The sequence below is a fragment of the Pelophylax lessonae genome (genome assembly GCF_965119305.1).
Source record: "Pelophylax lessonae genome assembly, chromosome: 1".
Classification (NCBI taxonomy): Eukaryota; Metazoa; Chordata; class Amphibia; order Anura; family Ranidae; genus Pelophylax; species Pelophylax lessonae.
In genome coordinates, this window is record NC_138768.1 from 199,245,668 (window position 1) to 199,389,846 (window position 144,179).

Consider the following 144,179-nt stretch of genomic DNA (forward strand, 5'->3'; position numbering starts at 1 on the left):
CTAGGCTACTCCTCTTCTCGTGTGCCCCCCATAGGAAGCCACTTCTTATGATGGCGCACCTGCAGGCTCACTTCTGAGCTGGGATGTGTGTGTTCATTGACACACATAGCGTTGCTTGGACCAACCCCCTGCTCCCTTCTCACAGGATTTGATTGACAGCAGCAGAAGTCAATGGTTTAGCAAAGTCTGTGCGAGTGGAAAGAGGGGAGAGTGTTGCTGCAGATAGACACAGTGCTGGATCAAATGATGACTCAGGTAATTATTTAAAGGGGGTGAGGGACTTATACTACTGCTACTGCACATTTTTTACCTTAATGCAGGGAATTAAAAATTGATCTTGCATTTAGAATCACTTTCATTGTATCCAAACCCAAAAATAACAATGTAAAATATTGCAGATTCATGGATGTGGTGGCTGCACTAGTTTTTTTTCAGCCATTTTTTTTCCTTTTTTTTTTTTTTACCTGGTGATCCTACTAAAAACAAATGTTGTGTCTTAAGCTGTTCATACATTAGTAGAATCTTGTTCAGTTTTTCATTTTAAGAATGTTTGTTCAACTTTCTAATCATTTGTGGGATAAACTTAACATTCATTTTTGTTCACTGTGACAAGAAAAATTGAAGGAGCAGGATGGACATTTTTTTAAACAATTTTTTAACAGTGCATGTGGTGTTATTCCAAAATCGAATGTTAACAGCAAACAAATTTTAACACTCATCGAATGTACTGAGACTTTTCAAACAAGCGTTTGTATGAACATTTATTTGAACATTCATTTGAAAATCTACAAGTGCATGGCCAGCTTTAAGGTGGCTCTACTTTATGAAGGAGGAACAGAGGCACCCTTGGACATCAGCATTGTCGACTGGTGGAAAATGTTAAATGCACATTACCCAACAAATTAAACCCAAATTCCATTTACAGTTTTTTCGTTCCTTTTAAAATAAAGGTTTTGCATAAATGAATAAAAGCTGCCCATTGTAAGTGCCCCTGTCAGCGTTAAATACTTTTTTTTCAACCCTCTAACTGCCACTTTTCCTGGACAGTTTGGCCTCTTTAAGGGAGCTGCTACTGCTCATTGGCAGGGATTGAGAGCTCAGTCTCTGTGATGGGAGCATGCAGCGAGTGCACTCACAGTACAGAAACAGAAAACAAAAACAGAAACATATGTGCAGTGTGTGGGTATTAAGGCCCATCCCTATGTGTTATATGGGTGGCAACAGGTTCATTTGTAGATAGGTATCTTGTCTACTCCTAAAGGAGAAGTCCAGCCTAACACTTAAATCGCTACACATCCATGATCTAACACTAACCTATCTAACACTGTAAAGAAGAAATTGGTATACATACCTTTTCTGAAGCCGATCCGACCCGATCCCACGCTGAGCTGTCGGCGGCTTCGCTGTGTAGGCGGGTTCAGAGGAGGCAGCCGACAACAGAAGCCCCATAGTAAGTTTATGTGTGACGTCACTTCCCATTCATTGCACAACCATTGTCAGCTGTGTCCTCTGCAGAGTTTCCACCGTTGGAGATCGGACTGGAGCAGCTTAAAAAAGATATGTATAGCGATTTCTTCTTTACAGGGTTAGATAGGTTAGTGTTAGATTGTGGATGTCTATAGATGTAGACATTTTAGTGTTAGGCTGGACTTCTGCTTTAAGTTTCAATTCTCTAAGATAATTTAATTTCATTCACTTAACCATTCCTTATAGCTGAGATTCCCCAGGTCTCATATTCATTTTGCTGTCCTTTGCTGGACTCTTTCTAGTTGCAGGACATCTTTTTTGCTGGGATTCTTACCATGAAAATTTGTTTTTCGACATTCATGGCATTTACGAGCTTTTACTGGACATATTACCCAAACCAGTAGAATAACCCTTTTCCCTTTCTTACCGAAAAGAAACCTGTCTTGATAGGAACCTGGATGTTGCCAAATCCGACCTAATGCTGCTATACTACCCTCTGGTTTGAACACTTTGCATTACATAGTAGTTAAGGTTGAATAAAGACAATAGTCCATCCAGTTCAACCTGTGTAGATGTGTGTGGCCATAATCATTTCCCATACCCCTGAATGTTTTTATCCTTATGATGTATGTCCAAAAGTCTTTTAAATGTAGCCATACTCCCCGCAGTTACTACCATATGTGGTAGATAAATCCACAATCTTGTATCCTTACTGTAAAGAACCCCTTGTGTAGCCTGAGGTTAAAATGCTTCTCCTTTAATCGCATTGTATGGCCTTGTGTCCTCATGTATTCCTTGCGACTGAATTTTTTTTTCTATGTCAAGATCACTGTTGAGGTATTTGTAAATGGCTATCATGTCCCCTCTCAGGCGTCTCTTCTCTAGGGAGAATAAATCAAACTCTTGTAGGCGCTCTTCATAATTAAGGTCCTCCAATCCCCTAATTAGTTTTGTTGCCCTTCTCTGGACTCTCTCCAGCTCCAACACATACCTTCTGAGAACTGGCAACCAGAACTGGACAGAATATTCCAGATGCGGTCGGTCCAGAGTTTTATAAAGTGGTAGGATTATAGTTTTATCTCTGGAATACACCCCCTTCCTTATGCATGCTAATATTCTGCCGGTTTTGGCAGCTGCAGCTTGACATTGCATGCTATTGCTAAGTCGATCTTCTACTAGGACTCCCAGATCTTTCTCCATTTTTGATTCCCCCAGAGGTTCCCTCCTAGAGTGTATTGTGCTTTAATGTTTTTAGTCCCCAAGTGCAATACCTTACACTTCTCCACCTTTAACCTCATTCGCCATGTACTTGCCCACTCTGTTATTTTGTTCAGGTCATTCTGTAAGATTTCTGCCTCACGATGTGAAGTTATTGCCCTGCCCAATTTTGTGTCTTCTGCAAAAACTGAGATTGAGCTAATGATCCCATCCTCAATGCTATTTATGAATAAATTGAACAAAATTGGTCCCAGGACTGAGCCTTGGGGGACCCCACTCATCACCCCAGACCAGTCTGAGTATACGTTATTAATTACCACCCTTTGGACACACCGCTTTAATCAGTTCCATATCCAAGAGCATGCCTTGCGGTCGATGCCTGCAGACCTTATTTTATAAATTAAGCATTTGTGGGAAACTGTATTAAACACCTCAGCATAATCTAGGTACACCACATCCACTGGTCTCCCCCTATCTTGTTCACAGCTCACCTCCTCGTAGAATGTTAACAGATTGGTTGTCTTTAGCAAACTCTTGGATATAGTCCCTTATCATCCCTTCCAGAAGTTTACATACTATTGATGCCAGGCTTACTGGCCTATAATTTCCCGGGATATGCCTCTGCCCTTTTTTGAATATCGGTATTACATTAGCTTTCCTCCAATCACCTGGTACAGTTCCTGTCAAAATACTATCAGCAAAGATTGGGAACAGTGGTCTAGATATAACATTACTGAGTTCTTTGAGTACTCTCGGATGTATGCCATCCGGCCTAAGATTTACTTGTGTTAATTTTCTCCAATCTTTCCCTGATTTCACCCTCTGTTAGACATAGCGGCAAGTCCACTGAAGTACTGCTAACCATACAGTCATGGTCATGGTGTACCCCTCCTCTTCCTGTGTAAAGACAGAGGAGAAGAAAGCATTAAGCACTGTTGCCTTTTCAGTGTCCTCTGTAACAATCCTCCCATCATCGTTAATTATGTGTGCAACATGCTCTGACCTTGTTTTTTTTGCTGTTGATATATTTAAAAAATTTCTTAGGGTTCTTTTTACTATCCTCCGATATTTGTCTCTCGAAGTTGATTTTAGCCATTTTGATTTTGTATTACATTTCTTATTTGATTCTTTGTATTGCTGGAAGGCTGATAAAGTGCCCTCCGATTTGTATTTCTTGAAGGCCATTTTTTTCCCTGAATAACTTTAGTTACATTATAATTTAGCCAGCCAGGTTTGGCTTTGACACTTCTAAATTTATTTCCCATAGGAATGCACTGTAAGATGCATTTGTGTAGTATGTTTCTAAAGCATTCCCATTTTTCCTCCATGGTCAGTAACCCTAGGGTTTGGTCCCAGTTTTTTTCCTCTATCATTGAGCACAGTTTGGGAAAGTAAGCCCTTCTGAAGTTTAAGGTTCTTATGTTCCCCTCTTGTCTTGCTATAGTGTGATTTACGCTAAATGAGATCATCCTGTGATCGCTAGAACCAAAATTGTCCCGGACTCCTACATCTCAGATTAGGTTTGGGTCATTAGTAATTAATAGATCCAGCACTGCATTCTTTCTAGTAGGAGAATCCACCAACTGAGACATGAAGTTGTCCTGTAAGGTTTCCATGAAGAGGTGGACTTTAAGTGAGTGTGCAGTCCCCTCTTCCCAGTCAATGTCGGAATAATTGAAGTCCCCTAATATGATGACTGATCCAAGCTTTGCCGCTTACCCAACAGTGATATAAATTCCAGCTCTACCTCCTCCCTTTGGTTGGGTGGCCTATAACAAACCCCCACAATTACTTTTGCCTTTACTTCTTCCCTTTCTTCCCTATGGAGTTCTACCCACACGGATTCTAACTCCGTACTCATCCCTTCCATAATGTCACTCCTCTCTACCACCCTTACATTATTCTTAACATAGAGACATACCCCTCCCCCTCTTTTTCCTTCCCTGTCCTTCCTATACACAGAATTGGATATTGGCTACTCGTGCGAGGGGTCGAACCAAGTTTCTGTTATTCCCACAAGGTTTATGTCCTTGTGGGAATAACATTCTTATTTTGAGTTTTCATTTTAGATAAGGACATCTGATTTTCCTATTTGGCATTCTTCTGCTGGATCAGTTTTTAAGAACGTACTGAAGACAATTGGTTAGCTAGGCAATACCAACCACGCAACCTCATGTGTATGTAAACCCTAACATCAAACTATTATTTGCTTCCTTTTAGTCTGTTAAATAATCCATTGAAAGTGTTTGGGGCAGGTGTGTCTCTGCCCCCCCCACCCAAAGCACCTTGAAAAGTGTTGGCTAAAATCGGTTTGATAAATGCAAAAAAATAGAAGATAGAAATGTAGAACTTTAATATACACCAATCACTCTGCTTGGCAAGGAATCTAACCAACTCTGCCAAGTTCACATCCTTAAACTAACCCCCCCCCCCCCCACACACACACACCCTCTCTATTTGTTGTGGAGATAAGAAGGGAGCTATTCTGTAGTTCCAAAAAAAAGACAACTGGGCAGGTGATGGTGTGTTGTCAGAGGCTTAGTGCCATTTTACCAGGATAACATTTTTTTGTTATATTTGAAGGAATAAAACAAGGGGCTATTGCATGTATTGCGAAATGTGCTGCCGTTTTTTGGGGGGGGGGGGGGGGTTTGCCCTGAAAAACACTAATATTTTCAGAAGGTGGTCAGCTAAAACAGCACCTGCCTTTTTTTCATGAAAGTTTTATATACAAAATCAAATAAAAAAAACTACAATGGACAACGCAGTACAAAAACAACTTCTTTAATTCTGATTGCCAAATTATTTAAGGCAGGTATAAAAAGAAAGCGTTCAATATACATTTTACATAAAATAAACTAGATTACAGCATAAAACAAGTAACCAGGCAATGGCATTATATTCTCTCTTCTAAAACTGGATAATTGTAAACATTAAAAAAAGACTGCAGGACTATTCAAGTAATAGAACAATCACAGATGTCTTGTGGTATGCAGGTCTTCAGGTTATTTGTCATTCAAGATTAAAAGAGACATTTTATTATTCACAGATGTTCATTATTTACTCAGATTTATACACTATGTACAGCAGATTTACTTTTTTTTTTATCTTATACCATGGTACTGGCAACCCCATGCCTTCCATATGTACATTTTCACAATACACAATTACAATAAAACAATTATTACAATAACATTTTACACTGATGCATCTTAACGGGAGCCACCAAAGAGACATCTACATTGTACCAAAGTGTCCTCATTTTACAGCCTGCCTTACAGCCTATGGCCAGTATGATTAGTTTCTGCAAATTTCAGGCACGTGAATACATAACAATATTTACATTATAAGGAAGAAAAATAATTAACAGCCATTTGTAGTAAACACTAGTCAACATGACAGATACATTTTTTTTACTTTTTAAATCGGGTAGTGTGCAGATTAGCAGCAGACTCTGTGAGTGTGTGAGCCTGGTTATAGATACAAAAATGTAAAGAATATATATTTATTTATATATATATATTTGTGTGCATGTTAATATACAAATTTAATGCTTTATATATTGTACTTGCACACAGACATTTATTAAAGGAACATATTATTCCGCTATTAAAAAAAAAAATAAAAATAAACAAGAATCTGGAATTTACAAAAAAAAAAATGAAATGACGTGTTTTGCCTCCCATTTAGGCATTCTAGGTAAACACCATGGAACTGATGTCTGTAATTAATCACTCTCCCATGTGATCCAGTCACATGATTTAATGTACATTTTCTATGTATTCATTCCCTGAAAAAGAAAGAAAACAATTAACATTACTATTATTAGTTTTCTAATTAGGGGACATGTTTGTTACATACAAGTACACATATGCTGCTCTTTAAACTGCACTATACAATGCACACATACTAATCATGAGGACATTTTCATTTTATTATAACAGAAAGGTTATTGCCAGTATACATTCATTTATTTATTTAATACTGAGTGGATAATCAGAGAGAAAGATGGAAACTACATTTCTAACAGTCTCATGGGTGCCCTTTGAATTGTTATCAAACAAGCTTGATTTCATGGTTGGAATAATTCCCATTATACATACAATGAAATTTATCCTTCTGGGTCTTGTAAACCGAAGTTGCATAATTCTAAGGTGTACAGGGTTGACCAGCAGAAGGGGGTTTGAAAAATGCTCAAGGATGACTTGCATAAATCTGCTATTTAATTCCTATACTTAGTTTTTCAAATTCTATGTACAACTATTATTGTGGGTGTACTAAATTCTCAGCTCTTTATTAATTTGTTTATTGTTTGATGTGCTGACAGTAATCCTTACAGAAGTAAATACAAAAATGTAACTGTTCTTCTGATTATTGTCAGGAAAGTGACAATTACTATTTAATCTAGGACTAAGTAGCACACAAACATTAAATAAAATCTTTGTGCTTTTCTGCGATTAGGCATAGGGTGCCTATAAACTTTGCAGTTGCCTGATTAAGCTTTTTTTTTACTAGATTAGGTGACAATCTCCTGCCTGCGGATGGCCCCTGAGGCTGCTGTCTGGCCACTATCAATTGGGATCTAGTGATCAGACAAGTTTACCACCTTATTACTTTCTGTTAGTAAAACATGGAGGGTTGATAAACCCTTTTCTTTGGAGCACTATTGCTAAATTGTGCTGAGTTTACAGCTTGTGCATGACACAATGTCTGTGATCACAGTGACATAAGCACAGATCACAGACAAAATGAATAGAACCAATCAGAGTGCCTCTGTACCTCACAAATCACAGATACCAAAAGTGTACTGGCTGTGTTTACAAACATTCATCCCATTCACAATGAAGAAAGGGAAGGAAGGAGGTTTATAGGAAGGAATAAGGCAACAGCAGATGTTAGGCATGTCTGCGTGTGTGTGTGTGTGTTTTTTTTTTTTCTGGGGGGGGGGGGGGGATTAAAAGGCCACTGATCATCAATGGTTGTGAAACAATTTTTTTTAAAGCCTCTGACCACTAAAGATATAATGGAATCCAATTGGGAAAGACCGCTCAGGTGGGCTAGGTATCAGGTGCTGGTCGGATCCGTCAATCCAGAATCATATGAAGCAAAAAGAGATGACCGCACTCCGATGTAAATCAAAAATTGGAGTAAATTTATTCCACATCAAACAATAGGCAAACTGGAACAACACACTGTGGATGCAGGACACAAAGGCAGACGCGTTTCACGACTTAGAGATGTCGCTTACTCATTGCCAAGACTTGGCAATGAGTAAGCGACATCTCTAAGTCGTGAAACGTCTCTGCCTTTGTGTCCTGCATCCACAGTGTGTTGTTCCAGTTTGCCTATTGTTTGATGTGGAATAAATTTACTCCAATTTTTGATTAACATCGGAAGTGCGGTCATCTCTTTTTGCTTCACTAAAGATATAATGCCACTGACTATTTTATAACAAAATGTAGGCAAAATGTTTTATTTACGTTGGTCTTTGTTTCCTTTATATGATAAGAAACAAAATGTGGGTAATAATTACCACAGAAGAAAATCAAAACCTATCTCACAATTGATGTGCAGTTCATTTGGGTAATCTACTGTATGACCAAGTAAATGTCAATCACAGCACCGATAACCTAAAAGTGGTCTGTTAGTGAAGTTTTAGAAACAGGCTAGTACTCAAATGGTTACTATAACTGCCCCAATTGCCACAGTTTCCCCCGATTAGCTGGCAAAAGGCTCTACTTACAGCTCTGTCTCTTGCTTATAATATTAATATTAAAATTACTGGTAAGCTTAAGGTTATAAGTTACTACAGAATGCCTAAATATTCTGATGTGGACTTGCTATAGGGGGTGGGATCATGCTTAATTTTGGATTAACAACATTAGAAATCCTTGAAATGAACTGGCATCTTTGCTGGTGCCATTACACTTATATTTTACTTTCTCCCCTACCCAACTGCGAACAAGTACTATACTCACCTGTCCTCGATCCAGTGAGATATTGCCATGAAACTGTGAAACCACCCGTCAAAATCTTCTGAGTCATGCCTGCGATGCACAGTAACCTTCCATATATTCCTATGGATACTCTGTGCTCTGGCATAGTACATAGTCATAGGATTGAATAGAGGGTTTCTCTGGTTTATCTAGCTTTATCCAAGTGGACATGGTTTTTTTAAACCTTTAGCAAGAATTCTCTAATTTCTATGACACCTCAAAACAAACTGTTAAACAAAATTATTTCAACTTATATTACGTAAATGTCTTTCTACAATTTTATTTTTGTTATTATTTTATTTATAATACATGTACTGTATATACATAATGGAAAACATGCCATTGCACTGTTTTGTTTTTTTGTTTTTTTGCTTGTGTTAATATTAGGGCTCCATGATGATTAAAATTTGCAATACTGAAAAGTTCCACTCGAATCTCTAAATGCATGTATAGATATTAATAGATAAAATGCCATTGACTAAGATACTCTATTTACCTTCTTTGTGTAGGAAACATACCGGATGCAGATGCCTGAGCAGCCACCTGTTGAGTGGCAACAAGGGTAGCAGAGGTCAACCCTAGAGGAAAAGCCCCGTGTGAGTACATTCACTTGAATGCAGTGCACATGCATCACAAACTCTCTTCCCCTAACTTTTCACAAATAAACAGTCGCACCATTACAAATATAAGACAATAAATTTCAATTTGGCTGGTGGACTGAGAATTCACACAATCACTATGCTTTCTACTAGACAATCTTCACTCTCATACTACTTCCAAAACAATATTATATTTTTTCTTAACCCATAGAGTGGACTTATTCAGTATATTTCTACAAATATGTATTTTTTCTTTCACAACCTTAAATTAATAATGAAACCTATCAGTATGTATACAGATCAGAACATATTACTCTGAAGTTTAACCAGTTTATTTGAAATATACACAAGAAACAGAAAATGCATGAAATCTATTCGTTTTCAGTTTTATGCAGATGGCAAGGTAGGATAAGACTTTGCACCCAATTGTTTTTTTAAAAAAAGTCATCTAGATACAAAAAAGTGTACATTAATAGTATTTTATTCTAGTTTCTGACCTTGCTACATTATCTATTATGCCATAATGTTCATTTAAGAACATACAAGCTCATTCTGCACTTTTCAAAGTCTACAGTGCATACTTGCTAATTTGCTTTCATGGGTAGTATGTATACAACATTGGTGGGATTCTTTGTGAACAAAGGAAGGCATAGCTAAATTGCATCCTAAAACAATAAATACCACACGCTCTTGATAATGTGATACAGATGCTGCTGGATGTCCCAAAGTCATTAAACTGGCAATTTGCTTGGCTTGTGCACTGCTGCTGACATGCATACAAATTATTTGACTTCGTTTATACTATGCTTTTCTTTTTGACTAAAAACAGTCTTTTGGAATGCAATAAATATCACAATAGTACTAGATACTTATCAAACACTGTGCTAAACTGGAAATCATACCAAGAACAGAAGCATTATAAATTTAACAAGCCATAAAACAGAATTAATTAAAATGATAAAGGATAAAAGATTTAAGATAAAACAGGTGCTAACCTTGAAATGGATCATACTGTCCAGGTATGAGAGGATATCCCATCCCAACATGTGTGTGATGATGTGTATGAAGATGTCGTTGGCTAAAAGGTGAATGTCGCTCTCTCTCCCTTTCTGATTCCCGTTCACGCTCAGTTGAAGCTTTTTCTGCCAGCTGTGTAGCAGACACAATGGATTATATAGTGTACATTTTTCAATATACCTCCTGCATAGAGTCTAAAGCTTTAGAATACTAACTAAACACAACACAGATGCTAGCAAAAGACTAAAAAAAATAAAATAATTAAGCACAGTAGTTTTCTATATTTAGACAGTGTGTTCACTCCTATTCCTGAGCAGAGACCCAAAATGATATATGGTTTTAGAAAGTATATTGTGGCACACAGACAATCAGAGTATCATATTTTTTCTAAGAAAATAAAAAATAAAATAAAAAATCCCCAAAACATGATGTCCAAATGCAAAGACATTAAATGCAATACCTAAATTCAAATGTTTATATTAAAGTGTGAATTTTATTACAGATCTATTTAATAAAGTTTAATAATTTTAAAGTGAGTCTGTTTTTTTAAAGGTTAAGCTATAGATTCACTTTAATATTGGCCACATCAGCAGCTTTTATTTAACTTTACTCTTCCCCACACGTATGTGTATGGCGGCAGAGTGGCTCACCTGTGCCGGATAACGTACCACCGGGGCCACCGCTGTGCTGTGATTAAACACATCACAAGTCAATCAGTGGGTGCCAGCCAATGGATGTCTGCCGGCACCCACTGATCAGGGAGGAGACAAACAGAGCAGAGCTCTGCCTATATAAACAAGGCAGAGCTCTGTTCTGTTAGCAGGGATGTTGTGGATTTGGTTTCCCTGTAAAGCAGGCAATAATAGCACTTCCCCCTAGTAAAAGCAACACATAGTAAACACAAAAGCACTGGTTAGGCACACATTTAAGCTTTCATCACCCTGTTTAACCCCTTCCCAGCCAGTGTCATTAGTATGCTTTAAGTCACTGATCGCCGCCATAACTAGTATAAAAAATAAATAAATATAAATTCCAGTATATTTACCATAGTTTGTCGACCATATAACTTTTGCGCAAACCGATCAATATACGCTTATTGGGATTTTCTTTTACCAAAAATATGTATCAGGATACATATTGGCCTAAATTTATGAAGAAATTAGATTTTTTTAGTTTTTTTCTGGATATGTTTTATTGCAGAAAGTAAAAAAATATTGTTTTTTTATTTTTTTTTTCAAAATTGTCGGTCATTTTATGTTCATAGCACAAAAAATAAAAAAACCCAGTGGCGATCAAATACCCTCAAAAGAAAGCTCTATTTGTGGGGGGGGAAATTACATAAATTAATTTATGTACAAAGTTGCGTGACTGCCCAATTACCAGTTAAAGTAATACAGTGGCAAAAAGCAAAAAATGGCCTGGTGGAGGAGGGGGGAGTGGGGTAAATCTTCCAGAGGGCAAGTGGACATCAGCAGATTTTCTTTAACTTTGCTCTTATATTTAATCATAAAAAAAAAAAACTGGGAATGAGCATGTAACAGACTATCCTACAGCCCACGTGAAAACACTGATGCTTGGCAAATAACCCTTTAGCAGCCATCTCTGTCACATGGTGGCAGGGAGAGAGTCCTAACCCCCGTGTGAGATCCAGATAAACTATACAGGGATAACTTTCTTCTAATTTCTGGCCGCCAAATGGAGTGGCAAAGTAGCATTGTAATAATAATGAACACGGGATAGGTTCAAATGAAAATTGTTTTAAATATAACATTTAAAACAAAAAGAAAAGATAGGTTTAAAAAACACAGGTGACATGACACTTACAGCGGGAGACTTGGTACGGTACTGATTGGCATGCTGCTGCAGCAAGTCTAATGCTTTCGATTCAGATGATGGTTTTGAACCCATATTTGGACTGGTGCTGGCTTTCTCAGATTCTTCTCTTCCTGACACTTTTCCATAAACAGAGTAGTGAGGAAAGCCTGGGGAAAGATAAGCCCCTATGACAAATAGGAAAAAATATTTTTACTATGGTTAGGATTTCATTTGCTTTTAAATATTAGAGTATTACTTTTTACCAGAAAACACATTGCTTGTTCTAACACCTTGAAGGAGTACATACAGCTGCATAAATATATATATATATAATTTTAGCATGATTGTCAAGCACTAAAATGGTTTTGGCATTTTTGGACTTTAAAATAATTTGGGAAATATGTACTATTTCTTTGACTTTTTGGATTCTGTAGTAAAGAATGCTATATAGGAGTAAATATAAAGAATAAACAAAGAATGTGTTGTTTAAAAAAAGTTAGGGATGGCCCCTCACATTGCTTAATTCCAGCATTGTCTGTTGCGACTAGACAAGGATTTGGCTTTGCAGAGCTTAAGAAAACAGCAACAAGTGATTACAACCATGCTAAAGACTTGTTCTCTTACGCAATGATTTTCAAACTTGTTGGGAAGTCTCTGCTTAATTTGCACTAATCTTTTCCATTTCAATTAGGAGAAGGAAAAGAAGGTGTAAAGCCCCGTACACACAGGCCAAATGTCGGGTGACATCAGCCAGTTGAATAAAAATGGCCTGTTTGTATGTCGGTCTGTCCATTTGGCCAGCTTCTGTCAGACGAGCAGGCATCCCCCTGTCAGAACACAACAGCTCAGTGGGGAAGATCGCTATACTAACTTCAAATGGTTAGTAAAGCGGCTCCAACCAGTGCGGACAGTTTTTTTTCGTTCTACCCGCTGGGTTGAAAAAAAAAAACTTGTAGTGTGTACCAGACCTAATTCAGGTGTTTATCTCCTCTCTTCATCAGCAAGGATTCAAAATGCATCACAACAGGTCCAAGATGAGGCAGATATCTTGCCATTTTTTCATTTACAGTGAGATATCAACCTGTCTTGTATCTCAAGAGTAAACCAGACCAAAGACGTTAGATCGTGAGAAGTGAGATGGTGCAAAAAAAATCTCTAGTATATTTAAAGTGGAACTAAACCCTGCTATATTCACCTCTTCTCCAGTGATGCAACTGGCATCATCCCTGGCTTGTCCTAGATTTTGGGTTTTTGACCATCTCCATTGGCTGGCCTATGATGATATTACTCCAGGTAGGTGCACAGGACTGCACTAAGGCGTGCCAAGAATGTACATTGGGTTGCACATGCAAATCTCAGTGTACATTTTAAAACATGTAGCACAGAAGAAGGTAATAAGCCTTTATTGCGGTAGGCAAGTATGGGATTGATTTACAAAAGGCAAATAGGCTGTTCACTTGAATGGGAAGCTGCAATTTGCAATGAAATTTGCCCCAGAGTTTAGTAAATTAGATGAAGCACTGTTGACCATCCACTCATGTGCAAGCAAAAATGATGTTATTATTATTGTAAATTGCCTTGTACAACATCTCTTGCAAAGTGAACAGCATATTTGCCGTTATTAAATCAACCTCTGTGTCTCTGCTGAAATAAACATCCCTCCTGCTCGCAAGTTTTTGAATTCAGGGCTAAATTCAACAGTAAGCAATGTGCTAACATGGGCACTGCAGCTAAAATCTATACTAAGAAACAACTTTCTATGAATGACCAAAAAAACATTTAGCTGGCTAATAATATATACAATTTTACAATAAAGTAACTGCTCTATTTTGAAGAGTTTAAAAGGTGTGCATTTGCATAAAGAAAACCTTGGAAAACAAATATCCCTTTTCCCCACACATGTCTGAAAAAGTTACAAAAACTGTATGGTTTGAATATATCTTGTTTACCTGGATAACTATGCATCAAAACTGGAGACACTGCTCGATATGCTGCGTGATTTGGATCATACATCTGCGTATATGGGTAGGCATGCAAATACTGGATATATGATTGATGTTGGCTCATAGGTGAGGAAACAGCAACTCTTGCATTTCTTGAATCTTTCCAGTTTACAGGAGTCTTCCTGTCCTCATTCTTGTTCTTGCTTTCTTCTCCTAACTGGGATTCTGGGCGCTTGACCTCTTTGGTCTCTTCTTTTGTGACTGGTAATGTCACTGGTAACACACACTCTTTTGCAGGAGTTTTCTGCAAATGTTCTTCCTTTATCTTCTTGTCTCTCTCTATTTCTTCAGATTTTTGCTGTTCTAGGTACTTAGACTGGTAAATATAGTGGTGCCATCTTGAGTCCGCATCCTAATAGAGGAACATTTCATTCAGTTAAACCAGATATTATTTGTCAGAAGCCTTCATGTAATCTACATGTAATCTACAGCTGTTTAATGTCTACATGTAATTTTTAATTGGAAAAAAAAAACCTCTTTTCACTGGTTGATTGTAATGGAGTCTCTCTTTACTGGTTGGTAAACCTTAGTTATGAAATCTGAACAAAGCACATATATCTGTAATGTTTACATGTCTATCTCAAAAGCTCTACGTATCATTTCTCTCTTGTGCTTTGTTTCTCTGTTATCAGCATATGTTGCTTTGACAAGTTTTCCTGACATTTGAGATACATTTGTGATGGGGGGGGGGGGGGAGCTCAGGACACAGCTTGTCTATTCAGAACACAGCTCTTATCCTTCCTTCGTTCCTGTGCTCTGTGTGATGGGGGGGGGGGGGGGGTGGTTGTCCCTTTCCTCCACTCAGCTCTTACACACTGTGCAAGAACTCTAACTGCAGCTCTTCAACCCCTCTTATGTGCTCCTGACAGATAAAGAAAGATTTTATCTAAATTCAGCACTTTTGAAGGGATAAAGAAAAGAGAAGACTGCAGATAAAAAAAATAACGCTTATTTAGGAGTGTTTGTTTAATTTCTGTGTACCATCTAAGGCTATTTACTTCACTGGGTATATGTGAGAGTTTACAAACACTTTAAAATGTCCCCGTTTAAAATACATGCACTCTGTAAAATAATATGTATTTTAAAGTGTATAAAGTTTAATACTTTCTTTTCCACCGGGCAGTGAGATAAAAATGTGCTTTCTTTAAAAGCTATCATTACTGCTGGTATTCAACACTTTCAGGTGCTTCAGTTGCCTGGTCCACCACTGATCCCTGTGGTTACAGCCACCGGGCACTACTTTCTTACAGAACATAATAGTGATAGATACCAGCAGCACCCATAACTCTTCAAGAGAGTGAAATTTTGACTCACTGCCCACTGGAAAGGTAAGTATTAACCATGTGATTTTACAGACTTTGCGTCATACATGTTTTTTAGTGGGTCATTTTAAGCCTTTGCAAATTAAGCTCACTTTATGTGGACTTTCCTCTTTAAGGGTAGCTATAAATTACCCAATGATAGAAATAAGGGCCCCTGGGCCAGCTTCTAGCATCTAAAGTGCTCCATATTAAACCAGAACTTTCAACTTGTTAGAAAATCTCTCTTTGAGTGGGCTTGAGTCTTTATTCTTTTAGTACCATTGGTTGAGTCACAGCAGATCCTAGTATGATAGCACATCACTAGGATCAGGCAAATATCCTATCTGTTGTTCTTGGGAAGACATCTGCCTGTAAATGCTTATCTTAATGCTGGGTTCACACATGTCTGGCTGCGGTTAGCAGTCCTGAGTCAGGTGCGGTTTTGTTTACCGGATCAGATGCGATTCAGGTAAATGGGACTCAAAATCGCACAGAACCCTTTTTAGAAATGGACCGCAGGCATCCCAGACATTTTGGAACTGGCTCCATTGAAAGCTGTTCCGATTTACATGTTATGGGAATTGGATATGGTTAAAAAAGCATCCAATTCGCATATATGTGAACTAAGCCTCAGTCTACTAAGATTAGTAACATTTTCCTCATGTGTGATAAAGAATCATACAAATGAACCAAAATGTAAACAATTTATTTGTTACAAAGTCAGGCTGTAGCTATAATTCAAGTCTGAAGAACCGATAGAGCAATATTTCATAATGCAAACAAACCAGGCAAATCTCTCATTAATTATAGGTCTTACCTGTTTATATCGTGCAGTGGGGTCTACTCCAGTTTGCTTCATTGAATCCATTACAGATTTCATTTCAACTGCCTCTTTTATAAGTTGGTGGTTTTCCATTTGCTTTGCCTTGAAGCTATCACATGAAAGTTGCTGATGATTAGGCAACATTTGTGGTTTCACTGGATCTTCTATTTTACTGACAACACTTATTTTAGAGTTCACTTTACTTGGTTCAGGAGTAGAAGGTGCTTTTGAAATAGTAGCAGATGGCATTGTTTTAATTTTGCTATCATCTTTTCCTTGCTCCTTAGAAGAACTATCGGTTTTTCTTTCACACTCCCTTCCAGTTTGTGCTATTTTTTGTTCTGCCATTCTCTGGTCTTCATAATATTTTTCATATTGTTGCCTGTATGCAGGGTTTGATGCAATTAAAGACTTTTGGTCCATATATAGTCCATAGGCATACTGTCCATAGTAAAGTGACTGGGCTAGTGCAGGGTGCCTCTGTGTGATAACAGATTGATGCTGAGGTGGCACATTATTAGAACTTATGTCATTCTTTTTACTCTCCATATTGTCCAGGTTTTCTTTCTTTTCAACTTCTTCATCTGCTTCCTTTTTGCTTTTACCACCCTGAGAGGAATTAATATTTCCAGTTACAGTAGTGTTGACCTGTCCAGAATGCACATAGGTTGGGGAATAATAAGGGTCATAACCAGGATAATAGGGAGAATGAGATTCTTTCATCTGAGATGATTGAGAAATAGGTGTAGAATGACCCTTAACAACATTGTCTTTATCACATATTATATCCGAAGGAGAGCTAGTCTTTGACCTCATGCCCTCTGATCTGCTATCAGAACCACCATCATCAGCAGCATCTGAAATATCGGAGTACGCTGGACTATTTGTCTTAGCAGCAGAACTATCACCACCATTCTGTGTCATGACATGCAATGGAGTCATGGGGGACTGTCCATTTATCACAGTGCTGCATTCAACCCTAGAGGCACTTCCTATAGATGGGCTTGGTGCATTATCTGTAAATGTATAGACCTTATCGGCTTCAGCTTTGATACTAGCCATTCGGCTTTCTTGTGTTTCTGACAGTCCATTAGTAAGAGATTCACTCTTGTTAAGATGATCTTTTAAAAAATTACCAGATAAATCCTTCCCAGATGCTTTTAAATCCTCTACTTTACAAATTTTAGAGTCTGCCTTAGGGCTTAAAGCATCTTTACTTTCCTTCTCCTTTAGTTTTCTTTTTTCCTTTTTCTTTTTGTCCTTGAGTGATGTGAGGGAAGGATTTACAGTGCTTGGCTCACCCATAATTGTAGGCTTTGGTTGAATAGGTTTTAATGGGGGGCTCTTTGGTGTTGCCTGGCCAACAGGAGTTGTTAAAGAGGGTAATCCTGTTATTGTTCCTGTAGTAGTGTTTGTAAAGGCTGGACTAGGTATAGCTATTAATTGAGGAGGTGTGGGAGCAGGAGCCGGAGCGATTGGCCGAGCCATTTTCAGTTTTGAAAGGTTTTTATCAACCTTACAGTTGTTGGATTTTTTACCTTTTTCATTTTTCTTGTCAATTAGTCCTTCTGCTTCCAGTTTTGGCATTTCTACTGTAAGATTGCCATCTAAGACTGCACAATTGTCCAGTGAAACTGACATGTTTGATATTATGGGAAGGTTATTAAGTTCCACATTAAGAACTTTCTTTTTTCCAGAATTCTTGCCTGCTTTGGAATTAATTTGGTTTGGACAGTTGTTTGCTAAATCTCGTTTGCCCTTTGGTGTGCCAGGTGCACTTTGCGAACCTGGCGACATGGGTGTTTTTATTTGATCCAAACTTGTGCTTGACTCATTGCATTCAAGTGCCACATTGCTCAGTGCTTCCTCGCAGTCTGAAACTTTGTCCTCGCTATCCTGCTCAAACTCCAGTTTGTTCTCAGCATCCAAATGTGCATGTGCCTGGTGATATCTCAGCCCATTTATGTGCTTGTACTTTTTGTTGCAGTTTGGATGTGGACAGTCTATTAAAACGGGAGATGAGCAGCCTTGATCCAAAAAAGAAGAGTCATTTTTGCCTTGTGGAGTTGTTGGCATGCTACGAGAATTTGTTCTAACCCTTTTTCCAGATTTATTGTCCTCTGAACTGGAATTGAGATCCAGTTCCATTGGAGGCTTGTTTTTCCTTTTGCCAGCAGGAGAAGGGCTTGCTTTAACATCCTCCATTGAACAGTTTGGAGGGGTACGGCGACCACTTGTATTAATGCTTCCACGTCTCCCTTTCCCATTAGCTCCTCCTCTATTTTTATTGTGGAGCCCTCTTGATTCTGTAAAGTTTGCATCACCACCAGGAGCTGCTGCTGCTGCTGCGCCTGATGCTGCTGACCTTGCCCTTTTTCCTCTTCCACGGCCCCCGCGCATTTCAAGGTCACTTGTAGGTGATTCACAAAACCTGTACATGAAAAATAAAAGTTAAAATAATGTATAGTCCCTAAGAAAGATTCACTTTTCACTATGTTACAGCCTGTATATGGCCCTTTTAGCATCTGGCAGTTAAAATTAATGCTTTATTTGCCTGTGTAAAGGAAAAAACTTAAAGTTTACTTTAATGCCAGCCCCTGTAGCCATTTACACATTTTCTTTTTTTACTTTGCCTTCTTTGAATATTACCCTGGGTATCAGGGATAATTTGACTCATTCAACTTCTGTCTATGTAATAGTGCTTGTGTTTAGTGACTGGTATTTAAGCAGCCTGTGCTGGTACATAGTGATTTGGAAAGAGTCATCAGACCTCTGCAAACTCAAAGTCATGACATAGAATATAGTTGGTGTATAAGCAAATATAGCAAGCTATGGGGATTATGGGGGTCTCCATCTGTTGCAGAACAAATTGCCAAGTTTCGCCCGACCTGTTTTTATGTAAAGACTTGAGTTTCCTTTAGTGAGTTTCCTTTAATCATTATGTCAAATACCATTCATTTTAATTAACGTAGGAAGACCTGTTCCATGAAATGATTTCTGCTATGTCTCTTTTGTGTTATGATTTTCACATTACATTGGTGTGGAGCAGTGGTAGTATAGCAAGAGCATACATATGACATAAGGGGGCAAGGAAATTGCCTAAACAGTCAGGGTTCAAAAATGTATAAAATAGTAGAGTAAGAGTCATATGCTCTGATCCTGTATATAAAATGTACAGAGGGGTGACTCAAAGCTGTATCCATCTCATCTACAGGGTACAATTAGATAAAGTTGGCTCAGTTTGGCTTTAAGTCAGTATCTTACCTTGGAGGTGCCCAGTCATGCTTCGTGCAATCGAGTAAAGTACCAACGTATGTCTTATTCCGCCATGTGACATTAACAACCAAAACACCTGCAAGTTGAAAAGAACATTTGTGAGTTTGTATATTTTGGCAGTTTATGAACACATTGAATCAATCCATTAAATACAATTTTATTGATTTCATTTTCTTCTATTTCTTGGTTTTATTGGCCTCTGAAATGTACAGGAAATGGTTTATGTGTATGCACAATCAAGATAGAACCGAAGAACTGACAGCAGGAAATAGCTGTTGCTGTGTCTCACAGTAAAACATTACTTTTTACTGTTACTATTATTATACAAAATGACTGTTTGTTTCTTTTTGACTGTTTAAAAAGAAATTATCATCATAAACAGGATGACAAATTCACAAGTAATATGTACTGCATTTAAAAAGAAACTACCATATTGCCAAATGAGAGTTAATTCCACACAGAAAACAAAATGATTTTATGCCTATACTACATCATGAGAGGGTTCTTAGGGCCCTGCTTGTGAGAGCTTACAATCTAAAAGGGAGGATTGTGTAATACAAAAGGTAATAACTGAGGAATGAGCTGATGTAGAGAGTAAAAGTGCATTTTTTAGGTGGAGGTAGGATAGGCCTCCCTGAAGAAAGGAGTTTTCTATGTCCAAATTAGGTATATTTTACATGTTTCATATGCTTTTTGTAGTCCCCTCCAGTCCTTTATAGAATTCACACTCTACATGATACATTAGAGCACACATCTGTATTAACACTTCACTTTACTTTTCTGAGCATAAAAAGGTATCTCCTGTTTGTAATGAAATAATAAACAGTTCATCTGAGATGCTTTTTTTTAATGCAATGCATGACATGTGCATGGTGTGCTATTGTCACAGGGCATTAGGGTGCCAATCAAAATGAATGGGGTTGCATGTTTTACCAGGCTCATTACTGGTGCCCACCAATGTAAAATGGGTCTTTATGTATGTATCCACCTATTTAGTACCAAGTCAGTTCTGAAAATAAGTGTCCTACAATGCATGTCATGCTAGGTTAAAAGCAGCAAACCATAAGAAGATATACAACATCATCAATACAAACATGTAAACCAGAAAAAAACCTATTACCTTTAAGGTATAAAGCGTTTTCCTATTGTGTACACAATTATCTACACAGGCTTTAATAGTATGTGCAGCCTTTTATTTTAGGTTATTATTCAATTTAACTGAACGTAAATGTCCATCCATAAACATTTAACCCATAGAGAAAAAATCAGATTCTTCATAAATTTCTTTTTGTAGAGAAGGAAAATTAATTTGGATTTAATAAAAAAGGGCCATAATTTTCCCCTTCCCCCAAGTCCAGGGAAATGTATTCTTCATACCCCCTTCCCCCAAGTCCTGGGAAATGTACTCTTCATACAAGTATACGTACGTGTATTTAAATTCAGAGGAGAATTTTATGCATTTTGCACTACAAATACAGTAAACCTGACTATGGTACTAAACCTGTGATCAAGCATATGTGTGTAATGAAGACTGCTTAAGAGAAAACATAAAAGACACCAAAAGCTCACCATTCAATGACTAATAGAAAACATAAAAGCTTGTACAAATACTTAAACTGGATCCTTAGTAAAAAGGCTTTTGTTATTTCCTTTTCCCTGAGGGCTTCAAGATACTCAAAATAAGTCAATGAAAGATTGGTGGTGAGCTGTTGCTGCAAACAATTCAAAGTGACTAACTATAGATGCAGCTACAAAACAACAAATGGTTCACAGCTTTTACATTAATGGTTTGTAGCAGCTAAATTGTTGAAAAGTCAACCAGTACGGTAAACCTTTTCTTCATGTACACATTAAACTGCTGAAATATCTAAACCCCACCACAGAACACAAAGATATCTGGAATTTAAAAAACAAATGTAATATAATATAAGGCATTAAAAAGAGAATAAATCAAATATGTCTTATGTTGCTCACAAAGCCTTTAAAGGAAAAAAAACACATTCAGATGTCATTCAGATGATGAATTTAGTCACGTGAGCTCTGCTATTACTCTCATTAGGCATCCCAGCAAGACAAGGTTTTAATATTCCCAGACTAACTTCGGTATCCACAGGGAATGATTACTCCTGGGTCCCATGGAATTCCAATATGCTAGGAAAATCACAACAATAAAAACAAAAGTTTCCAAGACTCATAGATGCTTATTATCACTAGAATATAAAAAATGCACTGTCTCGATTATTTTGTTGCTTATACTGATGACAGTGGAAATGGAAATGGTTTGCTTACTCTATATCACTAACAATTACTTAAATCATTCTCTGATTTTCTTTCCTGCATATTCCAATTTTTCAATTTTTATAAATGTCATAAAATTGAAAAGAATATTAGGAAAGGGTGAAATCTAAATGCACAAAACAACAAACCAATGTGGTAAAAAAAAAAACTTTTATAAATATGTCTAAATCTGAAGTTGCCAAAGGAGTAAAAATAGCAGCAAATTAACAACTTTGAATTTTTTATATAAACGCATAGACTGCATTTTGCAGAGAATGCAAATATTCTGTAATGTATTTTTCACATCCTGATAGTAATCTTTAAACACTAGTTGGATGACTGGTCACTATTGCTATCAAATATTATTACATCCTAAATACTTCCTAGATCAGTAACATACTCTCAATTAGACTATTTAATCATATATTTGTTAATCCTTCTCTTTTCATTTTTTTTTTAAACCCAAGAGCAAAAATGTAATATATTGTGCCTTACTATTCTCTTATTTTTGTTTTTTAGATTTTACCTTATTTCAACCTGGCGACCTAGCCAGTAACATACTTCCTGAAATAGTGTGACCACCCACTCTTACTGTATATGTATGGAGCAGCACCCCAGAAAAGGACTTCAGAACACGTTCCTATCTTTGCCAAAATAGTGATGTTTTGTAGTCTATAGAGATAGGAGGGAACAAAGTAGCTCCCTACTTGTGCTGTGCAAATGTTTGTCCTATAAAAATGAAAATAAAAAGGATAGCAATTCATTCTTTTTGCAACTTTAGTGGCACTTCGATGGTATTGTGAAACAAAAACTACGTAAGTGAGAATTGTTTGACAATATAGGGAATTCAGGTGTGAAAGCCTGAAAACACATATGTATGTTACAAAGAACAAATCCATGCAAGGTTGACTGACTGAATATTTTCCAGCTTTGTAAAACAAACTCTCTTCTGTCTGCTTTAAACAAGAATTTCCAGAGATGTGAAACTCTTGCTCTTTTTTAAATTATCTTCAGAGCTTCTCAAGTATTCAACTAAACAGTAAACACATTCATAAAATCTATGTCCCTATTTCCCCTGGTAACTAAAAGTGCTGTACACATGGGCATTAAAAAAGGATTGACTACTTTGTTACTGCTGCTCCCAAGGTAATGCTATCCTGCCCCTAGTGTATATGATCCCCAACTTGATAGTGTCATGCCACAAAAGTTGCCTCAGACTGATGCAGATCTTGTGTGTTAAGCTGGATACACACTATCCAACTTTTGTGGTTAGATTTCCTTCAGAATTACCTTTTCTATGTAGTGCAAGGGCCTGCCAGATTGCATACAAATTGAAAGTGTTTAGGTTTGACCTCATATTATATGGTTTTGGTAAATCTAAAGGAAAAAGTCTTCAGAAAATATTATAGTGTGTATGGCCCATTAATGCCTATTTGCACAACTCTGACAGATGATCACAGCTGCATGTGAAGTGTGACTGATTATTAATGCACAATATCTTAACAGAAACTGTGCCAAATGATAGCTGCCAATCACATCATCCAGCATGAGTGAGTGCTCACATCTCACCAGTATACACAGCTACCTTTTATTTTTTCTTAAGACAGACAGTAAACAAAACTTTAGTTTATTCAGTATTAGGGAACCAGTAGTTAGTAACTGAGGGCTATTCTACAATGATAAGATGTTGACTTAGACATAAAATGATTTTGTTTGTTTGCATTATCACACAAGACCTCTGAGTATGGCCATGTTTTACAGATATGTTATACTAGCCATCAATTATTAAGTGCACACTTTCTTCAGGTTTTAAAGCTAAGATTTCTATAGTCACAATTTAGACCCACAGATTCAGATGAAAATAACAATTTTTAATCTATGCAATATCCGTCAGTAGTGTAAAAGTGTCAAAGGCATTTATATTGTGCAAAAGAAAAAAAAACTACAAACCAGGGTTGAAAGGTTCGGGTTTGTGAGAACTATTCTCTTATAATGACTCTAAAAGTTATTATAGAATTCTGATTTTTTTTTTTTTTTGTAAATTCAATGTTTATTGAAGGTATAGAAAGGATAAAGGTATACAAGTCAACAAAGGCAGTTAATTGAAATACAGCCGAGCATCAAGAAAACAGCGTTACATGAGGCGTAAATCAGATAAACATATCCGTATGCGAGAAATGATAATATATATCGCAGCAGTGTACGTTTCAGGATGGCCGGTCCCAGAGAGAACCACACCCCTACCGGCTTCTGTCACATGGCATACCGGAGCGTGGAGGGTATCTCACGGGGTCGCCAATCCGAGGAACCACAAGAAGGTAGTAGTGTCACGTATACCTTATAGGAACTGGGAACTGAGGAACTGGGGAAATTTTCAAATAAGAAAAAGAAAAACAGGTAGAAGAAGGAAAGAGCAAAGATCAGGAAGTACCACATCGGAAGAAGGGGACGACACAGGGAGGAGGGGGGGAGGGATGACATAACACACATAAAAAGGGACAAGGGGGTGAGTAAGTAGGGGAGAAGGCCATCGAGTGCGAGCGTAGAATTCTGATTTTAACTAGTTGCTATGCCAAGTATAAAGAGCTAGCTGATTCATATTTAAGCATCAAAGCTGTAGAGATTTGCTAAAGCAAAACAAAATCTGAAAAGTGAAAGATACAATAGGTCGGGAAAACCCAACTTGTTCTGAGATTCTAGAGGCTCTTCACCGGTAGTGACAAAGCTACTTTAAACTGTATCTAAAGTTTAAAATTTTTTGTTGATTATGGATAAAATGTTGAGAGAGGTTAGAACAACTGTTGGGTTTTTATCTCTTAATATAAAAATTCTCCTGCGCTCAAGTTGTATGTGACAAAGAATAAATAATATTAAATGGTCTTAGTTGGCATCACTTGTGGTCTTGCTGCCCCCTCAGGACCAAGGCTATCCAAAAAAACACTAAAAAACAACAAGAGAGGGACTCACCGACCTAGTGCATTACCACTAAAAAGGTTTATTAAAATCCAAATATGACATACATTATACTCACAACCAATTGTAGATAACACACATATAAACACAATCTGACAAATCGTCTCCAAAATAGCCAAGACATTCCACAGTGCTGGATGACGTGCTGGTGTCTGCATGAATCTGGTTAGGCTGACGCGTTTCGAGGGCAAACCCTCTTCCTCAGAGCCCAAAAGTGCTACTGGGAGCAGTAGCACTTTTGGGCTCTGAGGAAGAGGGTTCGCCCTTGAAATGCATCAGCCTAACCAAATCCATGCAGACACCATGCAGACATCAGCACCGTGGAGTGCCATGGTTATTTTGGAGACGATTTGTCCAATCGTGTTTATATGTGTGTTATCTACAATTGTTTAAGTATAATGTGTGTCATATTTGGATTTTAATAAACCTTTTTAGTGGTAATGCACTAGGTTGGTGCATTCCTCTTTTTAGGGTTTCTAACACTATCTGTGTCCCCACTGGGGAAATTCACACTCACAATTTTTTACTGGTGACCATTATCTTTGCTACAAAAAGTCATTAGAGCTCTTTTTAGATTTTTCCAAGAGTGCAGGTAGTGGGGGGGAGATCTTTCAATGGTATATTAATGACAACTGAATATCAAGGTTCTTTGAAAAAAAACTCCTCTTCTCCTCTACTTCTGGCTATATCTATGAGACAGGAAGTGAATGAAAATCTCTCTAATGAGACAAAAAACCTGATTAGGGTCTTAACCATTGCATACTCTAACTTTAAAAAAAAGTTTTAGCTTTGTATGCACTTCAAGGGTTTTTAATTGTTTTTTAATAATTAAAGGTGCAAGTATGGTTTGATTAACCAAAGAAAAGTTAACAACTTTGCATAATGTTCAGAAATTTTCCCATTTTAAGGAAGCAGAGGTACACCCTTTCTCTAAATGTATTTGAAGACAGCACTGATAGACATAATACACAAAACACTCTGTATCACAAGTAACTACTAATTCCCTGTTGGTAATGAAGGCATGGGAAGTCAAGTCCGCATACAAATTAATCCAGACATCCTTCCTATTCCTCGCAAAATGTGATGCTGTTAAATTCCTAATCATCTCCATCACAGAATCAACATTCAAGATCTCAGCTTCTAAATAAATACTAAGCAAGAATGGAGGAGGGTCATGGTTTGATCAATTACAAACCTCTTTGAGAATACATCATATTAACCTTTTTTCCCCCTCAAAGGCACTTTGTGAAGCAATAAATTACATTGACAGCGAACAGTACAAGACATCTACAAGCACTACAAAATGTTGTAAAAAAAAAAGAATTCTCCAATCTGGTGGACAAATTTAGGTAGTCCACCAAAAATCACAACTGTGTTTATATATATATGTGTGTGTGTGTGTGTGTAAGCAAATGTAAATGGGTACAACTGTGTTTAAATGTAAAAACAAATCTACAAATATTGAAAGGACAAGTGTATAATGAAACATACTGTACATGTACTGTATGCAATCCATCCTAATGGTACACTTAAGTAACATAGTATCTTACAAATATTGACTAAAGCACTTTCTATTATTGGAATAAGACTGATGTAAAAAGAGAAATCTGTGCAAGATGGTATTATATACAGTATGTCTAATGAATGCTTTAATATATTTGTCTCATTTTATTTCTAGCTTGCAAAAAAAAGTGTATAGCTATATGGTTCCTTATTTTAGGACTTATAAATTACTAATTTCTTTATAACCATTGTCTCAGACTGGAGTGACTTTTTTTAATTGCCATATAAAGCAATGTTAGCTGTTCCACTTTGGTTAAGAAGTAATAATTAGAACTCCACTTTCTTCAGGTTTGGAAAGAGGAAGTCATAATAGCTCAGATGTAAAAATCTGATACCACTGTTTTTTTTTTTTTAAGAGGCTTGCTGCTGAGCCAAATGTTTTAAGAGTCATTTTAACCACATCCAGTAATCAAACCATCTGGAGCACAGGGCTGCTGATTAGTCACCCTTAACACTGGGCCTTAGCTGGACAAATAATGTTCTGAAATGGAGCTCAGGAGATAGGGCAGAGCTGACAAAAAGACACATAATGAAACACTTTATGCCCTAGTGAGCTCCTGCAACTACAGTTGTAAACCTTTGAGACACATTGCTCTTGTGTTTATGTACTAAGCAGAGATTAAAATCACTGAAAGAGCTAGGCATTGCTGTTTTAGATAGGTTTGCACTGTTGGTGGTTGCAGAGGAAAGACTTTATTCGACATTTATTAATTACATCAACAACAGGCTAAACAGTGTAATTCCTCTCTTTATTTGTAAATAGCCATTTAGAACATTCATGGAAAGACAGGCAATGAGGTGTTCAGGAATAACTGTTGTCTGGGTGATTGCCATTTATTATTTCAGGCTCTGTACGGGCAGACAGCAAAGGCTAATAGGCAGCCAAGTAAGAAAACTGAGTGGCATGGCTTTATACAAGGGCAAAAAAAAAAAAATCTTCCCAGCCTTTATGCATCCTTTACAAAATAAAAAAAAGCAAGATCTTTGAAGACCTTCTCTGAAAGAAACACACAGAGAAAGCAATGAAAAGCATAACACAGACTTAGGTTTCCCCTGGGTCTGCCTGCTCTTAAACACAAAAGAACCTATCACCACCTCAATCACTGTCGCATCCCCCGCAGCCTTTGTTCTGAAGCCTGATGAGCTGTATTGATTTGGGAAAATCGTTCAGCTTCTTGGAAAACTAGACTCAAGCTTATTCACTACCATCTATTTCTTCCTCATGAAAAGACAGTTGGTCAATATCCAGTTGACTGGTCAGCTAAAAGCATCTCTCGCTGCTTTCCTTTTTCCCTGCTTCCATAGTAACAGCCTCCCCCCCTTCCACAGATATAATGAATTACATTGTGTCAATAGGCAATGTGGCTCTGTGGCTAAAGAACCTCGCTCCATAGATCTTGCTCAGTACATTACAGGAAGTACAAGGAAGACTTCAATCTGTCTAAATTAATAAAACATATGTTTAACAGAAATTATGGATGGCTTTCATCCTGCCTACAATGGCCTTGTTCAATTTATGGCTAGGAGGTAAAAGAAGGAACAAAACCTTTACCATTTATAACATACTGCAACATGAATCAAAATGTTATTATTCAAATGTCTTCAGTGTTTTATTCTTATCTTTAAATGTATTGGGAAGATCAGTGCCATAAAAGTATGTGTTGCATAATTTACAATATGTATGATGCAGCTTCAAGTCAATGCATGTCAGTGTTATCGGATACCTAGCACGTAAGCCATGATGTAATGAAGAAATCCTAGACAGAACAAAGCAGAAATTTTCTCTGCAGTGCTGGAAAACACACAGCATAAAAGCACTCTGCTGCCCAGTGTTTCTTCTACAACCCTGGACCCACCTGTCCCTTATATTTTACAGAACCATCAGTTTATTTGTCAGGCTAACTTCCTATACTTTGCATTAATCACAGGATTTTACCTGCCAGATTATTTTCTACTAAACCGCCCTGGTTATAAAAAAGAAAACAAAATGTAACATTTTAATAAAAAGGACATTGATTATGTACATCAAACCAACACAGACTCGAAAAAAAAATCAATAATAAAACATCTGGAGAACCACACCAATTACAGTATATATTAATTATTCTCTTATAGCTAATTTCCTGGATTATTAGAACATGTGCTTTTGATTAATTGGTCATCATGATCAGACTTATTGTAAAAGGTTTTAGATAACAAAAGGGCAGTACCTTACTCTAATAAATCAATAGTAAGTATTTGATGTATGACCTTTCATTCATTAAATCTAAAATTCAGAATTATGTTTAAAAGCTATTATTCAACTAGTATGCAGTGTGCGATTATAAATATTTATATAATAAAAAGCTGTCTTCTTGCATAGATGATTTCTGCCTAATCCAGTCAGTTTAGGAAGCAATACTAAATTTCTGAGCAGCCAGCTGCATCTGTAGGTACCTCCTGGCTTACCAGGATTGCTCGAATGGCATGAGTGTTCCAGACTAATTGGCACTGAAGTTGTCAGCTCAGTGCTGAAATATGCATGCCAGGCAGACACAAGCATGCACATTTATGCCACAACTAAACCAGTCAGATCTTACAACTACAGTCTCAAATCTATGGACAGCTTTTATGCTGGCCTGGCAACAGTGAGATATGCAAGCAAAGCTCAGCTACATTTTTGGTCCAGTTTTAGCTCTTTCAGCTATTCAGAAGAGAGGACAGTTCCATGGACCATATACAGACGTTTTCTAGGCAGATTGAGAGACATGTCCATAGGCACAGAAATAATGAGAGACAGAGAGAGAGAAAGACATGCACTTCCCCTCATTCCTTTCAGTGTTGAAATAATAGCATCACTGCAATTTACTGGTCTATATAATGATTGGGTGAAATAATGATTATTATGATTGACGTATAGTAACAGAATGAAAAAGGGTGGGGGATAAAGCAGCAGGTTCCTGTCATCTGCTACACATACCTCCCCTCCCTTACAGCCTAAATATCTATCCATATGTTTTAAACATAAAAATGGTCTCTAAATGTAAATCAAACACATTGCAATAACTGTAGTTAAAGTGATTGTAAAGCTTTAATTTTGCTTTCATTAAAATAATAAATATGTTATTGATTGATGAGTGGCCTGGATCCTGCTCTTCTCAGGTCCCATGCTGGTGCTCCTGGCTCCTCCCCCCTGTCGGGTGCTTGCTGTGGGGGGGACCCAAACTGAGCCGTGTGTCCATTTACACACGGAGACATGGTTCGGCCCAGCCCCCTCCATTTCCTGATTGGCTCACTGGCTGTGATTGGCTCCCACTGCTACCAATAGCCAATCAGGAGTGAGAGTCCCCAGAGAGGCAAGGCTCTTGTGGACATTGCTGGATTGAGAGGAGGCTTGGGTAAGTGTTGGGGGGGGGGCTAGGAGGGGGGGGGCTGCTGCACACATAAGGTTTTTTACCTTCATGCATAGAATGTATGAAGGTAAAAAAAACTTCTGCCTTGGCAGCCACTTTAAAACTTATAACAAAACTATCACATATTTCCCAAATGTTTCTACATTTTTATTATCCAAGTTGGGCTGATGTTATATGTTTGAAGTAAATTGTCTGTCAAATACATCCATACCTAGTTGGCCAGGACTGTCTAGCAGCTGGTGCATGCTTGGGATAATTGTTTTTTAAGTACTTTTGGACATTAGAAGTTTTCTGCTAAAATGTTAATGTTTGTTGATCTTAATAGGACCCTGTTACTAAAGAATCGAAACAGCAAAAAATTATACCTGTGAAAAGAAGAGGCAATATACTTATCTTTCTAGTGGACTGTGTCTTAAAAAACTCTGTCACCTGACCAATGCAAGTATTCAGCTAGCCAGAAGGGTTAAATACCTATTTCCTCACTGGTTCCTCCCACCAACTTGCTAAGTTGATGTGCTTCAATGGTTAAAATCAGTTCAGTGCACACCTCCTCCTCCCCAACCCAACATAATAAAAATAATTAAGAAATAGTACATATTCATGTTTTAGTGCTTCAGGATTATTTTAGACCAGAATGCAAAAGTAGACATGCATTCTACTTGAATGGCAAACTGCATTTAAATGCAGCATGCAGGCCTGAGGAGTGGTTTATTCCCTAATGCAATACATTGGTGTAAAACAGAAAAAAAAATGTTGCTTATCAAGTAGAACAATGTGTATTGCCATTTTTTAATAATTTGAACCATGAACAATTATCTTATTGCTTCACTATATATGTGTTCATACTGTCTATTCCAGTGATGGCGAACCTTGGCACCCCAGATGTTTTGGAACTACATTTCCCATGATGTTATGCACTCTGCAGTGTAGTTGAGAGTCATGGGAAATGTAGTTCCAAAACATCTGGGGTGCCAAGGTTCACCATCACTGGTCTATGCCATCAACACTGAGTGGACTGACTCTGCAACAGCCTACATTGCATCCTTTATGTTCCAGTACAGACAAGAGAGAAGTGGATATAAGCCATGGAATTCAAGGTTCTGTGTTAAATAAAAACACAAAATATAATATTAGGCTCCTCAAACTGTGATCCATGGTAACAGCTTATTTCTACATGGCTCCTTACAAAGGATAACAAATCATAATAACAGTAACAATACTAACCTCTCTCTTCACAAATAGGTACCCTAAGTTATTTTAGGATAAATTACCTACCTGCTGTTAATGCTGTGAAAAAAAGATCTCAGCTAAAGCTTGGCCACTTATCCTGTTGTAGCAATGAAACATTACACATTCATGATAGATATTTGGAGCTCACTATAAAAAGGACATGCTGAAAAGCAGCACATATTCTGTGCTAGAGCAAAAACTGTTATCTATTCATGCTGTGCTGGAGAGTGTGAAAGCAGCCTCATAAATTATGATGTTTTAGTTAAAGTCAAAGCATTTATTTGCTTTTTTGCCAGCTCTGGGTCCTTTTCATCTTCTGCTACCAGGCCCTAGAGAACACATTCCTAAACCTCTGCTGGCAGCCAGCTGAGACCTCGCTAAATCATGAAGCCTCCTAATATGCAATTCTTTAAAGAGCTGCAATTGCTTTTACTAAAAATGATCTCTTTCCATTAGGTCTCCTAGGTGGAGGTCTGAGCAATGGAAATGCTGTACTGGCAAGAAAAATAAATTGTTGCTTGCCTCTTGTAAAAAAAAATGCAATATAAAATGTGAATGAAGTTAATATTTTAAAAACAGCATATTTATACTACTGTTGACATGACAAAAATGTGAAGGTTAGACAAGTATCCATTTAATAAAGTACTTCTATTCTGGGGGGGAAACAGTTTAAACAGCCCTTTGTAATAATAAAAAAACAGGCCAAACATACCATATTTTGCAGGTAATGCAAAACAAATCAGAGAATCACTAGTTACTGTAATGACTGGTAAAAACACTCTAAGCCTCTGCAAAGTCCAGAGCAGACAAATATGTCCCTGACACTATTCGGTATTCACACTATTTGGTAATATTTGGTATACACTACTATTTGGTACTATTTGGTATTCACACCAAATACTATTTGGTATTCACACCAAATACATTGGGCTGTGCTAGGCAGCCTTGCCTAATGCAGTCCCAAGGCATAGGCCAGTCTACATCAGTGTACACTGATGTAAAAGTAGGACATGCTATAATTTTTTTTTTTTGCACAACATGTTGAAATGCAGTATACCACATTGCAACCTTCTGGGTGAATAATGGTATAATGAGTTTGCTGATGTGAGTGAGCCTGAATGGTTTGCATTATCTAACACGAGATATCCCAGAGATTTTTTAGCAGATGCAACCAAATTTTATTTTCACTAAACACTTTTCATTCTTTAAAACATAACATGTAAATTAAACTATAATGTTATTGTTGTTATTATTATTATTATTATACTAGATTTATATAGCACCGACAGTTTACACAGTGCTTTACAACTTGAGGGTAGACAGTACAACTACAATATACTTTAATACAGTAGGAATCAGAGGGCCCTGCTCATTAGCGCTTACAATCTATTGTTCTGCAGTATTGTCAATACTGTACAATATAGGGCCATGGGTATGGCTATAAACAGGGGACAAAAACAACACTAGACAGATTAGAGCAGATGATGGATTCCAAACAGTTAAACCAAATAATCTGGGGTTTTTTTGTATTTTATTAAACAACCAATTCAACAACACTAAACACAGTATATTATAGCATTTAATTTAGTCCCTGCTTCTAAAGGAGCATGCAATCTAATTTCCCTGCCATTTTCAGGCATACAAAGTCAAATTTGAAATGGGTCATACCAAACATTTAAAAAAAAAGTTTTGTCACACTACACAAATGATGAACCGGTTCAAAACAATTCCCTGAAATGTACATTTTTTTTGTATGTTCAATAATATAGGAAATTCAAAGTATGCTCAGTTTTGATTAACAAAGGGTCTTTAATGCCAACAATAATTGAAAAAAACTTCCAGGAACAGTGGATGACCATTTTGCATTTAGTTATATCCTAACCACTCTGTTCTAAATACATATTATATGCTCACTGTATAAGGATACTTTCCAACTCTTTTCAAGATTAACAATTTCTGTGACTGTGAAAAAAACAGGTTGGTCAAGAATTGTTTCTATTACAGAAAACAGTAGTATGTTTCTGTCTGACAAACCCTGTGATTTATGATTTGCTCATTAATGTTTTACCCAGTCCCTAATGGCAGATCTCCTAGCAAAGATCACGTGCGTTATTTAGCTCCTTTATACTTTGATTTGTTAGAATTCTTAGCCCTCTAAGCAAGAAATTCCCTTTCTCTGTGAAAGCCTTCAACCTCCTATTAACACATTAAGCAACGTTACTTCAATTTCATATTTAAAGTAATGCTGTATGTAGCACATTACTGAGAAATCTGAGCAGCTTAGGAATTGCGTGAGAATGTCCTTTATAGTCTTGTGTACTTGAATTCCTCCCAGCAAGCAGCTGGTTTGTTCTGTAGAAACACATTTGAGGCATGTTTTAAGGCTAACAAAGCAGTACTATATAAAATAAAGAAGGAATAAAGCAGTGGGGGGAAAATAAAGCCTCATTCTTTTCATCTTGAGCTAAAAAAACCTGTGCAGGTCTTTGTACAAATATGCCATTTTATCCGTTACTATCAGTTTACCATTAAGTAAATCAAGTACTTTTTTTTTAGTTTTACAATATGCTATGGAACAGGTCTTTCCACTCAGTATGTCTGAAGAATAGAATCATGTAAGCAATATTGTCTGTAACAACAAGCCCTGGTCTACATTCCAGACCTGCTTATCTAAAAGGAAAATGGCAACACTATTTCAGAAGCGAGCTAGTTCTATTCTGTAAACAATGCTAATGAAGTGTGACTAATTGTGACCTTTAAACAGAAAGAAAAAAATGTTTTGACTCTGCATGCAGTTGTCTTGTAGAAGCAAGGTTATATTAACTGAAGTAAGCTTTTAAAATCTGGTGGGGTAATAAGAAACTGCAATTCCAGTCCACAGCCAGAAAGTGCCAGATAAACTTAGAGGTTTATTGGTTAACTGTGCAGCAATAATATTTCAATTGACTTGTCATTGCTTTAATCAACACAAGCCTTTGAAGCATGAATGTTTTACACAAAACCAATGTTAAAAAGCTTAGAGCTACACTAACAGACTACCCCCGTAAAAAATGCAAAGAAAAATAAAATGCACTTGATAACTTTGAAGGCCTGACTTGAGGAAGCCTATTACATATTTAAAGTACACAGAAAGCATATGTATTAAACAGACTTTGTGGCTAAAACAAATGTTCTACATACTACCCCTGCAAACAGGACAATAAGTAAGTGCCCATCTTACTGTCCACATGATCTCTAATGTATTAAAGAAAATTCCACTGACTAAAGATCCTACAATAAACTTTTATTGGAGGTGTTGATTTTCTGGTCCCCTGCTGCATGTTGTGGCTCCTTCCTCCAGCCTCTACAATACTATAAGACACAGTAGTGAGGTAGGAGACAGAGGACTAAACCACTGAGTGCAGTAGGGTACCAAGAAATCAATGTATAAGATTCTGGATGTTTAGCTGGTGATTTTTCTTCTGTAAAGCAGTGATTGATGTTGCACTTGGTAGAAGAGGCCTGTATTCCATTTTTTGTTTGCAGGATGCCCTGTATTTGGAAATGTGACATAGTCACTTTAACCATCTCAATACAGGACACATTTAGCCCCTTCCTGCCCATTCCAATTTTCAACTTTCAGTGCTTTCACACTTTTAATTACAATTGATCGGTCATGCAACACTGTACCCATAAACATTTTTATTATTTTTTTTTTCACACAAATAGAGCTGACTTTTGGTGAACTTTTATCACCACTGGGTTTTTTATATTTTGCTAAGTAAACAAAAAAGACCGAAAATTTTGAAAAATAACAAGTTTTCCTTTGTTTCTGTTATACAATTTTGCAAAAAATAGTCTTTCTTTATACATTTGGTCAAAATGTATTCTGGTACATTTCTTTGGTGAAAAAAACCCAAATCAGTGTTTATTATTAAGTCTGTAGGAAAGTTATAGTGTTCACAAACTATGGTATATATTTCTGAAAACAGATCAATTCTAATGTACTGACACCCTATCTAATTTCTTAAAGCCCAAAAATGGCAGGACAGTACAAATATCCCCAAAATTACCCCATTTTGGAAAGTAGACAGCCTAATGTATTTAGTAAGAGGCATGGCGAGTTTTTCAAAGTTGTAATTGTTTGTCACAATTATTTGGAAATTTATGAAATTAATTAAAAAAAAATCACATTTTTTTTACATACTGTCACCAGTGCAGTATAGCATTATCATATAATGGGAGTGGCTGGGATCAAGGACAGTGACTGCTGACAGTATGTAAAAACAATAGTTTTATTATTAATTTTTTTATTTTGTATTACATTTTTGTCTTTTGTTTTCATTTTTTTTAATTAAAACACTGTGATTAGAGCAATACAGTGTTACCATAGTAACACTGTACTACTCTGGGGAAGTGGTCAACATTTTTTTTTTTACACATTATGATTGTATATAACAATGAATTTCTATGATTGGCCCTGTCTGTTCCATGTGAGCACTGTAACCAATCACACCTAGCAACTCAATTGTATACAATAGATGGCATGAAAGAAAGCCATACATTGTTTCAAATTGTCATGTGATCTGCTGTGATTGGTCACAGCGATCATATGGTATTGGCAGCTGGCCAGTACAGTGATCAGTCTTTGGCTGTGTCTGGTGACAGATTGCGCAGCTCTGTAGCTGCACAGCCTCACGGGCCACCTGACGTCCCCCTAGAACAACAGTGCTCATTGTACTATAGGCCAGGCAGGAAGGTGTTAAAGTGCCTTTACGCTTGAGATGACAGTTTGCTGATTTAATGAGTGTATTAGGTCATCACATGACTGGTCTAATGTGCATTCCACAAACTCTGCTTAACTGACAAATACTCAGATTTTATGGATATTGGCAAATGTGTCAAAAAACATTTGCTTAGAGTTTGGAATGAATTCCAGACCCTGATGTGTGTGGGCAACTCAAAGATGACTAAAATTAAACAGAAAAGCAAAAAATATGTATATATATTTAAAACAATTATATATATATATATATATATATATATATATATATATATATATATATAGTTCCGTTCCTTCATGTTTTTGCATAAAGCTTGGGTGATGTAACTGGAAAAACGAAATCAATTAATAAAATACATTTTTCTTGCATTCATTCATATACAGTATCCAAAAGCTACACTTTGTTAGTTTTCTTTTTAAAAAAATTCAAATGTATGTTGCCACTGAATGACTTATTCATGAACAATTAATATTTCCATTAAATGTTTTACTGCAAGCTTTTATGTTAAACCCTGACACATCAAAATAGCACAACGTTTATCAAAAACTATTTGGAAACACTTAAGAAAGGGTGTAATTATAGGATGTAAGTATTATCTTGATTTTGTGATGTTAAAAACAAGTTGTAGAGTGCTAGTAAATCCCATGAGATATGATTAATGGCAAAGAGGGTGGCAGAGAAATCCAAACGGCTGGAAAACAGTCTTCTAAAATCAGTGTAGTAAGATTTCTGGCACCAATGTGCAAAATATGTCATCTTGTGGTTTTTCTAGTATATGTGCAAGTAATGCTAACTATTCTGACAGATGCACTCCAAGCACTTACAGCAGTCTAAATGACTACCCATAATGCACTGTTATCTACAATATCGGCTTTTCCAGCAGATAATCTGTAACCCTGAGTGGCACATGAAATCCTCTCAGAAAGAGAACAAGAGCATTATTGCTTTGTTCTGGAGACTGCAGTGTAGACGCCAATCAATCAAGACCTTTGACAGTTTTTACAGCCTTGTCCCATTAGGCCTTAACTCAAGCTGCAGGGTTTCTATTCAGATTATTTGCCTCTTTTTAAAATGACGTTAAGGCAAGTCCAAAGTTTCAGTAAGGAAAGAAATATGCCTCTGTAATCTGGTTATCTTGTATTGACTTAGCCCCACAGACGTTTCCCACACAGAAAGCAAAGCTGTAGGTGTCAGTCAATGAAAAAATATAATAGTTACTAGGATAATTAAGACTTGATCCTTATAGCTTTCATTTGCTGGAAGGATGATATTGCAGACTGTAAAGGTCTTTGCTGTATTGATTTTCATTGAAATGGGTTATGTAGTTCAAGAAAAGGAATTGGCTTCAATAAGTGTAGCATATCTAATATATAGCAGATTTCAAAGAACACAGGTATGGCAGTAAACTTTATGGTATTGTTTAAAGCGGAGTTCCACCCAAAAGTGGAACTTCCGCTCATCAGCTCCCCCCCCCCCTCTGGTGCCATTTAACACTTTTCAGGGGGAGGGAGGAACGGGTACCTGTTTTTGACAGGTACCCTTCGCCACTTCTAGGAGACAGCGCCGCAGAGCTGTCCCTCAGAAGTTCCATCCCCCTTCTACTTCACCCGCTGCTGAGCGAATGAGAATGCGCAGCGCCCTTCGCACATGCGCAGTAGGGAACTGGCTGTGATGTGAAAATCGGCTGGGGTGCTGACATCGCGGAAATCCCTGGACAGGTAAGTGTCTATGTATTTGTAGCTGCTGACTTTAACTTTTTTTCCCCAGCTGGAACACAGCTTTAACACTTTATTTTACATGTGCCATTTCCAAAAAGTCATTGCACAACCACTACAATTATGCATAAACACTGCAATCATCAGCCAAAAAATTACAGTATATATTATTATTTGCCATTTTTGCCATTTTGTATAATAAAAATGTATTTTTGTTTGTTTCTGTTTTTGCAAATAAATGATCTTTCTTCATAAATTTAGGCCAAAATATATACATTGTTTACATTTCTTTGGTGAAAATAACCCAAATCAGAGCCGGTTCACACTGAGGTGACACGACTCCTTACTACTTCGGGGGCGACTTGTGCATTACCATGCACCACGACTTCGGAGCGACTTGCAGGGACTTCACATAATGGAAGTCTATGCAAGTCGCTCCGAGGTCGCCCCGAAGTAGTACAGGACCCTTTTTCTAAGTCGGAGCGACTTGTGTCGCTCCTATTAGAACGGGTCCTGTAGCGGTTAATGGAGGGAGCGCGACTTGTCAGGCTGATAAGTCGCCTGACAAGTCGCGCTAATGTGAACCAGCTCTCAGAGTCTATTATTTACTCTGCCGAAAGTCTACAAACAATGGTATATATATATATATATCAGATAACTGATCAGTCTTGATGTACTGATGGCCTATCTATGTTCTTGAGACCCCAAAAATGCCAGGACAGTACACATATCCCCTATATCCATTCAACTTTTTCAAAAAGTAGACAGCCCATGGTACTTAATAAGAGGCAGGGCAAGTTTTTTGAAGTTGCAATTTTTTTGTCACAATTTTTTTAAATGTTGTACATACTGTCACCAGTGTTATACAGCATCATCATATAACTGGTGTGGCAAATCCACTGTGCACTGCAGTAGATCTAAGGGGAAGCTCTGCTGATTTCTATCATTCAATCATGTGCAAGCAAAAATGCTGTTTTTATATTTTCCTTGCATGTTCCCCTTTAGATCTACAGTGACTGCACTTCCAAAAAATGTTTCATTTTTTTTTCTTTTTCATCATACTTTTTTTCTTTTTTTACATTTTTTTTTTTTACATACCATAGTAACAGTGTACTACTCTGGGAAGGTGATCAGGATTGATTTTTTTTTTTTTACTCACCGTCATTGCTTATAACTATGAATTTTACAGTTATAAACAACCATTTTTTTCTGAATAAAAACTATTCACTCTGTGTTTACTATTGTGATTAGCTGTGATTGGCCAAAGCTAATCACATAGTACAGATGGGCTGTGATTTGCCCTGTCCGAACCATGTGAACACTGTGACCAATCACAGAGCTCTTCACAATAGTACACAATGAATGGCATGAATCAAGGCCATTCATTGTGTACAGTTGTCATCGGATCTGCTGTGCCTGGCCACATCAACCACATGGTACCAGCAGTGGGCCAGCTCAGTGATCAGTCATCAGCTGCATCCAGTGGACACAGTGGGTGACAGTTCATGCCAGAGCACGGACCAAACCTGGAAGGACATCATATGACATCCTCCCAGGATAACAGGGCTCCTGCTCAACCCTCATATTACAATTGGCAGGAAGGGGTTACGCACACCAAAGCACACTTATGTGAATTCCCTGTGTGCTGCAATACATTTCCCAAAATAAATAGTGGTACTTTTTCTTTGTGTTGAGGCTTGTTAAAGGCTGATGAAAGTAAATAGGATGCTTTAACACAACACGCATAAGTGTGAATAAAGGCCTAAAATGTTCCAGAAAGCAAGGTTTAGTAAGAACTACCAAAGCAACCTATGCAAAATAGAAAATATTTTTGCAACTTTTTTTGTGAATCCCATTGTTCTTTGCCAAAGAATAACATAATGCTTCTGTAGGAAAGTTATTTAATGGACAGTAGATAAATATTTTTCAAAGGAGTTTATTTTTCTTAATGTTTACTTCTATGTGAGTTTTTATTGAGTGTAGATTTACATTAAAGCCCAATTGTAGACAGGCTTATCTACATTTGGATAGAGCGGGCAGGGTTAGAACCCCTGTCAGGTTTTAACATGACATCTGTGTTTCCTTTACAAAATTTACTTTCTGTCCCTTTAGTAACCTGGATGAGAGGGGAGAGGAGGGTAAAACAGAGAAACATCTACAGAAACCATGATCGCAAGTTGGCACTGGCAATGACATCTTTATAACAAGCACATGTATTTGCTCAGACATCTGTAAGCAAAGCTGGACATTTTTTATGCAGAAGGCAGCTCCAGTGCTGGCTCACTATCATTTCTGTTCTTGTTTCCTCCAAAGTGCCTGGGTAAACTGAAGTATTACACACAGATTGCTACTGTGGCTTGTGGAAACAGTATTTTAAGAAAAAAAAAAGGAAGGGTTAATCACTGGGTATATTGCCCCTGACTTCACCCACTAACATCTTGTGTGTTAAGAAGTTACATGGTGTTACTAGCCAGGAAGTGAGAGAAAATCTCTCAACAGAAGTAAAGGAGTTGGGAAGAAAAGGAGTTGGTCTTTTAGAAGCATACATTTCCAGTGTGGAAGTCAGAATATGCACAGAGTCCCATCAAAGCACTGAAATAATATACATGCATATACATGTGAAGGGGGGTTATAATTACTGAACAACCCAGCTAAACTACATACACATAGTTTGGTAACTAAAACATGTAAATAATTACCTAGTACAGTGACTTATAATTAGACAATTTAGTTAATAGCAAATGTAAATATTCAGGCAATTTAAAAAAAAAGGGCAGTGCTAGTACTTTATTAGATATTAGGCATTGTCTAAATGTCATGCCTAAAATAGACTGTCAGCCATTACAGTTCATCTGCTTTTCCCTAAAGATTTGGCATTAACTAAGCACTTTTTCTTTCTAGCATAGGAGCTGGCGAAGCCCCAAAGGGTTTTTATACTGGGAAGTGCCAAGAGAGATAAAGTCTCTTTTAATGTTTTTGGAAACTAGAAAAGCTTCTTCTTTCAGCCATCAGCCAGCACGTGACTCCACTAAAAATTGGATCCACTAAGACCTTAAAGCTGAGCGTATCTTTTCAAATCTGAAGACTCCATGACAATACTAGAAGATCAAGATTATACACCAATAAGCAGCAGTGCTTATACCATTCCATATAGCATGCCACAAACAAAAGAGCTTTCTGAATTGCCTTCCAATAGTAAATCCTGTCTCATTGCTCTGCTTTCCCTTCTAAATAAATAAAATAAGATGTGAATTTAAGAACAATATCCTTCCTTATTCAATCAACTGAGGATTAGTGCAGCTGTATGCATGCCAGCATTCTTCTAATCTAAATGGGTTCTTTGTAAAACAAATGGCGAAAGAGCTTAAAACATAAGAAAGCTGTTGCTTTCCAAACCAAATATACTGTATATTAAATGGATAGACTGACATGAAGCTTTAGTCATTTGTATTTCTGAGCTGATTTATGGTGTTAACAATAGTCTAAATAAAGTGATCTCTTAGCTACAATATGTACTGTATATAATTCATTTAATCTGAAATAGTTCTTTCTTATCCAGATACACAACTGCAGTAAAAGCACCACACCAGTGGCAATAGAGTCCGGAAATGTATTTTATTTTATAATTAGCAGTGTCAATTTTATCCATTTGTGGCCATGCCTGATCAACTTCTTTCAAACAGGAATGTTGGAAAACGTATGTCAGTCATCAGCTGCAGCCTCTGATCAGTGTATTGTGACAGCAGAAAGTCCCGCTATATGAATACAATGCCAGTTGGGTGCCCTTACAGTGGATAAAAAAACTTTTTCTACAGAAACAAAATGGGTAATTGAGACCAGCTATATATAAAACCAAACACCATAATATTGAACAAGCAAAACCCACATCTAATTTAAGCTGGTCACCTATGGAAGAATCATCAAACAATTCTCCCTATTCTCCCAATTATGCCTCTCTATTCATACCCATTGTTTATAGCATGTTTGTCAGCCTCCAAAATTACAGTCTACAAGCAGACATAGTGATCCCCCAGTTATCTATATTAATTTGTGTTTGAATATAAATTGGGAGTTGCAATTCAAATGACTTTTCACACTTGCGCCTGATAGCTGGAATTGCAGGATCATGTATATATATATATATATATATATATATATATATATATGTGTGATCCTGTGCAGCGTCGCCACCCTGTAGCAGTAAAACTGCTATAGAGCGGTCGGCAAGTGGTTTTTAGGAACATTTGCCTTCACTATACCAAAAATGCAACAGGAAGTTAGAAGAAAGTGAGGGTAATTACCATCTTTTACAGTTGTAAAATTAACAGATGTCACCATTGGGTGATTTTATCTCACCTCCTGTTTTGGGGACAACTCTAAAATTTGAATTGTGCTAAATTTCTTTCTTGGGGACATGTGTCACCAGGAATAACAGACGAGTGAATGTCTTCAATAGGGAGGTGGTTAATCTATCCAATAAAAAAAACAGAGGGTCAAACTCTCCCCCAATACCCCCCCCCCGCCCCCTCCCCCAATTTGTTTTGTTTTAAAGCACAGCTACTGATATCTATCAGTCAGGGTATACTGAAAGACATTATGACAAGGACAAACTTCTTAGAAGGGCAGTGTTAAAAAAAAAAACCCTTGCAGACAGATGTTCTGATCTACGGCTTTCCATCAGTGTGAGATGGTGTCTACAACATTACCATTAAAATTACCCTATGGGTCATATCCCAGGTAGCAATTACAGGAATAAGGAAAACTGCACAAAACAACAAACTTTCTCTTTGGTTAGGTTTGAGACTATAATATAATATTGTTTGAAATCTGCATTGCTGACGTTTATAAAAAGAAATCTAAGAAGCAATGTAGTCCTTGAGCATATTACCAAAGACTACATTATCAGTTACATGTTCATTCTCAGGAACCCAGAACAAACTGCAGACATTCTATATTCAAAGGCCATCAACAACACTCGAGAAGCAACTATTTATTTAATATAATTTCTATAAACTATTTAATATAATTTTCTATAAACATTTTTCTATCTGTCCTCACTGATATGCCCTCTACTAATACACAAAGCAACACTAAACATATTTTACCTATGATAATCTGAAAACAATCATGTAAACCTGTACTAAATATCAATTTATTAACTTCAAGGGCCTTCAAAACAAACAACAAGTATTTTCAGAATGGAAGGCCAGCAATGGCAGCCTTTGTATTGTCTAAACAACCACATATATGAGACAAAAATAGGGTGGAACAATATCAAGAAATGTGGCTTAACTTCATGGGGAAGAAATCAACCCTTTGAAATGCAAACTGTTACTACAGTATATACTATATATATTTACATATTAATGAAAGCACTTAGTGATGCCAGTTAGGTAAAGATAAAATGTTTATAAATTATATTTATTTGGGATAATTGATAACTGCCATAGGGTTGTTTATCAAATCATGTTTTAAGGAACACTTTTGCCCTGCCTTTTAAAAAGGAAACTTTTTCTAGGCCCCCTCCCCCCAACCCCAGATTCTCACTTTGCTAGTGCTCCTCCACTAGTCCTACCTCCTTTGCAGTCAACACTAAAACCCTTAGTAATGGCAGCAGTGACACCACTCCCTCAGTCACGTGACAGTGCTTGGGCCTAGTGACTAGTTGCTAGACTGAGCATTGTCCCTATAATGTAAACACACCTAAAAATGCCAAAAACGGCTAAAAGCTTGTTACAACGTTCAGCAGAGTTTAGCAGCGTTTAACTGCGTTTAGCAGTGTTTTTTGGCGTTTCGCGTTTTTACAGCTCAGCAGACTTTGCTCCTGGGCGCACAGGCTGTAATTTTTTTCTACTGCCCTTCAGTGCTTATGCCTCCAAATGCCTCTGAAAGTTTATGTGTGCATGGACACATAGGCTAACATGTAGGGGGGTTTAGAGGGTGTAAAAAAAAAACGTCAGACGCCCCTAACAGCAACTGTAAAAATGTCCTGTGTGCATGAGTCCTGTTACACAGGCTTTCCGCCCACCGGACTCTGTTTTGTTCGGCGGGGATCGACAGGTCCATCTCCGCTTACTTTGCAGAGACGGACCTGTCAGATCCCCGCTCTCCTCCTTGGAAGATCAGATGAAAATGGACTGCCTGTCCGTTTTCATCCGATCCTATGGGATCTGATCCTCCAGGCAGATGGAACATAGGTTTTCCATCCATCTGGATTTCACGGACAGGATCAGATCGAATAGCAGCCTGTGTCATCGGAGATGTCACTGATGACACCTGCTGCTCTATAGGGGTGCATGGAGCCTCCAATCTGGTCTGCCTGAAAAACTGACAGGCGAACGTGATCGGAAAGCCAGTGTGAAAAGACCCATAGAGCTAATCTCTTAAATTACACAGCTATACCCCCAGACACACCCAATATTTACTACCACTGGTAATATTATAGAAAACTGAAAAAAACTAACACCATTTTTCTGATAAAGCCTATTCAAATACTGTCATGTATATATTGCACATTGTTTCAGGCTTGTTGGCCATCAATATTAGCAATATATAGAATAGAAAAAAAACTCCTTGATTTGTTTAACCTTTACTACAACTTTTAAGTGTCACCATGTACTGTATATTGCTCAAAGATAAAACATTATTTTTCTGATTATTAGCTTGTACCAGTATAAGAAGGGTGTTTAGTCACGTGGAGGGTGGTGAAGGACTGGATCTAATATCATAAAATTGGACATTGATCCAATTGCCTTAACAGCAGGATAGCTTCTGCCCCATTTACACCCGCCTATAAACGTTGCAATCAAATATTTCACAAAAAAATGTAGTAGCAAATGTAGTTTAATAAATTGTTTATAGCTATATTAATATGTATTTCACACATTATTTTATTAAACATAAAATACACCTAATAAAATAAAAAAAAATAAAACCCAGATTGCTTCTAATTTTACACATAGTACTAGCAATTTAATGCTTAAAAGGTCAATTCAAAATCACAAGGCAAATGTATACATACCAAATGATTTGAGAATAATTATACAGCGTGTATGTTACACAATTTATTTTTAAAAATGCCCTTCTGCTCCTAATCCTTGTCATATTAATGCATATTTCCAGTGCCTCAGTGCTCAAAGTTGGCATTCTACTCCAGGAAATGTGCAGGGGCCCTTATGTCTGAGATATATTTCATTACAAGCTATAATTTTGTCAGTTTGCAGATGTAATCTTAATACCTCATACACGGATATGAAGTGACAGTTTACCAGGGCAGTTTGCCTTTTGCTTTAGCAGCAATGACTGACAGCCACAGTTTGCAACCACAAAGCTTTAACCAAAGAAAAAAAGAAAAAAAAAAAAACTATTTCTTTCCTTTTTTTTTTTGCATGCAATAAAACTACAGATGCTAAGCCTTTCCAACCAAAAACATTAAATTATTTTAAAACGTAACATCTTGCACAGGGTCATTTATATATGCACATCAGACAAAATATAGCAGTTTTAGATTTGTTATAATGTCAACCTCTCTACTAATTAAAGCTTCTGTGCCTATAAGGTCTATTAGTACTGAATTGCTGATATCCATGATCTTACATACTCTTCATTCTTATTTAAGGCAATTTAAGATACTGGGTGATCATCCTAAATTCATTATTAAAAACTTCAGTGCCTCTGTCAGTAAAGTTTTATCTTAATCTGCTAAATTGGATATCTTTGGCTAGTAAGATTTTGTTCCTCTAATATAGGAATGGTGCAGATGTCTCTTTTGCTCACAAAATTGCTCATTAGAAAATACATTTCTTGCTTACGTGCCATGGAAAAGGCAATGTGCTGGCTTGATTACTTGCTAACATCCAATTTCTTTTGTCCCCCAGATTTCAAATATACAGATATAGACAAAATGGATTAATCTCTATGGCCGACCATAGACGGTTTGAATCTCAGCTGGTTCAGCTGAGATTCGAACTGTGTATGGGCAGGCGGAATGTACCAAATGGATCGATCCATCAATCTTGGTACAACCAACCTTCCAGATTTACTTTACTGCAACCCAAGGTTGCCTATGGCTGGCTTAATGGATGCCATATGAATAAGGAAGATACTGTTACAGTAGAGAATGGTGATACTCAGGAGGTCTCAGACAGCTTTTAGATAACACTTGCACATTAAAGTTTTATTCTATTCTTTCTTTTCTCCAAAGAATAGAAAACATTTGTGTCCAATTACAAAGGAATAGGAAGCAATTGTTCTTCTTTGTTTAGCCTGCAAAAGACCCTAATTGTCTCACAGCTGTTTCAAGCAATTCTGCTTGCAACTATTGGCCACACATATAAGGTAAAGTACTGTTTAAACAAAATATATTGTCTTATGCATATTTGTATGTGTTTAAAAGAGATCACTATGATGCCAATTATCACACCAGTAAAAAGCAGTATGAACCCCAAAAGCAAACAATTGTTGTATTTCAGCTTACTAATTCTTAGATGTGATGGATGTTCTAGTTTCCTTTTTTAGGTGTTCTTTCTGCTATTTTCATCTGGTAATCCAGCCAGCAAGTCTGTTATTTTTCAATGCTCAAGCTCTCCAACAGAAAATGTCAGTTTACATGGATGAGACAAACCACTTAACACTGACAGGGGTGATTAAAATGATCAAATTTTATTTACTCATGCAAAACCTTTTTCCTCAAAGTAAAAAAAAAAAAATGAACCGATTATAAAGTGTGAGCTGATGTTTGACTTTTGTTAGTGGTTCTAAAGGCACGTACACACTTGACGGAAATCGGACAAAATATCCCCTGATTTTTCTCTCTCTTGCTCAGCGTTCATTACCGTTTTTAGTTGAAAGTGCATAAATGTTCACGAAATTTCTCGTCCGATTTTTTTTTTTGGGACATTTGTTCCCAGACTTCCGGGTTGTCAGCAACTTCAGATCATGCGCGGTCTTTCGTACTGCATACACATTGAACGAAAATTGGTCGTCTGGGGACAGACGATAAAAATTTTGGTGTTTGTCCCTTTTTTTTTGTTGAAAATGTCAGCATCGGCTGCTGAAAGTTGTGTACACACTAGCCGAAAATCGTACGATTTTACCTCGGACGGGAATTTTCGGCAGATTTTCTACTAGTGTGTACCCCACCTAAATCTGCTAATACATTTACCACTACCCTCCCCCCAGAATGACAATGGTCTGCTGTGGAATATGCTCATTCCTCCAGAATTGTGTCTCACTAATACAGGATGTGTGTTACTGGCCAAAGAAAGAAAACTGATGCAGCCACCACATCTTATGATTGATAAGCTGCAATATATTATGTTTTTGGTAAATTTGTAATTATAAATTTGTAATTATAAATTTACATAAAAGCCTTATCTTTGCTCATCACAAACAGACACTTCTTCCTGCTTTGCATTGCAAAACAGTGGTTGTGCTTTTTTTTTGTCCTTTATAATAATTTGTCCCAATCACAGACTTAAGATGACTGTGTGTGGCTCAAATTTCTGGTGATTCCTACTGACAATAACTAACAAACTTCAAATAAGCTGACTAGAAAAAAGTTTGCCAGGTCTTGCTGGAGTTCATGGAGGGCAGCAGCAACTCTGTTCCATCTTTTGATACCCGCAGTATCACATGTTCATTGGAAGTCTGTCATAGCTTTTAAATAACTTGGTGGTTTTCTAATTTAAACCTCCGTTACCATGTAAGTGCATTTTCTACTATAACAAATTACCAGACTTTATATTAGTATGGGGTTATTTATGCATTCATATACTTTGTTTATGTTATAGAATTCACTGTTGAACACAGAATGTTACACCCCTGAAGAAGGAACGCATTGGGTGTCTTCTGGGTAGTGTCCGATGATTGGCCTTCTGGCCCTCAAGGGGGTAGTCTATATCTGTGGATTTTATATTTAGGAGGTTTATTTCTTTGCTGTTCATTAATGTAAAGAGCCACCATATGTACTATTGTTATTTGCCGTTTTTGGTATTTTTATATACTTTTCAATAAATTATTTGACATTTCAGAATTCTATTTTTACTTATCTATTATTGCTTGGCCATTAAAAGTCCCACCCTGATGGGGGGGGGGTTTCCTTATTCCACTAGAAAAAAGTCAACAGAACACAAGAGCCAGCAGCAAGATGTTCGAAAAGAGAATTCTTTTCATGGATGACCAGCTTTACATTGTGAAAACAGTGCACTTGAAAACACTTCCCTTATCTCTCTATCTCCATGGTTGTTAAGTGATATCTAGACCCAAATGCAGCCAAATACAAATATTTAATTCATTTCAGCTTATGAAGCAATGTGGTGGCTACATTTGTTTTTGTTTTTTTTATTGCTTTTGTTTTCAGGTTAAGAACATTTTCAGCAAGTACACAAACTCCAGCAAAAATGCAATGTCCTTGTTACTTCCTGTGGGCTGAATTGAAAGCATAAATAATGTTATGTTCCTTCAAAACACTACTAATCCCTATGTCATGGAGATAAAGAGGAAGCCATGCTAAAATTCTATCCTAGATGACTATCATGGCTCACCCATAGATGCATGGAGTGAGTAAGCATAGTCATCCAATGATAAGAAAGTGTTATTAGCAGGAACACCAACTGATAATTAAGGAAAAAGCCTAGGAAAAAAAAAAAAAAAACAAATACAGCTACCACATGAAGGGAATAGTATAGTATAGACAATTTTTTTTGGGGTATAGAAAAGCTTAAGGCCCCTTTCACACAGGCGGACCATTCAGATCCGCCTGTCCGTTTTTTTGGGGGATCTAAACGGTCCCCCCATGCATCTCTATGGGGAATCGGACACCCGATCCAATCCGTCAAATCTGGACAGATGGAAATCCTATTTTCCATTCGTCCAGCGGATCGGATCGGATGAGAACGGACCGACGGTCCGTTCCCATCCGATTCTCCCATAGAGATGTATGGGGCTCTGACAGCTGTGTCTCCGCAAGAACACCTGTCATTCTCCTGCTCAGCAGGGGATCGGCGGATCGATCCCCAGCTGAGAAAAATGGAGTCCGTCCGACGGACATCCTGTGTGAAAGAGCCCTTAGCCAGTTGCTGACCCTGCTTCAAGTCATTGACATACAAATCACAATAAATAATACAAGACCTATAATAAGTAAGAGCAAACATATATAAATCTGCTTACTAGAAATATACTATGCTCTTCCTTTAACAATAAACCTTAGGTATACATTTCATAGAATGTGTCAGATTTTTCCAATATTAGTTGTTTAAACTATAAAGTGGAAAAGCATAATAGGTTTAAAGACAAATATAAAATTGCATAATACATTTACCTAATGGTTCAGATACATACCAGAGGCTTTATAGAAACAATACTATTAATCTATCAAACCCTTATCAGGCGTTAAGTAATTTGGAATCTATTTACAATTTTGCTTTAGCTACTTTTCTACTTAAAACTTCCTTCTCCTTTATCTGCCTGGAAAATGTGGTTACCATAGTTTCTGTGTCATGCTGAGACTTGATCTGTAGAGCTGCTATTAAGCTGCTGATAACAGTGTTTCTGTCGCAATTTATGAGAAATGTCTGTTGAAGACACAGAGAATTGTACACGCTATATTTTCCCAGCTGGAGAGATCTGTGAATGGAAAGGTAAAACATGAATACACATGCTCTGAAGGTTACAAAAGGCAACAGCTTGCTTTTGTTGGGTGGTTGATTGTACAAATAGTGGAATATGGATTGGAAAATAGGAACACTGCACCAAATTAACACATAATAAAATCTATTATTCTGGTGCAGTTTGCTTGTGTATTTAGAGTATTGTATTTTTACTAGCTATATACATCAATGAATAATGTAATCAGAGAACATTTATACATTGAAAAAGCATGCATTTTTAACATGCATTTTAAGTGCATTTTTATGTATTTTCATGGTTAGCATGTGTTTTAATGCACCTGGGATGCATGTTTTTGCATGCTTTTTTACGGGTACGTCTTGCTCTTTCAGGATGTCATTTTTGTCTACTTCAAATTGGAGCAATTTTGATTCTATAGCTTCCCTTATAGACCATCCCCTGGATTATCTGAAATCCTTTTAGGACTTTTTTTACTTCTATTTTAAATATTTTAGGTATGGCTACTCTATTTGATAACTAGTTCTTTGGGAATGGACCTTCCAGACATTCTCTTTTTAATGTTTCAGTCAATTTTGAATGCTCTTCCAGAATACATCAACTCTTATTCTCAGATTTGTTTTTATTATTTCCGAATATTAGGATTTTTAATCACAATTGAAAAATATGATTTAAAAAATAACTAATATAATTTCTAGAACACAACTCACCTAAATATCTGGGCCATTCATGGTGAAAATGTATTGGTTGCGGGAAATACATTTGCATGATTCCCCCATCAGCACAGAGAGTGCTGACAGAGGAATCCCTTCTGATGAGCAATTGTTTGCTCCTTACAGGGGCAGATGGGGGAACACAGTGATTAATATAGCAGCCGCTAGCGATAATCGCAAGAGAATCTGGGAGGCGGGAAGCTGGTTGTACCAAAATTGATCAATCTGTCAACTTGGTACATTCAGTCTGCCCATTAACATTTCTAATCTCGAACCGGCACTACAAGAAGCACTACAAGTTATTTTTTTTGATCTAGGGCTCTTTCACACGGTCCGCCTCCATTGGCGGACTCCGTGCTGCTCAGCGGATCAATCCCCGCTGAGCAGGCAGGTGACAGCTCCCTCTCTGGTCTGTGTGCGGAGAGGAAGGTGTCAGAGCCCCGCTGCTCTATATGGGGGAATCGGATGAGAACGGACTGCCTGTCTGCTCTCATCAAAGCCCATCCGATCAGATCCCCTGGACAGATGGAAAATAGGGTTTCCATCCTTCCGGATTTCACGGACAGGATCAGATGCGGATTGTGCAGGTGTCAACGGACATGTCACCCCTGACATCCGCTGCCCCATAGGAATGCATGGAGGATCTGATTCGGTCCGCCTAAAAAACTGACAGGCGGATCTGATTGGATCATTCGTGTGAAAGGGACCTAACATGATAAATGTACAGTATACAGAGCCTGTATCCTGGCTATGTGGAAACAAACTTAGTTACAAAATGCACTTATCAAGAAATGTGCACTGTTCACTATTCTATAAACAGATACAGAAAAAATTGTTGAAGACTAGGAATAGTACAGGATACTACTTACTGATGCACACAACTGAATCAAAACACTAGAATCATTGTACTGACTGTTAAACCATAGCAACCAACAGGCCTGTACTGTTATGGATAGAGCTCCAGTCTATAAACTCCTAATGAACACCACTATCCAAGAATTTCTGGGCATTGATCTTGTGCATCTGGCAACATTGCCACGAAAATGAATGCTGTGGTGAACTTCCCTACTGCTTATTCTTTTTTGCAAAAGCAAAAAGTCAGATGTTAGAAGTTAGCAATCACATTTTACTAGCAAAATATATGTCTTGATAACATTTTTATTTTTGATATGTATTATGATTGCTCTATCTAAAGAAATAAGGCAGCCAATAAACAACCCCTCTCTGCTAATGTATGCTATAAAAGAGTATATAGAAAAATAAAGAAAAAGTAATAGGCATTCAATACTCTCCTGTATTCTGAAATTTAACAATAGGGTTATATTAAACAGTATTTATTAGCAAAAAATAATGGGTAAAACCCATTACCGGGCTCTCTGATTCCTTATGTATTGAATTGCATTGTATTTGTACTGTCTGCCCTCATGTTGTAAAGTGCTGCACAAACTGTTGGCGCTATATAAAGACTGTATAATAATAATAATAAACATTTTTTCCAAAGCTAATTGTTCCAAACTACCACAACTAAAACACCAATGTGTTTCAAAAGCAAGAAAAACACATGGCTGTTAGGAAAAATCAAGTGTTTTTCTTTCTAATGATAAAGAGGAATTTCCCATATCAACAAACAATTTTCAATACTGAAATCATCTATTAATATTAATAAAGTGGTTGTAAACCTCAGACATGAAAAATGACCAAAGCATATCTCTATAGTGTGTAATTGTGCCAATTAAGAACACTAAGTGTCATTTCTGTCTGCTGCTTCATTCCTCTGCTATGATCCATCGTTATGGATCACTTCTGACAAGTTTTACCTGACATTAAGAGAAAAAAAGGTGACAGTAGAGGGATCTCCAACTGATTGGCAACTTCAGCTCTGTTCCTGTGTGATGTGTTCCTTCCAATCAGTTGTCAGAGCTCTCCTCACTGAGCTTTGCAGAGTGCAATTTCAGCTCTCTACCCCATTTTTTCTGACAGCTCAGACAAGTGTTATAAATTCTGGGCTTTGAATGAATGTAGAAAAGAGAAGACTGCAGATAAACAGGTACACCTTCTGTATAAGGATTTGTTTAATCTCTGTGTATCATATGAAGTCAGTCACTTAGCTGGGTATATGTAAATGTTTACAACCACTTTAAGGCCCATAGAATCTATATTTAAAACTCTCAATTAACTGTGCCAGTGTTTGCACTACCTTTTGAGCTTTTACCATTCTTCTAAGACACAAAGTGGCTGATTTAGGCTGTGCACTTTGCAAGTGCAGTTGCACTCATTTTCCCAGGTGAAAAATGACGAATTAGTGAATGTGGTGAAGCTCTGCTGATTTCTATCATACAATCAAGTGCAAGCAAAAATGCTTTTTTTTTTTTACCTTGCACCCAATTGGGTATACTTTACAAAGTGACTTCATGACATCTACTAAGCTCTGAGGAGGAAAATTAGTGCAACTGCACTTTCAAAGTGTACAGTCTACTTGCCTTCTAGTAAATCAACCCCAAAATGTTGTAGCAATCAATATGGACTTGCCTTTAGTTTAGGGCCTTTTATCCCACTGACTTCCACAGCCACAATTGTTGTGCTGTTTACATACATTTCTGGGAAATGTTTTCCTATTTCATCACCTTCCCATCTTATCCTACAATATCACCTTGAATGGTTGTTACCAAGATTTCCAACTCCAAGATTTTATCAGGCCATAGTTAACATTTTTACCCCACCTCTAAGAAGAAGTCAAGGACCCATTCTAGCTCTTCCCCCTCCTAAATATGAATATAGATATCACTTTCATCACTTTCATTATTTACATTATGATAGATGTGGGGAAAAATGTACAACTGGACATTCTAAGTAAGGGTTTTCTTTTTAGCTCACCAAATTGTTAATAGACTTAGATTTGAAAACCCTCACAAAAAAGACTGTAGAAAAAAAAAGACTTTATTCCACATGGGAACAGCTTATCGAATTTATAAATCCATGCTACTTCTTTTTGTAATAATATTCTCTGTTGATCTCCTTTTCTTTGAGTTATATATATTGTAACCTATAGATCTTTATAACATTTAGCCAATTTACTTTACCTTCATGGTATTTCCACATATGTTCAACCACTGGATTTTGAAAAAAAAAATTTCTCTCCTTTAAGGCAGAACTCCAGAAATTACATTTATTGCATAGTTTAATTGGCCCACTGGGTATGCTGTAAATGAATTTAGAAGCCCATGCTACATACAGTGAGAGCCACGATTCCTGGGGTTCTGTGCTAGCAGGTTTAACCTCTGCGCTAACCACAGGGGGTCACTCGCTTGGCATCTCCACTGTTGAAAAAACACCTTGTATTCTTTCAATTTCAATAAGTATTCATTAAAGCATTTCTGAATACATTTTATAACAGGAAGGAAGGAGGTAGATACAGGCAATGCAATACTAGTTACTGGGACTGTAGCTGTCAAGGACATATATACAGTAATAGGCAAAACAATAGTCAGTGAATATTAGGAAGAGTAAGCTAATAGTATAAAGGTGATCTATAGATAACTGGAGAAGACTTTGGCAGCTAACAACACACTGACCAGGAAGTGATATGGTGATATAATAGGAGAGGTAAAGGAGTCCCCACTGCTTGAATTGGGAGATGGTAGAGGAGTCTAAAAGAACACTAGAGAGTTTTTAATTATTGAGAAAGATGTCTACATGTTAGAGGACTTCAACAAAATGAATAAACTGCTTCTTCCAGGCTTTCACAATAGTCTGTTTTGTCCATCAGGACATAGGTTTTTAGTTTGAATTGGGACTTGGTGAGATCCTTGGGTTTAAGATGCAGCAGAACATACCAAGGATCTCTAGAGAAAGAGGAATTAAACAGAAACTGCAAGAGCTTGAGAACCTTGGTCCAGAACCTTGTGAACACGGGGCAGGCCCACTATATGTGTAAGACATCTCCCAAGGGGGAGCAGCCTTAAAAACATATGCCAGGAAAAGAAGAGATGTGCTAATCAGGATGGAACCATGTCCTGCCTTGCAATGGTCCTAAATGTAGATTCAGTTGTGTTTATTTTAATAGATCAGAAGGCCATTATAGCCCAATAATGTAGCCAATTTTCTCTGTCTTTAGTGTATTAAAGGTCTTTTTCCCACTTGGAAACATAAGTGTGAGTTGCATGATTATTAGAGTTTAGTTGTGAGTAGAACATGGATATCAATTTGGTGGAGAGAGGCGTACCATATGATAGCACATATGTTCAAAAAGTGAGAGTTGTCTTGTTAGATAACATGGTGGTGAGTCAATGTTTTATTTGCAGGAAGCAAAAGAAGTCAGAAGATGGGGCTTGATATTTTCTATAATTTCTGCTCAGGTGTAAGTAGTGCAACCATTAAAGAAAGCTTGTGGAGAGGCCACCGGTGGGAAGTAAAAACCTGTATTTTTTACAGTGAATACAAGGCATACTCTGATTGTATAAGGTGGAGTTCATGATATCAAAGCGCCTCCTCTCCAACTTTTCCAATCAGATAGCTCCTGAAATTATTTTCCAGTTTAAAATTAAAAAATTTAAATACATCTTTACCAGCAAAGGAAGGTAAACAGGTTACCAAAACCTTAACAATTCTGTTAACATATTCACTGGTTCAAGAGACTTCAACCCTGTCTTTTAATTTCCTGAACATAATGTTCAGTAAGGAGGAGAAAGTGATCCCCTTTATCACTGAATATGTTTATTCTCCTGAAGTTTTTTTAATGTACAGATTACATAAAGTGGAAAGGTGAAGATCTTAAGATGAGCAGCTTAAGAGAGGTAAAGGGTTAATATACAAGTTAAAATCAGAGACAGGATGGAGCTTAGATGTGTGGAAGAGGAGTCTGAACAAGGAGTTAACAAAACTTTCTCACAGCCAGTAAAAATGAATGAATAAATCAGCAGCTAATATAATTTATAATTTGCTACAATTCCTTTTGTTCCTTTGTTGTAAGAGGAAGGGGAGAAAATAACAAAGTAACCAGTAGTATGTGATTGCTGTGATTGATTTCCACAGCAACCACACGCTACAGAGCCATTTGAATTAACTTGGTATACTATGTCTGTAGACTGAGCCATCTATTTTTTTTCTGGCTATCTACACCTTTATCCTCTGATGGTAATTTTTCTTTATCTATTCTTCTTTTCTCCAAAAATTATTAAGTACTTTTGCTTCCTTTTCACAAAGAGATGAGATTTTTCTTTATTATACCATCAAAACATGACTTCCAAAAGAAAAAAGCATTATAAATCTCAAATGTATTCCCTCTTTCAGTGGGGCAAAGCCAAATCCTTTTGGTAATAAAAAAAATTGGTAAGGCTTAATTTCAAAACTAGTCAGATTACTAATGTTTCAGTTTCTTCCCTTATTTCTTGTCTTCTTGTTCCATTCCTTCCTCCATTGTTATCAGAATAATTTATATCTATCCCAGATTTATTCACTTAATATATATCCCTAGCCTTTCCTATGACTAGCTAATCTCAACCTTTTCCCATTCCAGTGTATCCCGTTTTCATTTCTCTTGCTTTGTAGCTTTTTTTTTCTCTAAGATTTATCAACCTCTTTGTTTAAAAGTTCATTCCATTTATTAAATTCCAGATTATCTGTAAACTTAACTAATCTTTCAGAACTCTGATTAATCTTCTGTTCTAAATCCTCTAGCTGAGCTCTCATTTACAATTGGTTGCATCACTTTAAACCCATGGAGATATACATTCCTCTTTCCAACTTCATAAGAATCATTTTCTATGCTATAAGGGAGTTCCATTATTTTTACTTGAACTTGTTTTGACTTAATGTATTCCATTTGCTAGAATTACATGGAATAAACTCCAGATCTCTGCAGGCAATTGAGCTTGTTGATGTCATAAACTTCCACATTTCAGGGTCAGCATGGCACATTGCAGCAACATCTATTTAACAAGCACACATTTTACAGGAAACCAAGGATTAGCTTTCCTGAACAGCCTTACAGGAAAGCTCTTACAAACAGGGAAAAAGGAGAATGTTACTTATCCGTAGAAATCAAAACACACTAACCTGTGGCAGGCAGCCAGCAAAACTATTTCAGATCTGTTATCCCATCTGGTTGGCTTGTAAGTCATTGAAATATGCATGTTAATATCTACTTAAGAAACAAATACTCACTGGGACTCATAAAAGTCTTGGGGTGCTGTTTATTATGACTGTATAACTTGTGATCCATAAAGAACAGTGTTCCGGTGCTTGCAGAGATTCTAACAGTTAGCCAAAGCACCTCAGTAACTGAAGAAAAGAAGCCTTGACGATTCTCATGGCAGAAAGCCTTAAAAGTCTCACATATCAAGAAACAAGTATTATATTTTCATCGTTCTGTTAGCAAACCTAACCTCATTCTCAAATCCTGTGGTCCTGCTATATTGTAATTGACTGCAGACTGTTCATTCATATATGTAAATATAAGTAAACTCAAGTCTAACATAATTTTGGCAAGATTTCAATGCTACAAAATAATGTCAACAGCTACTTAAAACTCTATTATGCTGGCTTTAAGTCTGGATTTCAGGTTACCAATATTAAAATGTTTACTCAAAGTGTTCCCTGAGATGAGAATAGGCATTATAACTACAGTCCTGCACTTCGTTGAGAGCTCCTCCCTTCTTCAGCCACTCCACAAATTTTGCTTCTTTTCCTTCCCTCCTTTTTAACCAATTTCCTTTTTTGATACTTCTTCTTCTTTGATACAAATCATTTTGCTAATTTGCATAAAACCTTTATTCCTTTTATGAATTCTGCCTGATGGCTGCATCCTGCATTTCTAAACTATGTGTAAGCCCTTCAAATTTCTGGAAGAATCTTCATTGTGTGAATATTGAAAAAAAAACTATTTATGGACACTAGTTGATTGTACTTGGCCTAAAAGCAATGGATGAATGCCATTGCTGACTATTTGATATATAATTTGGTAATGATATTGAATGGTCAGGGAGATACAGTTGTATGAGGATGAGAGAGTTCACATGTGTAGTTAATATATCCCGTAATTATTTCTATTACATTTTGTACAATCGTCCAACTGTATGAACCATCTTTATCTGATACTACAAAGTTTTTTCTACAAAAATGTTAAATTGCCATGCAGGAAACATGGCAGCAGATTACAATATAATCAAATATTAGGTAATGTGTTTATTTTTATTTCCTTTTTAACAAGTCAATGCATAGTATATTTTAGGGTCTCAGAAACCATGTTCATAATGGTACACTCTAGCTTAATTTTGAAATGTTTCACATACATATTAAAATATGCATTTTTTTGCTAGAAAAGTATGTAGAATTCCCAAAAATGATATGTTTTATGAAAGCAGAGGCCCTGGAGAATACAATTGTGGTTGTTAAGTTTTTATCTTGCACAATACACAGCAATTAATCAAAGACATTTTTGGGGGGAAAAAATACACCTAAAATTATTTTAATGCACACAAACTTAATATAATACCCATTTTTTTATAAAATATAAAATATGATGTTGCCTAGATGATGTCAAGATTTAAAATTGCACATGCCTATAAAATGGCCACAAAATACGATACCTAAAATTTTCCATACACATTACCAGTTTAGAGTTTACCATGAGCTCTGGCACTAGAATTAATGCTTTCACTCTGATGTCTGGTGCAATCACTGTTTACATATGCGTGTAGGACCTATGTGTGCATTTGTATTTGTGCGTTAGCACAGATAGATGGGGCAATTTCATTTTTATTTTCATGTATATTATTTAAATCTTTTTCATTAAACTTTATTGCTATCACCATCCATTGTGATAGCTTGGGCAGTGGCAGGTATCTTTATTAAGATTGCGGGTCTATGAGACTCCTGATACCTCCTATGCCCTCCAAGGCAGCTGATCAAACCAAGATCAGTTTGATTGTCTGCTTCCCTGGCCATACCAGCCAGGGAAACACCAAACTGAAACTGGAAGTGACAAAATCCTCACCGTTTCTGGCTTCATTCATCACAGAGGAGAGGGGTTCCTCCTTCTCTGTTTGCAGCCAACCAGACTGCTTAAAGTGGACCAAATGTTCCCTGGTGGAATGGGAATGCCCAGAAACAGCATCAGACAGAAGCCAGAGGAGGGCCCCCTTCCAAGCGCTGTAAAAGTGGTCACACAGCTGTATAGCTGCTCATATCATTGTTACTCGAAAGTCATTGGCTAAAAAAGATGATGCCATGATCCTGGTATAACCATTTCATTGGGAGGCTGTATATATATATACAGCCTCTGGGCTAGAAGTAGTTAAAGGAAAAGGTTATATGTTTTAATTGTATTTATTTATTACAGGTATTACAGGTATTACATAACACTTCATTTACTTCACTCCTCTACATTTCAAGTTAAAGAGAATATGTTTTACCTTGAGATATACACACCATGAAAAGTAGATTACATATTCATAGCATAGAATAATATGAATGAAGGGGAACAGTAAAGCAGTCAACAGTATATTTAGGGTGAATCAAGCTACATTACAAATGTGATATTGTCTATTGAAAGAAAGAAAAAATCTTATGCAATAAATTTGGCAAAAGAATATGGCACAGAAATAATACTATACCAGAATTACAGTGTTTAATACATTATTATTATTATCATAAAAAGATTTGGGATTTTATCTCATTATATTTAAAGGTGATAAAACAATACCATTGTCTTTTTTATCACCTAAAGATACAATATAAATAACTGTCTGTGGCTGTCTAAGGAGGTAATTAAACTCATTTAGTGCCTTTTGTGCATTATATTAGCCACAGAACCTGTGTAAATATAATGTGTCGTGGTTTAAGGAGATGAGGTGGCAACCCTAACTGGAACTGGGACGCTCTGGTGTGAACTATGCCATTGAAACTATATAACTTATTTTCCATGCGCTTTTGATGCAGAAAAAAATTGCACTGGACTGCATGTGGTGTGAACTGGCCCTTAAAATGAGGGAACCACCACCAAGATATTACTTTCAATACATCTGGCGACCTATCCACATCTACATTTCATCTGAGCCAATGCTAATATAGGAGCTACATGGATGAATTATATATCCTTGATAAAGGCTTTATTTATCTATCATTGAGGTGAGCGGCAACGGCACTTAATGGTGGATCTTGTGTTGAGATTCCACCTCTATGAAACCATTTGGATGATTTTATTATCACGTTTTGGATCACCATTTTTATTAATCATATCTCCTTTGCACATTCACATGGACTTTTTAAGGACTTTACTATAATAACCACTATTTAACGATTTATCTTTAATAAGTTTGTTATGCATTTTTAATTGTATGCATTATGATCATTTTTTACATACTTATTATTGGAATTAGTGCCAGTTTATACGTTTTTTTAAATAAATAACTGTGTGATCCACCGTTTCTGTTCTCTATGTCTACATACTATATGGAGAGTGATAACACTTATTACAATCTTCAATCCTGCTCCTGCATACTTTTGGAGCACACGTATATGTCCAGGTATTACTCAATTCTATTCTCAAACCTACCCCTTCCCCTGTAGATCACATCCTATAAATAATTTTTCTTCTTTACAAGGTTTCTGTAATAAGAAACAATGTTTATTATCCCAAGTGACATCGTCACCAAGCTTGTAAAATTATTTTAAAGACAACTGCTTGGAGGTCAATTCCTACTGAAGTAGGCATAGCACCACAACCATATCTCCTAACAACCTTTTCACTATAGTGTGAAAAGAGGCTCTTGGGATTAAAGACAGCACAATTTTTTATGGAAAAAATAATCAAGGAATACATATAGATAGAGAGGTGGAAATATGTGTTTATCTGTAATCTAACAGGCAGGGAAGATCAGGGGATAGGGGGATAGGTGGAGTTCTGCAGTCTAGCAGGCAGGACTTACAATGCTGGTTGGGATTTCAGTTCACCAAAAACAATGTGTTGTCAGCACACACAGAAAGTTAGGAGCTCACTCGATTTCTGTGATCAGATCAGATATTTTTATGTGCTTCCATTATTAAGTGATACAACATGGGGAACACTAACATCTACAGACTAGTGATGACCATCTTGAGTGCACATGTCTATCAGTTTAAGCTTGATTTCAAGTTTCACCTGGTGTGAAGATTCATTATCAGGACATAATTTAGACTATTACAATCATTTTAATGAAAGGTGATTTCATGATATGTGATTAATGCATAACTGAACAATTAATTTACAATTGTCTGGAGTAATTAATATATTTATGGCTATAAGCCAAAAAAAAAAACACAACTGGTTGGCTAGCCCTACTAAAGCTTTTTACACCTTTAAAGCATGTCATACCAGCTCTGCAACATCAATGTAAAAACATAAGTTTGGAACCAGTGGGATAAGTTTTGTTATTTTGCCCTTTTGACCCCAGATAATGTAACACTTTCCCAGCTGGTTGCAAAATTGACATGAAAACAAAGTTGACTTTTTCTCCTCCATGTTCTCCCTCCTCCAACTACAATAACAGTAACAGGTTGTGCTGAGAGAAAAGACTGTCAGCTTGTGGATGTGAGAAGTGTGTGGCATGCTGACAGCTTGTTCAGCACACAAAAGCTGCAAAGTGAAAAATGGCTGCCTGCTGAACAGTTTTCAAACGCACAAATTATCAGACATGCTATAATTCAATCTGAGCCAGAGAACAGCTAAAACTATTGGTTGGATAACTGCAGTCATTCTGCTTTCTATCATTTTGCTTTTAACAGGAAAAAAACACTCACACACTCAGTGCTTTCACGCATTTCTAAAAGAATCATTACACACCAAGCTGAGAATTTTACTGTAATAAAATTCTTACTTTAAAAAGAAACAAAATCTTTCCAAGTATTCAGCTGTTTAACAGTCTTGAAAACTGTTTTGCAAATACAAAAAGTGTAACAGTAAATTAAGCAAAACTCTAAAACAACAATATTACAAAATGGCTAAAACACACAATTAAATAACATATTAGTAAATAAAACTGTATCAAATCCTTATTACTACTAATATTAAGTAAAGGTTGAGCACAAAACTGAAAATTGCAATACTGTATATTTCACTGTATTCAAATTATACTTAGCCAAGGGGCAGAAAGAAATTAGATGTATGGCCTGTCCACTATCTTAAAATCAGGGGGGCGACTTGTTTTTTGGGCCTTGTGATGGAAGAAAGACATATAGATAAGGCTCTACTGTGCTTCACATTGGTTCAGTGGAGGGATGTTGGGTTCATTTTGGGCTTACTCATCATAACCTGTTGGGTTGTACCTTCATGCCATGTTGAAAAGCTGTAGCTTTTCACTTTTTCAAGGGAACAGCATATTCTTTCAAATCTGATTTTTAAATGAAACATTGATTAACTAAAAGCAAGGTAATGTTAATGATAACTCCTGAATTGATTTATCATTCTACAGTTGGATTCTAAATTTAAAGTGTTTGTAAATGTTGAACATGAAATATGAAATAAACACATCCTTTTATACTGTGTACTCGTCTCTATCCAAAGCACTGAGAGTAATTTCTCTTTGTGGTCTAATTCAGTGTTTCTCAAACTTTTTTCAGTCAAGGCACTCTTTAAAATTCCACACAATCTCGAGGCACCCATTATAAAACTAAACTAATAGTGTTACATAATGTAGCAACATCCACATGCGTAGGACATCCAACATGGCGGTGATTTATTCTTCCAAATCAAATACATCTTTGCAAACAGATATTGATGAATATTCCAATGTTTCTCTTCTACCTCCCACTCAGCTAATGTGACCCTGGTGCTGAAGGACAGGGGCAGGGAAGGAGCAAACAAGGATGCTGTGCACATCCCTTACATCCTCCTAATCAACCGAAGACATAATTGGTTGTTAGGACACTGGCGGCTAGAAGGTTGTAATGGTGCACAATGAAAAACTGTGGCTTTTTGTAACTAATAGGCAGGCTTGATCCACCCACAGATTTGTATACAGTTTTTGGGCAATTTTTAGGTATTTTGTCAAGGTACCCCCGAAGACACCTGAAGGGTGCCTGGGCACACTGGTTGAAAAAAGCTGGTCTAGTTCATCTGCTATCAGCATGAGTCACTTTTGGCAAGTTTTCTTGACACCAAGACATAAAAAGATGACGACGGAGAGAGCTCCAGCACACAGCTTGTCTTCAGTAAACTGTTTTTGGGCTATCTTATGCATCATCTTTAGAAGAGGCTTCTTTCTGGGATGACAGCCATGCAGACCAAATTGATGCAGTGTGCCACGTATGGTATGAGCACTGACAGGCAGACTCTCCACCCCTTCAACCTCTGCAGCAATGCTGGCAGCACTCATACGTCTATTTCCCAAAAACAACCTCTGGATTTGACGCTGAGCGCGTGCAAACAACTTCTTTGGTCGACCATGGTGAGGCCTGTTTTGAGTGGAACCTGTCCTGTTAAACTGCTATATCGTCTTGGCCACCATGCTGCAGCTCAGTTTCAGGGTCTTGGCAATCTTCTTATAGCCTAGGCCACCTTTATGTAGAGAAACCATTCTTTTTTTCAGATCCTCAGGAGGTTCTTTGCCATGAGGTGCCATGTTGAACTTCCAGTGACCAGTATAAGAGAGTGAGAGTGATAACACCAAATTTAACACACCTACTCCCCATTCACACCTGAGACCTTGTATTACTAATGAGTCACATGACACCGGGGAGGGAACATGGCTAATTGGGCCCAATTTGGACATTTTAACTTAGGGTGTACTCACTTTTGATGGCAGAGGCTTAGACATTAACCACTTAACGCAAAGTGACGTAGGGCTACGTCGGCAAACTTTGCGTGGTTATGCCGGGGTGATGCCTCTAGCTAGCTAGCTCCCCCCCTCTTGCCACCTTCCGCGGCTTTGCCCGGGTCTCCCATCCTCTCCCGCGGGTCTCGCATGTCCACCAGCTGGATGGAGTCCCGATCAAAGCCGGAAGCGGCTTTGATCGGGTCTCAGATGACGTAACCCGTAGGCGGCATCCATGACGGCACGTCTGGGTTACTCTGCTGTTAAAGGTGGCAAATTTTAAAAAACAGTGTATTCAAAAATGCAGTTTGCAGCGTTTTGAATACATGGAAGTGTAGTGGAGGGGTCTAGAGTCTTTTAGACCCTCGATCCCTCCATAAAGAGTACCTGTCACTGCATATTGCTGTCACAAAGGATGTTTACATTGCTTGTAACAGCAATAAAAGTGATCAGATTTTTCTTTTTAAAAACCTGTGATAATGTTGAAAAAAAAAAAAAAAATAAATAGGAAAAGAAAAATTTAGCCACCCCCGTCGCCGTTAGCTCGCGCACGAAAGAAAACGCATATGGAAGTCGAGCTGCGAATTAAATCTCTGTTCAAACCACACATTTGAGGTATCATCGCGATCGCCAGAAAGTGAGCAATAATTTAAAAAAGAGCTACACTCTAACTCTAAACTGGTAACCGTTAAAAAATTTTAAAGCGTCGCCTATTGAGATCTCTATTGACCGTAGTTTGTCGCCATCCCACGGGTGTGCGCAATTTTAAACCGTAACATGTTGGGTATCTATTTACTTGTCGTGACATCATCTTTCTCAATATACAAAAAAAATGGGCTAACCTTACTGTTTAGTTTTTTTTAAATGCAGTGAAATGTGATTTTTTGTAATTTTTCCCAAAAAATGGCGCTTTAAAGACCGCTGCACAAATACCGCGTGACAAAAAATATTGCAATGACCGCCATTTTATTCTCCAGAGTCTTTACTAAAAAAATATATATAATATTTGGGGGTTCTAAGTAGTTTTCTAGGAAAAAATACTGATTTTAACTTGTAAACAAAAAGTGTCCGAAATAGGCCTGGGGCTTAAGTGGTTAATGGCTGTGTGTTGAGTTATTTTGAGGGGACAGCAAATTTACACTGTTATACAAGCTGTACACTCACTACTTTACATTGTAGCAAAGTGCCATTTCTTCAATATTGTCACATGAAAAGATATAATAAAATAGTTACAAAAATGTGAGGGGTGTACTTGTCCTGCCATGCAGGTCTCCTACAGATCTGTCAGTGTATCTGTGTGCCCGTACATCTCATACGAGCAAGCAGATACAGTGACAGGAAAAATCAATGAACTACCATGACACTCCACAGCACTGTGGTAGTTCATTAAGGACTACAAGCCAACAGCAAGAAAGGATGTCGGGGCTTGTAGTTCATTCACACACAGAGCTGTGTGAATGAATGACGTGGCTGTGTGGGAAGAGCCCTGCACTGCCACGCTGATTTCAAAAAGTGACAGCTAGTAACAGGAATTTCTCCCCATACTGCTGTCACGAGGGGACATTGGGCGGTGGCTGCAGCATTGGGAACATGTTATGTGTTCCACCCTAAAAATGGATGGAACGTGTAACATGTTTCCAAAGGTGCACTTATCCTTTAAGATATAACCACAACATTTCATCCCAATATACTTAGGGAATTATAGTAAAAGAATCTGTAAAAATTGATTGTGGACAGGTTGGGATTTTCAAGCATTGACCTTTGCTTAAATTCATGGGGTGAACACAAAATATTTAATTATGCTGTTTTCATTGCTTATTTGCAATTTATACTGGTAAAATAAATTAAATTTGCTTTAAATGTTGATGCCTTTGAACAACAGGTTAATAAGTTAAAAATGTACACTGAATCTTTAACCTTTAATGTTGTCCCACAATTTATAATGTATAATTATAATGTACTTGTCTTTTCTGGTAAAAAAAACTGTTCATTATGAAAGAAAAAGTTGCAATGGTTTTTGGCTTCCAACCAAGATTTAAGTGCCTCTCCTGATGACCATCACATATACAGATAATAAATGACTATAGATTCACATTTTGAAATGTCAAGATATGAGTTGAAAATGTTAAAAGTATTGTATCCAAGTGGTAATGATCACTATGTACCAAAGCAGATTTTTTCATATTAATAGGACAGTTGGTTGGTAATAGAATACTGACTTATTTTCAGGTGTTAACTATCAAGTGATTATATTAGATATGTACCCATTTTATACCTTTTTACATTCATTCTAATTAACCTATTATGCAAATGACCTTGCTTATGAAACATTGCAAGCAGAAGAATGCAAATCAGCCTATAGAACTCAGAGTTCTTATTCTTGTTCAAGCAAAACCAATGCATGATTGATTCTGGTTGGTTGCTAAGAGTACTTCAATTTGTACTTATTTTATTGAAGTCTAAATATTCAAAACTATTAGGTTTGATGCTTAAGTACATTAGGGCTGTCAAATAAATAATTTGGTCAGAGAGTTTTGCCATTTACTTACAGAAGAGGTTCAATTGCTCTATATATTTTACCACAAAACACTACCCTGAATAAGTCATATGCGTATTACAGATGGCATAAAACAACATAACAAATCAATTCTGCAGTTAGGATAAAGGAAAAAATATAGGAGTCAAAGTCTCCTAGCTTCTATTGATTTTATAATATAACATTTCAATATAATGTACTCACAGTCTAAGTACTCAATACCCTCTTAATGGCTTTCATGTGTAATTTTATAAACATTAAATCTCTGTCTCTAGTTATAACAACAAAGTACTCAAGGTAGAAAGAGAAAATGGACACAAAACAAGATCAGATAAAAGATGAACTGATGCATAGAAAACATTGGTATAATGTAAAGGTATCCAAAAACAAAAATACCATAACTGCATCTATATTTTTTTCAGGTTGTTGTTATGACAATAGCAAAAACAGAATTGTCTAACAAAATACACTGTTCTCTATTAGTTCCTTCTTTTAGCAATACTTAAGGGCATATATCTCTGCCTTTATTTATTAAACAGAAAGAGCTTTTATGAAATTGACTATATTTGCTATACTGTATATTTAACTGGTAAACTAAGTAAGACAAGACTGTAACTCCTACTCAATGAACTGAGGAAATATGGTCAATTTATGCGGATATTTTGATTTATCAATTGATATTTTGATATGTCAAATGCCATCTTGATTTAAAAGTTACATTTACTATATCTTGGAAGATTTAGGTTTTAAATTTACAGCTCTCCTTAAATAAATACTTTTTTTTAATTCACAGAATTGAGTGGGTAGCATGCACCTTTACTTCCTGAGCTGACAAGGCACACAATATTATCTCATACATGTTTTAGCACTTCTGCCTTTTGGTATTTCTTAGGCCTCATTCACACTGAATATTATGAAAACGGCAGTAGCGTTAGCTGTAGAGAGCTGTAGAATGAGTTTTGCAGTGTTTTTGCAGTAGTGGTTTGCCGGGTTTTTTAGCATTTTTTATTTTTTAACAAAGCTATACTCCCACAAAAGCTTAAGGCTCAAAAATGCTCATAAACACTGGATTGTCAAGTTTTTTCATTTTTTTTGTGTGTTTTTACAGCTGAAAAATTCCTCTTGAAATGCAGTAGTTCTGTTTTTTTTCCCAGCCTGAAAACTGCTAAAAAAACGCTGATGCCAGCTTATGTGTGCATTTACACATAGGATAACATGCAGGGGGGTTTACTGGCTGCAGAAAAAAATAAAATGCCTGTTGCCCAAAAAAGCAGCTGTAAAAACACCCAGTGTGCATGAGGCCTTATTATTGCTTTTAAATCAGACAATAGTCCAGTGTATTCGGTATCGACGAACAGTACTGAAAAACAACACAATCAGGCAGGTTGGAAAACCTTGACCACTGCAGGTGTTTCTCAGCTATTTCTCCACTTGGATCTCCCTCTCTCCTCTCCTGCCTTAAGCCTGGTACATACTACTCATCTTTTGGGTTGAACGAAAAAAAAATACTCAGCTCCAGTTGGAGTTGGATTGTTAGTACAGCAATCTCCCCAGCTTAGCTGTTGTATTCTGACAGGGATATGCCCCCCTTCCAGAACACTCCAATCAGCTCTCTCTGCCATTGGCTGAGAGCGCTGATCAGGAGCCAGTCGGATGCTGGTTTTCCAGCATTCTCTTCCAAAAGAAGCTGATCAAACATTACACACGGGCCAAATGTTGGCCGTCTTTTTTTTTTAACCAGCCGATGTAAGCCGGAATTTGTCCCTTGTGTTCAGGGCTTCAGACAGGTGCACTTGCATGAATAAAGTTACTCTGTCCAGGCATAATACCTGTCCAGAAGACATCATGAGTCAGTCAGTTTGTGAATGCAAAACTTTTAACTAATGTGTATGGCTAGCTCAGAATATGTCACACAATTCATATAATTACTATGCTTTCCCACATGGAACAAAGCACATGTAGTACTTTGTCCAATGTCAAATTCTGCAGTAGATCCAGAGTTAGCATGGCCAACAGTGCCTTCACTGTCTGACCAGACTGCTTTGTAACAGACCAGTGCTTAGCCAAGACCAGTACTGTCATAATGCAAGCAGAGGGAGGGGGCATCTCAGAGTGACCGTCTCTGAAAAACTCTACAGGTGGACTCACAACAGATGGGGGTGAAGCAAGTGAGCTCTCTTGGAGCAGAACAAAAATATGCAGTTAAAAATTATGTAAGAGGAAGGAGCATGTCTGCACTCTCCTCCCATTGAAACACATATGCAGAGGACTGTCAGTAGCACAATTCTTTATGATACCCACAAAGTAAGTGCAGGACATAAATAAAGCCAGAGAAGAAATATCTACAAATAAATGTGGATTTGCAATTTTCGTCTGAGCTTTGCTGAACAGGATATAGACAAATCGGGCCCCTGGCAGGGGAGAAGCTGACAGGCAGGGATGCAAGATTTAAATATTTCCTGCACGCCTTTTCTTTGAAAAAGCATTGCAAGGTATTTCTACATTTAGACAGGTATTACATTTTTCACTTTTAATGAGATTTAGTTCAAGAGATCTTGTCATCAACTTATACCATTGCAAGTAAAAGCAAACAAGTACAAAATCGAGTATTTTACAAGCTTGTTTGTCATGGTTTTCCTTTCCATAACTCATTTGTATACACTTGAAATGTGCCTTTGAACTTGCTAGAAAAATTGACAAGTCAATTCCTTAGCACAGCATCCTCTCTCGTTGCACATCATAGCTATCTTCTCTTCTGGGAGTGTCTAATAACTTGCAGCATATATAAAACATTTTCCATGATGATACTCATTTTAGAGGTCATGGTATATCTAGCAGTAGTTAGCCACATATAATTAGGCATGTTCTGTAATGAAGAGATTTTGCAGCTTACAAAGCCACTTCCTCAGTTCTAGTGCATGTCAGAAGATAACTCAGCATCTATATTGACACCTTAACCAGTCACCATGGAATGTGTAGATGTTGATTGCTCAAGAACAGGGTGGGAGGTGTGAAAATTTTAGAACCAACCCTTAGGTAGCTGCTGGGGAAGAAAGTCAGTGGGATACTATAGTGATTCACTTGATAGACAACTTGCTGCTGACACCACATCCAACACGGTAGCATTCCCCTTCCCCCACAGCAGTCTCAGGGATTTTAGATTTCTATACAAAGGAGGCTTTTAGAAGTAAATAACATACATTAAAAAGATTATTTCTTTGTTCAAACAAATGGCACCAGGATCTTTTTAAGGCTACCGTGATTTACAAAACAGAAACGTAAAAAAAACGTACAAAAGTGAAAAAAATGTATACACACATATATGCACACTCAAATGTACACATGCATGTCACTTAGAAAAAAAGAAAAACCATATGCATTAGACTGATATACAATACATTACCATAATGTAGACATTTCTCTTTGAAAAATAAACTAATATAACTCTAAACATATGCTTCCCTGCTCTCCGTCTTTCTATGAAGGGAATTGAGAAACACAGCAGCATGTGACAAGTTGACTAACAGGTCTCATTTAATAGGAAGCTCCTCCAGAGTATTAGGTTCCCAAGCTTATGTCTAACAAGAGAAACAACTGGATTTAGTGGAGGTCAGAGAACCCTTAAAAGTACAGGATTTTTATTCTGAATCACAGCTCTTTGAGCTGAACAAAATTTTGTGTTTACAGTAACTGTAAACAGGCATTTGAAGCACAGCTCAGAGCTATCATGTGGTTCAGGATCCCCTTGGCCCAAATACAGACACATTTTAATTAGCAGTAAACAACTCATTTACATAACTTCAAACAGTGCAATTGGTTTTGCACAGATGAAGTGGAATAGACACAACAGCAGTTAACATCTATGCTGATCAGAGCTCATATAACCAATTCAGTGCTCAAAGATTTGCAGAAAGAAGAACTAAAGCAGACAGGATGTCTAATAATAGGAATCTTAAATTACATTAGGTTTGATTTATGATGAGATAGAAAAACCAATGTGCTAAAAACTAAAAAACCCAAATACAAGGACCAGGATAAGAATATAAGAAGAGAATGACTAGAGCCCTAACAATAGGCTAGACAGAGTCAATCCTAAACAAAATCTGACTACACGTTTTCCTACAATTCCATGTGTGCCCCAAATGTTACAGTGCAAATGTTATGGAAATTCTTCTATGCATCTGCAAACAATTTTACACAGTGTTTTCTTGTGCCAATGAACGTTTAAAACAAAGCACATCAAAAAGTAAGGAAACCCAAAACATCCTCAGACAATTTTATATGTGAACAGAAGAATTTACATTTCTTCCAAGTCAGACATTTGTTTTTTACTCCAGAGCAGCATGAATGTCTCATTTTTAAAAGAAAGCCCTGAAGGGCAATAGCAAGTCACTTGAATTACAGAGATGTCTGAAACAACTAGCTACAGTTTGACACAGCAACAACTTATTTGTCATTTAACAACCAGTTCTACTTAGATCCCTATAATCATTCTTTGCAGCAAAAAGCTGAGAGCATTTAAATAGATTGTGGTGGGCTGGGGAGTGATTGAAACTTTCTTCTCTTATGGTAAACACAGTACAGAAGGAGCTTGAAAATGGTGTCATTGATCTTTGTCGACTGAAAAGATAGCCATTAGAGGAAGTACTGTATATTACAAAGCTATGATCATTTTCCTCTATTTCATTCTGCAAACATTTTAAAACCATTGACTTTTTATTATGGACATCAGTGTTTCCTATTCAATCCCTTACATGATATGTGCACATTTAATTAGTAATTCCCTGAAAATTAGGTAGATCACATAAAATCACACATTTTTTAGTTAATCTCTAATCATCTCCTGCCTTTTTTGCCAGATTTTTGCTGAGTTGGCAGCCTCTGCAAACATCAAAACAGTAAGCGTTTTGCCCCCAAAACACTTAACAGCTATATATTTGACCTCATCCACATGCACAAAAACTGCCCTTTCTGTTCCTCTATTAACCTTCTAATGTTTACTCTATCTATAACCTCATCCCATACACATATATAAGATTTCTCTCAACTGCTTCTATTTTCTAGAATTATCTTATCCAAGCTATTAATCCCGCCACTACCTTCTAATATTTAAAAATTCCTTTGAAACCCATATCTGCAAAACTGCTCATCCACCTTCCCCTTTATGCTAGTGATCATCTTACTTACTTATTATATCTAAACATTTTCAGCTAGATTACAAACCCGTTCAGGCAAAATTATTTTCCCATCTGGTTTTAAGGTTTTGTAGAGGTTTAATTTCAAGTTTTTGATTTGCTAATTTTTTTAATGCCCTGCTGCATAATACATTGGCACATTTTTAGGAGCCTGAAGCTTGTAAACTAAAGCCAGGAATAGATGGACCAACATCGATCGCCTTCTGTACAACCAGCCTGTCAAATTTCTTGCATTTTTTTCTATAGCTGCCAGCAGTAATCATTGGGTTATGTCGGTAGGGAAGTCTCCCCGTTGCCAGAACACAATAGTGCTGCAGGAGGAATTCCCCCATCAACACATACAGTTGTTGCAGAAATGAAAACTGAATAATTTATGGCTTGCTTAACTCCTGTATTAATTAATTTATTACACAGCATTATGTGTTTCCTCTCTAGAAAGGACGGAAATAATTATACTGAATTAATGTGCATAGATGGAGTATTAGAAAACACATAATGGCTTTCAAAATCTTAAAAAGCCGGAAAAGCCAACATTTGTGTTGTTTGTAGGGAATTTTGGGATGTGTTTGACATCCCTGAAACTTCCTAATATAATTGGTCACTATATACATTTTCTCACAAAGGATAGGGGACATTATAATCTCTGTTAAAATATGAAGCAGTTTAGGCTTCTCATTGCAATATTTCAAAATGGGAAATTTACTGAAATGAAATAATTACTGATCCAAGTATGAATCAAAATCAAAATCATGTGTTATAGAGGTGAAAAGAAATAGCCATTTTTTAATTTGCTACAGCCACCCTAAACGGCTCGGAAACTACATCCTAACCACTAGGTTAAGTGCCCCTGTTCCATACTAGTAAAAGTACTAGGAACAATTCTGGCTTGATCCCAATGCTAAGTGAAGTGCTCTAATTGCAGCAACATGGGAATTCTTCTGCTGTCTCAGATGTTTCAGCATTATTCCATTGCAGACTACAAAGCACAAGAGTATTTGCTGCTGGCACATCTGTAAATAGAAATGGTCCGGCACACAAGAAGCACTCTGTAATTCAGGGAAGGTCACAAGTTTAGTTTATTCAACTGGAACAACTCCTCCAAAAGCTAACCTGCTTTTTCTTCTCTATAGTAAACTATTGCTTATCTCAGCACTGGCTAGTGAGCAGAAAGGTTAAATCGACAGTATTTATGCCTGTGCCATGGCAGCAAGTCAAGTGCACATTCTTAAATATAGGTGAATAAACATAGTGGAATATACATTCTGAAAATAAACCTCAGGATTAGTAATATTTAAATAATTCAGAATTTCAAAAATAAATAAAAATCCTTTATACAGATCCGTTTTAACCATGCTTTAATATGACTGACCATACCCCTACTCTCCCACAAACCATTGCAGTCTTTTAAAAAGCAGGAAAGTTCCTTGCTAGACAGCACATACCGCATTGTACAATCAATTCAATCTTGGGTCCCTGTGACCCATGTATTAAAAAAGTAATTTACTTGCTTCAAAGCATTTTATCAATTAAAGAAAATCAAGGCAAACAACTAAATAAACCTATACAGTATACATACATATATATTTGTACATATACTGTATACAAGCTTCCAAATATCTTTGTAATACTACTTACTTGCCTTCACAACACATTTTTATACACAAAACCCACATAACAACCAGACTTTCTAAGCAAAAAATCAAAAAGAACACCCTGGTATCAGTGCAACCCAGTCTATTTTCCATTGGTAACATAAAGAAAATAGAACAAAAGGTTAAAATAAATGAATATTCCTTTAGGAACCAGTATTAAATGTGGCATAAAAGTACTTTAATGATTGCAGTGCAGGAAATGATACTAAATTGAAACATTACAAAAAACGACATAGCCACCATTAAAGGGGACACACTGCTCACAATACTTTAGTGATTTAACCATACAAGATTACATAACATACACAAAAAAAATGATAAAAATATAGACACATATAGTACAAAAAAGTGGCTTGGGGCCATTTCAGTATCTGTGAAATAATGTAAGATTACTCTAATTTGTCAGCACTCGTTTCACCGTTACGAAAAATATTAAATATCCACATCAAAATCAATGCACTGCAGGCCAAACATACAGCAAGACAGATTTTACTCCACACAGGTAACAGAAATTTACAAAATTTAAATTATGTCTAAATGGACACAGGATATTTCTGTTTAAACTAAATTTTTAACTACAGAACTTAATAGTGGGAATTATCTGAGCAAGAAAAAATCTTTAGGGACATTTAAAATATAAAAAGGTATAACATATTTAAAACAATGTATTCACTTTTGCAAGAATGAAATAATTAAACACATACCTTCTTCAGTTTCATGCCAGACGATTCCTTCCAAGTTGACACTGGTTCCTGGTTCACAAGGCCCAAGGCAGTCTGGTTCTGTTACTACTCCTACATCACATGTATTTACACCAACTGATCGAGTCCGTACTAATAGCTGTTCCACTGGTGCAGCAATGGTTGAAGATGGTGAAAAGTAAGATGGCAGAATCTGAGGTGAGAGGCTGCTGGAAACTGGTGGTGGAGGTGGAGGTGCAGGCACTGTAAACAGGGGATCAACCTGACAAAATAAAATATGTTTTTCAGTATAAAATTTCCTATTAACATAAAGCGTATACATTATAAATAACTAAGTTTGTTGATCAGATGAAAACATGTCAAGGTATGAGGCATTGTCTCCTCCCTCTTAGTGAAATTAGTTTATGTTTGGTAGGAAAAACAGATGTGTTACCCATTGCAACCAATCATATTGACTTCAGCTGTCACTTTTCTGGCACAGATTTGAAAATAAAAGCTTCTGGGGCAAAATATTCAATGTACAGAATCTCAAAAGTGAGTTTATCGACAGATGGCAAAAACGAACATAAAAAAAGCCTACTGATACATAGCAAATACCCAATATTAAGCATAAAAACAACTCGCAGAGGAAAAAATATGCATCACAATGCCATATATAATGGGATTCAAAGAAAGAATATTTATCACCTATTTTGGCTGATTTCCAGGTTCATTTTTCTGTTCCACCCTCTCTCCAAAGTCTAAAACATGCACAACTGGGTGATCAGAGTAGACATGAATAGATTCTTCATCTAAAATGTTTTAGTGGGTGAAATGATCTTGCACAAATTTTCCTATTAATCTTACCTCATATAAGTTAATAAGTCTTAAGAAATGTATAGCTTCTTTAACCACTTCTGGACCGAGCCCATTTCTGACACATGTTGTTTACAAGTTAAAATCAGTGATTTTTGCTAGAAAATTACTTAGAACCCCCAAATATATTTTTTAGCAAAGATTCTGGAGAATAAAATGGCGGTCATTGCAATATTTGTTGTCACGCGGTATTTGCGCAATGGTTTTTCTAACACCATTTTCTTTTCAAAAATACATTTCACTGCAGTTAAAAAAACTAAACAGTAAAGTTAGCCCATTTCTTTTGTATATTGTGAAATATGATGTCACGCTTAGTAAATAGATACCTAACATGTTACAGTTTAAACTTGCGCACACCCGCGGAATGGCGACAAACTACGGTCAATAAAAATCTCCATAGGTGATGCTTTAAAATGTTTCACCGGTTACCAGTTTAGAGTTACAGAGTAGCTCTTTTTCTAAATTATTGCTCTCGCTCTGGCGATCACGGTGATACCTCACATGTGTGATTTGAACAGCGATTTAATTTGTGGGCGCGACTTCCTTATACGTTTCTTTCGTGCGCGAGCTCATGGCGATGGGGGCGCTTTACATTTTTTTTCCTATTTATTTTATTTAATTTTTTTCTTCCCTCTCTATATGGGTGTATTCCTCCCTTCCTTTATTCAGGGTTCTCCCAGATTCTAGGCACTTTGCCAATTGCTGTGTGTGCTTGCTTGGGGGCCATCACTGTCATATAATTCTCTAAAATACATCTATACTGTATATTGCTTTCTAGATTGTGTCCATACTCTATCTGCTTTTTGACTCAGTGGTTCACTTTACGGTCAAACTTTTCATTTTGTGTCTGGGGTTGCGGGGCTCAGCACTCCCCAGGAGGGGTACCCTGGTATGTTGCCAGGGGTTCTCCTCTTAAGTTGCTACTGCTGGGTATTCCCGGTGTACCTATGGGGCACCCTCTATCCCAGCTTTTGAAGAGTTATCTGGTAATATATATTTTTTGCGGTGAGCATTATTTTCCTTCTCTTATTAGAATTGGATTGTAATCAATTGAATGCATATATGAATTACCTTTTGTATCTATATGTAATTTTTTGTCTCTTATAAAGTCTGCCAAAAATTCAAGGGTCTCTGATTAAGCATTTTGGAACAATACAGTTCAGCGAAACGCATCTGCCCATATCATCCCTGTTTGACTATCAGCAGGACCTCTATATCCACTGGCCGGATGTTTCCTTCTATGGCGGATATGTAACTGTACTTATATATATGCAATTGATGCTTTATTACTTTTTAATCAAGTGTTTTTAATCAAATGTATACAATCAATTGAGTTTTAAATGTACTTCTTTTTTTCTTTGTTGATTTAATATGCTCACATTTGCATAATCCACACCCTCTAAAGTCCCCTTTTATTGAGTGGGGTTTGACTCCTTGCAGCTTCTTTTTGACCCTGGAGAATGGTGGGACGGGAGACACAGGCAGAGCCGTGGAAGGCGACGGGAGGGGGCTGTCCCCTCCCGCTCACTGGGGTAACGACCAAGCGGCTCCCAAGCTGCATCGGCCATTACCACCTGAAAGCCAACTGCTGGCTCTAAAAAATGGTACCAGGATGATGCCTCTAGGTGCAGGTATCACCCCGGTACACCCACTTCTTTCAGTCGACGTAGAGCTACGTCGATTTGCGGGAAGTGGTTAAAAAAAAAAATCATATAAAAAAGCTCAGCTCCCCTATCAGTGTTAACACTTAAACACTTAAACTTAAACCTCAATTTTATGTATAGTTTGTACACAATGATATATTTAATTGGGTAAACCATATCTGCTTCTTACCATTATTGACTCTGCATCCTGCAAGTGCTATGTGTGTACTACATCACAATGTTATTTATTTTTCCTTTTTGGGCTGCCCACTCTATGCACTGCTGCATTGCTGATATCATGTCTCAACAGGAATCAAGCAGAAAGGTTTGGTTGTTTATGACCACTCCTAAATATCTTATTTTATCTAGTAAGTTTTAAAGCCAGCTTGATTTTCAATTCTTTACAGTCCTGTACAATTATAGAATTATACGCTTTAAATCATTTTTGCATCACAATGCCTCAAATAAACTATTCTTGTACTGGAAATGTGTTTCTTACCCTCCTAGTCTATTGCTGTATGCTGGAATTATTGAGGCACTAGGATATGTTGTGCTGTCTTACTTTTAGCACACACTCTGAACTCCCATGGAAATAGGCAGGTGTGTTGTCTTACAAGGGATTAATCATTCAAACAGGTACCAAGTTGGTGCCATTTACTGCTCAGGGTTAATGTACCTTAATTTAAAATGGTAAGTCAGAACAAACGTTACACTGCTCCACACCTACTATTTTCAGAAAGCCAAAAGATTTTCATGGAAGCCATATGCCTAATAAATAATGATTTCTTCATGAATGTTACAGTTCCTCTAACAAAAATAGTAACATGAATAAAGCTACAGTCAACATTCACAAAATACATTCAAAATTTTCACAGCATTTGAGATGAAGCATCTATCTTGAGGGAAGCATACTCGCTGAAGTGAAAAGCTTCAACAACTGCTTAAAAGAGATAACATTTTGGTAATATCCAGAGAGCTGCTAAAGTATAGAATAAATTTGCACTTGTCAGTATGCTAAACATGCTCCTATGCTTACACAACCCCGGCTAACTGTTTGTGGTGAACAACCATTCAGTGGGTGAAATTTTCCCAGTTAACCATTGGTAAAATTGGTAAAACCACTACTAATGCTAGCTGTGCATGCACATAATCTTAGGCCGGCCATACAGGGAGCGAATTTCTTTCAACTTGTGGTTACAGGAAAGGAATTTGCTGGATTTCCCCATCAACACAGACAAAATTTGTGTATGGCCAGCTTTAATTTATTCTTTAAGACATAAACATGCACCACTGACCAATACAGTTGGACAGGTTTATGACAAATGTATTTGTGGTCTTCATCTTCCAGAAATAATTTTATCAGTACTTTAGGGAAAAAAGGTATCTAAGATTATCAAAAACAAAACAAATACAGAACAAATTGGTAAATTAAAATGTAGTCTGATGTCCACCAGATGCCTGTGTACAACAGAACAGCATGTTGAGGTTAAAACACAATAGCCTTAAAAAAATCTAGAATTAAAAAAAATATAACCTTGCAAAATCTTTAGTATAATTCTAAAAATAAAAAAAGTAATATGCAATATTTTTGATGCTTTATTTAACAAAGATGTTTAAACACAATTAACTATTTATATGTTAAAAAGGTAGAAAATAAAACACATTTTAGGAAAAAATAAGGATCAAGTAATTAAATGGCAGAAACATTACACGCCAAATGAAGGAATTATGGTTTCAAAAGGCATGTGGAACAAACTGTTTCTAAGCTACATATTTGTCAAGGGATATGCTAATTTATTTTATTTTACAAGCTGTTAGAAGAAAACATACAGCAAATCATATTGGTTTCCTGAAGAGGATAAAAATGGATGTGATCCAAGGTGAAGACATTATGAACTGCCTCTGGCAATTATTTTTCTCCTCATATACTGTATGTATATTTTCTTTCAAGTATTAAAAGTAGAAACAAATACACAGAGAAAGAAAAAGACTACAGTTTATCAAGTATGATTTATAAGCCACACTGATTTAGCTGTAGGATAACACCACTGTCTAATTATGAGTAGTCAGAAAACAGCTACGTGAACACATCAATTATGGGCGACTGCCAAAAGCCCTTGAGATCTGGGAGATTAGCATCCAATCCTCTGTTTTACAAGCTTGCATCATGCAGAATATTAATAAGAATAAGGATGAGCCATTGCATTCCAGCCGCTGAACCAAGGCATTCTTTTCTGTTTTCAGCTACATTGGGTCCAGAACAGGACTGGCATGACTTGTTAATTGGGGATCTGCCAATACTGCTGAAACAGCTTTTACAGACATTAGATAAAATGTAAAAAGTGTGTACACTCACTTGTCCACAAACCCAAGATGCAAAAAAGTGATTGAGCATAAAAGAGCCCAGTTGCCTTAAAGATCCCCTTTAATCATTATTAGTATGCAAAATGATCATATCGGTTAGCAACCATTTTAACTTTGAAATGAACCACATCTTTTCACACATGTACATTTCTGTCCCATGTTGCCACTACTTCTTTTAACAAAGAAGGTCTGAAATAGGAAGAAAGATTAACTTCCAAGATGCAACCCACTTCTTGGGAACCTTCTCTAGCCTTTTCTAATTAAATTGAGTGTAACACGGGTCAACATCATGTACTGGAGAAGGAAGAAGAAGTAAAGTAAATGTAAAGGAGAATGTAAAGGAGAAGGCAGCTGTAAAGACAGACATTTTAGTAAATATAAACTACTGTCCTTCTACAATATATAAAATAATATTCAGCTTTTCCAAAGTTTAGATTTGAAGATCTATTGAGAATTGAAAAGAATATATAAATCATTTAACCACTTGCCGACCAGCCACTGTAGTTAGTTAGGTCAGTCTGTTACGCAAAACAACATACATGTACGTCGCTTTGTGTAGCAGTTAATGTGGGCGCACGCTTGCTGCTGGAGCCATATGCACGCGCCGATTGGCTAGAGGGGAAGCCAATCAACAGGTCAGGCAGCCGCGATGTCCACCTGGACATCCACGATTGCTCCCCATGGAGACAGAACAGTGGTCTGCCGATGTAAACACGACAGACCGCAGTTCTGTCAGTTATAGACACAGGCCCTTGGTGTTAACCCCTTCCCTGCCAATGTCATTAGTACAGTATTAGTGCATATTTTTAGCACTGATTACTATAGTAATGTAACTGGTTCCCTCAAAAGTGTCAGTTATGTGCCCGATTTGCCTGCCGCAATCTCGCAGTCTCACTAAAAATCACTGATCGCCGCAATTACTAGTAAAAAAAATAAATACAATAAAAATTACATAAATCTTTCCCCTAGTTTGTAGACATAATAACGTTTGCGCAAACCAATCAATATACACTTACTGGGATTTTTTTTTGCCAAAAATATGTAGCAGAATACATATTGGCCTAAAATGATGAAATAATTAGATTTTTTAATTTTTTTTTTTTTTAAGAATTGTCGCTCTTTTTTTGTTTATAGCACAAAAAATAAAAATCACAGAGGTGATCAAATACCTTCAAGAAAGAAAGCTTTATTTGTGTGAAAAAAGAACATAAATTTTATTTGGGTACTGCGTTGTCAGTTAAAGTAACACAGTGACGTATCGCAAAAAATGGCCTGGTCATTAAGGGGGAAAACCTTCTGGTTCTTAAGTGGTTAAACACTGTAATTAAGTTGGACACTTTTGGGAGGATTTCTCTAAAAGAACTTACAATGGAATTTTTTTTTCTAAAAAAAAGTCATACAAGAGTAAGGTCATCAGTTCACTTTAAGCACTAGCTGCAAAGTTTATGTGAGAATCTAACTAGGCATGGGTTTTTTACAGAGTGATAACAAACACTATCAGCTCATGTACATTTTGGAAAACCACTGTGTAATGGATGCCGGCCCTTCCCCTTTCCCATAGAAAAAAAAGAAAGAAGAATTACCATATGTGTACCAGTATATCATGTCATTTTTCAGAGAGTTCCAGCCTTTTTAGGCAGACAAAAGACAACCAATGTAGCTGGCAGAGTTAAGAATCTTTATCCAAATTTTGTGAATATTCACTTAAGTAAAAAAGAATATATTTTTTTACATAGAATAAGATTATGTAGCACTCTGACACTTTTTTTTTACATACAAATGGACATTAGAAAATTGACTTTAAATTTAATTAAGAGAATTAGTGACTGAGATAATTAGTAAATTATTATTTTGTGATATAGCTGTTATAATATGTTATTTCAAAAGCAGGAGAAGCCAATAATTGCAAATAATTATTTCTAAACCTTGATATAAGGCCCCTTTCACATGGGGCGGATCTGTTTTGACGGAATCCGCTTGCCCAGTGGGGATCACTCTGCTTATCCCCACTAAGCAGGCAGATGACAGCTCTGACTACACGCACTGAGATAGACCTGTCAGAGTCCCGCTCTCCTCTATGGGGAGATTGGATGAAAATGTCCATTTTCATCCGATCCTATCCGATCCGCTGGATGGATGCCGACTTATCGCCATCCGTCTGTTTTCAGCGCATCTTGTCAGATTAGATGCCAGGCGGGTGTCAGCGGACACATGTCCACTGACATCCGCCTCCCCATAGAGGAGAATGGGTGGCCCAATCAGGTCCGCCTGAAAAAACTCACAGGCAGACCCAATCGGTCTGATCTTGTGAAAGGGGCCTAACTTGCATAATAAACAACTGTTTTGGAACATATTTAAAACATTTAGTTATATTTGTTTTGTTTATGGTGTGTCTCAGTGCTCTAATCTACCAAACACTACATAACACAAATTTCTGCTGCACTGTGTGTAAGAAATCAGTAAGAAAAGAAACCGGCCGACATTCGACTCGTGTACCTTCTGTCGAAGGCTCCTGACCAAAAAATAAAAAAAACTGCCAAAAGCTGAGAGCGCTGACTGGAGTGTTCTGGTTGAATAAAAAAAAACTAGTGGTGTTTACGGGGCTTAAGTGTCTTCAGTCTAGTTTAATAGTCCCTCCTCTTTTCTCTTTTTTGTCCTGGGCTCACAAGAGAACACTTAGAACTTAGTCCAATTGGAAACTTAGGGTAACGCACATAAAATCATAAGCAGAATGTATAAATATTTCCAAATAATGTCAGACAAAGGCTGGATACACAATTTAAGAAAATCAGTTTTCCTCGATGTTTCACAGCAGGTCAAAACTGAGGATGGTACTAATTTAAGGCTTTTTTTTGTTTGACTTATTGCTGTTTATTGTTTGATCATGCGCAGTCTTTCATATCTGCTTTTTCTTGTACGAAAAACAGTATACATTAAACGAAAATCGTTACTCCTATTCACATATGAAAAAAAATTTAGTTTGTCCCTTCAGAAGTTTTTGTTTGGAAAGTCTGAATCAGTTGTTGACATTTTTTTCTGATTTTCTCATAGTGTGTACCACACTTAACTTAGTTGGTCAAACAATGGGCATGAGCATAGATAGCCACCACAAATGTATACCACTTCCCTTCATGCAGCAGTATTGTCCAGCATCTTCTAGAACAAGAGCAATAATGTTTGGCTTGGAAAAATGTTCCTGTTCATATATATGACTGGAGAGAAGAGGAGACTTGAAAGAACATAAGAGATGCTAGTAGACACTACCAGAATTGCTTTTCCCAGGGGTAATCGAGAACAATCTAGGCAGGTTTTCAAAACACTATTGGGAGCTCCCTATGGACACGAAATTATCAGTAATGATGTCTCTGGGAACATTAGAAAATATACAATACACGATTTTAGCTTGGGAAAGATACACAGAAGAATGTGTCATGTCATTGTATGTTATGAAGTATAAAGTTGTATTAAAAAAAGGCAAAACAAAATATCATAACTTTGCTTGGCTATCTAAAGCCATATCTCTTTGGATACACAAACTTTCTGAACAATGAGAGGCCATAGTGTTCAAATTCAAAAGCATTCCCTTTTCACACTTTTTTTTCTTTTATAATTCAGACAATTAAACAAAAGAGGCAAGCCACCCAGCCAATAACTGAAGTGCTATTACTGAGAGTAGCCTGGGTTATCTGGTTCCAGGCAGACAGTATAAACAAATCAACACATTTCCCTACCCCCAACACCTTTGTTATTTTAAGAGACACAGAAAGCTTAGAAGTAGTGTCCTCACAATTCATTAATGCCCCTCTCTTGGGCATGGAGGGAGCAAAATACAACAGTGACAGAATCCATAGCCAGACATTCATTTCCTGAACCTCAGTGCTTTTTTAACTGCTTTGTCTGTAGCAGTTGGCTACCAACTAGGTCTTAATCTGTAAACAAATGATTTGCTCTACAATTAAACTATTCAGTTCTTTTCTCCCCCCCCCCTTCTTGGAGGTAGTTGGCAGCTCTCCAATCCAAAGGCTCATAGGTTTTTCTATTATTTAGTACTCATGATGGTTAAAAGGCAATAAGCTCATTCAGAGTTTATAAAACTGTAAGCCGTCAACAAAAGCATTTAATGCTTCTGAGAAGCACTGTGGCTTCTGCTTGCAGAATTAATAATGTAAAAAAAATGTACTTGCTCTTTTGAAGTGCTAGTACAAGCAAAACCTTCTTGAATTGGAAAACGTGTATTACATTTCATTCTGACCAAAATTCACAAAGTAACAAAACTATAGGTTGCCAACCAGAAAGCCAAATTATTTTGATTGACAAATTAATGTCAGCATGCAAAACATTTATAAGGTGTGATATCTGCACAAAGGTATTATTGGTGCAAATGTCCAACCACATGGAAAAATATTACACCTTATCCAAATAAGGCCATGCCCTTTGCCCTAAATATAACAATTGCATAATTAGCACACTGCTTTTTTTAAAATGAGGATTGCCCTCAAAGAGCCTCACAAATTATGTTTGGTTCCTCTGTCCCCAAACAGTGATGACAGCTAAAAAAACAAAAAATGCAAAACCACAGGTTGAACAAAAAAACATTTCTTGATTTCCCCATACACCTATGCATTGGGTGGGATAATCCTTCCCCCTGAATTATTGTATTATGAAAGCAGGGAGACTCTCCTGCTATCAGAATACACTGATCAGTGTTGCCGTCTTTAGCTGGCAGCACTGGTCAATGGGGAAAAACCTGACATGGCAGTTGTACTAAAGTAGATCGGTAGATTGACTTCTGTACAACCAGTCTGCTCATACAGAGATTGAAATGCAGCTGATCCCTGCTGAATTGGCTGAATTTTGATAGATATTAGCAGGCACTATACAAGCACTTTTAGACACCTGTGTCTTGGGGATGATCCACAAATGTGAATGCTTTGCTTGGTTAAAGGGTAACTCCTCTTTCATGAGAAAAAATATTGCATTCATAAAATAATATAGCATATACAATTGTGACACAAGCAATACTGTAATTTATTGTAATTAAAAATGATCTTTCCTTGACAGTTTGCAGTGCTGTAATTTTCTGTAAAATCCAATGCAATATAGGCACCTGAAGGCATTGTGTATACAGTTGGTGTATAGAATTACCTCAGAGATGTAATTTCAGTTTTGGTGAGATTATACTAAAGGGTTAATCAATTTTGAAGGAACGCAGATTCTGTCACTCTCCTTATTAGAGCCCTGCAAGTGCATCAGCTGATTCAAAATTATGAAGTTACTCTCATTCAGAATTGGTCCTGCACAAAACATGATCTAACAAAAAGCTATTTCTTCAGAACAGAAACAGGTAGGACTCTACAGCAACAGCTTGTAAAATTTCTTGCAATGAACATTGATTGTCCAGAGGGGATTGCTTATATTTTCTCAACTAAAATAGAGTTACTTTTTAAGCATTCCACGTTAGGCTATGAAATGAGGTTAAGTAGCCACACTCAGTCCCCCACATTACCAGTTTATTTCAGGAGAAAAACTATACTAATCACACAAGGTTTTTTTTTACAGCCCTGTCATTTATTAAGAATTGTTTGCCAATCAAGGGGCCAATTTTGGGACCATTCAACAAAAATGATTTATATGTTTAACAAATATCCTTAACAAAATAATCATAAGTGAATGGGCAATGGTAGATATGGGGGTTGATTTACTAAAGGCAAATAAACTATGCACTAATTTCCCCAGAGCTTAGTGAACGTGGTGAAGTGCTGCTAATTTCCATCATACAATCATGTGCAAGCAAAAATACTGTTTTTTACATTTTCCCTGCACCCGATTGGGTATTCTTTGCAAAGTGAAGCGTTACCACATTCACTAAACTCACTACACTAAGCCTAAGTGATGTGAAATAACCACAATAAACATATTGCAGTGACATTTGCAACAGGGTGCTATACTCAGCAGTCAGGCTGCATAAATAGCTGTTAGATGTGACCCTAAGTAAATTTGTTAGATTTATCAGTTAAGGGTGAATTCATGAGGAACAGACAGACATGGAGTGTCAAAGAAGTGAGAAGTGTTCAGAATTCTCAGACCTTTGTGAATGTTATGCCAACAAATCGCTGACTCCTATTTCACTATGATACAGTACTGCCCAGCATATAAGCATCAAATAAATGAGAAATACTAACGCTAAAGGTAGTGTAACAATTGGTTATAAATACTCAAATGGATAAGATCACACAAAAAATGTTAATTAAACATGCAAATATACACAACTTATTGATATCCATGCTGAACCAGGGAATGTAATTTTACAGTAATGTTATCAGGAATCTTTTTGAAAAGTCTAGTTTAGTTTCTGAAACTAACATTTAAAACCTTGAGATGAAAAAAATGAAGATTAAAAGTAAAAGCTGAAAATGGCAGGTTACTAAAGTAACTTTTTACCTTCTTACTGCAGCATATTTACCACATTCCTCAATTTAACCTACTTGTGCAATTTTTTTTAAGACTATAATCTTTCACTTCTTTGATCCTATTTTCAATCATCTATATCTCGGTCAAACTATTAAAAAATTTTCTGCCTCATTTTTTAACCAGTTCAGCCCGCCCACCGTACATTTACTGCAACTCTGACACTGCTGGGCAAAGCGACGTAGGCCTACGTCGCTTGCTCAGTTGCCTGTGGGGGGCGAGCATGCACCGCCGGCGGCGCGCTTACGCCCCCGCTTGTTCCCTGGGGAGCCAGCGCGTGTGACTGGTGGCTCTGATGGCCGCCGGTAACTCACGATCTCCCGCAGCAGAGGGAGAAAGACAGATGGCTGATATAAACACAGCCGTCTGTCATTCTCCCTTAGATTATCACAGAGGCTATGCGATCCTGCTATATAGGATCGCATGTCTCTGTGATGATCTCACAAGCCACACCCCTGATAGTTAGAATCACACCCCTAGGGACACACTTAACACCTTGATCACCAGTAAAGTTAACCCCTTCCATGCCAGTGTCATTTTTACAGTAACAGTGCATATTTATACCACTGATTACTGTAGTAATGTCACTGGTACCCCCAAAAGTGTCAAAAATGTCAGTTAGGGGTCCAATCTGTCCGCTGCAATGTCGCAGTCCTGCAAAAAAAAATATCGCAGATCGCCGCCATTACTAGTAAAAAAAAATAAATAAATAAATAAAAATGACATAAATCTTTCCCGCAGTTAGTCAACGCAATAACTTTTGCGCAAACCAATCAAAATACGCTTATTGCAATTTTTTTTTACCAAAAATATGTAGAAGAGAACTAATTGGCGTAAAATGTTAAAAAATTTAGATTTTTACATTTTTTTGAGAATTTCATATAAAAAATGTGAAAAATATTGTTATTTTTTAAAATTTTTTGCTCTTTTTTAGTTTATAGCGCAAAAAAAAAAATCGCACAGGTGATCAAATACCACCAAAAGAAAGCTCTGTTTGTGGGGAAAAAAAAGGACGTCAATTTAATTTGGGTACAGCAGCATCGCATGACTGCGCAATTGTCCGTTAAAATCATGCAGTGCCGAATCACAAAATAGGGCCTGGTCATTGAGCAGCCAAATCCTCCGGGGCTAAAGTGGTTAACTGTAACAAACATGCACTGTAAAATACTATGGACAAGCAACTGAGATTGGTAGAATTATCTGTGGTCTGTAGAGGATCGGTGTCACCCTGTATGTGTAGTGAATTCTTGACTAGTTTAGTTGGATACAGTGATTCCAAAAAGGACCCATAAAACTGTCTCTTGCCTGATTGGACCACCATATGTGTGGCTAAATATAGTGGCAATCCTTTTCTCTTTTTCATAGACCAAGGATTGCCAGCCCAGCAGATATTCAATGTATACCAAGTCATTGCACATACTGTATACACCTGGTAGTGTATAGTGTTTCTGCAACAGTTGTAAGAAAAGTACACATTTAAATGGGGAACTGAGATCTGAAAATATAAGGGACATAAGATAAATAAAAAAATGGATAAGGCGCATTTACACGCTTTGAAAGTTTCATCCATTTCCTCCACTTTTCCTAAACAGTATTAAATACTCAAATGAACTGAGTATGTGGAATGTTTTCACTGATGATTGATTCTGATCCAGATTGTTACCATTTTTCTGAATGCATGTGTTCTTATTTACACTGTTATCATTGACTATTAAGGCTTATTTCAGAATTTAATGAAGCAGCTGCTCTCAAAACACCCTAGTCCAGAGCTTATATAATACCACCTGCTCATGCAAATGGTTTGTTGATGTGTAGATATATTATCAATAAAATAAATGAAAGAGGGAGTAGTCTGTATTATGTGCAGCAATGACATATCCATTATTACCTGCATGTTACTTGGCTATACAAAAACATTTTTCTTTTTGCCCTAAATTACAGGTTTATAAAAATGATAAGTCATTTGCTGTGAATGAGCGGTCTAGGCTTAGCTGACACTTTCCAGGGAATTATGACTTTGCTAAATATGAGGTGTAGTTGTTGGGATTCAGAAATACTGCAATTCTCCACAGAGAGCACATTCATACTCTACCAAAAGAAGTATGTTTTTCCCGAAAGGAATCAGATTGGTTTGATTCATAGATATTAACAAACTGTTGCAATCCTTTTCCCCATAATCAAGATATTAAGAAATAAAATACTGACTGACAAACACCAGACTAACCCAGGAATAAGAACATGTTGACAAGCATTAGAAGAAAATACAAATCCCGTGAGCCTGACAGCCACAGTCATGACTCCCAGAGACAGAGGCATGATGGGATTTGTGGTTTTACCACAGCTGGTGTGCATGGGGTTGCCTTACCTTGGGCAAAACAATCTTTGATTGCAATGCATATTGCAAAATTTGGCATAAAATGGTTTAGATTTCAAGTTGTGAAAATTAGTATGATAAAAGTTGAAGTCAGTAATAAGCAAATACTGTCTAATTACTTTGCTTTGTGTATTTCTTTAAGAACTGTGCAGTAATTGTAAAAAGACAAGCCATTGCTGCTTTCTGTCCTCATGCAGGGGGACTTGCTTAGTCTCCTCCCCCTCTGTATTTTTTTTGAAGGCTGCCTGCAGTGGGTGGACCTGTTGGGCCCCTCCCACAGCTCTGCTATTCACACAGGCTATTTGCAGTAAAGATATGATGTCACTGTGACTTTTACAAGTAGCTTGAAAATGTATTTGATATACACATAAAGTGGATCAATCTTTTTTTTTTTTTTTTGGCTATTAAAAAATATACTTAAAAAAAAAAACATTTTGCCTGGAGTTCAGAGTTATTAAATTAGTAATGTAAATGGAATTCCATTTTAGATAATATTTTAAAATTACTTTCATATCATGTGCTTAGCAGTAGTAAAACTTCCATTTAACCTCAGTGTTTGACCTTGAAAATAATACAATTGCTTTAAAAGAGAGCGAAGTACACGAAAATATATGTATGGGTTTACTTATTTGTACAAACTACATCTATCATCCATTCATTCTGAAAGACACAAACCTATTCTGACCACTTCTTGTCTTCTGTAAATATCATATAGCAGATAGTCACTATAGACCTTATCAATCCCTAAAGAAACTGTCATAAATTATAAAACTTTATAACAGCGTAGTCAGGTTCAAGAGAAAGTAACAAGATATAGGTGGATATTAGACAATTATTATTATTATTTCAGGTACTTATATAGCGCTGTCAATTTACGCAGCACTTTTACATATACATTGTACATTCACATCAGTCCCTGCCCTCAAGGAGCTTACAATCTAAGGTCCCTAACTCACATATATAACAGTAGGGCCAATTTTTTTTTTTTTTGTATACAGGATCCAATTTACCTACCAGAATGTCTTGTTAAAAGCTTATAAAACACCCACCTATTTAACCCCTTCATGATTAGGGTCAAAACAAATCTTAACATCCAAGCTCAATTTTGAAACTTTGACATAGCTGTATATATCATTGTAACTACTTATTGTATCTAGGTGAATTCTACCTTGGTTTTTTTTTCAGGACAGATAGGCTTTATTTAGTGAGAAAAGTTAATGAGTATTTTATATGCCATTTCCATGACCCACCATTCTAGTCAATTTATAAAAAATATAATTAACACACTTTAGAATGCAGAAAGTGCCAGTGCTTACCTCTGAATCATGTATCTATCAATGACAGGTACAGGACACTCCTTCCTAAGTGGACTCTTTCACTTCCCTGTCACTGACAGGTGCAAGACTCAGAACTTTTGAATTAGGGGTGGGAGAGCCTGATGGGGAACTGAGAGACATTTCCCCCATGAGGTCAACCTAGCTGTTGATTGACAGTGCACAGTAGTGGGCAGATCCATAGCTGTAATTCAGTCCAACAGTGGCTTTTAAATCTCCCCAAAACAGTGAAAGCAAAAGTAAAGGAGACATAATGGGGAACTAATCTCTAAGTTCTCCATCAGGCTTCACCCAACCAATGAGAAGTTATATGGTAATGGTCATATTTGGGTAAAGACATCAGCTGTTTCCCAGGCCTTTTGTTTTCATTTAGCTTTCAGTTGTGGAATCTCTTAGTTGATAACTAATTATGGTCAGTGATAGAATACTGTGTGGGAAACTGTCTAAGTCATGGAATCATCCAAGCACAGCCATACCCTAATCAGAGTACTGACAAACCTCTGTATGCCAGCACAGAGCTGATCTTACATGTTTTCAGTTTTCTAATCTTAGAACTAGTAGTAATTCTTAAAGTGGCAGTAGTAAGAACTACCTAAATATGCTGCACATGTTGATATTGTTACTGACATTGGAGCAATTTTATTTAAGGGTCCCCAGTTCAAAAATAAGACTACCCTATCTTTCCTGGAAAAATTAATTTATTGCCTAAAAATTCTCAAGCTATGCTGCAAGACTTCTCTTGGCACTCAAATAGTCTGCCATGGTCATTATTATTTTATAAATTCACAGGTTTTAATGCTGACCTGTTGACAGATATTGTTAGGCAACCAATGTCTATAGGTTATGAAGAAAAATTCTTAGATATTGGTAAATTGTTGCCAGAGCAAGACCACATACCTATTAAAGTCTAACCTTAGCTATCACATTTCCTGATTACGTCTCTTATACATGAGCTAATTATTGGACACAATTGACCTTTTCCATGGAGCTCACAATGCAAAATAAGATTGTATATGCTATTTGACTGCAGTTATATGGCAATTATGTCAATAACATATAAGTATCGTACTGATGACGATACGTTTGTATCTTCCTTTTTAATATGCATTTGAATAGTTTAATATAATACTTATGATGTGCAATGTGAATTAAGTTGTCACAGCCGGTACCAGTGGGGTCACTCTTTTCAAAGGTCAGAGATGTGAAGCATGCACTCAAAAGATTATGTTTCTTGAGTGTATATACCCATAATATTCAGCTCTGGCAGACTACCCAAGCAGTAAATCAAAATGATCCTTGCTTCTATCTGCTAAGAATCCTTTAGATTTATGCATGCTGTACAGTGATCTGTACTTGAATTATGCATTGATGATACAGTTTAATCAAGTTAGTGATAGAAAGACTTTGTCAGCACAAAACCATTTGAATTCTTGTCACCATCTGAAACATAATATAACAGAAGGTATGAAGGCCATGAAAGTCACTTAAAAGCAGCTGGTGACTTTAAAACTGTAGTCTCCAAACTAAATAAAATAAATATTCCAATGTTTTTTTTTAAGTACCAGAAAAATAACAGCAGCTAGAATGTGGAAATTTCAGTCACATTTGAAACTAATTGGAAGCAGATTAGGATTCTGCCTCAGGGGAATGTTGTCAAACTAGGAGCTGGAGTAAATGAAGAAAGAGGTGAAAGTATTGTGAAGAGCTGACAGATTTACAGCGCTTAAGGCAATAAACGGGTACTAGATGAAAATGAATATGCTTTACTGTAATGCATGCAGTTCTGTCAGTCACATCTGAGCAATAACAGCATATGACCTGGAAACAATGTCTTTTAACTTATGGAAAAAGGAGGGAGTGAGGCTCAAGTGAAGATTCTGGTCCGCATGTTAAGCAAAATAAATGGTAATACAATACTGTGCAAACAGAGTACAAGCAGGAGGAAGAAAAATAAATAATTGAGGTGATCTAATGGAAAATATTTTTTTTTCTGATTTAGTGTCAACCAATAAAAAATATTTATAATGTTTCTTATGAATTGCATTGATTATGTGTAAAAGGAAAGGAGATTTTGTAAATTACTAGCAATGGCATTTGTGAATTTGTAAAGCTGGCAACACTACTTAGGATCAATAGCAACCTTTTTTTTAATTTTGGATTGATAGATTTTTGGATTGGAGAGGAGTTAAACCCCCTGTCAGGTTGGGGGAGCATGACAACCACCAAGCAATATGGCCGCATGAGAGAGGTCCACAATGGGGTTCAGGCTCCTCTATGCCAAGCAAAGTTTAGACCATAGTGGGATTCCTCTGCTGACAACGAGGTGAGCAATGATCACTACCACCAGCACATGGACACAATCTATACTGATCATATTGCCCCCTTTCCTACATTAGGCCAGCCTATATCTAACACCACTATCAAGAAAATGCTCACCAGGTTTGCCCACTCTCCCCATCTATATTCAATTTATTGATTGAGCCACTTGCAAAAACCATTTGATCCCACCCTCATATTTCTGGATTTCACTTTCCAAACAGAGCCCATGTAATTAACCTATTTGCCAATGATAGTATCCTGCTTATAACTAACCCACTTATATCCCTACCCTTGCCCATCCGGTGTCATTATTTTTTATTTTATTTCAGGTTCTTATATAGTGCTGTCAATTTACGCAGCGCTTTACATATACATTGCACATTCACATCAGTCCCTGCCCTCAAGGAGCTTACAACCTAAGGTCCCTAACTCACATTCATACATACATACATAGTACGGCCAATTTTATACAGGATCCAATTAACCTACCAGCATGTCTTTGGAGTGTGGGAGGAAACCGGAGTAACGGGAGGAAACCCACGCAGGCACAGGGAGAACATGCAAACTCCAGGCAGGTAGTGTCGTGGTTGGGATTCGAACCAGCGACCCTCTTGCTGCTAGGTGAAAGTGCTAACCACTACACCACTGTGCCGCCGGTGTTAACCCATTTTAGTTCTTTGTCCTACTATAAGGTCAATTTCCTAAAATATTTGATATGCAGTAGGTGTACATCTAAAAACAAGACAACACTTATCAACACAGCTGTCCTTCTCATGGGGGAAACAAAGTATATTGTATTTGGGTATAGGGCTGACCTCCACAACAGCTTCTCTAGCCAAGGCCAACTCTAAACCCCTCATCACTGATATCGGTAAGGAACTATATAGTATTGCTCAATACAAGTTATCATGGGGGACAAATTGGCTTCCTTCAAATGGTGATTCTAAAAAGATTGTATACCTACCTTGTACCCTGCCTATATCTTTCAAGCTCTCATATCTTTACTTACTAAATTGCCTATTCAAACAAAGCAAGTCAGAACTACACGACAACTCAAATGGCTCAGCTCAAACACTGGCTTCATTCCCCATCAGTAGCTCTATGGGTAGATTAGTATGCACTTGTGCAGACTCCTTATTTACATTTACTCCTTTTGGCAGACTGGCCAGATGATCTGTATACTAGATATGTGTAGAGTGGAACATTTCATTATGTTACTAACTTTGTTTCAAGGATTTGTTTCAGAATTTTTTTTTGTTTAGTTTAATTTCATTTATTCATTTTCTAACAAATTCCAAGCTTTCTAAACAATTTAACGCAAATAGGTCAAAAATGTATTGACCAATCCAAGTTCTGTGTGAAGAATAGCTGTTGTTAAGGAATGGGCTGGGAAGTGGGTTCCTCACTGACAGCTGAATGTAAATAAAAGAATGGAGGTAATGAAAAATAAAGGAGAAAAACAGAATGGGGTTCCCCCCCTATCCATACCAGGCTCTTTGGGTCTGGTATGAATTTTAAGGGGAACCCCATGCCATAGTTAAAAAAATGGTGTGGCCCCCTAAAATTATACCAGACCCTTATGTGAGCATGAAGCCCAGCACGTCACGAAAGGGGGGATGAGTGGGTAGCCCCCCTAAACCATACCAGGCCACATGCCCTCAACATGGGGGGTAGTGGGGTCCTCCCCTCAGAGCACCTTGTACCCATGATGATGAGGTTGTGGGGGTCTTCAGGCAGGGGGCTTATTGGCATCTGGAAGCCCCCTTCACAAGGGGCCCCCCAGATCCCGCCCTCCCATGTGAATGAGCATTGTACCCCTATTCATTCACCAAAAAAAGACAGACAGTTTTTGACAATTTCTTTATAAAAACAAAACAAAAACAATGCCTCCCAAAGTAAATCCAGTGTCAATCATGATTAACCCTGCTGAAAAAAAAAAGGTCTGTACCCAATGAAGGCTCTTACTGTCTGACAGCTCTGCCATCTGAAAGTTCCCTAAATAACTAACTAATGATGTCGTCAGGTGACCCCTCCCACCTGTGACATTATCGACAGAGACATGTTGAGTCGCTGATGTCAAAAGGGGGCAGGGTCACCCAGCAAAATCCTCAGGTGTCCCTGCCCCTTAGTTATCTAAGAACTGTCAGATGGCGGGAACCTTTCTCTGGTGCAGACCATTTTTTTTTCATCGTTCATCATCATTGACGCTGGATTTACTCCAGGTGACGTGGTTTTTGTTTAATAAAAGGGGCTTCAAGATTCCAATAAGCCCCCCGACTGCAGACCCAGTCAGGGTTGTGGGGAAGAGGCCCTTGTTCTTATCAACATGGGGACAAGATGCTTTGGGGGAAGTGCCCTTACCCCCAAAGCACCCCCCATGTTGAAGGCATGTGGCCTGGTATAGTTGGATTTTGGGGGGGCATGCTTTTTTTTTCCATTTTGGTGTGCAGTTCCCCTTAAAATCCATACTAGATCTAAAAACCTTGGTATGGATAGTAGGGGGAACCCCACGCTGTTTTTTTTTCTTTATTTTCCATTGCCGGCATTCTTTTGTTTATATTCAGTTGTCAGTGGGGAAACCTGCTCATAGCTGATGAGTCATCGATTGTTTAAGCTGTGGTGGCCGGCTTTCCTTCTTGCACCTCAACAACTAACTATTTTTTACACAGAATTCAGATCAGTCTATACATTTTCAATTGACTTGAATTTGAATCGCTTTGAAAATTTGGAATTCATTAGAAAATGAATAAACGATATGAAACACATTTTTACCAAATTCATTACTATTGTTATTCAGAAATTCTGATGCATCCAAATCTCGGAATAACCAAAAAAATTGTCCGAATTTAGACTGGGACCGAAACTAATTACATATGTCTACTGTATACTGGACCTAAGACTCAAGCGGTTCTAGAGGAAGACTACAGTATACGTAAAATGGAAAGTTTTTATTGATTTTAGTGAAAAAAATTGTTATTCATTATTATTTATACATTGAATGAAAAATAAAAGTTGATTTTAGTTATCATGTAATATATTACTCGCACCTTAAAAAATCCAAACTCTTTTGAGCAAGTTTCTCTTTTTTTCTTATCTGTAATGGAGTCTTTTACATACACCCCCATATTGCGGTTCTTATCTAAATACCCCCTCCCCAAAATCTCTATTGCCAGGCCTGCATGGAATTTTTTCACCTCCCCCCTTACCCCTCAATGGGGTATATCACTATTTTATAATATTTTCCAGCAAAAATCATTATTTATTAAGACATCCCCCATTTTGAAAAGGGAAGCAAATCTCTAGCACTCCTTATTACCCTCACAATGGTGCATAGCCTTTCGTTATACTTACTCTGTCTCCCACTGTGTTAACCACTGGGAGCTTGCATGGAAACTTGTGTAACGCTGGTACATAACTCCTTACTAATTGGCCAAATTCTCCACCTCCAAATCACTCCTTTGTCAGAAGGGATGTGGACACATAGATTGTCTTACCACAAAGGGCTTGTAAGAACATCAGTTTTTGGAGGAGACTCCTTTCAACTTTCAGATATTACAGAAATTTTAAAGAAACCAATCCCAGCTTTAGCTTGAATCTAGGGATAGATGATTTCCCTTTATGACTTCACTGTAACCTACTGTACAGTCATAACACACGTTCTTATTGCAGCAAGAAATGTCATAGAGATATTGGAGAAAAGATCAGGCCCCAAATCCATCTGATGTTATTGCCTTAGTTAAGATTTTTTTATTTGTATGAGAGATCTAGCTCCAGTCACTCCAATACCTGGGCCTACTTTGAGAAAATGTGGAAATTATGGGCAGATTGGTGCTACAAATGTCCTATCGACTAGTTTTCTTTGTATCTACTTTAAAGGATGCTTTACATTACTTTATGTGTTTTCTTATCTATCTGTATGCCCTGCGCAGCAGAAAGTTTGCATATGTGATGTTCTGATAGGATTGTGTTTTTTTCTTTTTTCTGTATATTTTATGTTTTCAAAATTTAAAAAAAAAATAATTTAAAAAAATTACACTAAAATGATGATTCTGGTACAAAGCATTGCAAAGTTATTTACAAATGAAATAAAGTGTTTAAAAAGAACAAACTTTGTCAGGTTTGTATTGTAGTCTGTGTCCCTGCTGGATTAAATTACAGATACTCCATGTGTCATCAAGACTGAAACCGAGGAATAATCCAAAATTTTGAATTCTCACAATAACACAAACAGACAGATGGTTTTTCAATGGGGGACACTTGTCACAATTGTCTAACAGGGGTTTCCTTACTTTGGAGATTCCTTTCACTTCCTGTTATGTTTATAGGACAGGAAGAGGAGGGGAAATAAAATCTTCCCAGAGGGACAAAAAAACTGTCAGGACTTTCAGCCATTCATTATTCAATCTAAAAATGAAAAAAAAAAAAAAAAGACTTTCCCTATACTTTAACTACCTTTAACTTTGGAGTGTGTTTCCAGATTGCTGATTGCTTTATTAGTTGCATGCTTTGGGGGGACCCAAGAGACTCTTCAGCATTTGTATAGGGGGACATTGAGGTTGCCAAATAAGACAGAAGATGATCATTTCATGTTTTTTGCAGATCTGAACATGGCTTGAAACAATCAAATGGTGTAGACACCAATATGGGTCATCTGAAGAACTTCTGAGAGCCAGAATAGTTTCTTATTTTCAGAAGTTTGAAAATATGCAGTTTAGAGATTTTGACAATGATGTACAGATTTAATTATACAGTTTTATCATGGTTAACAAATCTGACCATGTATGGGGAGCATTAGATGCAAATAACAGCACAGCATGCTTTAGTATACTTTTTTACGTCACCATTTAAATCTGAAAAACAGCATTATACTATGACTTAGACAGTGCTTCATGATATTAGGTGTCACCAATACATCCCAAAATAGGCCTGTTTCAAAATAAAATGTTTACATTGTTTTTAGGGATAAAACAGTGTTTTAGACATTATCATAAAATTCTTGAAGTTAGTCATAAATTTAAAATGTGGTCTGTATCGTTCCTCTAACACCTCAATCCTAAAAACAAATAGAATTACATTCTGTGTGTATATGTATGTACAGCATATATACAGTATTTTGTATACGCATATACCTACACACACTCACTCATGTGTCATATGAGTATGCACAGCAATGCAAATAAAAGGCATCTACTTTTTATATTCACCTCCTCTTAATGAATGTATTTGGGTGTATTTAAATTAAATTATTTAGACAAAGTTAGGACCTATAAAGCCATATATTTGTACTAAAATGGTGATTGTTCTATTATGAAAGCTTTCCGTACATTACTCATCCCTTAAAAAGCATCAACAGCTTTAAATGCTTTCTTGATTTACATCAGTGATCATAATGGCACAGAAATGAATCTCAGGCAAAACACACAACAAGAAAAGTGCAGCTACACTGCAGTTATAAGCCTATAATAAAGCCCAGATTTGATAGCATTATCCATGTAGTGCGGTGAACCAAACACAAACAAACAGCTCTGTATGAAGAATGAGAACCAAAAGACCAAACCCTTCCAATTCAAACATCATTATTGCTTTTTAACATCAACCTTCCAAAACTATCCAGCCAGAGAGGTAAAAAGGAAATCCAAAAATAATTTGGGCTGGCTGGATTTTTTGTAAAATTTAACTAATGGTTACTAAACACAACACACCACTTAGTTAACCCTTTTTATGTGTTTATAATTTGCCCTATCAAAAAACATGATCACACACAAGCAAGAACCCAAAATTCTTGCACACTTAATTCACTTCCATTGCAGTAATATTAACAATTCAGGATAATGTCATCATATTTAGAGAAAATTCTGATTTTAGAGGGCAAAGACCGATATTTTAATGCAAACCCTTTCTGAGAGTGTAAATATTACATCTGTATTCTAAATTTAGGCTTGAAGAGAAATTGCTTTCAAAGGGTTTTGAAATGATTTTCTTTGATCAGGAGCTATTTGATAGTTGAAAGGGTATTCTTCCAAGAGAGACCTGGAGAGCATTATGAAAGGTTAAAATGTGCAGAATTCATATACTGTATGATATTCATTAAAGCACTTTTCAATGTGTTCAGTAAAGGGCCCTTCCTTAGTAGCACTAGGTATCAGCTATTGATTTTCTTCCCAAGAGTATAATATATATATACTCTTCTATATATAATATATAGAAAGAGCAACTCTCCTTATTAGGGGCACAAACAGTAATGCAAGTAAAACCTGACAGTGGTTCTAACCCCTCACCACTCTAAATGTAATAAAGTTTTGCATTCAGTTATACTGGCATGTATTATATTTTGCCAAGTGATACATACCTTCTAAAGAGTAATGTTTGAAAAACCATTTGGGTTGGCTACTCAGAACCCATCATGGATTAAAGCTTTAAAGTGGAAAAACAATCTAAGTCTAAATATTCTTCTCCCACTTACCTATTTTTATTTGGGTCCAGTCAGGTGATTCTGCAATTCTGCAACTCTGCAACTCAGAAAAGTTCTAACCCACACAGCCTAACCCCATTGAAGTTTATGAGAGCGGAACAGGAAAAATCAAAAGTGCCCATTTTGAATGCTTATATGCAAGTAATTGGCCATATAAAGGGTATGGGAGTCTGGGTACTGCCCTGGGAGACATGTATCAATGCAAAAAAATATATAAAATTTTTTTTTCAGGAGCAGTGATATTAATGATGCTTAAAGTGCTACAATAAAAACTAAAAATTCCTTTAAAATATACTGCAGTGCCTAGGGGGTCCCCTTTGTCTGCCTGTAATGTGGCACATCTGTGGCATACATAGAACATGCTGCAGTAATGACATTTCTAAAGAAAAAAAAACCCCTCCGAGGTACTAGCCCAGGTTAACCTCAACTCCCAATACAAAAAGCTTCTCGCTCTTAGATCAGACACTTACTCTAATTTCTCCAAACATTGGTATTCCTGGCTCCAATGGTACCACCCGTCATGAGCACCGCTTCTATTGATAATCTCACATCTGCTCTGCAAATAGGACACACGTACACAGGGACCTTCCACACCCTTCCCCCTACTCCAAGACCCTGTACCTCTCTATTCAAATGTTTATAGATGCATACCTTGAACTGATCTATTGTTTGAACCTGTTGATGGAATGTTATTGTACGACATCCCCTGTTAAGTTACCAGTGGCTGCGTCCACAACCTTGTTTACACATAATTGTGTATAGTTTAATAACATCCTATGTCTACAATGTTATCTGTTATGTTCTTAAAACCAAATAAAAATCATTTAAATCTAAAGAAAAAAAAAAACAAGTCAAATCACATTTAAAATGATACGTGGTAGCAATTGCCTACACCCGGCTCTTCTCTCCCACCCCAAAGCACCTTGTCCCCATGTTGATTGGGGCCTCATCCCCCACAGCCCTGGCCGGTGGTTGTGGGGGTCTCTTGGCAGGGGGCTTATCAGAATCTGGAAGCCCCCTTTGACAAGGGGGATCCCAGATATCGCCCTCCCTATGTGAATAAATATGGGGTACATAGTACCCCTACACATTCACCAAAAAGTGTCAAAAAGTAATAAAAGCATACACACAGCTTTTGACAATTCCTTTTTTGAACAATTAAAAAACAGTGACCCCTGATGTAAATTCATTGTCAATCGCACAGCACCCAAAAAAAAAAAAAACGCTCCAGTTGTCCATGAAGGCTGGCTGCCTACTGCAGGCTCCACCGTTTGACAGTTCTTATATAGGTAAGGGGTGGGGTCACCTGGCTATGTCACATGTTGGCACCACCCCCTTTTGACATCACTGACTGATGCATGCTGGGTCGGCAACGTCACAAGGGGGAACAGGAATAGAGGACCCTTGCAATCTCTATGAGGTTTTATTTTGTGTCCCAACTAATTTACATATGCTCATCACCATGGAAATCAAAGTGATCTATCTTTATATATTCAACCGTTGTCTCTAACGTGTTGAATAAATTGTTTGTCTTAAGCTGGCTACACATGTACAAATATTCTTGTACAATTTTCCTTTAGATTTACCAAAACCATATAATAATAGGTCAAACCTTAACACTTTAAAATTGTATGCAATCAGGCTGGCCCTTGTAATACATTGGAAAATATAGAAAGAAATAGAGGGCACATGGTGCCTTGTACTACATAGTTGAAGGTAAATCTAAAGGAAATTAAACAAGAAAAGTATATAATGTGTAAGCTTTACAGGAGTTGTAAAATCTGAAGGTTTTTTATCTGCAGTCTATGCATTAAGATAAAAAAAACCTTCTGTGTGCAGCAGCCCCCTCAGCCCCCCTAATACTTACCTGAGCACCATCTCTCTCCAGTGATGTCCACGAGTGTCTAGGACATCCTAGACTCTTGCTCCTGATTGGCTGAGACACAACAGTGATGCCGTTGGCTCCAGCTGCTGTCAATCAAAGTCAGTCAGCTAATCAGGAGGTGAATGGACACAGGGAGCTGTGACTCGGCTCTGGTGCCTCCATAGCAAGCTTCTTGCTGTGGGGGCACTCAACAGGAGGAAGAGGCCAGGAGCATAAAAAAAAAAAAACACCCGAGAAGAGGAGGATCTGGGCTGCTTTGTGCAAATGCACTGCAACAGATCAGGTGAATATAATATGTTTGTTTTTTTATTGAAAAAAAAAAAAAAGAGACTTTACAATCACTTTAAGATTAATCCTTATCTATAAAAATTAAAGGACAATATGGTAAAGGGTTTAAATATGTTAGCAAATCACTGTGTTCTTCAATGTTTAATCCAATTTCAGGAAGACTTACATTCCCACCATCCCACTATGCTGCTGGATTCACAGTGTAACATGAGTATTTGTACCTGAATAGAACAATGATTTTGCATTCAAATGCAAAGCATGCCATTCCAATTACAATGGCCACTAAGTAAGAACTAAGGTGCTATCAGCCTTTTCCTTCTCTAAATCACTAACAATGCAGGACTGCAAATAACACTGCTGGAGGTAAGATTTTCTGAATAACAAGCTGGATCTACTACCCAACACTGGAATGTACTGGTTTCCTCAATGATCACATAACAACAAAACCATACACTTTACTAAGCAGCCAAAAACAATTATCAAGCCTGCTAGAATTTCACAAGTACTCTCAGATTTCAAGTAGTAAAATAAGTGATATGAAAGCCTACGTCTCCAGATTGTATGAGTGATAGAAAAAAAAAAAAAAAACATTATACCACATTCTAAGTAAAACCACTGGAGCACTTTATGTCAATCACTTTATTTTTTTTGTATAAAGTCAAGTTTTCTCATTTCAGGTTCTTTTTTTTTTTACATTAGTCTGGTTAATGAATATTGTAAAAAAAAAGTATTAATATTGTTTTTCATGGTGACAAGAAAAAAAAACAGGTAACAAGAGTTATAATAAATACTTACATCCATGACATCCATAAAGTTTTCAACAGATATCGTTCAAAGCAGGTCTACCGCAAGAACTAGTCTGCTCAAATGACTAAAATATGAGCGATGAAGTAATGTTTGTCCAAGAACCTCAATCTGGGTGCAAATATATCCCAAACTAGATTTTTTCTGTTAAATCTAAAATGCTGCCCTTTGAGGGAATTTCCCCTTACTTCCTTTTGCTCTTTCTCACCTAATAGCCACCAAAATGGATGGAGTTCTCTTAAACCTCCCTGGCGGTATGATTCTTTTGGATTTTAGGTGCTGAAAGCGGTACCATTATTTTAGGTGCTGAAAGCATGTAATTCTTGTGAATGAGCAGCCCAAACCAACTGTATACATTTATTATACATATTATATATATATATATATATATATATATATGTATGTATACATATATATATACATACACATACATATATATATATATATATATATATATACACATACATATATATATATATATATATATATATACACATACATATATATATATATATATATATATATACACATACATATATATATATATATATATATATATACACATACATATATATATATATATATATATATATATATATATATATATATATATATATATATATATATATATATATATATATATATATATATATATATATATATATATATATATACACATACATATATATATATATATATATATATATATATATATATATATATATACATATATATGTATATATATATATATATATATAATATGTGTGTGTATATATATATATATATATATATATATATATATATATATATATATATATATATATATATATATATATATATATATATATATATATATATATATATATGTATATGTGTATATATATACGTATATATATATATACTGTATATATATGTATATATATATATATATATATATATATATATATATATATATATATACATATATTTACATAAAAAGTACAGTAAAACTGCAGGAAAGGGCACTGGGGGGTAATGTAATGTGATTTTATTTTATTTTGAACGATATCAGTGTGTTTGGTGCATTTTACATTCGAATTTGCCACCGGTTCCACCCCCCGGCGGACGTCACGTCGCCGGAGACGGAAGCCGGGGCTCGCAGACGATCGGGAGGAAGCTCCGCCGCCGCACACCGCTCGCAGTCTTCGCTGGATCCCGGAGAAAAGGTAAGTAAAACCTCCTCCAGCATCCAGCGATCTTCTTAGCGCTACCCCGAGTGTGACTCGGGGTTACCGCTTTTGGCACTAAAATCTTACCCCGAGTCACACTCGGGAATACCGCTAGGAAGGTTAAGGCCCCTTTCACATAATCGGACTGATCAGGCCGACTGTCCGCTTTTGAGGCGGAACTGATCGGACCACCCATTCTTCTACATGGGGAGGAGGACATCAGTAGAGATGTGTCCGCTGACACCTGCCTGGCATCTGATCCGAATGGAGATACATTTGCCATCCATCCAGCGGGTAAGATTGGATGGGATCAGATGAAAATGGATCATCCAGTCTCCCCATAGAGGAGAGCGGGACTCTGACAGGTCCATCTCTGCACAGTGAGCGGAGATGGACCTGTCATCCTCCTGCTCAGTGGGGATCAACGAAGCAATCCCCGCTGAGCAAATTAAAATGAATCCATCCCATGTGAAAGAAGCCTAAGTTTCCCAAACATATAATGAATGTCTTTCATCTGTTAGGGATCCCAAAACTATCACAGAACAATGTAGAAGGTATGTGCAGAAAAAATTTTACATCTCACGGTTTGCAAGTAATATGGTTTTTGGGAATGTAGAAAGGAGTCCCTTGTGGTATATATAGTCCATGGTTTATTTATATAAAAGTACACAACAGAGTATGAAAAAACAGAAAAAAAAACACAAATCTTTCAGAAGTCAAATAATTAATCAATAACCTTCATACCCATAGCCCTGCATAAGCATACTATTGGTACCAACAGCCAAACTATAAATCTATCTAGTTGATCCTATTATACAAGGGTTCTTCAAAAAATGTTCTCACTTTTTAACAATTGCACAAGGTTTTTGAAGACCCCTTGTATTTTTATACAAACTACCACAGAATAAGGTGCTTGGAAATTACATAAAGCAACAGAAAAAAGCAAAGAGCCAAACTGGAAACTTACCAGATACCAAAATATTCTTATTAGGCAAATTTATAAAAGTATGTAATATAATATGGATACCATATTTTTTACCATATTTTTTTCTATTAAAATAATAAATGTATTATACTTACCTCTCTGTCCAGGGGTTTTGCACAGGGTAGCCTGGATCCTCCACTTCTCAGGTCCCTGGCTGGAGCTCCTGGCCCCTCCCTCCTGTTGAGTGTCCCCACAGCAAGCAGCTGGCTATGGGGGCACCCGAGCCGAGCTCCAGCTCAGTATATCCGTTCAGACATGGGGCTGCAATTCGGCCCTGCCTCCTCTCTCTCCTGATTGACAAACTGAGTTTTATTGACAGCAGCTGGAGCTAATGGCATCACTTCTGTGTCTCAGCCAACAGGAGACAGAGTCCCAATGGCTGAGGCATTTGTGGTCATTGCTGCATAGAGAGGGGGATCAGGTTAGCATTAGGAGGGCTGCATCACACAGAAGGCTTATTATGTTAATGCATAGAATGCATTAAGATAAAATAATCCTTCTGATTTTACAAACCCTTTAATACAAAAAGCCAATGTATTTCATGAGAAGACAGTTGAGAATAAAGCAACTGAACCACAACAATCTCTATATAAACATCCATGTTTATATTAGACAAGGCATTTGATTGACTGATGATTTCAATATTGGCAGATTAGGTGATGACCTTAAAGTGAAATTCCACTTTAAATTACTTTTAAAACCTGGTAGGCCAGTTATGTATACTGCAAGGATGTTTAGCAAAAATAATTAGACATTCCTATATATACACAATAAATTCAAACTCACTGCAGGTTAGGTGAGTTTGCCTCCTAAAAGTACTTAATTGGTCCCAGTATAGGACGGTAGGTTGCCTTTCAAGGAATGAATGGGTACCTACCTTATAATCTCCTAAATAGCACCACTGTTCCTGTAGCCTGTGTAAAAATTATAGAACCTCCACTGCCCCTGAAAGTAGTGTTGGTCTGTATCCACAACCCTTTAGAGAAGTGGGCAGGGTCTGTAATCTGTTTGCCATCATTCTCTATGCACCAGAACTTTTCAACCTGACTATATCCTGCAGACACAGTTCAGCACTAATCCTAGGAGCAGAAGTACAAGAGGCACATTTGTGAAGGCTATATGGTACACTGGTTCTATTCTGTAGGTACTAACTGATGGAAAGGTAGCCTACACCTGCCTTTTGCATATTTAGGATTTTACAGGAGGATAGTCTACAGAATAATTCATTTCTGACTTGTGAAATGCTGAAACGATTTCTGTAGTAAATCAATCAATTCCCCCATCGGCATTAAATAGTAGGGATGAAGAAATCTACACTAAACCTCGTGCACACTAATTTTTTTTTTTCATTCAACCCAGGTTGGAGCCACGGTACTAACTATCTGATGTTAGTACAGTGATATCCCCTGCTGAGCTATTGTGTTCTGCAAGGGGGACAGCCCCCCATCAAAATACCCCAGTCAGAGGTCTCAGCCATTGGCTGAAAGAGCAGAACGGGAACCAGTCGGCAGACCTTTTTCGGTCATGAGCCTTCGACAGAAGCCGGCCGAATATTAATTTGGCCAATGTGTACAAGGCTTGAGAGTTATTGTATTCTGTCTACATTCAAGCTATGTATGGCCAGCTTAAAAAAAGTTTAAATATCCAGCAATGGTGCCTTAGCAGAGTGTAAAGCTGGTCATACACTGATCAAAATTCATCCGATTTAGTAGCGACTGGACAAATTTAAATCAGTGTTTGGCCCTCCCTGTTTGGCAGAAGTTGATCATTTGATTGACGTCTGTTGAAGAGACATGTTCGAAATTGTTCCTTGATCTGCAGCTGCCACTGTCAGAAAAACTGTCCTGGGGAGGGGGATGATTTCTCCATCTACCTTGTTTGTGGATGACTAAATTAAAAAGGAAAAACGAACCATTTACTGCAAGAAGATAACTCAGCTAAGCCAACAATACTTACATTGTAAGCAAACCTTAATAGAATGTTATATTTTGTGCTCATTCTTTTAGCAAATACTATTACAGAATAGGCATTACTTACTATCCCCCCCCTCCCTCCCCCCGAATAAACCTTACAAACACTGTTTTACGTCTGATAAAACAAGAAACCACTTCCCTATTATGCTATGTCAAAAGATCTGTGTTTTCCCTTTTGTTATAGCTATGACAAACCCTCCCTGCAGCTTCAACATTAACATGTCTGTTGCCTGTCAGACCACTCAAAGATAATGTCATTTATCTCAGGGTGGCACAAGACCAGTCATTAGCCTCAATAAAAGGCCCTCAAACAAAGGCCAGATGATGTTTTCCTTTTCAAGGCTTGTATGCTGGCAGGTCACAGTTGTAATGGATGAATGACTAAAATTTAAGTTTGCCTAAAAACCTTCTCAACAGGGAAAAAATGTAGAGACACATAACATTTTTATTAGGTGATTTGCCACTTACCAGACCGCAAACCTAAACATTAATTTGCTCATTGAACATTTGACAGGATGTATGCCTCATACTCATTGATTGCCATTTTCTGGAGAAAGATCATGATAGGCTATGCTATTCAGAAATCAATTAAACTGGAAATTATCCAAATCAAGAAAATCCTCTCATTGATGTGGTGCACATTTTGTAATAACAAAAGTATATGCAATAGCACAAAAAAAACACAGGACATAATAAAAGCCTTGTGTGGCTTAGAATGTAGTGGTGAAAATGAAAAGCAGATGTAGTGTTTGTAGTAGAATAACATTTACCATCTCTGTATGCAGTTAACATATACACACAGCCAAGACATTTAAGAACAATTGTAGCACAAATCAGGACAACGTTGGACCCATTCCAGTAGGCTAGTAAATTTGGAAGAAAGAAGCTCAGAACAAGTTCGCTTTAAACTTGCCTATGTCACTGAACATTACTCTCACTGGTGGTAAAGTAGGGAAACATGAGGACAGACATTCAGTAATACATTTGTTGTAACTAAATCTGCACCTATTTTTCATTTTGGGCTCCCTTCTCCCATGCCAGCAGTCTATGCTATAATCTTCTTCTCAGAGGATTTGAATCCACATACTGTATGTCTATGGGATCGTTTCTGACACCTGAAAGAGCTGTGTAGGTTTCAGCATCTAAACATTGCCTAAACCAAGATTTATGGATGTACAGGCCCTTAACCATATACAACAAATGTAAAGGGTAATTAAATCTAAGGGCTCTTATATGTGTCTAAACAGGTCCCAAATCCAGTTACTATGTGATGCACATGTGAGGCAAAAGTGAACAAAAACTCAGCAAAATCCTCCTTTATTTGTAACCTCCACCCACCACCCCTCCCCCATGCTACCCCTTCAAGACACTGCAGCTCACAGTGGAAGGGTTTCATTAACAAAGGTAGTGCTGTAAATTCTGAAAGCAGTTGGCAGAACTAGGTGCAGGACTAGGTGTGGCAAAGGACTGAAAGACAAAGACAAGATACAGGCTTGTGAATCATCTTCGAAATTCCTTATAGCCATGCCCCTGCAACAATATGTGTATTTATAATAATTAGGACCTGAAGCACACATTTTTAATAACTGGGAAACCATAGTTCTACTTTACTGTGCATAGGCAATAGACTGGGTATTCCTTTACTAAAAAAAAATAATGTAAAAATAAGTAATGAAGCTAAATGGCAACAACTTAAGCTGTTAGTATGTCTTCCTGTCACACTGTGGAGAAAACCACAAAAGACATGCTTGTAAGCACTCACAAAGTGTAAGTGATCTATAAATGAGAATTTTTTTATTCTAGAAGAAGGCTATCTTCTCATTGATTCAAGTTATCCCCAGTTAAATAGTCTATTTTTTTCACATAGCATTTCTAATACTACAACCAATGTTTTTTTTACAATTTTATGAAAGAGTTTTTCCTTGTACAAAATATTAATAGTAATAATAATAAAAATAATAATAATATCAGCTGCACTAGTGATTCAAGAAAGTAAAACTGTATGATTTTGTTTTTCACAGCTTTTATCAAACAGCCAAATGCCAACAGTTTCTGTGTAATTATTGTACGCTATCAGGACAACTCAGCTTCTGTTGGCCTTATTGGTAGACACCCATATTTAGCAGTGCTTTAACTGGTAAATCACTTATGTAGATTTAAGAACTAGCTGCTGTGAAGCTTCAACAGATTTTGTATTTCAATTATACCCAGTGACCTCTCTGACCCACTGCTTTAGTCTGAATAAACTGCACCTTACGTTCAAAGAATTGAAAAGACACACTATAATCAAGACCATCAATTCAGTAAACTGAACTTAGACTTTCTACAAAGCAAAAGGCAGTTTGCTGGCCTCCATATATAATCCAATAAAATAATAGACTTCGAAATTAAAAATAAAAAGCAAAAATATGCAGTTAAGTCTTTCTTTATCTTGAGTGATAAAGTGTTGGAAGCCAGTAAATTCACAATGACTGTTCAAGATATAATGTTACCTACTGAACTTTGTAACCTAGCTCTTGAGAAACTTTGCTTTGATCAATCGGATATACAAAATCACAGGGTCCAAAGTTAAGCCTTATTGTTAAATCCTTGGGCATTACAAATTCAGGAACACACACCAAACAGGTATCAAAGGGAAAATGAAGTGAAACATTTCCTGGGGTGTACAAAGAGACCATAAACTCCAACAATTTGTTACTTAATCCTTCCAAAATCATTGTATCATATTCAGAAATAAAACTGACCACCTTGGGAAAAAGGAGTTTTTTTTCTAGGTATTTCTTTCATTATTAAAGTAAAGACAGGATAAGCCTATGCGCTGACCATCAACCAGATATAATAAATGGATAAAAGAAATATATAAAAATTATAGAGTAAAAATATTGAAAAATAGGGCCCAGGGATAGGCAGCCAATTCCTAGGGATCTTTCATTATTAACACTTTACACTAAAAACACATATATTTGAACTATATGTGCTAATTCTAAAGGCTGCACATAAAGCAAAGCACAGTAGCCCCCCCCAAACAAATATATATACATGTTACTCATCTGCAACAAAATAAATCGAATTGATCACTATAAGCACAACTTTATCTCTCTTTGCATTTCTTAACTGGTGCCAGGGGGAATTTGTCAACCAGAGACAGAGAGTACATTTGCATCATTCACTAAAAATGCAAAAATCTAAGTATTTTAAATTATTTTTCCTAGATTTGCTACCACATCACCAAAACATAAGGCTAAATTCACTAAGATATAGTACATGTGTTATTTGCCATTATATCAGTTTTTTTCAGTAATGTGACTGCTTTTCTTAGCTCTCATTGGCTGTTACTGTTTAAAATAAAAGTGATGGCAAGTAACATGTTCTACAGCAAATTGAGTCCATGTTGTAAAGATTTCTAAATAGTTATGAAACATTTATGAATGCCCAAAAAGCTAATTTTTGTCAGAAACATAACTTCAATAACCAGTAATAGAAAAAAAAATGTTTTTTGTGGTCCACTTTTATCAATCTTCACTTACCTAGTTTGCAGGCTGCCAAATTGTGGAAAGAACTAAATTAACTAACATTTACTTAGTTTTACTCATCAATTGGAATGAATGGAGAAAAAACAACCAATTTCGTTGTATTTACCCAAGGTCCTCTTTTGTAGGTTTCATCCTAGGATCTCTAATGTTTAACATAAGGGGCAATCTAACTGTGTAAAAGCATAAGTAAGGCTTGATTCCCAAAGTGTTACCAGAAAGAGAAGTATCTTTGTTTTAGCCATGTGATGGCAATGTTCAAATCTCATTGGAACCAACTGAAACTAACTGTCACTTAATAGGAATAATTAATTTGTATGTTAGCTTGAATTGATCCTAATTTTTTTTATATCATGAAGAAGTAAATTGGAGCTTCGTCCTACATCAAATGACTTTCTGACATAATAGACAAAATGTATTTTATTACAAGGCACTATGCATACATCCTAATAAATATTTAGTAAACTCTATAGTATATTTAGCAGCCCCCTATCATAGAATTCCAATTTAGAGTTTTAAAGCACACTTGTCATAAAGGAAATATGGATGCCATCTTTGCTAACCTGCTTCTGAAAATGCAAATGGCTGCCAAATACTCAGAGTCACTAAATATTATCAGAGTTTCTGACCCAAAACAATTATGCAGACTAGAAAAGTCTGGAATTCATACCTTTATACTTGTTTTAGTGATTCAAAGTATTCAAATTAAATGGTCAGAATGAGGGCCAGGCAGTTAGCATTTACAGCACAGAAGATGAGCAGTGGAAGCCTGCATGTTTCTCAAATTGGTTTAAGCTAAGCAGAAGAATAAACAATGCTGGTATGAATATGCAAATTTATTCTTTGTGTCAAGGTTAGCCTTTATCTCTAACCACTTCCCCTGGAATCTTAGATAGGTAGAGAAACCTGACACATGACTGTCACAGAAAATGCAAAAGTCTCTGATTTACGGGATGACACCTTGACTTCACCTTCTCCATATTGTGTGGGAGGCAAGATGGCGGAACCCAAAGGGGTCTCTGGAACATACTGGAGGAGGGTTTTTGACCACTAAGAAAAATGATACAAGGCTGTCACAGAAAATGTAAAAGACTCTGATGTATGTGGTGACACCCTGACTTCACTTTCTCCATACAGTGTGAGAGGCAAGACAGCAGAACCCAATAAGGGAAATAACTGGGGCAGGGTTTGTGGTCACCAAGAGAAGTGACACATAAAATGTAAAAATCTCTGAATTACTGGAAGACGCCCTGACTTTACCTGCTCCATACTGTTCGAGAGGCAAGATAGAAGCACCCATTGGGGAAATGGGTGGGATCTTTTGGTCATTAATTATGCACTGGTTTGTTGTTTATAAGCTGAATAATTCATATGGCAGCGGTGTCTATTATCAATAACAAAAGGAAAGGTTTTCTTTAAGAAAACACAACATGTATCAGAATAAATCTGGAAATAATACTTGTATTTTTTGTACTTGTATTATTTAGGATAAACAGAATGTTCTAGCCCTCAACGGACTCTCTTTTATAGCAAGTGTTATATGTTTTTGTATTTTAAAGGACACAATCTACTAATGATCATTACCATGTTTTGTGACTTTCTTAAAATAAAAAGCAAACACAGCAGAAAAAGGTTTCTATTTTCTTCTCTAGTCTAGATAGTGCTTCCCATTATCCCTGGTTACTCAGTTCCTAATGATTCTGAAGAGTCAAACAGCCAAGATAAGTTATCACAAGAATCTGGCTGGTTTAAAAGGAAATATTTGCTTGAGGCAAGGAAGGGAAAAAAAGAAAAAACACACACATTCTGATGTGAAGCACAACTTCACCCTTACAAGGCCATAGAAAGCTATAGCAACTGCTTTGTAATTGAATTCACTGTGGAGTTAATAACTGCAACCATAAAAACACAACAATGCCTAAAAATATACTTCTCACACACATTTTTCTCTGAAGAAGTATTGTGAAAAGAATTATTAAGAGAAGCAGGGGAAACCACAGCATGCTAATCTTTGTTGCCATGACAGCAGCCTTTCAGATACTGAAATGTACAGATTTCCAGCTAAACAAAATTGTAGATTGTGAACATTTGGCTGGAAGATTAAAAGGCTAAAGGGGATATAAAAGGGCAGTACCTCCCACATTCCAGGAAGCCACTAAATCCAATCGAAAAGACCTGACTCCTTAACCAGTGCTATTATAATCACTGGATTAGGGCAATTTATCTGGACTGTTAAGGCTGATTAAGAAACTGCGCATTAGAGATTATTGACAGACAGAATACCTATGGTAAAAGAGCTAACATATAAACAAAAGGGCGACAAATGTATTCAGAGCAGAGGGTGCCTCTGTAAAATGTGATTATTTTCCCGAATCTTCCCAGAAACCCTAATAGTATGACACACTCAACCGTGTGCTATTTTTCTGTTAATACATCAAGTGGGGACATGACATAATTATAGTGAGTCATTTCCAAAGCTGCAATCGAAGGTAAAGAGCTTCTTATTAACAAAAAAAAAAAAAAACTGCTGCCAATATAAAAGAGATACACGATGAACATAAAAAAAAAGGCAATGCTGCTTTTATTTAAAATATGTTGAATGATTTTGGATGAAGCAAGATTTTTTTTTTGTAAATGTTAAACAGTGAATCAAATGATGAACACAGAATACATAATCACCACAGTACTTCAATTCGTGAAAGAAGAAAAAAAAAAAAAAAGGAAAAAAAAACACACAGGGTTCACAGCCTGTAGAATGCATTTGACCCTTAATTATCAATCAACAAAAGCACTAGTTCCCCAGAGAAACCTTACGCCCTCTGGATAACTGCTAGTAAATAACCTGCCTCAATGAGCAGCAAGAATAGCCATTCTCCATAACCAGTCCTAACATTTGATTTGCTCATGTGCTTTCAGGCTACTTAGCATTCACACAGTTCAAGACAGACTGGTTGAAATCAAAGGAGTGCCTCAAACAGTGCTGTCTTGCATTTCTTGAAATAGCTCTCTAGTTACATCGTTAGAGGAAAAAAAAAAAGACATTTTTTCACAGTGCAATACTATCTAGTACAGCTCTGCCAATGCAAGAGGATACATGAGACACCTCCCCCACCCCATAGGCAAACAGAGCAGATTATTGTAACCATGTCATCTCTCACTGGTTGTTTATACTCTAGCCTGTTGTGCAAATAGAGCTGGCTGCTACAGGCAATAAGGATTATGGGGGGAGGGGTAGCATAGTAGCTACTTTAACACCAGATAAACATAGGGAAACAAAACAAAGCCGAAGAAATGAACTGCCTTGAAAAATAATGCAAATAAGCCAGATATCATTTGAAAAGACAAGAAAAGGACACAACCTACTGAGTGGTTAACAATAAAGACAATAACATCTTCTAAAAATAAATAGGAGGTCATTGACAAAACAAAAATATTTGCTATGGGCATGCCAGCATTTTCCCAACCTCAACATGTGCCTTGCCCTTACATGCCAGTGTGGAAAAAAGTTGAACAAAGTGATTTTTCTAAGGATCGTTATGACAAGTTAAAATATAAAAGTTTCTTACCTTTTCTGTTTTTAACTTTTTGTTTCGCCTGTGACTTTCTTCATCGTCAACTTCCTTTTTTGCCAATGCAGAGGTCCCCATAATCCCTGAATCAACTGAATTCTTGACCAACTCCCCTTGAAGGCTACTGCCACAGTGGAAAGGACTACCATTTCCTGGGGTCTTGCCACTTCCAAATCCATACAAATGCACAACTGCTTGGGTATTTACTCCACTGTTAGCATGCCCAAGGTCATACAATTTATTAGTGCTGTCCTTTCTAGACTTTCCAGAATCCTTATCCCTTTTGGAGCCTCTAGTGCTTTGGCTTTTTCCTCCAGTCCTTTCCTCTTTAATATTTTTCCCACAAGTAGTAGTAGCTGCAAGGCCAACTCCATTGGTGTTGGGGCCCAGTGCAGTACTCATGCCAACTGTCGATGCCACTTCCCCAAGGCTCCCTGCTTCCTGCTGCCGTTTACCAGTGCTGCTACTAATTTCAGGAATCCCATATAAAGATGCAGAAGGCAATGACTTATTAACATCCTTAGAAGCTTTACTCCTTTTCACTTTTGATTTGCTTGTCTCTTTGTGGCTGCTCCCTTGGGGCCCCGAGGGCTGCTGCACAGAGGCAAATTTGAGACTGTCAACCAATGTAGAGGAGGTAGAATTAACTGGTCCACTAGGTGCCAAGCAATGTCCACTGTCCTTGGATGCACAGCCACTGCCTGTTGAGTTGCTCATCTCAAATTTCTGTCTGTCCTTCTCCAAATCAGCATCCAGATCGATAATCAAATTTCCCACACCAATTTCCCAATCATCCCCACTGTCATAGGCATCAACTGCAGTCGGATCCACACCTTTCCCTATAGTAGAAGTGCTCACTGACATCCTGAAGATGATATTGAAGGTATTACATTCCCATAAACTTGTTTCCAAAGAAAAGTTGACATTCGTCGATTTCCATGGAGCTGTGTCACAGTTTTCACGATGTTAAAAAAAAATAAAATAAAAGTTGAAAAAAAAAATAAATAAATCCAATTTATTCCACCGAAATAATGGGTCTTTTGTCCTAAGTACTACACTAACTGTCCAAATGTGACTTTCTGCAGTTGGATTACACCTCCTGTTGGGGGGAGGGGAAAGAATCTGGGTTATACATTCACATAAACAAGATATAATGAAGACATTGACATGTGTTTTACAGGACCTTGGATGTAGATTCATAACAGAACAATATTTTCACTTGCAATGAGGTAATAAATAATAAAACATATCCAAATCATAACATGATGTAACAGGACCTTGCAGCAAAATGTATCAACTAAATTGCTTAAATGCCTGAGAACAGTCATGAGAAAGAGAGAGAGAGAAAAAAAAACAAATTGCAGCAGGATCAGGCAGCAGAGAATTGCTAAGTGTGTTAAATATAGTATTACTGACTGCACAGGAAACTGATTAAGACATACACTTTAAGTGATCTGCACCAAGGTGGCCTCGGTGACCGCAAACAAGGCAGCTTTTTACAAAGATGAGTTAAAGGGATTTTTTTTACAGGGACAAATAATATGCAAGCATCAGAGGGATTACAACAAACAGAGGCAAATGACTTACCTTATTACTCCTGTTTTGTCATTTTTTCCCCCTTAATAAGGCCACCAGGATAGAATCCGACAAAGCATACAATCAGTACAAGCTGCCCTCATTTTATTTAAACACCACTGATGAGCCGGAAGACAGCAAGTCATGTATCCCAACCAGGGGGCAATCATGTAATTCACAAGATCCCTTCTCAAGAAAAACATCAGTTTTTTTTTTCTTTTTTCCCTTCTATATTCCTCTTTTGCCAGTCTTCTCTCCTTTTCAGTTTTAACATATGGAATGTAAAGTGAAGACAAAAACACTAGCAGAAATGGTCTCAAAAATTTCAACCATAAAAAAAAATAAAAATGAATGACATGCTAAAAAAAAAAAAAAAAGAATTGCATGGGATGAAAAAAAAAAAAAGTTGTGGGTTTTATTTCCTTGCCACCACTTCAATCACGTCTTTCCTTTAAACAGAGATTTCACAGCCATCCTGATCAGTTAAGTAATGATCCCTATGAACAAACCTACAGGCGTCCGCTTGTAACAAGACAGAATGTGCTAACATCGGGATAAATTAGTGAAAGGGAGAGAGAGGGGGTGAAGAAAGAGAGAGAGAGAGAGACAGAGAGAGAGAGAGAGAGAGAGAGAGAAAAAAAACTGAAACTCTGGTCTGGATTCAGCTCCCTGCTTACTCAGGAAGTGGCATTTCCCACACCCTCCCCCAACCACCAGTTTTCCTGACAAATCTGCTTTCTTGAACAACACATGAAGAGCAAAGTAGGAGGGGGGGGTGCTGCCTGGAACAGTGATGGATCTGAGATCTGATAAACCTATTATCAAAACATTTTTAAGTGTGATGTTCAGTCTTCAGAGGGAGGTGAACCTTATCCTCTGTGCACTATAATTTGTTTGTGCTGCTTCAGCAAGTCATGGTGGGATTTAACTGTTTCTTTTTCAAACTGCAGAACCGGCTCACAGATCAGTACTTAAAAAAAAAATTTATAATTATAATAATAAATATATTTTGATCTCAGTCGACCCTACTTCATTTCATTCTCCCTTTTTCTCTTTATCTGTGCCAGTGAAAATGATCTCTGTGCATGCTCAGTATTTTTAATTAGCTGACATTCTCGCTTAAAAAGCTGTAATGAATTGCTGATGGATTGGAAGCCTAGAGTGGTTTGTTAGAAATGGAAGAGGAGAGGGCAGTGGGGGGTGGGGGATGGGCAGCTAGCAACAAGCAGCCAGCTGAAAGCTACAGCAGCTATTTTGTTGCGGCTCAAGCTTTTACATCACGTGAGGATCAAGGGCTCAACTGCTTGTCGTGACGTGAAAACACAAAGTGGGTGACAGGCAATATCAGGAAAATGCTCATCCCTCTCTCTCTAACACAAGCCTCTTTAGGTTGTGCTGCTCTCCCTTCCTCCCCTGCCATAACTATTACTCATGAATGTGAAACAGTTCTCTCTGCAGCTGTACATCTGTGTCTCAGGGAGAAAAAAAAAATGTGGCAACGTGCTATGCATGCATACGAGGTGTGTGTCTCAGCGTAATATATCTATCTATATATACAGTATATATATATTTACAGGATCCCAACGCCAAATGTTTCCTGTATCCCACACACGTTAACAGAGCTGATTTTAGGGAATAAAGGAGAAAAGATCCACAATAAAGATTTAAGCCTTGTAAAATGTGCTGTATGGACAAGCAATCTTTTTTTTTTTCTAAATGTTAATCACGAGTCATCTCTATGTAAGGATGATATTAATGGCCCTGGGGTTTTTACAGGATCATAGATATCTCAAAGCTAAATATTTCTCTATCCCACACATGTTAAGAAGCTGATTTTTTTAGGAAAGGAAGAAAAAAGATCAACAAAAAGATGTAAGCCATTTTTATTTAAATATAATAACCACAAGTTATCTCTTTGTTTTATAGGCTTCTGTTATAAGATCGGAAATGGAAAACTACAATTCTGATCTATATGCAGTGTGGGTGCGTTGAGCTGGCAGCACACCCAGCCAGCAATAAGCTGCTACACATTCAGCACTTTCTGCCTTGTGCACAGCTTGGTATTAGATTTAGGTCTATATTAGTGGACAGTTTAGTATTAGAATTAGATCTATATTAGTATACAGTTCAGTATTAGATTTAGGTCCGTATTAGTGGGCAGTTTAGTATTATAATTAGATCTATATTAATATACACTTCAGTATTAGGTTTAGGTCTGTATTAGTGGACAGTTTGGTATTAGAATTAGATCTATATTAGTATACAGTTCAGTATTAGATTTAGGTCTGTATTAGTGGACAGTGTAGTATTAGATTTAGGTCCATATTAGTGGACAGTTCAGTATTCGATTTAGATCTATATTAGTATACAGTTCAGTATTAGATTTAGGTCTGTATTAGTGGACAGTATAGTATTAGATTTAGGTCCATATTAGTGGACGGTTCAGTATTAAATTTAGATCTATATTAGTATACAGTTCGGTATTAGATTTGGGTCTGTATTAGTGGACAGTATAGTATTAGATTTAGGTCCATATTAGTGGACAGTTCAGTATTAAATTTAGGTCTATATTGATGGATAATTTAGTATTAGATTTAGGTCTATAATAGTGGACAGTTTAGCATTCTATTTAGGTCTATATTGGTGAAGTGTTTAGTGTTACATTAGTGGACAGCTTATATATTCTTGGAAAAAAGTACTAGTGTCAGCACGACTGGAAACCTAATTCAGACTAAATATCAAGTGATCAAACACATAGTCACAGCCGCTGTATGGAAATGTGCATATCACTGTGCATCCAAAGTAAAAACAAATATATTCATGGACAGTTTTATTTTAAATTCATGTTGATTTTGGTGAACAATTAAGTATTATATTTAGACCTACATTAGTAAACAGTTTAGTTTTGTATTATATTGTCTATTATACTTGACAGTTTAGTATTTTGTTTGGGTCTATATTAGTGGACAGTTTATTATTCTAATTAGCTATCTGTTGGTGGACATCCTAGTATTCTATTTGGGTCTATATTGGTGGACATCTTAGTATTCTATTTGGGTCTATATTGGTGGACATCTTAGTATTCTATTTGGGTCTATATTGGTGGACATCTTAGTATTCTATTTGGGTCTATATTGTTGGACATCTTAGTATTGTATTTGGGTCTATATTGGTAGACATCTTAGTATTGTATTTGGGTCTATATTGGTGGACATCTTAGTATTCTATTTGGGTCTATATTGGTGGAAAGCCTAATATTCTTTTTAGGTCTATATAGTGGAGTTTTTTTATTATATTTAAGTCAATATGAATGTATCGTTTAGTATTATCTTAGTGGTATATTAGTGGGCAGCTTTGTGTTATATTTAGGTCCATATTAGTGGACAGCTTAGTATTCCTTTTTATGTCTATATTATTGAACAGTTTAGTAATATAATATTAGACAGCTTAGTATTCTATGAATGCCTACAGTACATTAGTGAACAGTTTTATAATATATTAAGGCACAGTTTAGTATTTTTATCTATGCCTATATTAGTGGACAGTTTAGTAATATAATAGTGGAAAGCTTAGTATTCCTTTTTATATCTATATTCTTGAACAGTTTAGTAATATAATATTGGACAGCTTAGTATTCTATGAATGCCTACAGTACATTAGTGAACCGTTTTATAATAAAGTAAGGGACAGTTTAGTATTTTTATCAATGTCTATATTAGTGGACGGTTTAGTAATATAATAGTGGACAGTTTAGTGTTCTATTTAGATCTATACCAGTGAACAGTTTAGTATTATACTAGTGGAGAGTTTCATTTTATATGTAGGTATATATTAGTGGACAGCTTAGTATTCAGTTTAGGTCTATATTAGTGGTGTGGAGTGTGTTTCTGTATAAAATGCCCTGAGTGTTCCATTGAGGCTATGCTGCACACTCACTCTTTCATTCCTCATGGCTTAGGCTGATCTAGAACAAACAGCTTCATAGTTCTTCTTACAGTTCAGAATCAATCATTTGACACAGCGTTGCACACATCTGTACTTACGATCTGAATAGGATCAAGATGACCTTTGCTTCTAATTGCATCAATGTTTTATGTTGCTGCCGAGGGCTTTTTTATATACACCTATTTTGTTTTCACGTTTCTTCCACTGGTATATTACTTGTACAGATAAGTTACACAATGCTTCCTTCTTAATGATCAATAACACAGCTCACTAGACGAGCAGCAGAACTGCCTGAAAAAGAGAGAAAAAAGCATGACACAGTCTTTCTACCTGAAAGGACTTTTCTTTGTTCCTAATGCCCTTTCTCAGGCAGCCAATCAAAGTGGAGCATTTGTGGAACTGGGCTCACTGATTGGCTCTGTGTTTCTTTAGCCTTAGTGGGGGGAGGCAAAAGAGAGCATTGTGTGTATATACATATAACAAACACTCATGTAAAAGGAGAAGCCAGCAAGCAGTTACACAGCAGGCTGCAGGAAAAAAAAATTCCCTAGCAATAAACACATGTTCCTAACTGAATTATGAGCAGTGTAAAATGCAAACCTGCTCAGCACAAAGGGATTGCCTGTCAGAATACAGCTCTGAGCACAGTCCTGACTGTGAAAAATGAATATGGTGCCAGAAAACATGTGCAATTACTGTATGTTTGGCATCCAGTCTGCCTACAAATAGAGCAAGCAGTTCATGTATATTTGCTAAAGGGTGACTGCAAATATACAGTAAATAAGGGATGTTAAAATAATACATACAAATTATATTGATGTTAAAACGTAATGCTTTTAGGACATGGGGTATGAGAACTTGGCAAGCTTGTTTCAATACTGCTCCAAAACGTATTTTTAAATATGAAAATCTATATCATATTCCCACTTTGACTTAATCATGGCCATTGTATAACTAAAACAGCTGTATATACCATGCAAATAAATCCTAAAAATAATCTAGATTTTCATATATACACAGCGAAGACAACCCATTTTACATATGATTTGTTACAATCATTCCATGTAAAATACATTTATTATAAGAAAGAAAATAGTTTGATCCCTACAGACACAGGAAATCCCAACTTTACCATTAAAAACATTTAACAGATGTAAAAATAAAAAACGATCTCTGACTGCTATACTCACCACCTCTCCAGCAATGTCCTTCACAGGCTAACCACTCTGTAATCCAGTGCCAGCCTGCTTCTGGGTTGAGCATTGCCTAGCATCATCCAACCAACTTCATTTGAGCCCACAGTGTCATGACATGCTCCCTGGAGTTTGTTTAGCAATGCCTGCCTGTGTGGGCTCAAAGTACCCCTGGGCAGTGTGTTGGTCACATGTGAGTGCCACACTGTCCATGAGTAAAGACTGTCATCAGACCAGATCTGTGAGGTCAGCTTACCATCCTGAAGTCTTCAGAAAAAGGGTATAACTGAAAAAAATAAAGTTGTAGGGGTATAAAAATAATTCTGGAATTAAACTAGGTACACACTATAATATTTTTTCTTTTTCCACCTGGGGATGAATGAAAAAAGAAAGCTAGAAGATTCCTGCATCCACATTCTGACAGCTGGGACTCTCCACTGTCAGACTACAGGGATCAGCATGTCAGCTGATTGGCTGCAAGCCACTAATAAAAGCAGGATTTCCAGTAGGTTCATTCAATGGAGACCAATCTAAGGAAGCCAATTCTAAAAATTGGCTTCTGTTGAATATGGAGGGCTACACAGACATCAAGATTCAGCAGATCCATGCTGAACCAACTGAATTTTGATCTGCGTGTACCCAGTTATAGGCTTTAACATCAATAGACATTTAAAATAGACTGAACAACAATCACTATGTCTATAATTGAGTCAGTCATTCTGGGGGGATAATTGATCAGCTAGGCTTTGTGTTTTTGAATGATCACCATTGTTTGTTCAAAACAGAGGCTGGAGATCAATTGTCTGCTAAGTCTCCTCCGTTAAAAGAACTTTCAACAGTTTTGTGGTTTGATTGTCTTTCCACACCCAACAACCATCCTGTGTTATTGGTCTGTTTTACTACAGAAAAGATTTTGAAACCAAATAAAAAATACATAAGTAATATTCACAAACATAATTTTATCACACCCAAAATGTTATGCCTTTTAGCTGGCAATGAAGGAAAGTAAACTAATTTAATAGATAAATATGCACATGCATAAATAAACAAACATGATGCAACTATAGACATCTTGTTAGTGACCTACTAGTTTTTTGTAATCTACTAAAGCCAGAATCAGGTTAGTAATCTACTAAAGCCAGAATCAGGTTAGTATCTTACACCTAATTAGAAGTATACCTTCAGAAACCTGTTTTGTAAGTTTTAATCTAATTGGTGGCTCTACTTTTTAGTATTGACTTTTTTTGTATTTGAGAGATAAAAGGCAAAATACAATAAGCCTGTAATGAATGTATATGGCACGTCCTCACCAGATTACTGTAAAAAGGGACTGAGGCGGTGTGTTGTACTAAAACAATGGCCAAATTTAAAAAACTAAGTTCTGAGTATGGAGACTGTACTCTCTCTATGCATCTCACATTACAATGTTAAATGTTGCCTAGAGTGAGCCTTTATTTATCCAAATGGGTTAGTTCTGACCATGTTAGCATGAGCATTTGAAGCAATATAATTACCGACTGCCTAACGCCGATTTACGTCGGCAGTCAGCCCCTCACAGGCAAAGCGACGTAGGTCTACGTCGCTAGCCTGTGAGACTCTAGGGAGCGAGCGCGCACCGCTGGAGGCGCGCTCCCGCTCGCTCACGGACCCCCCCCGCGCGTGTGCCCGGCGGACCCGATGTCCGCCGGGCACTCACGATTGTCCGTTAGAGTGGGAGAAAGGCAGGTGGCTAATGTAAACACAGCCGCCTGTCATTCTCCCCTGTGTAAGAATGGAGATCATACGGTTCTGCTATGTAGGACCGTTGATCTCTGTTCTTACACCAGTAGCCACATCCAATCACAGTTAGAAGCACGCCCCTAGAGACACACTTATCCCCTCCCTCCCAAATAAAGTTAACTCCTTCCCTGCCAGTGTCATTTTTACAGTAACAGTGCATATGTATAGCACTGATTACTGCAGTAATGTCACTGGTAACCCCAAAAGTGTAAAAAATGTCAGTCAAGGGTCCGATCTGTCCGCCACAATGTCGCAGTCCCACAAAAAAATCGCTGATCGCCGCCATTACTCGTTAAAAAAAACCAACAAAAATGACAAAAATCTTTCCCTTAGTTAGTAAACGCAATAACTTTTGTGCAAACCAATCAAAATGCGCTTTTTGTGATTTTTTTTACCAAACATATGTAGCATAAAACAAATTGGCCTAAAATGTTAAAAAATTTTGATTTTTACATTTTTTTTGGGGAATTTCATATAAAAAAATTTGAAAAATATTGTTATTTTTGCAAAATTGACGCTGTTTTTTTGTTTATAGCGCACGATCAAAAAATCGCACAGGTGATCAAATACCACCAAAGGAAAGCTCTGTTTGTGGGAAAAAAAGGATGTCAAATTTGTTTAGGTACAGCGTCGCACGACCGCACAATTGTCCGTTAAATTCCAACAGAGTCGAATCGCAAAATAGGCCCTGGTCAGGAAGGGGGTAAAATCTTCCGGGGCTTAAGTGGTCAAAGTGTATCTTGCTGTAAAATGCAAGGTTCTGCTTATTAGATCATTACCCCTACCTCTTGTAGCAATTGTCATATATTACAATGTAAAAATGTATAAGTAAGGAAAAAGTTGAAATATACACCCACCTAACCTTTATCTTGTGCTGGGATTTCTTGAAGCAATCCTGAGGATTCCAACTCTCATGAGAAGATGATTTTGCTCTGAGCTGGTGTGTCTTCTCCTGAGATTTGGAGTCATGCCTTCCTCAGGAATGTCGCTGGGAGGATAGTGATGCCATGCTCTGCAGTACAAAGCCAAGGGCTAGGTAAGTATTAATTCTAACATTTTTATTACATGTACATTTTTGCTCTTGTAATATAAAGCATTTTTTACTGTGGAAGGTGGCCCTGGCATAATAATAAGATCTTGTATTTTACTGCAACATCCACTTTAAGCACTTTTGTTGAAGGGGAATACCTTCAATTCCATTTCCAATAAATTAGGTGTACTCTTAGGCCCTGTTCACACCTGAGCATTTTTCAGCTTATAAAACGCTCATCTCTGAAGTCTCAAAACGCCCAACAAGCAAAATCCCATTCATTTCAATGGCCCCTGTTCACATATGAGCATTTTGCCACCTAAGGCAAAACACCTGAAGCTCGAAAAAGTACATGAGCTTCTTTTTGTTAGATGTCAATGCCTGCCTCCAAACACCTGCAAAATACACCTGAAAAACGCCTAAAAAAAAGCCCCAAAAATGCCTGAAAAAAGCCAAAAGAAATGCCTGTAAAAAGCCCACAGAAACGCCTGAGAATGATACGCTCAGGTGTGAGTGGATCCTTAAGGTGACCTTAAATACTGGATGACAGTTTTCAAGTCTGACCATTGAGGCCTGGATCATGATCTAATTTCTTTAAACAGCAGCAGGCACATCCATATTCCAATAATTACAGTCAAGTTTATATTTCCAGTGGCTGGAATAAAGAAATGGCTCCCCATGACAATTTTTCGCCTTGTTCAACATGCAGTATCATGTTTTTGCTTTGATCATTTTTTTTTCTAACAGAAGCTGTGTTTGAAGATATCATAAGGCGGTCTTGCATGCTTGTCAAATATTCTTTTTTTATGGTTATGACCAGCCTAAGTATAGTGCAACAAGGGGCATAAAGGCCAGTCCACATAAAAGTGATATTTTAGTTTTAAAGTGGTAGAAAAACCCTAATTTTTATTTTTACCTATAGGTAGGCTTATAATAAACCTTACCTGTAGGTTAATTGAATATGTCCTAAATGTCCACTGTTAAGGATAAATTCTAGTGAGCAGCAACCGGTGATATCACGTGCTGTTCTTTCAGAGCTCTGTGCCCCGGGAGTGACGTCATCGTGGCTTGGCCATTCAAGTAGCTGCAGCCTGCAAACTAGGAAGGAAGACCAGGTGAAGATGGAGGCCTGTGCAGGGATGACAGCATGCTGTTGGAGGTTTATTTTTCAAAGTAAGTATTTTATAATGTGCTAGTATGCATTGCATACTAGCACATTAGGGCTTTACCTTGCAGGTGGAATTATATTTTTTTCTAATAGTTTATTACTGCTTTGAGTAGAGTATAATGTAGAGTATAGTGGCTTAATGGCCCCGGCATAATATATATCATGGTGGATACTCCAACACTAGGTTCTCCTGGACATATTTCCTTACTCTGTTTTTGTCTACCTGAAAGTTTTAGGTTATGTGTTTCAGAATCTTGTTGTGTATTCTCTATAGCCCAAAATATGCTTTTTCCTTTAGAACTTCCATAGTATGTGTGCATTCTCTGTAGCATAAAATATAATTTGACTCCCTTGGAACCGCTAAAGCAGGTGTGCATTCTCTCTAGAATTATGTATAGTATAGCTCCCTAAACCTGGCCAAATATTTTACAATTTTCTTGTTCAATTTCCTTTATAATTACCTTCAACTATGTAGTGCAAGGGCCTGGCTGTTTGCATACAAGTTGAGAGTGTTTTGGTTTAACCTTATATTATATGGCTTTTATCTCATATCATAGACCCTACACGGCCAATCAGCATAAAGTATCAAGGCCAATCAGCAATACGTATCCAGACCACTTTTCACAGATACCATACACGGGGCCAGCTAGCAGTATCCAGATCTCAGCTTAAATATAGACTCCTCACCCGATGTAGATGGTCACTCTGGGAATCACCTCCGTGGTATATAGAATAATATGGAAGATATCTAATGCTCTCTGTATTGCTTAATATTCATTTATTATAAAATCAAATTGCACTCACATGTAAAAGTAGATAATAAAGCCAAAATGCAGAGCTTGCAAGTGTGCAGCGTGTCTCTGTAAAATTCCTGTTGTGTTCCAAAATGGCCGAGGGTCACATGACTTCCCCCCATACGCGTTACGTCCTTCAAATGGGCAGGACTTCATCAGTGGGGATAGCCATACTTGTTACGGACCCTGCTTTTATTACCAAAACTCTGCCTATCCTCTGACTAAGGCATTCACCGTCGCCTAGGGAACATGCACTTCCCCATACACCGGAAGGCTTGGGCAGCAGTCAGGGGCGGAGAATACAAGAACAACATTGCTGACAGTAACCCACACAGAATTAGGTTGTAGGTTACTATGCAATCATCAGTCAACTCTAAATACATTTAAAGCCCAAAAGATTGCAACCTCAGCCTACCTTCCGGTGTATGGGGAAGTGCATGTTCCCTAGGCGAACGCCTTAGTCAGAGGATAGGGGGAGTTTTGGTAATAAAAGCAGGGTCCGTGACAAGTATGGCTATCCCCGCTGATGAAGTCCCGGCCTTTTGAAGGACATAACGCATACGGGGGGAAGTCACATGACCCGCTGCCTTTTTGCAACACAACAGGAAGTTTACAGAGACACGCTGCACACTTGCAAGCTCTGCATTTTGGCTTTATTATCTACTTTTACATGTGAGTGCAATTTGATTTTATAATAAATTAATATTGAGCAAATACAGAGAGCATTAGATCTCTTCCATATCATTCTATATACCACGGAGGTGATTCCCAGAGTGACAATCTACATTCGGTGAGGAATCTATAATTAAGCGGAGGTCTGGATACTGCTAGCTGGCCCCACGTATGGTATCTGTGGAAGGTGGTCTGGATACATATTGCTCATTGGTCTGGATACTTTATGCTGATTGGCCCTGTAGGGTCTATAATATGAGATGAGAGGCAGAGAATGTCAGGTGGTGGGATGATACGAGCACCTTATTATACACCATTGTGAAGATTAAGCCACCTTGTTGGGATCTCGATTTCCATCACCTATAAAGAAGGACTTTTTTCTTCTCTTGTCTATCACCTTGCACTTTCCAGTACGTTTTACAGTATATTAGACTCATATATTACCATGTATATATTCATTACTGTGTAATGTGTAAAACTCAGGATTGCGCTGCACTGTATTTATATATGTCATAAGGAGGTTTTATGTGATTGCCCTTGAGTGTTCAGCTGCTAGTCCGCCCATTTTTTTTCCAACTTTAACGTTCAGCGCTGAATATTTTATATTTTTTAGACTTATATTATATGGTTTTGGTAAATCTAATAGAAAATTGTACAAGAAAATTGAGTAATGTATGGCCAGCCTTGGAGTTACTACAGCAGGTGTGCATTCTTTATAGTATAAAATATAATATAACTCTGATAGGATTGCTACAATAGGTGTGCATTCTGTAAATCATAAAATATAGTATAACTCTCTTAGAATTGCTACAGCAGATGTGTAGATCCAAAAACCTCACTAACAAAGTCTCCAAGCAATACATGACATGGCCGGGTTGTTTAATTCATTATTGTGGCTTCCCATTGACACAAGATAGTTGCTTGATTTGGTAAAACAAGACTAAATCAGGCAACTGTTAACTTATGTCTATGGGTACCTTTAGGGCTTAGTACAAGTATAATTTTCAGCTGGGCCGTAAATCTGTTTTGATTAATTGTGCTTTTTGTTTGAACAGTAAAGCTGTAAAAATGGCACATTTGGTCTTTAGGTTCAGACTTGGTACTAAGCATAAAAAGCATAGCATGGATTAATTGATAATAGCTCTACTTGTCATACAAATGGAGTTTGTTGTGGTTTTCAGATCAGCATGAGGAATGTATGCCATGCTTTCCAATTAGGAAAGAAACCATTCACCTGACCTCAACTTTAATTACATTTTCTCATAATGCTAAACATCTTTTTGTTTATTTAAATACTATAAAAATGCTATCTATAATGCCTACTTGGCATCTTATCTTGAAGAATGAATATTTCCTTCCCTTTGCTCTCTATCCATTTACACCAAATTTAGGCTAAAATATGCATGCCAATGGTTTATAATGAACTGCCCTGATTTCCTATTTAACTTTCATTTGCAGAAATGAACACTTTCTGTAATTAGTATTCTAGGTTTATACCCATGCCATCCAATATGTCTATATACTGTAGTTTTATTTTTAGGTTTGTAGATAACCCTATCATTGTGTGCTAAGGAGGTGAAACATTATTTTTTTTTTGTACATGCTCTATTTGCTTATTACATACGTATATTGTGTTTTTTGCTAATTTTGATTGTGATTACTATTAACCACTTGACCTCCAGAAGATTTACACTCTTCATGACCAGGCCATTAGGGATTTATTTTTGTGGTATTGTGCTATAAACAAAAGAAAAATAATAATTTTGGAAAATAAATAAATAAATATTTTAATGCTATTACACAAGACAAATTTATTTAAAAAAAAAATCATATCGCTTCATAAATTTAGGCCGCAGTGTATTGTGCTACTTATTTTTGGTAAAAAAAATTCTAATAAGTGTATATTGATTGGTTTGCACAAAAGTAATAGTGTCTACAAACTATGGTATTTATAAGAATTGGTATTTATTTTTATTATTTTTTTTTATCAGTTAGGGACTTATACTGGGACTGTGATACTGTGGTGGACAATCTGACACTAACTGACTCTTTTTGGGAACAAGTGACACTAATACAGTGATCAATGCTAAAAATATGAGCTGTCACTGTACTAATGACACTGGCTGGGAAGGGGTTAAACATCTAGGGGGATCAAAGGGTTAACTGTGTGCCTAACCAGTGTTTTTGTGTTTACCTTCAGGTGCGTTCATTAAGGGATGTGCTGGACTTTTTTGCCTGCTTTGGGGGGAAACAAAATCCAGCACTATACCACCGACAAGATGGAGCTTTGCATTGTTTACATATGCAGAGCTCTGTATAGCACGTCACCTCGCCAATCAGCGTTGCACCTAAGCAGCGTTTTTGTGTTTAACTTCAGGTGCTTTAACTAAGGGATGTGCTGGATTTTATTCCCTGCTTTGGAGGGAAACAAAATCCAGCACATCGCTGCTGACAAGACGGATCTCTGCATTGTTTACATATGCAAGGCTCCATCCATCCCACCTCCTCGTCGATCATCCATTGGCCAGCACCAGATGCTGTCGCTGATTAGCATCTGCTGTCACTAGTCACAGCAGAAGCAGACTGCCGGCAGTGCGCCCCCGACCCAGAAGTGCAGAATCATATATACAGTATATACATGATTCTGCACAGAATGGCCTCTCTGTAGCAGTAAATCTGCTATAGAATAGCTGGCAAGTGGTTAAATCCTTTTTATATTTTCCACACACACATACAATTGATTATTTTAGGTGCACACAGATTAACTTTATTTACTAGAATTTACTTTTTAAAATGAAGATAATGAAGATACACTTTCCAAAATAAACTTTGACTTTGCTTGGTGAATAGCTTTTATTTCTTTAGTAAATCAACTCTTGCATGTCTGCTCAGACCATTGTTGAAACACAGGACAACATCTGGTAGCTGGTCATGTAATGTATTTTATGTCAGCACTCAATTAGCAAGGACACTCTTTACCCTGCTTGAAATAAAGATGAAATGTCTATAAATATCAGATATAAATTTGTACATGAAATATCATCATGTAAATCTGACAAAGCTAGCAAATACTGTGTAAAGGTCACATAAAAAGCCATTTCACGTAACTGTTGCAGTATTCAGAACTGGGCTCAGTATTTAATTCACAATAGCTTCCTTTCAAGAGCAATATTGCATTATTATTTGTTGTAATATTTTCATGGCCAGTTCTGTTTCCATTATCCATCTATAGAATATGTTTTTGTTGTTGTTGTACATACAGGTATACAAATATGAACTTATATTGCTCACAAGTGTATATGAACTGAGCAGACTCCTGCCAACTGATAGTAAGTAGAGATGGACGAACATCGGCCGGGGCAGTTCGCGAACGTCAGTCGCAAATTTTCTCAAAAGTCCGCGAACCGCAAGTTCGCGGCGGGCCCCATTGACTTTAATGGGAGGCGAACTTTAAAAACCTTTAGGTCATATTTGTAGCCACAAAAGACATACTAGCCATGCACAAATAGTCCCAGCACATGGAAAATGTCATAACAGAAGTAATGCAATTGGAAAAGTTGCCCTCATTTTTTATTTTTTTTTACAGCAAAAAATATATATTTTCTTTCATAAATCAGCCAGAACTAACAGCAGCCGGTAAATACATGTCTAATACATATAGGGTCCATTCACACATCTGTAAAATGGGTCCGCATCCATTCCACAATTTGGCGGAACCTTTACAGACCCATTGATTTTCAATTCCAGTCTGAAAAATTAGGCATTCACAGGATAAAGAAGTAAGTGTCGGCCAGTATTGGCCCCAAAAATTAGCCCACATGGGTTTACCTGACAGCAAAGAACGTAGTGTATTTGATGGCTAGAGGTACATTAGGCATTCACAGTATACAGAAGTAAGTGTCGGCCTGTATAGGCTCCAAAAATTAGCTCACATGGGTTTAACTGACAGCAAAGAACATAGTATTTGATGGCTAGAGGTACATTAGGCATTCACAGTATACAGAATTAAGTGTCGGCCTGTATAGGCCCAAAAATTAGCCCACATGGGTTTACCTGACAGCAAAGAACGTAGTGTATTTGATGGCTGGAGGTACATTAGGCATTCACAGTATACAGAAGTAAGTGTCGGCCTGTATAGGCCCCAAAAATTAGCCCACATGGGTTTAACTGACAGCAAAGAACGTAGTCTATTTGATGGCCGGAGGAACATTAGGCATTCACAGTATACAGAAGTAAGTGTCGGCCTGTATAGGCTGCAAAAATTAGCTCACATGGGTTTAACTGACAGAAAAGAACATAGTATTTGATGGCTAGAGGTACATTAGGCATTCACACAGTATACAGAAGTAAGTGTCGGCCTGTATACACTCCAAAAATTGGCTCACATGGGTTTAACTGACAGCAAATAACGTATTGTATTTGATGCCTAGAGGTACATTAGGCATTCACAGTATACAGAAGTAAGTGTCGGCCTGTATAGGCACCAAAAATGTGCCCACATGGGTTTAACTGACAGCTAAGAACGTAGTATTCTGTGTCTGAAGGACAGGTATGTCCTTTTATATATACATTTTTTATTTCCTACCACACATTATTTTTATATATATTATAGCTCTCATTTATACTATATAAATTACACCTTGTCATTTCACACATCACATACTCCCCTACCCTACCGTTATAGTTTTATGTCATCATTTACATTAATACTCTTCCTGCCCTTCTTTTATAATTCATATATGTTTTTCCATTCCAATTCCCTTCAACAAATTCTTTCCAATCTCTTTTCAATTTTTACTGATACAATACAGGTAATACTATATGTGTATTTTTTATACAACATATTTTTCTACTCATTCGATACAGATATACGTTACTACTCAATTAACCACTATCATTTGAATCTACAAACCTTACCTGTGTGCGGCGCAACTCGCTTCTTCCGCTGACCCTCTGCATCCTCAGCTCCTGTGGGAGGCATTTGGGTTCATGTCCCGCCGTCATTGCCAGCTATTGCCGGAGCTACCATGTAAGTTGTGAGATTGTGGGGGTTTTCCCTCCCTCTCCCCTCTCAGCTTTTTATGACCATCATGCTATGCAAAATACTTTTATACGTATTATGTTTTGTTTATAGATTGGATCATACACCTACTCTTGAAGAAGTGGCGATATTAGGCCACGAAACGCGTCAGTTACGGATGTTATGATTATACTCAAATTACTCTTTTTATTGTCTATTGCTATGCTGGTTCTTTCAGGCTGGCTTGGGGACCACTCATCAATTGTACCACTCCGGTTTGGTTTAAATACCAAACATTATGTTTATCTTGCATACTATGATTATATGATATATATGTATACAAACAATAAATTTTATATTTTTCCTTACTAGCCTTGTCATTGTCATGTCTCTCATATAAAGTCCCAACAATTTGCCTTTTGGCTTTTTTTTTCTATATGAAATTAGGGATGGAGACGCATGTTTTTTCCCACCATGTGCCTCATTTAAACTCCCGCCCTCCTTCCCCCCCCCCCTTTCCCAATGAATTAGGGATGGAGAGACATGACTTTAATTGACAGTTCCACACACCTCTGCTTATTGTGCAGTAACTGTGTGCGATGGCTTATGTCCTTTAACCTCACATACTGTGTCATAACAGAATATTTCTGGACCAGTTGGGGGGCTTCATGTACTTGAGTCACATGGACAGGCTTATTTATACAATCTTTATTGTGTCAGAGATATATGTAGTAGTTGTATATATAATGTCCCCAATTACTGTGTAATGATTTACTTTTGATGTTTGGCATGGATGCTCCGACATTGCTGGCTGTGGCTCGATCCCCTGTCTCTCCCGGGAGCTGCGATGTGTGCTGTATGCCCTCCCCCTCTCCCTAGGCTGGCCGGCCACGGGGGTTCCGGGGGGGGCGGGGCCACCACACACCGGCGCCACGTCCTGCGCCGACGTGTGACGTCATTTTTGGTGCCGACACGCCGACGACTGGTTTACATCTTAGTGCATAAGAGGGAGCCCACCGGACGGTCGGCAACGCCAGCCGTTCCCGTGGGTCCTCCCATCATATGTATGCACCGACGTGACGCTGGATGTTACTGGATCGGCGGTCCTGGGCAAAAGCAAGGCACACTCCCTCATACTTCATTCCCGGGTATTCACTTCCTCACCTCCCGTACCTTCACTATCCTCTTTGGATCACATACCACTTCCTCATGCTCATTCACATTGCTGGTTCATCCTTCGATTCCTGGTTATCTGGGGTTCCTCAACTTTATTTTTTTCTCTCTCCTCACCTTGCACCCATTTCTTTTTGTTTTCACATTCCTACTCTCTCATCCACACACACACTTTTATAATTTCATTCAGTTGTTTTCTTTCACTTCATTCATAATTTCCTTTACCCATTTCACAGGTATGTCCTTTTATATATACATTTTTTTTTCCTACCACACATTATTTTTATATATATATTATAGCTCTTATTTATACTATATAAATTACACCTTGTCATTTCACACATCACATACTCCCCTACCCTACCGTTATAGTTTTATGTCATCATTTACATTAATACTCTTCCTGCCCTTCTTTTATAATTCATATATGTTTTTCCATTCCAATTCCCTTCAACAAATTCTTTCCAATCTCTTTTCAATTTTTACTGATACAATACAGGTAATACTATGTGTATTTTTTATACAACATATTTTTCTACTCATTCGATACAGATATACGTTACTACTCATATTACCGCTATCATTTCTATCTACAAACCTTCCCTGTGTGCGGCGCAACTCACTTCTTCCGCTGACCCTCTGCATCCTCAGCTCCCGTGGGAGGCATTTGGGTTCATGTCCCGCCGTCATTGCCAGCTATTGCCGGAGCCACCATGTAAGTTGTGAGATTGTGGGGGTTTTCCCTCCCTCTCCCCTCTCCCCTCTCAGCTTTTTATGACCATCATGCTATGCAAAATACTTTTATACGTATTATGTTTTGTTTATAGATTGGATCACACACCTACTCTTGAAGAAGTGGCGATATTAGGCCACGAAACGCGTCAGTTATGGATGTTATGATTATACTCAAATTACTCTTTTTATTGTCTATTGCTATGCTGGTTCTTTCAGGCTGGCTTGGGGACCACTCATCAATTGTACCACTCCGGTTTGGTTTATATACCATACATTATGTTTATCTTGCATACTATGATTATATGATATATATGTATACAAACAATAAATGTTATATTTTTCCTTACTAGCCTTGTCATTGTCATGTCTCTCATATAAAGTCCCAACAATTTGCCTTTTGGCTTTTTTTTTCTTTTCTATATGAAATTAGGGATGGAGACGCATGGTTTTTCCCACCATGCGCCTCATTTAAAGTCCCGCCCTCCTTCCCCCCCTATTCTGTGGCTGAAGGTACATTAGGCATTCACAGGATACAGAAGTAAGTGTTGGCCCTAAAAGGCCCCAAAAATTAGCCCACATGGGTTTACCTGACAGCTAAGAACGTAGTATTCTGTGGTTGAAGGTACATTAGGCATTCACAGTATACAGAAGTAAGTGTCGGCCTGTATAGGCTCCAAAAATTAGCTCACATGGGTTTAACTGACAGCAAAGAAGTAGTGTATTTGATGGCCAGAGGTACATTAGGCATTCACCAGAGATGTATAGTAACGAAGTAGAACTACTTAAGTACTGTACTTAAGTACCGAAATGCGGTATCTGTACTTTCCTAGAGTAGAATTTTTTTCTCCTACTTCTACTTTTACTTCACTACATTTTTTCGATGATTTCGATACTTCTACTCAAGTATTTTTTTTTGTGCTGCATAGTTACTCGTTACTTTTAAAAAAATTACCACTGCCAGAACAGTAGATGGCAGGTTACATAAAGCTCAAAAAAATGTGTATAATGTCATTTGTAAATCAGCGCATACGAAAATAAAGGCTGTGTATAATAAAAGCTGCTATACCAAATCTTTCCAATAAAAAGAAAATATGAAACAAACAAATAAATGGTGCTACAGCGCTTAAAGTGCATCAAGAAACTACTAACAAACACAACTTGGCTGTGCGAATAAAGTGCCTGTGCAATCGATATAATAATTGTTGCCCCCAGTGCCCTGCCCACACTCCACACAGTATCAAAAATAAAGTGACATGAATGTGCTAAAGCCTAAATGCAGTGAAAATAATTATTCCCACAATGTAACAGTAAATTCAATTCATATAAAATATGACAATAAATCACAATAAAATAAGTTATGAAATAAGTTAGGTCAGGTGCGTGCAACAAGTTGAAGTGTGTAAACCTATCTATAACGAAAAGTCCATAAATGAATTCCAGTGTGCAAATCTAAAGTGTCACTTCACTTGTCAGATGCTTCCACCTCCTTCAGTGCTCGAGTGACCGACCAACACACTTAATGGTGGTGGCACTGGTGGATAGCGTCTGGGTGGCACTGGTACTGACTGCACTGGTTCAAAAAGCCATATATATTTAATTATTTCAATTCTCAATCTCATAGGTCCTCTCCTCATAAGATATTAATAACTTAAGATTAGGGGATGAACTTCTTGGCGGCCCTGGCAGGATGACGGGGACACCCGCCACTTCTGGAGCCGAGCCGCTGTGATTCCCCAACATGTGACAAAGTGACAGCCAGGAGATCTAGTGGCTAGTAGTGCTCAACAATACCGCTTTTATATATAAAAATGAAATAAAATATACTGACTCACAATTTAGTAGTAGTAGTAGGTAGCGTGTAGCAGTAGGCAGCACAATTCAATCAATCCCACAGCCTCGCTCGCGCCGCGGCCCGCGGAATCACTGTCATGATCATCAAGTTAAGACCGCACAGGAGGAGCCGTGCTGCCGTCTTCCCGCTCGAGGTCTCCGCATCTAAACGTGTTGTGTGTCACTCAGACTCCACCCCTTAGGGCCCTTACTGAGAGGAGTTGTGACACGGGCGGCAGGACGTGGGAGCAGGACTCGGAGCATTTTCTTCGTCATCTCATCTTCTTCTCTATGAGGTGAGTGAGGTGGACCGTGGAGAGGGCCTAATCCTTGCCATGGCAAATGTGCCATTTGAGAATCAAATAATCAATATAAAATATTAATATATTATATACACACGGGTCATGGGTGGCTTTTTTGAACCAAGAAGAGTGAGACTGACGGCTATGATGATTATCCGACCATCCATGGTCCATGGACCATAAGTGTTGTGTTGTGGTGGTGCCTGTGCTTCCTGCGGCCTGCCTCTGCCTGTGCGGCTGTGCCTGCACTGCAGTGGCCACTGGCAGTGGCACTTGACTTGAGCAAAGCAAATGAGCACTACTAGTGTGAAGGACAGGTGGTGGAAGCATGTTCTGACAAGTTCTTATAATGAAAATAATATAGAAAGCTTTTTGAACCAGTGCAGTGCCAGTGCTACTAAGGTGAGAGGCAGAGAGAGAGGCTATCCAGTCCACCACTTTACTTGAGCAGATCACAGAAGAAAGGTGGAAGCATCTGACAGCAAGTGACAAGCACTTCTTAGATTGCACACTGCAATTCAGTTATGGACTTTTCCTTATAAAGTTTAGTTTACACACTTAAACTTGCACCTAACTTAATCACAATCACAACTTATTTTATTGTGGTATTGTCATATATATTTTATATGAATTACATTTACATTGTGGGAATAATTTGCACTGCGTTTAGCACAGACATGTCACTTTATTTTTGATACTGTGGGCGATGATTTTGAATACAAGAAGGATATATATATATATAATTGCAGGCACTTTATTAGCATTTTTAGCACAGCCACTTTGTTAGTAGTTTTTGAAGCATTTTTCACTTTAAGCGTTGTAGCTTTGATGAAGCTGGCCTGGCACATCATCATCAATTGAGCAAATCAAATCAAACCGCGATTAAGAAGACTGCGCATGCTCCTGTTCTGCCTTTTGATCAGCTGAAAAGATGGACGAACCAAAAACACCACCTTCCACCCCTGGCCCTTCAACTTCAAGTGATCTGCCTGGCTGTGAGAGTGAGGAAGCTCAGGAAGGTGGATGCGTTAAAAGGGGAAGGGAGGGACATACTTTATCTGTTTTTTGTTTATAAAAAGTTACAGCCTAAGGAATTGTGATTGTCCTTTAGGTTAATCATTTGAATAAATCATTTGAAATAATAAAAAACAATATGATGTTCAAACTTTTGACTTCTTTCTTTAATAACTACATAACACAGTACTTGTACTTCTACTTTCAGTACTTGAGTAGAAATTTTTTTTCAAAACTACTGGTACTTTTTACTTTTAGTACTTAAGTAAAAATTTTTTTGAAAAAACTACTTGCAATACTTAAAGCGGAGTTCCACCCAAAAGTGGAACTTCCGCTTTAGGGAGTCCTGACCCCCCGACATGCCACATTTGGCATGTCATTTTTTGGGGGGGGGGAGCGGGTACCTAGTTTTGACATGTACCCGCTCCCACTTCCGCTCGGAGCGCCGCGGCGCCCTGAGCGGAAGTTCTCCTCTCCCCCTCCCTCCCTGCAATCTTCTGGGACACGTCAGAGGTCCCAGAAGATTGCCGGCCAATCACGGCGCGCAGCGCGACTCGCGCATGCGCAGTGGGTACCCGGCTGTGAAGCCGCAAACTGTAACAGCCGGGTGCCCACAGCAGTGATGCCGGCGCCGAGGGAGAGGATGGAGGCTTCCGGCGGCCGCATCGCTGGACCGTTGGACAGGTGAGTAAATGGCTGGAACTCCGCTTTAAGTAAAAAAAATGTTGAATACTTTAGTACTTCTACTTAAGTAACTTTTTCTGCGAGCACTTCCACTTCTACTCAAGTCACTTTTTGATCGAGCACTTGTACTTTTACTCAAGTAGAAATTTTGAATACTTTATACAAGTCTGGCATTCACAGTATACAGAAGTAAGTGTCGGCCTGTATAGGCTGCAAAAATATGCTCACATGGGTTTAACTGAAAGCAAAGAATGTAGTGTATTTGATGGTTAGAGGTACATTAGGCATTCACAGTATACAGAAGTAAGTGTCGGCCTGTATAGGCTCCAAAAATTAGCTCACATGGGTTTAACTGACAGCAAAGAACGTAGTGTATTTGATGGCTAGAGGTACATTAGTGTAACGCTCCTGCGTTTCTTATATGGTGTGGATTTTCAGCTGCAGAAATAATTTCACGTCAGTAGTCATGTAAGAGATATGCTGAGATACCATTCCCAACCTCAATGACTCATCATGTGTGGAAGGTCTTATTTCAGCCAGTAAATACACACAATAGCAAGCTGGTTCCTAGAATGACTTTATGTATGTGGTAACACAATGATGAAGGTTGAGGGATAGGTTGAGTGGAGGTGGTAGGTGATAGATACTTGAAGGTGAGACAGTAGCAAATGGATGCAGGAAGGTTTAGCAATGTTGTATGGTAGCAGATGACAGAATAGCAGGTGGACATACAAAAGAGATCAACCCAGTGCAGAAAAGTAGCAGTAGTCTCAAGAGCTAGCAATCTAGTTATGCAGATGTGATAAACAGTCTTTACTATGCAGAGCTAGATAGTGTAAGCTTAGTATAAGTTTATAGAGAATTCCCCTGCGGGGTACTTAGCACTATTAGCGATACAGCCGAAGGGTGGTTCAGGAGAAGCGGATGATCCAGTAGCGGGATACAGGGATCAGCGCGGCGAGGTTCCGTCAGCAAGGTAAGCTTGCAAGCATGGAAGCTTCAAGGAAGGTTAGCATCCAGGTAAGGGTGTTTGAACGAACACATGTGAGTGAGAACCGGCGCTTTAAATAGCCATCTAGTCCGGCGCTGGGTGATGACAGCTCCAGTCTTAAAGGTGTATGCGCACCTTTCCAAAAGTAAATGGTGGGGCGCATACACTTGTGGAAAGTGTAATTTAGGGTACCAAAGGTACCAGAACATTACAATACCCCCCCTTAAGGCCTGCTCCTGAAGGCCTCTGGAGCTGGTTTGTCTGGGTATCTCGCATGAAAATTGCGGATTAATCTAGGGGCATGTATGTCAGAGGTGTTTAGCCAGGTGTCGTCTTGGGGCCCATAGTTCTTCCATCTAACCAAGTACTGAAGTCTTCTTCTGTAGATACAAGAATCCAGAATCTCTTTTATCTCGTATTCTTCTCCACCTTCAACTTGTACAGGAGGCGGAGGTGGAATATTAGGCCTTATTCCTTGGTCCGGAACATGGGGTTTTAGTAGCGACACATGGAAAATGGGATGGATTTTTAGGTCCATTGGCAATGTAAGCTGTACTGCAGCTTTTCCAATAAGTTTCTTGATTGGGAAAGGTCCCAAGAACAGAGGTCCAAGCTTTTTGCTAGGGATCTTCAGTCTCAAGTTTTTTGTTGAGAGCCAAACGAGGTCCCCGATAGTATACTGTGGAGAAGGTCTTCTACGAAGATCATAGTACTTCTTTTGTTGACTGTGAGCGTGTGCAATGGTAGTATTTAGTAAACCCAGAGAATCCTTTATTTGGGTAAGATAGTCTGAGGCTACTGGGTTATTTGAAGGAAGGATGCGTGGAGGGAGAATAGAGGGATGGAACCCATAGTTCAAGTAGAACGGACTCTGCTTGGTTGTACTGTGAGTTGCGTTGTTGTAGGCAAATTCTGCCAGGGGGAGAAGATCCAACCAATCATCCTGTTGGTAAGAAGTGTAACAACGTAAATACTGCTCGATGCATTGGTTGACTCTTTCAGTCTGTCCGTTGGTCTGCGGATGGTAAGGAGAAGTGAGCTTCCGCTCAATCCGTAGTATGTGACATAGTTCTTGCCAGAATTTAGAAATAAATTGGGATCCACGGTCAGACAGAAGAGTTTTTGGGATACCATGTAATCTGAAGACATGTTTCATCAGGAGTTCTGCCGTTTGTTTGGACGAAGGTAGTCTGCGAATAGCAATGAAATGTGCCATCTTTGTCAGATGGTCCACTGACACCAAGATGGTATAAAATCCTTTGGAAGGAGGCAATTCTACGATGAAGTCCAATGACAAAACCTCCCATGGAGTTTGGGGTATTGGTAGACTGCATAGTAGACCGGATGGTCTCGTAGTGTCAATTTTGGACCTGGCACAGACATTGCATGAAGAGACGAATTTTTGTATAGATGTTTTCATGTCAGGCCACCAGAATTGTCGAGAAATCAAATTGAAAGTCTTTGTCATACCCATATGTCCTGCCATAGGCACATCATGCGATAATTCCAAGATCTTGGTGCGTAGGGTAGGTGGTATGTAAAGTTTGTCGTTGTAGTAGAGGAAGCCTTCTGCATAAGTATTTAGTTGTGGTGGGGGTGAATCCAAACTTATACCATGCAGAACCTCTTCCTTTAAGGAACGGACAACTCCAATAATGCGTTTGTGAGGTATTATAGGAACGGAAGGGATTTCAAAGTAGTTTTCTTCAGTTAGTCGTGATAGTGCATCCGCCTTTTTGTTCTTATCTGCAGGTGTGTAGGTCACTAGGAAGTTAAACCTTAGAAAGAATAGTGACCATCGTACCTGTCGATGCGAGAGAGTTTTGCTAGTCTGAAGATATTGGAGGTTTTTATGGTCCGTGTATATAATTATTGGTAGTTGGGTGCCTTCGAGTAAATGTCGCCAATTCTCCAGAGCCAATTTTATAGCAAGCAGTTCCTTTTCACCCACGGGGTAATTTATCTCGGGACTGCTCAGGGATTTAGAAAAAAAAGCGACTGGATGAAGTGGTGAAGTGTGGGTAGGTCGTTGGGAGAGTATTGCTCCTACTGCCATGTTTGACGCATCTACCTCCAGAATGTATTGGAGGGATGGGTCTGGATGGCGTAATATGGGAGCGGAAGTAAACCTTGTCTTTAACAAGTGGAAAGCCTTATTTGCTTCTTCTGACCATTTAAATGGTATTTTTATGCTAGTGAGCTGTGTGAGGGGTCTCACAATAGCAGAAAAGTTTTTTATGAACTTCCTGTAGAAATTTGAAAATCCCAGGAATCGCTGTAGCGCCTTGCGTGTAGTTGGTGTAGGCCAATCCTGAATGCAGGATATTTTACTCATGTCCATCTCGATTCCTGTTTTGGATATGATGTAGCCTAGAAAGAGTACCTCATCTTTATGGAACAAGCATTTCTTCAGCTTCACATAAAGATTATGTGCAAGCAATCTCGATAATACAAGTCTTACATGTCTTATGTGTTCAGACAGGGTCCGTGAATATATAAGTATATCGTCCAGATATACCACAACACAGACATCTAGTAAGTCTTTAAAAATATCGTTTATAAATCGTTGGAAAACTGCAGGGGCATTGCATAGGCCGAATGGCATCACAAGATATTCGAACAATCCGTATCTAGTTCTGAATGCAGTCTTCCACTCGTGTCCATCACGGATTCGAATGAGATTGTATGCTCCTTTCAGGTCTAATTTTGAAAAATAGGTAGCTCCACGCACCTGCTCAATGAGCTCAGGGATAAGCGGTAGAGGATAGCGATCTTTTATTGTGATAGCATTCAATTTCCTGTAGTCGATGATAGGTCTGAGACTTGAATCTTTATTGCGAACAAAAAAGAGTCCTGCTGCTGTGGAAGAAGTGGAAGGTCTAATAAAACCTTTTTCCAAGTTCTCATCCAAATAGGTTTTGAGATGGGCAAGTTCATCCTGTGAAAGAGGATAAACATGACCGAACGGCAATTTGCTATTTGGGAGTAGATCAATGCTACAATCATAGTCTCGATGAGGAGGTAATGCTTGAGCATTTTTCTCAAGAAAAACCTCAGAAAGATCCTGATAACATAGTGGTGCAATCTCATCTGTCACCACAGACAGAATCTTCCCGGAAAACGGGAGGTTACACGTTTCCTCGCAATAACAAGAAGGGAAGGTCAAGGACCGTTTCTTCCAATCTATGGTTGGTTGGTGTGTGTGAAACCAGGGAAGTCCCAACACAATGGGAAAGTGGGGTGATGGTATTAAATCGAAGGTAGAAGTCTCCCTATGAGACTCGTTAATAGTGACTAGAAGTGCTTGTGTCTGATCGGTGATCGGACCAGAGGATAACGGAACACCGGTAATAAGACTTACTGAGACAGGTTTGAGTTTAGAAATAATAGGAATTTTATTTAAAGCAGCAAAACATATATCCATATAATTTCCACAAGATCCTGTGTCAATCATGGCCTTAGTAGTAATCCTGTTCTGGTCCCACTGTAATGTCAAAAAAACAGAAATGTAGGGGTTAGTGAATGAAGTTGTCAATCCTCCTAGGGAGACATGTGAACACTCACCCTTCTTTTTGTTGACTAGGGGACAGACGTTTATCTTGTGATCCGGGGATGCACAGTACAAGCAGAGATTTTCATTTGGTCTTTTGGCTTTTTCCATAGTTGATAGCGGTGGGCGTATGGTTCCTACCTCCATAGGAACGGCCAGACTCCGAGAGGAAACGGATAATGGCATTCCCATCTTTTCAGCCTTTCTTTCTCGTAGTCTTCTATCTATGGTAATACTGAGTTGTATTAATGCATCCAGGGTTTTTGGCAGATCCGCTCGGGCGAGCTCGTCCTTAACGGCTTCTGATAGGCCAAGCCTAAATTGGGTTTTCAGAGATGCATCATTCCATTCTGAATCAAGGGTCCATCTCTTGAACTCTGCGACAAAGTCTTCTACAGGCCTCCTTCCTTGTTTCAAGGATCTTAACTGAAGATCAGCAGTACTCTGCCTATTGGGGTCATCATATAGGCTAGTGAGCTCTGCCAGGAACAAGGCATAGGAGTTGAGAAGCTGGTCGTTTTTCTCAAAAAGAGAATCTGCCCAGGCTCGAGGATCGCTTGATAGGTAAGAAATAATAGTACAAACCTTAATGTGATCAGTAAGGTAGGTACGAGGTTTTAGCAAAAAAAGTAACTCACATGCGTTTTTAAATTCGCGAAATTTTTTGCGATCGCCTGTAAATACCAAAGGGGGATTTATCTTGGGTTCAGGGGACTGAGCAGAGGTAAGTTGTGTCAGTCTAATTACCTGCTGCGACAGAGCCTGATTGTCTTCTTTTAATTCAGCAAGTGCGTGTATTAACGCAGATACTTGCTGTTTTAATTGTGTCACCTGAGTGGTTATTTCTGCTGAATCCATTTTTAGGTTCGTTCAATCTGTAACGCTCCTGCGTTTCTTATATGGTGTGGATTTTCAGCTGCAGAAATAATTTCACGTCAGTAGTCATGTAAGAGATATGCTGAGATACCATTCCCAACCTCAATGACTCATCATGTGTGGAAGGTCTTATTTCAGCCAGTAAATACACACAATAGCAAGCTGGTTCCTAGAATGACTTTATGTATGTGGTAACACAATGATGAAGGTTGAGGGATAGGTTGAGTGGAGGTGGTAGGTGATAGATAGATGAAGGTGAGACAGTAGCAGATGGATGCAGGAAGGTTTAGCAATGTTGTATGGTAGCAGATGACAGAATAGCAGGTGGACATACAAAAGAGATCAACCCAGTGCAGAAAAGTAGCAGTAGTCTCAAGAGCTAGCAATCTAGTTATGCAGATGTGATAAACAGTCTTTACTATGCAGAGCTAGATAGTGTAAGCTTAGTATAAGTTTATAGAGAATTCCCCTGCGGGGTACTTAGCACTATTAGCGATACAGCCGAAGGGTGGTTCAGGAGAGGCGGATGATCCAGTAGCGGGATACAGGGATCAGCGCGGCGAGGTTCCGTCAGCAAGGTAAGCTTGCAAGCATGGAAGCTTCAAGCAAGGTTAGCATCCAGGTAAGGGTGTTTGAACGAACACATGTGAGTGAGAACCGGCGCTTTAAATAGCCATCTAGTCCGGCGCTGGGTGATGACAGCTCCAGTCTTAAAGGTGTATGCGCACCTTTCCAAAAGTAAATGGTGGGGCGCATACACTTGTGGGAAGTGTAATTTAGGGTACCAAAGGTACCGGAACATTACAATTAGGCGTTCACAGTATACAGAAGTAAGTGTTGGCCTGTATAGGCTCCAAAAATTAGCTCACGTGGGTTTAACTGACAGCAAAGAACGTAGTGTATTTGATGGCTAGAGGTACATTAGGCATTCACAGTATACAGAAGTAAGTGTCGGCCTGTATAGGCTCCAAAAATTAGCTCACATGGGTTTAACTGACAGCAAAGAACGTAGTGTATTTGATGGCTAGAGGTACATTAGGCATTCCCAGTATACAGAAGTAAGTGTCAGCCTGTATAGGCTGCAAAAATTAGCTCACATGGGTTTAACTGACAGCAAAGAACGTAGTGTATTTGATGGCTAGAGGTACATTAGGCATTCACAGTATACAGAAGTAAGTGTCTGCCTGTATAGGCTCCAAAAATTAGCTCACATGGGTTTAACTGAAAGCATAGAACGCAGTATTTGATGGCTAGAGGTACATTAGGCATTCATACAGGATACAGAAGTAAGTGTCAGCCTGTATAGGCTTTAAAAATTAGCCATTCAATGGACATGAAATGCCTTTTATGCCGCTGGCGGCATGGCGGTCTGACGGATATTTGTGGCCTGTGATGAGGAATTTCAATGAAGCATGGTCTACTGGTCACATGTGTTGAATTCCTCAGAGATCCATGCCTCATTCATTTTCATAAATTTGAGGTAGTCTACACTGTCATGAGCTAGGCGAGTGCGCTTATCGGTCACAATCCCCCCTGCTGAGCTGAACGTCCTTTCGGACATGACACTGGACGGGGGGCAAGCCAACACTTCCATTGCAAATTGTGCAAGCTCTGGCCAGAGGTTAAGCCTGCCCACCCTGTAGTCCAGGGGTTCATCACTCCTTAGAGCGTCCACATCGGCCGTTAACCCAATGTAGTCGGACACCTGTCGGACACCTTTTTTTACGCTACAACATTTACAGAAGCCTGCCTTTTTCCAGAACAACGTGACGATGGCATCATGGAAGATGGAGTGTTGGACAACTGTGAGGAGACAGGAGAATAGGAGAAGGAGAAGGAGAAGGAGAAGAGGCTGGACGGTGAGAGCCTGGAGTGTGGCTTTGTGGGTTCTGACGGTGTTGCTCCCACTGGGCTTGGTGATGGGATTTCAGGTGCCTTCTTAAGGCGGTTGTCCCTAGGTGAGTGTTGGGCCTACCACGACGTATGCGTTGACTGCAAAGGCTGCAGATGGCAAAACTGTTGTCAGCAACGGACACATTAAAAAAAGCCCACACTGCAGAGCCATGTGACGGTGTACTGGGAGCGTCAGATGTGACTGTACATGGTTGATGGCTCGCTCCTGATACACTCTGCTTTGTACCTCTTGTGCAATGCAAGTTCTGCCTGCCTCTCCTCCCTATCTGCGGGTCCGTCAGTTCGCCAGTTCTACAAATAATTGGCCAGTAACTGTTGTCACTGTGTGTAGCACATTTAACACAGCAAAATAGGTCAAATTTTTGCAGGACTAAATTGCAATCTTAGAAAATTATACTGTTAAATAACACCCCACTTTAATATGTGGTATTGGGGGGGCCACAGGTTTATTACACCAGTTCTACAAATAATTGGCCAGTAACTGTTGTCACTGTGTGTAGCGCAGTTTACACAGCAAGAGGCCAAATTTTTGCAGGACTAAAATACAATCTTAGAAAAGTATACTGTTAAATAACACCTCACTTCAATATGTGGTATTGGGGGGCCACAGGTTTATTACACCAGTTCTACAAATAATTGGCCAGTAACTGTTGTCACTGTGTGTAGCACAGTTTACACAGCAAGAGGCCAAATTTTTGCAGGACTAAAATACAATCTTAGAAAAGTATACTGTTAAATAACACCTCACTTCAATATGTGGTATTGGGGGGCCACAGGTTTATTACACCAGTTCTACAAATAATTGGCCAGTAACTGTTGTCACTGTGTGTAGCACAGTTTACACAGCAAGAGGCCACATTTTTGCAGGATTAAAATACACTCTTAGAAAATTATACTGTTAAATAACACCCCACTTTAATATGTGGTATTGGGGGGCCACTGGTCTATCACAGCAGTTCAAAAAAGTTGGCCAGTGAGTTTGGCACTGTGTGTATCAGACTTAACTCAGCAAAAGAGGCAATATTGTTTCAGGACACAAATAAACATGTAAAAGTATACTCAGATAACACCCCACTTCAATATGTGGTATTTGGGGGGTCATTGGTCTATCACACCAGTTATAATACATTATAAGTGCTTTTGTCACTATGTGTAGTATTGCTGCAGCAAAGCTCAGTCACCCCATCTGTCACAATGCCGCACAGTGCACAATAATACTACTAATCCACTATAATAAGCTTTCTACAAAGTATATTATACTGTGGATTAACCCCCCCCCCCTTTTTAGTGCACTGCACAGCAATACCAAAAAATTTGCAGCCCTTTAAATGACTTTTGTGGACATTAACAGAGCGATTTGTGTCACTGCAGATGCCGATCTCTAACTGTCCCTAAAGCACAGACTGGATACCTGACCCTATACTGAAGAGACTGTAATAGACCTATACCAACATTGCAGCCCTTTAAATGACTTTTATGGACATTAACATAGCAATTTGTGTCACTGCAGATGCCGATTTCTAACTGCCCCTAAAGCACAGACTGGATACCTGTCTCTATACTGAAGAGAGACTGGCCCTTTACCGAAATACCAGCCCTGAAAAGGACTTTTGTGGACATTAACAGAGCGATTTGTGTGTGACTGCTGCCGATCTCTAATTGCCCCTAAAGCACCGACTGGATACCTGCCCCTAACCTGAGAAGATACTAGTAGACCTATACCGAAATACCAGCCCTGAAAAGGACTTTTGTGGCTCTTCACAGAGCTATTTGTGTCTGGCAATCTCTCCCTCATGAGCACAGCAGACCTCTCCCTACACTGGCAAAAAGCAGAATGTGAAATGGCCGACAGCTCAGGTCTATTTATAGGGTAGGGGGCATGTCCATGTGCTGAAATGTTTTAATTGGCTGTCACGTTCCACCTGACGGCTGTGTCATGGGTCAAAGTTCTCCCCAATGTAAACTAATATGGCTGCCGCGAACAACGCCATGTGTTCGCAAATTTGGCGGGTAGGGAACAAGCAAAATTTGCCGCGAACCTCAAGGCCATCCCTAATAGTAAGTCACCAAGAAAGTCTAGATCTGCCAATGGAATTAATGTCATTCAGCAATATTTTGCCTTGGGTATGATGACATAGAGTAGATGAGGGAGGTTAATTCTTTTTTTTTTTAAAACCATAATGATCATATTTTAATTGGGGGTATGGCAAGCATAGTGTCATTACTATCAATGATCAGGTATGATATTTATTTAAAAGATTGAATTGACTATTTAGTTTAAATCTTCGCAGGCTTCCCAGTTGCTAAACCATTGAGGCTTTTATCACTATGCTCACTCGCTTAAGGAGACCCTATCACTGATTTCAAATTCTAAAATAAACAGCTCCCATGTAATGAAGAAAATATAAACTTACCACTCCTGCTTTCCTTGCTGCCCATCACCACTCCATTGAGGAGGAACAGGCAGAGTTGCTTTTGAAGCTGTCATAGTACTGATGTGGAGGAAGCACTGAGTGCTGCAGGACTAAACAAGAGTTATCTGTCATATTATATTATTAAATACCTTTGAAGCTCAGTACATGTGTGATTTTTAGTCGTGCAGCAAATCTGTTTCGATTGCAATATGTAAAACTTTTGCATCTGATGGGTCATTCTACTTCACTTAGGGGGACCTGCTTGGTGAAGTTTCACCTAAAGTCCTCCCAGTAATGACATGCACTGACAATCCCATAAGTGTAGGTTTCAGAGGAAACATCATAAAATACATATGAAAAATAGTCCATGCACAAGTCCATATGTATGCAATCTTCCTTAGCACTGAAGGCTGCTCTGATGCAAGTAAGAAGAGAAATTGAGGGAAACTGTAAAGGAAAGGCCTGAGGAAGGAGCGCATGCTACGCAAAGGCGTCACCGCCTGCGTCATCACGTCACGACTGGGAAGTGACATCGGAGAATGCCCCTGCGTTCCAGCTACCAGGAAGCGCTGACATCCATCGGCTGTTACCGAGTGCCTGAGACCCCTGGAGCCATCCTGAATCACTACCCCCACGGACGGACCATTGACATTGCTATATGAGGCTCCTTGTAAATACTCGTTTGTGAGTATATTGGTGTTTGATTACCATTTTACCATTTACATAATATATATTATTTTATATTAAAGTCTTTCTACTGCACTTAGAGTGATGCCTGTTTTCCTTTTCAGAGTTAACATCACCTGACAAT

General features: G+C 37.7%; 1 protein-coding gene across 5 annotated transcripts; it reads right to left on the minus strand.

The window, feature by feature from the left end:
• Positions 1-5,473: 5,473 nt before the first annotated feature.
• ZNF608 (zinc finger protein 608) lies at positions 5,474-112,945 on the minus strand (the record flags this gene model as incomplete). Of its 5 annotated transcripts, none has more annotated exons than XM_082243115.1 (10): positions 112,297-112,945; positions 110,707-111,808; positions 72,642-72,900; positions 19,504-19,591; positions 16,234-18,670; positions 14,062-14,467; positions 12,122-12,297; positions 10,276-10,429; positions 9,200-9,259; positions 5,474-6,475 (listed from the first exon to the last, which is right to left on the minus strand). In XM_082243115.1, exons 2-10 carry the CDS (start codon positions 111,571-111,573, stop codon positions 6,447-6,449), a joined length of 4,476 nt encoding a protein of 1,491 aa, XP_082099241.1. In that variant the 5' UTR covers positions 111,574-111,808; positions 112,297-112,945. The 5 variants fall into 5 exon arrangements, with proteins under 5 accessions (XP_082099241.1, XP_082099240.1, XP_082099239.1 ...); XM_082243114.1 differs by having other exon boundaries at positions 9,178-9,259; positions 110,707-111,653; positions 112,297-112,944; XM_082243113.1 differs by having other exon boundaries at positions 9,178-9,259; positions 112,297-112,944.
• Between the last annotated feature and the right edge of the window lie 31,234 nt (positions 112,946-144,179).